The sequence below is a fragment of the Monodon monoceros genome, unplaced genomic scaffold, assembly GCF_005190385.1.
Source record: "Monodon monoceros isolate NGI ecotype Baffin Bay Population unplaced genomic scaffold, NGI_Narwhal_1 Super_Scaffold_12, whole genome shotgun sequence".
Taxonomy (NCBI): domain Eukaryota; kingdom Metazoa; phylum Chordata; class Mammalia; order Artiodactyla; family Monodontidae; genus Monodon; species Monodon monoceros.
In genome coordinates this window covers 167,847,107-167,984,363 of record NW_021703768.1, presented here as the reverse complement: position 1 = coordinate 167,984,363, position 137,257 = coordinate 167,847,107, and the positions used below count along the sequence as shown (strand labels likewise).

Genomic DNA, 137,257 nt, shown 5'->3' with positions numbered 1-137,257 from the left:
CGGCTACATTATGCAAAATGAGAAACATAGGAATGGCCAGTCTGGACAGTGCCCTGGAACCAGCATAGGTGATACCCACAAACAGCACTGAAGCAGGAAGCCATGTGAAAACATCAGATCTTGAACTGCTGTTGATCTCTGCCCAGCCCAGTTTCCATGACACATGAAGCAAAAGTCCACCAATTAAAGCCTGCCACCCTTGGAATAACGTAGGGTAGGTAAATTTCAAGACAGACAGGACATACTTGTTCGTGAGGTAAGAAGCCAGGTAGCAGGTACAAAACGTGAGGCCGACCAGGCACCTCCTCACGCACATCTGTCAATTTGCGCCACTTCCCCGGGGAACCCGCGGGAGTCCCAGGGGCTCCGCGCAAGGGAACCCGTGGGAGTCCCAGGGCCTCCGCGCAAGCCGGGCCACCCAGTGGCCAGCCTCTTGATCTTTTACTTAAACAGGGTATAGCCTCTCTCTGTCCCTGCCATAACTGTTATCTTAAAGTGCCCACAGGAGACAAAATCCAACTATTTACCCTTATTTCCATCTCAAAGTGCAAAGGGGAGGCCAGTTGTAAATAGCTAGCCTGGAGCCCACCTGCCTCTTGCCTCAGGAAATGTAAACAGAAGGCTAGTTGTAAATGTCCAGCCTGGAGCCCATCTATCTCCTGCCTCAATGGGGCTCTTGGTGGGAAAAATTGTTACTTGTTTTGGGCATCCTTATCTTAATCTGTGTTTCCTCTCCCACATACCTATGTTGCCTCTGTGCTATCTGCCTCCAGAGCAGCCACACAGCCCCCTAACGAGCCACCTCCAATGCTAATGCAATCCCTGGCTGACTACTCAGTGCATACTGTGGAAGAGGGGGCCATGTGAAATTGTAAGAGCTGGTCATGAGGGGCGGAGTGCTGGAGTGTAACCAAGAGTGGGGTCTGGCTGCTCACTGCTCAAAAGCCAATAAAGAGACAAGGTTGGTGGAAAGGAAAGTTTGCTTTATTTTGGAGGCCGGCAACCGGAGGGCGGGGAGGATGGACTCCTGTCCAAAGGCCAACTCCCTTTGAGGTCCCTGCATGTAGGAGCTACACGCAGAAACAGCACAGTCAGCTCTGACAGTCATCGTGAAATTGGTCATCGGTGGTCTGACCAGCATCATCTTGATTGTTTTAAGTATAGTTAATCTTCAGCTCCAGGGTTTGCTCCCATTTCTTTGAGGCCGGTTCTTGGAATTGCGTAAATTGGAGCAGCTTAGGTCCTGGCTGCAGTCTGGTCATCACGTAGTTAACTTCTTCCACCTGGTGGGGGGGTTTCGGTATCTACAAGACAGCTCACAGGATATGGCTCAGAATATTATCTATAGCCCTTGAGAAGGAACTAAAAGTCGTTGACTATGCTTAGTGACTAAACTATTATTATTAAGTCTTGCTAGACTGTTTTCCTTTGTTTCTACATTTTCTCATTTTTCTGATTAAATTTATTCTTCGACTAAAGTTTTTCCACAAACAAAAGGCAGGCTGAGGACATGGGGAAGGACCGACTACAGGGTCCTGCTCCGTTTCAGGAGGAGGTCATTGAGAGGACGTGGCTACCAGTTGACCCTCGAGGTGGACCCAGGGAACCAGAGGCCCCTCACCCCCTCTCCATCCTTGGAATGTATGTTCCACCCACTGTTCTCACAAAGGGAGCCATTTTCAAGGATGCAGCCTTGAGAGAGTAAAGTGTTGTTGAGACAATCTGAACGGTATATGCGACTGAATCCTGTTAAGATCTTTATATAAACTTTTAAGATTCTGGTAAGCAGTGTTGCTGCAGGAGAGAAAGTGGGGTGTGAGAGGATGGTCACATCCCAGGTCTTAGGTGAGTCCCTGGGACGGCCACCAAGTGTGGGTTCTTGGCTTTGCACAGGAAAGAATTCAAGAGCGAGCCATAGTAAAGTGAAAGAAGGTTTGTTCAGGGAGATACACATGCCATAGACAGCGTGTGGGCCATCTCAGAAGGCAAGAGGCCCCAGGATATGGGGTTGTCAGTTTTTATAGGGGTGGGTAATTTCATAGGCTAATGAGTGCGAAGATTATTCCAACTATTTTGGGGAAGGGGAGGGGATTTCCAGGAATTGGGCACCGCCAACTTTCTGGCCTTTTATGGTAGGCCTCAGAACTGTCAGGGCGCCTGTGGGTGTGACATTTAGCTTACTGATGTATTACAATTAGTGTATACTGAGGCTCAAGGTCTAGTGGAAGTCGACTCCTCCGCCATCTTGGACCTAGTTGGTTCTAACTGAGGTAGGAGATAGATGGGCCCCTGGGTTGGACAGCTGGTGTTTGTCAAGTGGAGTAAAATTGAAGCTTTGTTCTCACCCAGACACTCCAAGGACAAAGCTGATGGCAGAAGCTGAGCTCTGCTGAAGTAAAGAGATAAGATGACAACTCCTGAGGTTAAGGAAAACTTCCCTGTCTGCACATGCTCAGGAAGGCTCCTTGGGGGTCAAAAAGGGAGGGGGCAGCACCCCATAAGTGTGGACATGCACCCACAGGCCTTTGCGGTGGGATCCATCTTAGCAAAAAGTTGTGCACGCATGTTGGGGAGTGACCTAGAACAGGTCAGATGTGGGAAAAGAAATGAGATAATTGGCCAAAGATAAACAAAGACCCGGAAGGACTGTCCTATATAAGGGATTTGTATCAGCTCTTTACTGCACTCTTCCTCATTAGAGAGGTGGCCCATACCCTTTCTCTCTAGGTGTGTATTTCTGCCTAGCTTTCTGTGTATTCTGTATTTCTGCCTGATTTAAATAAATAAACTTCTTCTCTGTGTGCCCTCCCATACACCACGGTGCTGTGTCTCTAATAATAAACTTTGTACCTGTTTTTACAATTTTTGCCTCCTTGAAACATTCCTGCTTTCAAATGGGGGAAACAGCCAGGGCCCCTTTGCTTCTAGCCTCTAGCCCCTGGTGGTATAGTGGCTAGGATTCCTGGTTTTCATTCAGGCTACCCAGGTTCAATTCCTGGGCAGGGAACTGAGATCTCTCTTCAGGACCACTCACTGCCGTCTCTCCGAGATCATAACCAGTTTATGTCGTGTCCTCAACGGCTATGTCATTCTTTTAAAGGTTGTGCCCTGCCCCTTTCCTATCTCAGTGTGGAGATCTATTCATCTTGTGGCTGCCTGAGACAAGCCTCGTAGATAAGTTCCCTCGTTTGTTAAACCTGCCACCTACAAATCCTGAGTGGTCTGCCTCTTTCTTTGGTTTCTCCTTGCCTTCTGTGTATGGGGGTCAGTTTCAAATTTCACCTGGGGAACTCCTGGGGTTGGGAACCAACATTCCTCCTAAGCAGTGGGAATAATGGGGTACTTCAAGAGGACCCTATAGTCTTGAGATTGTAACGTGAAAGAAAGTCTTTCAGGAAGTTCTGAGGACTGTTCCACCGGTTAGAGGTCAAAGCACAGTTGTATAGTTTTTGAGTCAAGGTTTTGACAGTTTACGTAGTCCAGATCTGCACATACAAGGTGAGTAGTGGGTTATCATGACCCTTTACAGGATGGAGAAAGAAATGTTATTTCCTAAGGAGCTACCTTCCTGGCGCCAGAAGCTCTTTTCTTTCAAGCAGGCACTCCCGTGTTAAGGATATCTAGTTAACGTATAATGCAGACGCACAATGCACGCTAAAGGGGAGCAGGTAGTGGCCCAAACGGCAGAGAGAATTTTATGTTAAAAGTTTTTTTGTCCTGCCTTAAAAACAATTTTATTTCATCACAAATATAAAAACCATTATTTTTTTTTTCTCACAGGTGGTACAAAAAACAGGCAGTGGGCTAACCCAGGATATTGTAAAAAATTGGAAAATATACAGGAGTAGATAATATTCTCTTCCCTAGTTTTCCATATTTCCCCCTGAGGCGTGTAAAAGCATGTAGCCATGCTAAATACTTTTATAACATTTAAAAAAAACTAATTGTATCTGTGAATAATTCAAGTTACACGAAGATTTCATGGCTCAAGTTGGCCCGTATTTTTCGTTAAACTAATCGCAGCATAACACATGAAAGTGTCCTTTCGGATGACCTCCTGGAGCTAGAACTGCGAGTTTTTCGTATTTCTCCCCCAAATTTCCGTGAAACACTGACCGTATCTCTGGAGTAGAGGCTGATACCGCAAGGAATTCTGGGGAATGTAGTTTTGGTTTGCAGCTAGCGAGACATTTCCGGCAGAAGTTGCTGGGCGTGAGAAGAAAGCGAGACAGTTTTCCGCAAACGTCGCTCAAAGGCCCACCGTGCGGTTGGGGGGGTGGGGGGGGGGGGGCGGAGGGGGGGCATGAAGGGTGTGGCTGCTTGTCCCTACGCGATTGGCCGGCGGCTTCCCCGGCACGCTCATACGGCGCTTCCGGGCCCCCGGTCTTGCAAGGCCGTCTGGGAGTTGTAGTTCAGACTTGCCCGAACTCCGTAGTCCAGCTGCGGCTAGGAGGTCAGAGGCCGTCCCCCGCCTTCGGTGCTTGGCTTGGAGGATGGATCCGGGGTCCGGGGCCGACGGGGCCCCGTTGGCTGGTTTGGCCTGGTCGTCGGCCTCGGGGCCCCCGCCGCGGGGGTTCAGTGCGGTGAGCAATATCAGGGGACCAGGGACGAATAGGGAGAGAGGCGGCGACACCAGGGGCCGGGGGTTGAATGGGGGCAGAGTCGGCTGCGGCCGGGTAAGAGCCTGGCGCTGACCCGCATCCGCGCTGTAGATCTCCTGCACTGTGGAGGGGGCGCCCGCCAGCTTCGGCAAGACTTTCGGGCAGAAATCCGGCTACTTCCTGTGTCTCAATCCTTTGGGCAGCCTAGAGGTAAGGGGCCCTCACCTTCGGAGTCCCCGGGGTCCTCCCACTCCCCTTTGTCCATTCGCTGGGCTCTATGCTAGGCACACGGTCCCTGCTGCTGAGTGATTCTCGATGTATCCCCTCCCCTCCCCCCGCCAGAATCCACAGGAGAACGTGGTGGTCGATATCCAGGTCCTGGTGGACAAGAGCCCCCTCCCGCCGGGATTCTCCCCGGTCTGCGACCCCCTGGACTCCAGTGAGTCCCCTGTCGAAGGCGGGAGTGGGGTAGGGGGTCAGGGGCACGTTCGCGTCTCTGCGGGGAGGGTCCAGGAAAGGAATGGAGGGACCGCAGGCATGCGATTTTTGAATTTTGGCCGCCCCCTTGATGCACTGGGTAATGACAGTGTTGGCTGAGGACTCAGAGCCCTGATCTAGGGCGGGACGATGTACCCCACCCTGCGTAAAAACGTGCCATTGGTACAGTCTCTGTTCTAGAGTAAGTGTTCAGTCAGTGTGACCTGTTTTATTACTGTTACTACTACGCCTTCTTCTTACACTGTAGCTAAGCCGATCCACGCGCAGTTCTATTTTCCACTTCCACGCTTTTGCACACGGGCTCCGGTTACCCTGGAGCTGCCCTCCCAGCCCCGACTGCTCTGCTTTCTAACCATCAGGCTCTCCCTGCCTCTCATGCCCTCTCCATGTCTTGTCATTTATATTTGGCTCTCAGCATATATCTACTGGTACTGGACTTGGCAAACTTTTCCTGTAAAGGGCCAGGTAGTAAATATGTTAGGCTTTCCAGCCCAGATGGTTTCTGTTGCATATATATAATATATACCCCTTTAAAAATGTAAAAGCCATGCTTTGCTCATGAGCCAGACAAAAACGGATTTGGCTCATAGGTTGTAGTTTGCTGACCTCGGGATTAGAGGGCTGAGGGAAAGTGTGTCTGGAGGGCCAGGATGGGTACCCAGTTCTGTCTGATCCCACAGCTACCCACCCTCACTGTGGTGCCCATGGCCACCCCATGAATGCTCCTCCATGTCACCAAAGATGAGCCTGCCCCAATGGCTCCTGAAAGCTTCATGGATTCCCCTCCTATGGCTTTACCATTCATGATGTAACCGCTGCCCCAGCTCCACCCAGATGGCTGCCTTAAACAGCACCTTGGCGAGCATTCTCCTGGAGCCATCTTTGGACCCCTTTCCTGCTTCTCATTCCCCTGTCCCTCACTCCCAGAGGCCTCCGTGTCCAAGAAGAAACGCATGTGTGTGAAGCTGGTGCCCTTGGGGGTCGCGGACACAGCTGTCTTTGACGTCCGGCTGAGTGGGAAAACCAAGACGGTGCCTGGATACCTGCGAATAGGGTAGGGCCACCCCCCAGCCCTCCTTCCTTGGCCTCCCAACCCCCATACCTACCCCTCTGACCCTCAGGGACCCCCATGAGTCCTTCCGTCCCTTCTGCCACCTCTCTGTGCCTCAGTTTCCACATGTTAAGGTGGGGACAGTTGTACCAATCTCGTAGGGTGATGGTGAGAACCAAATGAGTTGGTGTGTCTGAGGCACCCGGTATGGTGACTGCACCCATCATACTAGTTAGTATGTTGCCGCGCGTGTGGGCTGAGATGTGAGGTCACCGGAGGCCTGCCTTCCCCTGGCAGCTCTTCTCAGCCCTGGCTGCACACTGGGCCAGAGCCCCTTCTCTCTTTTCCTCCTCCTCTAGGGACATGGGGGGCTTCGCCATCTGGTGCAAGAAGGCCAAGGCCCCGCGGCCAGTGCCCAAGCCCCGAGCTCTCAGCCGAGACATGAGAGACCTCTCCCTGGACCCACCTGGCCAGCCCAGGTGAGTCCTCGGGCTCAGGGATGGGAGCGACCATGGGGTGGGCGGCGGTGGCTATCAGGCCTCTGACTTGGGTCATCCTGCCTCCACCAGCAAGGGTGGCTTCCCAGAGCGGATGCTCTCGAGGCTGGGCTCTCGGGCGTCTACACTTCGGAGGAGCGACTCCATCTACGAGGCCTCCAACCTCTACGGCATCTCAGGTGAGCACAGAGCAGGGAAATTGAGGCACTGGGGTGGGGGTGGGGCTAGACTGGCCCGAGATTGTACAGCCAGGAAGGTGCAAGGGCAGGGTTGGACCAGGCCTGGGCTTCCCCCATTCTGTCAAGACTGGGAAAAGCCGAGACCTCCGGGATGGGCTTCTCAGGGTGGGGAGTGGGCAGGCCTCAAGTCTCCTGGGCCTCAGCTCCTTCCCCCCACCTGCTTTCCTCAGCCATGGATGGGGTTCCCTTCACGCTGCACCCCCGATTCGAGGGCAAGAGCTGTGGTCCCCTGGTGAGTCCGGGTCCGCCCCTCCCCACTGCGTTTCTAGGCAACAGGAATCAGGGAGCATCATCTGTGTAACCAGCACCTCAGCACAGAGGGGAGTTCCTGGGTGAGAGGAGGCTGGAGGCCAAGGCAAGGGGGCGGGAGGGTCTCCTGGAATAGGGGAGTCAGGAGGAGCAGCTGGATGCTGGGGGCGAGAGATGATGGCAGGAAAGGGGAGAGGACATTCAGGCAAATATTGAGGGGGCCTTCCTTTCAGACGAGGGAACGGGGGTTCCACGTTGGGGTCCCTGTCCGAGATTGACATGCCCCTTGCCTGCCAGGCCTTCTCTGCCTTTGCTGATCTGACCATCAAGTCACTGGCGGACATTGAGGAGGAGGTGGGTGCAGGGGAGGGGGTGGGGTTGGGGGGTGCAGCCCCCCCAGTCTCCCCTGGGTCCCTCTTCTCTCCCAGCTATAACCCACCTCGAGGGCTCCAGATCCCCATGCCCCACCATTTCTCTGGCACCCCAGTGGCTCCTCCTTCGCTCTGTGCTCTCCGCTCACCCCACTCCCCACCCCCCAGTACAACTACGGCTTCGTGGTGGAGAAGACGGCAGCTGCCCGCCTGCCCCCTAGCGTCTCTTAGCCCCTCACCGGCCCCAGGGAAGAGTCCCCTGCCTGACAGCCCCGGACCGGCAGCTGCCCACCGCATTGAATCTTGGGAGCCTTGGCAGCGCAAGGCATTATGGACCCTCAGCCACCCAGCGGAGCAGCAGCCCTGGAGGAGGGCCCGGGAGCGGTCTGCTTGGTGATGGGTCTCCTGCCCCCCGGGCCCTGATGGGCAAGGCAAGGGGTAGGGGCTGGACGGAAACCAGTGCCTTCAAGTCATTTGTGTCAAAACTCGCTGGTGCCTGGAGGCCACGCGGGCGTCCTCCCTCCAGGAAATAAAACACCATGCTGTCCGGGCCGTCTGTAGTCTCCATTCTGACTGTGGGTCTCTGTGGCTCGCAGGAGCCAGGGACGGACGCACACCCAGCAAGCGGGTGAAATCCTGGAGGGGAGGGGGCGCTGCCGCCACTCCCATTCTACAGAGGGAGAAACTGAGGCTCAGCGAGTGCCTGAGCCGGGATTCCGAATCACAGAGGAGACCGGGTCCCGCCCCTCCATCATTGCGCGTAACAGTAATACTAGTAACAGCTACCGTTTATACTTCGAGGACCATCTCACCAACACCTGATGTACAGTATCTCATTTAGTCCTCCCCCAGCTCAGTGGGAAGCCCTGGTTGCGTGGCCATTTCACAGATAGGAAAACCGAAGCAGGAGGCGGCTAAATTCACAGCTGGGATTCCAACCCAGAGCCTGCTCTCTTAACCACCAAGCTGTTCTGTTCTGTGCGTCCCTTTTCCTCCGCTGTGTGGTAGACACAAACGGTGGATACTCATGAATTGCGGTAGTTACCTCCTGTAAAGTCGCGTGAAAACTGAATTAGGAAATACTGTATTCCTCGGGGAGATACAGGTAGGTTTTTGTAAGCCACTAGTCACATTTTGGTCAAGTAATCAATACATAACCTTGTTTTCTGTGCATTTCAAGACACCTTGTTTAATATACATGCTGCCGATTTGTTAACGGTGAACTCACGGCCACCAGCCCTAGAACTCACGTCTGAACAAAGCTCATCGGAGAGTATTTGCTCCCGGAGGCACATCCCAGCCTTCTTGCACCTGGGGACACTAGATAGCTCTTCAGCACTACACTTGGGGGCCTTTGCAAACAGCAAAACTCACCAATGAAGAAGCACAAAAATGCAAAATGGGTCACTGGCTAGACCTCAAGAAGGATGCCTGTTTACAGTCAGAGCTGGAACAGGAAGGCAGGACATCGCCTTGTCCTACCACAGCTGGGAACATGCACCTCTGAGGACTCACATTTTTTCCGGCACTGTGCGTGTCCACCAATAGCCACAAAAGCACTGTGAGTATCGATCTGGGGGTCACAGATTTGAGCCAGTAGGAGAATCGGCGAATACGGACTCCACAAACTATTTGTGAAATGAACCACCCCAGGGCTCACACTGTCTCTCCCACGCATGTGCTTCCTTTTCTGCTCTCTCTTCCCCAGGTACCCATAGCGTCAGGGTGGCCCAGGTCAGGAACATTCCCCAGATCTCTGCAGCGTAGGAAGGCTTAAGGCTTATTTCTCACCCACATCACGTGCCCATGGCAGGGCGGCAACAGGCTGCTCGTCGTAGTTGCAAGGATCTCAAGCTGTCACTTAAGTGCTCTGGCCTGGAAGTGCCTTGACAAAGTTCTGCTCACAGCTCATTGGCCAGAAGGGGTCACACGGGGTCCCAAGGGGATGTGCCAGCCACCCGGGCACTTGTGTCTAACGACACTGGCCTGGGAACCTGAAGGGGGAGATACTGCTCTGCACAGGGATCTGAGGGAAAAGAGTCCTCTGCCCTGGGAGTCTGAGGGTGGAGACAGTGAACTATCCTGGAGGGGAGGGGAGGGGGAGATGGTACCCCCTCCCCACCCCCCACTTCAGCTGCCTTGGAAAAACTAGGCCTCTGATGCTAAGATATCTCCCCGGATCTCTCCACTCTGAGCGTAGCCAGCACCTGTCGGGTCCCACCCAGGTTGCTCTGGCGCCGGCCATGGAATCCGATCCAGCTGGGAAGCAAAGCCTGTTTGTTCTCTCTGGTTGTGATCTTGGCCACCCCGAAACCAGCCCCAGATCACTTTCCAGGGCATCTGTGTGTGACCAGGGGCCCCCGGACGACCCATACTGGCTTTGGGTCCGACTGGATCAACCATCATTGCCAGGTCACTCACTCTGCAAAATCCCAATCCTCTTGAGTGCAACAGGGCCTGGGAACAGCCTCACAAAGGGCCCGGAAAGTCCCGATAGAGCCTCTCCCCTTAGCCCCCAACTCCTGACTTGGGCCACATCAATCCTCACAGCTCCAGCTAAGCTTACATCCTCTTGGGCTACAGGGAAGGGAGAAGAAGAGGAAGACATCCTTCTCCCTTTAGCCAGCTCTGAGGCGCTGAGACCCGGGCATCACAGGGGCCTGGGGACTGAGAGGGACATTTCTGGGGAGATGTGGTCCCAGCTCCAATGCTCACTAGCTGGTGACCCTGAGCAGTGGCTTAACCTCTCTATACCTCAGTTTGTCCATCTTTACAATGGGAATCTCAATGGTCCTCACCTCATTTGGTAGTTCTGAGGGAGAACTCTTGTGGGGCTGTGTCTCTCCGCTGCCTCTGCTGACTGTTGCAAAAACTCTTCCTGGCTCTCAAAGTTCTTCTCAGCTGGAAGGCTTCTGCAGCCCAAAGTCCATGCAGAGTGAATGGAAGATGCAAGTCCTAGTGGCTTCTACTAGTGGCATACCCCACACTTCTTGTATTCAAGTGTTCCAGAGCCCAGATGTGGCCCCTACTGCTCTCTCCACCCCCAAATCAGAGGAATGATCTGTGCCAGTCTTGAGCATCCCCTTGGACACCCTCCCACCCAAACCCCCAAAGCTGCTGGCTTCTACCCCATCATTCATCCTGCCTATTTTTTTGTTTGTTTGTTTTGGTTTTGTTTTTTTGCCATGCTGCTTGACTTGCGGGATCTTAGTTCCCCGACCAGAGATTGAACTTGGGCCACTGGCAGTGAAAGCGCTGAGTCCTAACCACTGAACCACCAGGGAATTCCATTCTGCCTGTTCTTGAACTTGATCTAAGCACAATGCCCAAACGAGTCCTCTTCTCTTCTGAGCCTGGCTAATTATATTCACTATTAGGTCTGAGACACTCATCTGTGTTGCCTGAATCAGTAATTCCCTCTTGTTAATTGCTGAGTAGTATTCCATTGTATGGACGTACCACAGTCTGTTCATCTGTTGATGGACATTTGGATTGTCCCTAGTTCTTGGCCATTGAAAGAAATTGCTCTGAGTACTCTTGTACATGTCTTTTGATGAATACACACTCATTTTTTTTTGATTCTTGCTAGTCGTATATATATATTTTTAACATCTTTATTGGAGTATAATTGCTTTACAGTGGTGTGTTAGTTTCTGCTTTATAACAAAGTGAATCAGTTATACATGTACATATGTCCCCAAATCTCTTCCCTCTTGCGTCTCCCTCCCTCCCACCCTCCCTATCCCACCCCTCTAGGTGGTCACAAAGCACCGAGCTGATCTCCCTGTGCTATGTGGCTGCTTCCCACTAGCTATCTATTTTACGTTTGGTAGTATATATATGTCCATGCCAGTCTCTCACTTTGCCCCAGCTTACCCTTCCCTTTCCCCGTATCCTCAAGTCCATTCTCTAGTAGGTCTGCGTATTTATTCCCATCTTGCCCCTAGGTTCTTCATGATCATTTTTTTTTTTTAGATTCCATATATATGTGTTAGCATATGGTATTTGTCTTTCTCTTTCTGACTTAACTTCACTCTGTTTGACAGACTCTAGGTCCATCCACCTCACTACAAATAACTCAATTTTGTTTCTTTTTATGGCTGAGTAATATTCCATTATATATATATGTGCCACATCTTTATCCATTCATCTGTTGATGGACACTTAGGTTGCTTCCATGTCCTGGCTATTGTAAATAGAGCTGCAATGAACATTGTGGTACATGACTCTTTTTGAATTATGGTTTTCTCAAGGTGTATGCCCAGTAGTGGGATTGCTGTGTCGTATGGTAGTTCTATTTTTAGTTTTATAAGGAACCTCCATACTGTTCTCCATAATGGCTGTACCAATTTACATTCCCACCAACAGTGCAAGAGGGTTCCCTTTTCTCCACACCCTCTCCAGCATTTATTGTTTCTAGATTTTTTGATGGTGGCCATTCTGACCGGTGTGAGATGATACCTCCTTGTAGTTTTGATTTGCATTTCTCTAATGATTAGTGATGTTGAGCACTCTTTCATGTGTTTGTTGGCAGTCTGTATATCTTCTTTGGAGAAATGTCTATTTAGGTCTTCTGCCCATTTTTGGATTGGGTTGTTTGTTTTTTTGTTATTGAGCTGCATGAGCTGCTTGTAAATTTTGGAGATTAATCCTTTGTCAGTTGCTTCATTTGCAAATATTTTCTCCCATTCTGAGGGTTGTCTTTTGGTCTCGTTTATGGTTTCCTTTGCTGTGCAAAAGCTTTGAAGTTTCATTAGGTCCCATTTGTTTATTTTTGTTTTTATTTCCATTTCTCTAGGAGGTGGGTCAGAAAGGATCTTGCTGTGATTTATGTCATAGAGTGTCCTGCCTATGTTTTCCTCTAAGAGTTTGATAGTGTCTGGCCTTACATTTAGGTCTTTAATCCATTTTGAGCTTATTTTTGTGTATGGTGTTAGGGAGTGTTCTAATCTCATACTTTTACATGTACCTGTCCAGTTTTCCCAGCACCACTTATTGAAGAGACTGTCCTTTCTCCACTGTACATTCCTGCCTCCTTTATCAAAGATAAGGTGACCATATGTGCGTGGGTTTATCTCTGGGCTTTCTGTCCTGTTCCATTGATCTATATCTCTGTTTTTGTGCCAGTACCATACTGTCTTGATTACTGTGGCTTTGTAGTATAGTCTGAAGTCAGGGAGCCTGATTGATGAATACACACTCATTCTTGTTGGGTAAATACCCTGAGTGGAAATTCTAAGTGGTAAGGGAGGCCTATCTTCGGCTTAAGCAGATATGGCCAAGCAGACTTCTAAGACTGTTGCACCAATTTACCCTCCCACCCACAGCAAATAAGAGTTCCAGTGGTTCCATGTCTTCACCAACACTTGGCATTGTCAGTTTTGTTAATTTTGGCCATTTGTCTCACCAGTTTGAATTTCTTAGCTATCATGTACACTCTTGCCAGCTTAGAAATCTGAACTGAAAAAGCTGACCCATGCTGTATAGAAAACACCCCTTTCTCATCTCCCTTATCCACCTGCCCTTTTTATTTGTCATTGGGAAGAGCCCACAGAGAATTTACAAGACATTAAGTAGTTTGTGAGATGGTTCCCTTTGGAACCTTTTGTCTTGGTATCCTGGTGTTCAGGTCTGTGTAATCCTCCACTTGAGCACAGGCTGGATCTAGTGTAGACTCACCTCTAACCAATGGAATACAGTAAGGGTGATGGGACTTCACTTCTGTGAGTAGGTTTAAAATACAAGATTTCCATCTTGTTGCAGACTCTCTCTTGTTGGCTACAATGATGCACACTGCCCTATAAAGAGGCCCACATGTCACGGAACTGAGGGCAGCCTCTGGCCAACAGCCAGCAAGGAACCAAGGACTTAAGTTCCACAGCTCATAGGGAATTGAATCCTGCCAACAACCACAAAGTGAACTTGAAAGCAGATCCTACCCTGGTTGAATCATTTTTTTTCTTTTTTTAAATTTATTTATTTATATTTGGCTGCATCAGGTCTTCGTTGCTGCGCATGGGCTTTCTCTAGTTGTGGCGAGTGGGGGCTACTGTTCGTTGCGGTGCGCAGGCTTCTCATTGCAGTGGCTTCTCTTTGTGGTGGAGCACAGGCCCTAGAGCAGGCAGGCTTCAGTAGTTGTGACACGCGGGCTCAGTAGTTGTGGCTCGCGGGCTGTAGAGCACAGGTTCAGTGGTTGTGGGGCACGGGCTTAGTTGCTCCGTGGCATGTGGAATCTTCCCAGACCAGGGCTTGAACCCGTGTGCCCTGCACTGGCAGGTGGATTCTTAACCACTGTGCCACCAGGGAAGCCCTTAAAGTGTTTTTAATAAAGTGTTCTCTGGGGGAAACGGGCCCCTTGTTTGCTCTGAGCAATCTCCCTCAAGGTGGCATCTGACCTTCTGTTCTAAATGTCACCAGCACAGAGGACCACAACTCCATCTGCCACTTTCAGAAGATTTTACCTGCAGAAGTAAAGGTGGGAGACCAGTGGGTGTGATGAGGGGCCAACAGTGGTGACCCTTGTGTGAGTTAGGCAGGGTGTTGGCACATGGTGGGCATCCAAAAACCAACAGCTCTTCTCAACCACAAATAGCACAGTTAAGTGCTTTCAATATCCCATTTATGCCTGCTGTTGCAAAAATGCCACGAAGCTGGAGCAGACGCTATCTGTGCCTCCCTCCCCTCCACAGCAAGTACCTGTGACCCTGCCTGGGGCCTCCTGTGACCAGAGGAGCGTGTCTAGCTGGTGCACAGGGAAGGCTAGAAGTGTGAGGGGTCAGTCCCTCTGGAAACAGCTCTCAGCTAATGCCTGATGGAAATAGGAGGATAAATATCCCAGCCCCCTCACCCCTGGGCTGGGACCAACTGCCATGTGTGCTCTATACTGTCTCCCTGGGGTGCCCAGGGGGATCGAGCCCCCGTTGCCCTTAGCGCCATCTGCCCATTGGCGCCCCCTGCAGGGTTCCGGGGCTTCCTGGGGTCACTTTCCAGGTAAACCACATCTTGGCAATCATCTCAGTCTTTGGTTCTGATGACCCTAAACCAAGGCAACATCTTTTTTATAATTAATTAATTAATTAGGTTGTGTCGGGTCTTAGTTGTGGCATGCGGGATCTTCGTTGTGGTATGCGGGATCTTTTCGTTGCAGTGCACAGGCTCTTCGTTGCAGCGTGCGGGCTCAGTAGTTGTGGCGCATGGGCTTAGTTGCCCCACGGCATATGGGATCGTAGTTCCCCGACCAGGGATCAAACCTGGGTCCCCTGCATTGGAAAGCGCATTCTTAACCACTGGACCACGAGGGAAGTCCCCAAGGCAGCATCTTTAACAGATGTGTCTACACCTCAAAATGTACCAGGATGCCGACAGCTACTTATGTCGGTGAGGCCCGTGGAGCTAACGGAGTCATTGGTACTCTCCGATTTGGTCCTCACAGCTGTACTATGATGGGATTGGGGGATTAGCCCTATTTTATAAAGAAAGAAACTGAAGTGCAGGTCGCATGACTGCTCCCTGAGCCAGGTCTGTCCAAGCTGGCTCTTGGAACACAAAACCCTCATCAGGTGCCCGGGACAGGGAGCAACCAGAGCGTTTGGCTCCAGCCCTAGGACCAGCCTCTTCCCTGCTCGCCAGATTCTGATCAAAATACGAAGGTGCTCAGCACCCCATCCAGGGCGGTGTCGACAACAGGGCCAGGTTTCAGCAGGGACTGTGGGCAGCGCTTCCAGCCAGCCTCCCACGTTGTAACCTTGCAGACTTTCCAGGGCTCCAGTTCTTGGTCCCAGGAGGACGCGCAGAGATCAGACTGGGATGAGGCTAGTGAGCACGTAGGGCCCACATTTAAGGAGGTGCTCGCTTCAAACTTGGGGCCCACCTGCACGCGAAGGAACCTGAGAGTGAGTGCCTCCTTAAATTTTCTTTTTCTTTTTTTAAGTTGAGGTGAAATTCACATAACATGAAATTCACCAATTAAAAATGTACAGTTCAGTGGCATTTAGCGCATGGACGGTGTGCAACCATCACCTCTATCTAGTTCCAGAACATTTCCATCACCCCAAAGGAAACGTCATCCCTATTAGCCATTACTCCCCATTCCCCCTCCCCCAGCCCCTGGCAACCACTAATCTACTTTATATCTCTATAGATTTTCCTGTTCTGGACATTTCATATCAATGGGATCATTGGCCTTTGTGTCTGGCTTCTTTCAATCAGCATCATGTTTTCAGGGTTCATCCATGCTGTAGCATGTGTCAGAGCTTCCTTCCTTTTATGGCTGAGTAATATTCCACTGTATGGATGGATCACTTTATGTTTATTCATTCATCTATTGATGGACATTTGGGTTGTTTCCACCTTGTGGTGATTGTGACTAGCGCTGCTATGAATGCACGTGTACAAGGATTTGTCTGAACCCTTGTTTTCAATTCTTTAGAGCCTCCTTAAATTTTGTACCCGCACCCTAGTCCTGGCCTTGAAGATTAGGCCTAGAGGTCTAACTTCTAATCCTCCTGACCAGTCCACCAGGTACTCCTCGCACACAGCCAGCTTGGGTCCTTCCTCCTCAACTCTCTTGCCCACCCTCAGAGTCCCCAGGGCCTCCCCCATTCCAGAGAGTTCTCAGAAACTGGAGTCTCCAGTGTTTCCTGGGCACTAGCTATGTCCTGGTGTCCTACGTGACAGGGTTATGGGGTTCCAGCCATCACCACCGCCGTGTGTTCTCACATGAGTGGCCTTGCTTTTCTGGCCTCAGTTTGCCCATCTGTGAGTGGGGTTGTCCTAAGGATTAACTAAAGCTGGAAGTGGCTGGTGTGTGTCTGCAGTACTAGGCATGTGACACGACATTCATTCTGACTCGATCCTCTTCAATGATATTTTCATGCTCACTGAGAGCCTATGCTTCCTGGGCACCCCCTGTGACAGCTGCCATATGGGAGGAGGAGGTCTGTACAGCCTCCCAGGGGCTCAGGAAGGAGGTGATCCAAGCCAATGGGGCACCCAACTCTGTACCTGATCATCAGAATCCTTACCCAAGGTCAGGTTTGGGGACCAGCTTCCCTGCTGGGTGCTGCCACCTCTCTGCCCATGGAGATGGGTCCTGGGGGACTTCAAGCCACTGTGTGGCTGAGCTTCCTCCACCCCTGAGTCCCTGTGCGGCCCAGGAAGGGACGGGTTGGGAGACTTCTGGGGACATTTGTCCATTTGGGGTTGGGGCAGGGACCAGGCCATCCCCACACCCTGTGAAATGTATATGCATGAAGATTTGTGGGGCATGGGCCCCAGACTTGGCTCTACAAGGGGCACACTCTCTGTCCCTTGACTCCTGCCCTTTCTACCCCCACTCCTTTCACTCCACCCCTCATCCTGGGTCTGCACTTGGCCACGCAGCATGTTTGGATATGGCTCAGATGACATGGAAATAGTGACATGGAGTTTATTTTCAGGTTGTGCAGGACAGGGGTGGGGCCAGGGCCTCCGGAGACCCCCTGAGGCTCTGAGTTATCCACTCCAAGCCCTGTCAGTTCCAAGAGTCCCAGAAACTGGCCATCAACCCACCTTTTCCTGCTACCAGGCACCCCGACTGACAGAAGCACAGGTTGACACGCCTTGAGGACCTGCTACGCACAGGCCCCTGGAATGGCTCACACGGAGTCTCACGGGAGCCTTAGGAAGAGGGACCGCTTCCATTCCCATTTTACAGACCAGGAAACTGAGACACAGAGCGGTGAAGCCCTCAGCCACAGGCCCACAGCCAGGAGTCTGGGTCCAGGCCTCCAGGTGCGTCCATGGCCCTGGGCTGCTCTGAGCTCCGCACACACAGGTTTCAAACGCTCACAGCCCGGAAGGAGTCGCAGAGTCTGAGACTTGCACTATCAGCAGCATGGGGGTTACAGGACCTGGGTTCGAATCCTGGCTCTGATGCTCAATACTGGCCGTGGGACCCTTGGTGAGTCACTGCCCCTCTCTGGGCCTCGGTTTCCTCATCTGTAAAATGGACGGAGATGTTTAGAGAAATGCTGCCTGAGCTCTCCCCTCCCCTCCTGCCTATACCAGAATCTTATTCATTCTGGGCAGCTACATTTCCTTGTCTCATCTGTATTGAAGCGTGGCCACATGACTCTGTTCTGGCCAATGGGGTATAAGCAGAAGTGTCCCAAGGCCTCCCAGGAAAACTTCCAAAATCTCCTGAGAAGTCCTGGCCCTCTGCCTTTCTCTCTGAGTGAGGTAAAGGTAAAGGTTGGAGCCCTGGCAGCCTTTTTGTGCCGTGAGGCAACCTTGAGGACACACGTCAGGGATGCTGTGAACTGAGAGAGAAATCAAGTTATACTGCTACTGTGGTTGAGCCTGGAGCTATCTCTACAAGAGTCCTCTTCCTGCTGCCTGACCCTAGGTCTCTATCCTTGATCTTTGGGCTCACACCAGAGTGGAGTCCTTCCCTGAACCCCCTGGCCTGTGGCTCAGGATGCTGCGCATCTCATGCGTGACCTCTTCCCAGTGCCCCTCACTGGCAGACAGTGTCCGGTGCATGCGGAATGCAGGCAGGCTGCCCTCCCGGCCTCCCCCTATGGCTGCAGGTGTTGTGGCAGTAACCATGGATCTGAGGGAGTCCCCAGGTTTTGGGCAGGATGAGTAGGGGGTCCAGTGATGGGTACCCTGCTGGGGCTGAGCCCTGGAGCTGGCCTTGGAGACTTCAGCAGGGCAGACAGGGTCGTCTTCAAAGTGCGGTGGGGACAGCTCATGGAGGCCACGGCGGGTGGCCCGGGCGGCCCGGAGTAGAGTGTGGGTCAGCGCCGCCACCAGGACCAGAGCACCCAAGCCAAGGATGGAGGCAGCTGCTGCACCCGTCTCGATCTCGAAGAGAAGCAGGGCGTAGATGGATAGTGCTGGGGAAGGAAACGGCTCTTATTCAATGTTTGTTCTCCAACCCCTGGGAGAGCTCCCCCAAATGGAGAGCAGTTATAGAAAATTGTACATTATGATAGGCACATAGACTAACTCATCTAACCCTTTCACACCCGACAAATACATCATCATCACATCTGTTTTACTATAAAATGGTAAATTGTGTGTTATGTGTACTTTACCACGATTGAAACAACTCAGATCTCAGGCTTTCTGAATCCCTGTGATTGACCTTGAGTGAATCACAGTCCCTCTCTGGCCTCAGTTTGCTGATCTGAACAACAAGACAGTTGGCGGGGACTTCCCTGGTGGTCCAGTGGGTAAGACTCCACCCTCCCAATGCAGAGGACCTGGGTTGCACCCCTGGTCAGGGAACTAGATCCCACATGCATGCCACAACTAAGGAGCAGCAACTAAAAATCCCGCACGCCGCAACTAAAAAGATCCCACGTGCCACAACTAAGAACTGGAGCAGCCAAAATAAATAAATAAAAGTAAATCTTAAAAAACAAAAAAGACAGCTGACGACCTGGCCTTGAGGACCTGTACTGGTTCTCTGTTGCCCTGTCCGATGTCCAGTTGGCACCACCATTCTTTTTGGTGGGGACTGTCCTGTGCATTGTAGGACATTTAGCAGCTTCTATCCACCAGATACCAGTAGTACGCTCCCCCTGCCCTATCGTGACAACCAAAAATGTCTCTAGATGTTGATTGCCAAATGTTCCCTCAGGGGCAGAATCAGTTCCCATTGAGAAGTGCTGGTCCAGTCCCTACCCCTACCCTGGTCACTGGTCTAGAAGGACTGACCCGCCACTCTGGCATCAGTGACATGTATGGTTCTAGGCCAATCAGAGCACTGCTTCCCCTGATTATAGTGATTGGTGCATGGCTATCACATGACCCAAGCTCAGCCAATCAGAGTCAGCCCTGGGACCTTTGCTTGGCTTATGAGGACAGGGTTATTTTCTAACTGCAGCCATTAGGGAATTGGTAGGAGAGAAGCCCAGAGCTGATGAAGGACTTCTTGGCACTTTGTGGGCTGTTTTAATGCTTTCTCCAGCTCTGTACTCTTGCTTTTGAAGATGCCACAATGCATCATGTCTGACATATTAAGGCGAGGCCAAGGGCTTTTATTGCTCTAAACATTTTTTTAAAATATTTTTATTTATGTATTTATTTGGCTGTGCTGGGTCTTAGTTGCGGCATGCGAACTCTTAGTTGCAGCATGTGGGATCTAATTCCCTGACCAGGGTTCGAACCCAGGCCCCCTGCATTGGGAGCGTGGAGTCTTAGCCACTGGGCTACCAGGGAAGTTCCTGCTCTAAAATTTTTTTTTTTTTTTTTTTTTTGCGGTACGCGGGCCTCTCACTGTTGTGGCCTCTCCCGTTGTGGAGCACAGGCTCCGGACGCGCAGGCTCAGCGGCCATGGCTCACGGGCCCAGCCGCTCCGCGGCATGTGGGATCTTTCCGGACCGGGACACGAACCCGCGTCCCCTGCATAGGCAGGCGGACTCTCAACCACTGCGCCACCAGGGAAGCCCTAAACATTTTTTTCTTTTTTTGAAAGATCTTTATAACTATTATTTTGGCTCTGGTTAGCAATGAATGAATGATTGGCTGGACATGCTCAGGAATTCTTGCTGAGTGAGGTCACCTTTCCTCAAAAAGAATCTAACTGGGAGCTGAACAAATTCTTAATTTAATGCTTAATGAGGCTGACATAGTTACCTTTGTTTGCCCTTTGTGAGTTTTCTTGTATTTTAGAATAAGAATATTTTATTCTCCAAGTCTCCAACATTTTTGTTGGCTTATGAAAAGGCTTGAGGTCATAGGTATTGTGTTGAAAGCGCTTACAGAGACAGGCCTCTTTCTCAGGGCACGGCAAGTGATGAGATGAAGTGAGAAGCATTTCTGAAGACCTCATTGGAGTGCCTGGATCCAGCCACACCTGAGGCCAATAACCCCTGATCTTTTCAGATACACGAGTCACTCCATCCACTCTCCTTTTTAAAAAACACACATCCAGAGCATTTTTGTTTGTTTTTGTTTGTTTTGTTTGTTTTTGGCCACGTGGCACGTGGGATCTTAGTTCTTAGTTCCCTGACCAGGGATGAACCCACGCCCCGTGCAGTGGAAGCGCAGAGTCTTAACCATTGGATCACCAGGGAAGTTCCACACTTAATAAAATCCAGAGCATTTTATGAAGTCAAACAACAAGAGTTATGCAGAGTTCGCTGCGCTGTACATACAAATTCCCACAATGAACCCTAGGCTCATATCTCATGAATAAATCTTTTAAATATATCTTGTAAACTTCTATTTCTCTATTATGGTACTAAGGAAAAACAGTAATAGCAAATCCCTTGTTTTCCAGTCAGCTGATTTTTTTTTCTTCCAGTGAAACAGGTTGTTTATAAGGCTGCCAAGGATCTATGTATGATTCAGCGCTGAGTCTCCAGCACCAGCAACATATTTTTCAAGATTAGAACAAAATATAAGATGTCAGGAGTCTCTTTAAGAAAGGCGATGATTGGATTCCTTTACTAGCATGTGTGGGTGAGAGAATGTTGATCAAAGAAAAGTTATAAGTCGGGGAAGGAAAGACAGTGCAGTGTGTCCCTCTGGCACTCAGGTTATTAGTTTTTACTCTGCTTCATGTGTTGGGATTTAGAATTGCATTTCTGGTTTATGAAGCGTATTTTTTTTTTTCTTAAGCCCTTCTTGAGCTGGATTCGGATATTTGTGACCAAAACAGTTTTTGCTAAGGCCAACCTGTGAAACGCTATCTCCAGAAACCACCAAGGACTTGGAAACTTTTATTCAAACCAAATGTAGAAAACTGATGGATCAGAGGTGTTCTGAAGACAGCTGCCATTTATGGAATCCCCACTGGGATCAGATGCCAGCCATGGGCTAAAGTGTAGGAGCCAAGAGTGAACCAGGCAGGCTGCCTCTGGAGCTGACCCCAGTTGTGGGGCTATTACCCCCGGTCACCACAACCCAGGGCCCTATACCCCATGTTCTATCCTGAGCACGTACCTGCTAAGTAGACGGAGACCCCACAACAGAAGAGGCCGAGGGCCACATGTCTGAGGAGGCGGCAGTCATAGAGAAACCAGTCAGACCTGGCAGGGAGGGGGGCAGGAAGAAAATGGGCTCAGGAGGCAGAGCTGGTGGAATAAGGCTGGGGAGGAGAGGTAGGGGGAGTGGTCCAGCTTTGGGGAACTGGAGGTCTATGTGAGGACCTAACCATCCACTCATCTATCCCCCCACTCATTCATCCTTTACCATCCATCCATCCCCATCAATTATTCAACCATACAGCCATCCATCCATTTAACCATGATTTGTTCATCCATCCAGCCATTTATTTAAACATCCATCATTATCCATTCATCCATTTGTCACCTGCCATCCATCCATCCATCCATCCATCCAACCCCCACCCACCCATCCATCCATCGTCTATCTCCCAGTCACCATCCATCGAGCAAACCAACCATCTGTCCATGCATCCATCCAGTCACTATCCATTCCATTCCCCTCCCCCAAAACCCATCCATATACATCAGTCCCTTCGGACATGCAACACTAATGAAGTAGCTATTGTGTACAGACACTTGTTAAACATCTGACCTCCATTATTTTACAGACCATAAGCTTATTTGGGGGTGAGAAAACTGAGGCTAACTTGTTATCAGTGACAAGAGAAACAGAGATTCCCAAGAGCTGACATGGACGGCATTCATCACCATTTGACATTACTGATCTGTTTTGTATCTTCATTATCTGTGTCCCCATGAAGGTGGGTCCAGGTCCGCCTGGTTCCTGCTGGGTCGCCAATACCCAATGCTCGGCTCAGCCCCCGGCAGGTGCCCAACACATATTTGTCAACCGACAGAACGCATGCTTTTCAGCACCCCTTGAACTATCAGATGGAGGGTGCACAGTTCGGATGGGATCAAATGGTGGAATCTCCCATCTGCTCAAATCCATGGAATCCTGGACAAGGATCCCAGCTCCCCTACCCCAGCATCCTGGAAGGAAACACTCAGATATGGGACAGCCAAGTCCTTGGCTCAAGGAAGGTTCCGCACTCCACATGCACCCACCAGCCGCCCTGTCCAGTGCCCGTATCCCCGAGCTCAGGTGCCTGACAAGGAACCCCACCCAGGGCCAGGGCACATGTTCTGGCTCTACCAGATTCAAGTTCAAATCCAGTCCACCCCCTTCCAATCCTGGCAGCCTAGAGAGAGCAGACTCTTTTTAACACACTGTTAAAACGGGAGATAATAACAACACCAGCCACCCAGGGGGCTTCACTGTGTTAATCCACATTAAGTGGGGGGCACCTAGAGCTTAGGGTTCCATAAATGACAAACGCTATCAACACTGGGGCTAAGTGACCCCAGGCCCTCTCTGAGCCTGTTTCCACATCTTTGAAAAGGGGGTCCCAGCTGTAGTTGTACCTGCTGTAAATTTTCAACAAATATAGGATGGAGGGAGGGATGGATGGAGAGAAGGAGAAAGAGAGGGAGGGAGGGATGGAAGAAAGGAGGAAGGGAAAGATGGATGGAGGGAGTGAGGAAGGAAAGCTCTCCCCCAACGTGACGCCCAGAGAAGGGAAGCGGCTCCCCCGGGCTTGTCCAGCCCCCAGCCGGGCAGAGGGGCCGGTCCTCCTACCTGCCGGGGCCCGGTCCCCGCGCCATCTCGGCGCCCAGGTGGCCGCAGAGCGCGGCGAGAAGCAGGCAGGTGAGACCCAGCACCAGGGCGAGCGCGGCGAGCGCGGCTGCCAGCGGCAGCAGCGCCCCGGCCGCGTCCTCCGGCAGCCCAGGGCCGCCGCCCAGCTCCGGGCCCACCACGTCGATTCGCGGTCCTCGAAGTTCCGCGCGGCCCGCCTGCAGCTGGAACAGCAGCTGCGCGCCCAGCGCCGCCAGCACGGCCGCGGGGATGCCCAAAAGGATCATCGCGGCCAGCACCCGGCCGCCGTACGACCTGGCCATGGAGGTGTCCTGCGGGCCTATGGGACAGTTGAGGAATCAAAGAGATTTTAGGGGGCAGGGGAGTTGAGGGGCGTCCGAGGCCCTCGGCGGTCCAGAGGGGGCGGGGCCGCAGGGGGGGTTTCTGAATATTGTCGGGGCCGCAGAGGGCTCGGGATGCCAGTCGCGGTGAGGACGAGAAAGCTCTGGGAAAACTTGAGACAAAGTCTTTTCTTTCTCTGTGAGCGACAGCTCCTGGCCTCAGAGTTCTGGAGGGGCGGGGCCTGCGGGGGGCGGGGCGAAGAAGGGGCGGAGGCTGTCCCACGTGGGATAAGGGCGTCGTGGCGGGATCCAGAGAGCCTCACAGATCCATAAACTCATTCAAGTGCCCCATTTTCCCCTCCCGCTGCCCCAAGCACCTGTTTCATTGCTGTCTTTTAAGAAGGAAAAGAAACTTGAACGAATTTTTAAATAATTCGCTCTGATATGTGGTCTCTACCCCTGGATCCGGCAATTGGCTGGAATGTCCCCTCTGCTCACCTTCTTTCAAGGTTTTCAGAAACGTCAGCCACCTCAGAGAGGCCCTCCTGCACCCCCTCCCCAAGCAGCACACCTGTCCTTCGCTGCTAGCCTTTGTTCTTCCCACGGCACATTTTGGGGGATATTATTTATTTATTTTTAAGTTTTAAAAATTGAGGTGAAATTTACACGACATAAAATTAACCATTAGAGGGGCTTCCCTAGTGGCGCAGGGGTTGAGAGTCCGCCTGCCGATGCAGGGGACACGGTTCGTGCCCCGGTCCGGGAAGATCCCACGTGCCGCGGAGCGGCTGGGCCCGTGAGCCATGGCCGCTGAGCCTGCGCGTCCGGAGCCTGTGCTCCGCAACGGGAGAGGCCACAACAGTGAGAGGCCCTCGTACCGCAAAAAAAAAAAAAAAAAAAAAATTAACCATTAGAAAGTGAACAATTCAGTGGTATTTAGTACATACACAACGTTGTGCAACCATCACCTCTATCTAGTTCTGGAATTTCCATTCCCCCCCTCCCCTATTAGCAGTCACTTCCCATTCCCCCCTCTCAGCCCCTGGTAACCACAAATCAATCTACTGTCTGTCTCTATGGATTTGTCTTTTCTGGACATTTCATATAAACAAAACCAGACAATATGTGGCCTTTTGTGTCTGGCTTCTTTCCCTGAGCGTAAGGTTTTTAAGGCTCATCCATGTTGTAGCACGTGTCAGAGCTTCATTCCTTTTTTTTTTTTTTTAGCATCTTTATTAGAGTATAATTGCTTTACAATGGTGTGTCAGTTTCTGCTTTATAACAAAGTGAATCAGTTATACATACACAAATGTCCCCTTCCCTCTTGCATCTCCCTCCCTCCCACCCTCCCTACCCCACCACTCTAGGTGGTCGCAAAGCTCCTAGCTGATCTCCCTGTGCTATGCGGCTGCTTCCCACTAGCTTTCTATTTTATGTTTGGTAGTGTATATATGCCCATGCTTCATTCCTTTTTTATGGCTGAATAGCATTTCATTGTATGGGTGGACCACATTTACTTTACTCATTCATCTTTTGATGGACATTTGGGTTATTTCCACCTTTTGTCGATTGTGAATAGTGCTGCTAAGAACATGCACATACAACGATTTGTTTGAGTCCTGTTTTCATTTCTTTTGGGTCTATACCTAGAGTGGAATGGCTGGGTTATATGGTAACTCTCTATTTAACTTATTGGGGAACTGCCTGTTTTCCACAACGGTTGCACCATTTTACATTCCCACCAGTAGTGCACCAGGCTTCCAATTTCTTCATTTCCCTTCCAACACTTGTTATTTTCTGTTTTTTGTTTTTTTGGTTTTTTTTTTTGTAACCATTCTACAGGGTGTGAATGGGTATCTCATTGCAATTTCGATTTGCATTTCCATAATAACCACTGAAGTAGGGTGTCTTTTCATGCCCTTGTTGGCTATTTGTGTATCTTCTTTGGAGAAATGTCTCTTCATATCCTTCGCTCATTTGGATTGTTTGTCTTCTTGCTTTCCTGTAGCACTTTACATCTCTGGCAGCGCACCATGTGCATTTTCCCACTATGTGTGGCCCGGTAGTGGGGGATGGGTGGCTGCTCCAGACCGCAGAATGTCTGCTTCAAATGTCCACTGCTGTGTCCCCTTTGTGTCTGGGTCTGCACCTCGCACACAGTAGGCCCTTAATAAATGCTTGTTGCATGCATGAGTGAACGGATCGCTTTGTACTCCTGCTCTGTAATTCTTGCAAAGTTTGAAATATCAAAACTGAAAATGGTTTCAAAGTTAACACATTCCTGATAGATCCAGAATATAAGAGTGAATGAGGTCGACATGGCCTCCTGCAAGCCATCTCTGTCTTAATGCATTTGGGCCTGAAAGACAGCATAGTCATCACCTAGGCTTTACAGATGAGGAAACTGAGACACAGAGAGGTTAAGTAACTCCCTAGGTCACGCAGCAAACACAGACAGCCTAGCTCCCACCCACTGCTTTATATTGCTTCACAGAAATGTTATAGATCCCACTGGTTTTGAATTTCCAGGTCTCTTCTCTAATTTGGGGAGCCATTTTTTTCAGGTTTCAAAATTTTGGGGTCTTTTGGGAAAAGTTTGTGGGCCTTGAGGCCTCAGCCCAGTGCCTGATGGGTAAAATGACCCCAGGGGAGAGAGCAGGGTGACCCTTCAGCAACAGATGGCTTCTTCCTTTGCTGTGTGGCTTTGGGTAAATCCCTTAACCTCTCTGGGCCTCCTCATCTATAACAGGAATCGGTTTATTCATTCATTTATTCACCAGGCTTTGGCCCAACACACCCAGCCTTTTTCATCATTGCCAAAGTTAGAGTGAATTTTCCATGTTTTACAGGTAAGAAAACGTCTCACATTGGGATAGCTGGGGCTCAGTGATTTGTTTGGAACAGAGTCCTTGCTCTGTTCTGGGTGTTGGGGATACACAGATGTAAGATAGTGGCATTTATTCATTCGAAGAACATTGATGGGGACCCGTGCCCCCCTGGCTCTGGGGACCCAGTGGTGACAAAGGCAGGTCAAGCTTGCCCTTCTGGGGAGGAGGTGAAAACACACGCTAAACCAGCCAAATAAAGGGGCAATTCTATGCAATGGCCAAAGGTCATTACAGCCCTCTCTTAGACTTCACAATTATTTGATGGAGGCTGGGGGGTAGTGTCACAGATACCACAACCTGGCACTCCCTTTGAATATGGGGGTGATTCTCTGGTTTGGGGGTGTCTGGTTTCAATTTGGAAATTTAACCCTGCAAGTTGGCAACACTCTGTAGGTGACACTCTGAGAGTGATCTTGTCTGCCTTGGCCAGACGCCAAGCTGTCCCTTCCTCACCTTAGCTGTGACAAGCAGGAGTAGAGATGGGGATGGGAGGTTTGATCCCTATCTACCAGGAGGGAGACTCAGAGACGGCCAGTGACCTGCCCACATCACACAGCCTGACAGGACAGGGAGCGGACTTCCCTACCTCACTGCCCAGGGGGCAAAACCTGGCCACTCTCATTCCGTGCTGGCTGAAATAATAGTAAAGATATGGATGGGATGTGTGTCCTGTGGTTTGCTCTCGGGAAGGATGTTTTTTAACTTCTTTTAAAGGCTGTCGGTGAGCCAGCGACCTAAGAATTTAAGAGCCATTATCTCACAGGGTTTAACACAACCATTTCACAGATAGGCCTAATTAAGGTCAATGAAGGGCAAGATGTGTCTGGAACCAGAGCAGGTGGCATCACCGACCTGAGCCTCAATTTCCTCACCTGGAGATTGGGGGTTAGGGGTGAGCAAGAAATGAGGCACTTGTCCAGTCCCTAGGCCTCCAGGGCCTCCCAAATCCCGGAGTCGCACCGCCCTCCTAGCACACCCTTTCCGGAGACTGGGAACAGGTGTGGACTGCACCTCATTTGCATGTTTGGCCCCGCCCCGAGGACGCACCTCCCCATCTCGCCGCCAGGCGGCGCCAGAGGCAAAATGAAGAGGTTCATGCGCGGAGCGAGCTCCGGCTCTGGGTCCTTGGCTGACCTGCCAGGTAGGACCTTGCCTTACTGTCATTTTCCAGAGGAAAGAAAGGAGGCGTAGAAAGGGGAGGTGACTGTCCTACAGTCACACAGCCGGGAAGGGGCTCCAGACTAGGGTTTTTGATTTCTATATTCTGCTGTCTCCTCGTGAATCCCCAGGGTTCACCAGGGACAGGGAGACTCTGAGCCCTCGCTGAAGGTCCTGGACCCAGCGCACACAACACCAAATATTGAACTGCATCCCGTGCAAACTACAAATCTGTTGTTAAAGGATTGCTGTAGTTTTGCGCATGAAGCGTGTGAACAACGCCATTTAGTGCCCGGTGGGCCGAGCGTTCTCAGCACCATCATTTGATTTTGGTTTGCATTTTCCCATTTTGGAACTTGTAACCACCCCTCCTCTCCAAGTCTTAAAAATATTTCTAGAGGCCCTTGAAAAGCTCTCCCTGCTTCACCACCCCGGCCGCTGGAGAACCAAGACAGGTCCTGGGCCTGCCAGGTCCTCGTGGGGGGGGGGGGGGTGGGGGAGGGAGGCCTCACACAGAAACCTCCGTCATCGGCCCTGCGCTAGGTCTCACCCTCCACCTGTGGCGGGGGTGGGGCGTCCGAACTACCTCAGGTCCCGCCCTGCTTCTCCCCCGCCATCTCATTACACAGCCCCTCGCCCCCGCTGAATCCTGAGGGTGTGGAGGGTGGGCCGCAAAAAAGACCCTTCCTGCTCCCCACTTCTCGGCCTTTACTCTGCATCCGGGGAGCTCAGAGCAGCTCCACCCTCACCGCCCCTCTGCTCTTCGGGCTGGGCTCAGAATACAGACCGCCTCCCCAGCCCGCGGCTCCGGCCTGACGCTACGTCCCCTCCCTCCTCCTGGCCTGAACTCAGAATGGTCCCCTCCCTTCACCCCGACCCCACTTCCAGTCCCGCTGGGGCTCATTAGAGACTCTGCTTGCTCTAACCGTCAGCCTTCCACCATGGGGCCTCAAAACAGCCCCCCGGTCCCGCCCACTACCGGGAGGTCGGGGTGTGGGGGTGGGATGAGGGCTTATCACAGACTCGCCCCTGTCTGCCTGTTCTGTCCTACCGGAGGGTTCAGAGCAGACCCCCACCCCCTAGCCCCGCCCACCCTAGGGGAGGGGGAAGGACTCCTCATAGACCCGCCCCTGTCTGTTCTCTCCCACCAAAGGGATCAGAACAGCCCACTTCCGCCCCAGCCCCACCCCCGCCCTCCTCGGGGGTTTCATCATGGAACCCCCGCAGTCCGGTCCACCCCTCCAGGGGTCAGAACAGCCCCACTGACCCGCCCTCGGCCCCGCCCTCCTGCCCGGGGTCGCCCCCTCTACCCCGGCCTCGTACGCCCCGCGCAGCCGGGTCCACTCTGTACTTGCGGCGGCGCAGTGGTTCGGTGAGGCTCCGCGGCGCGGCGTCGTCCAGGTCCTCTGGCAGCAGGAAGCTGCGGTCCAGCACCTCAGACGCCTCTTGCCAGTTGGCGAAGCAGGCGGGGCCCAGGCGCCGGATCTCGTCGGCCGCGTCGAGCGTGAGCACATCCCCACTCGGCTTGAGCACCACGACCGCCGGCAGGCGCTCCACGGAGAACCGGCGCCCGAGGTCCCTGCGGGGCGGGCGGGTCAGTCCGGTCGGACCCTCGTCCTTGACCCTATGCTGTGGAGCCCCACATCCCTCCTCCCAGTACTTACTGAGCGCCTTCTGTGTGCACTGTCCCATGCCGGCCTCTGGGGATGCCCAGGAACCAGAACAGGCCAGGCCACACTGGCCTCCGGGCTTTGGCTCCAACACCCCAGACATGCTCCCACCGCAGGGCCTTTGCACTGGCCATGTCCTCCGCCTGGAGCACTCTCTCCAGACATCTGCGGATTAAGACCCTGTATGCTGCAGACACCTAACCTTAAATCTCAACGCCTCTCTTTCTCTCTGCTGATGCGCGGCTCTCAGCATCCAACACACGGCATAGTTTATTTCTCCTGTTTGTCATTTTCTCCCACAATAGAAAGTAGCTTCACTAGGGCACAGATTTCTGTCCCTATTCACGAGTGTCCCCAGTGCCCGAAACAGTGCCGGGCACAGAGTAGATGCTCAGGAAATGTGTGTGGGATGAATGAATAAACACTGACAGATTCCATAAAGAGATACTAAACTGAGTAAAGGACTTATGGTCAGAGAGGACCTCTTTAAGGAGGTGACCCTGGAGCTGAAATCTACAGGAAGAGGAAGGGGAGAACTGGGGAAAGTTTTCCCATGCAGGGTGCACAGCCGGTGCAAAAGCCTGAAGGTCAGAGGGAGATTGGAGTGCAGCACTGATCATAAAGGCCCTGCAGGGCCATGGTAAGGAGTTTTTGATTTTGTTTTCTGTATGAGAGAGGGCCAGTGAAAAGCCATCCACAGGAGACCCCCAGACCAATTCTCCCATCTAGGCCAAAGCCCCACACGGTCATCATGGAGTCAAGTAGGCTACCAGACTGGTCCCATCACCCATGATTCTTAACTTCCACCCATGGGGTTCTTGGGTGGCCCTTTTCCAGGCCTCCTTACAGAGACACATAGTATTGATACTTGCAAAATCCCACAGGAGTAGGTTGCCAGACATAGCAACTAGAAATACAGGACACCCTGTGTGAATGAATTTGAACTTCATGTAAACAACAAATAACTTTTTATAAGTATGTCCCTGCATCACGTGGGACACAGTTATACTCAAAAATTCTTCATTGTTTACATGAAATTTATATTCAACTGGGTGTCCTGTATTTTATCTGGCAACCCTGTGTGTGGGAGGGGTAGGGGGTGGGGACTCGCTCACTCTGTCTGGATACTTGCCTGGGTGAAGGCTTTGTGGAGAGGACCCTGCCTCAAACAAGGTCAATGTTTGGCTATGATCCCCTTACAGCTGGCATTTCTTCCCCCAGGGGAGGGAAATGTTCACCATTTGGGGAAAAGAACCTCCTCAGCTGCAGAAGGCTGTGGGAGTGAGCAAGTGTGCCAACTCTGATAATGTTGGGTGGGGATGAAGGTCTCCATAACCTGAAACTTCTAAGTTTTGTAACAAAATTGATGACATCAGTAAAATGGCACAAAGTCTGCAACTCACTTTGAAATGGTTCAGCACAAACTCCACGTGCATGGAGATAAAGCAAATGGCAAAAATGCCCAAGGGTTTCATTGTGTGCTCCTTCCAACTTTTTGGCATCTTTGAAATTTTTCTTTTATTTTTCCTTTGGCCATGCCACACGGCTTGCAGGAAACTTTTCATAGTAAAAAATTGGGGTTTAAAAAGAATGAGGGACTTCCCTGGTGGCGCAGTGGTTAAGAATCCGCCTACCAATGCAGGGGACACGGGTTCAAGCCCTAGGTCCGAGAAGATCCCATATGCCGCGGAGCAACTAAGCCCGTGCGCCACGACTACTGAGCCTGTGCTCTAGAGCCTGCGAGCCACAACTACTGAAGCCCACGTGCCTAGAGCCCGTGCTCCGCAACAAGAGAAGCCACCGCAATGAGAAGCCCGGGCACTAAAACGAAGAGTAGCCACCTGCTCGCCGCAGCTAGAGAAAACCCGTGCACAGCCACAAAAACCCAACACAGCCAAAAATAAGTAAGTAAAATAGAAATAAATTTATAAAGTAAATAAATAAAAAGAATGAAAGTCTCACTGTTGAAAAGGGGAAAGTTTGCAAATAGCCACAAACGATCACACTGTTTATTGGGCAGCTCCTTGGACAGCTGGAACTCAACCATCTCTCTCTCTCAGCTCCAGTGCCCTCCATGGCTCCCAGCTACTCTGAGGATCACATCCATGCTCATTAGGTGGCATTTGGGGCGCTGCTCCACATGCTGCCTTCTTACTCCTGGTATGACTGTTCCCTGAATTGGCTGTTTTTTCCCTGAAATCCTCCGAGCCTTTGTCTGGGTTACGTCCTCTGCCTGGAAACCCTTCCCTTTCCTCACTCTTTACCCTCCTATCCTCCTTGTCCTTGGTGGTGGTGGTGGGGTGTCTCTCTTTAAAGCCATTTCCTCTGGGAAGCATCCCCTGACCCCCAAATCTCAGCAAGGTCTCCCCATGATATTTCCACATGACATCCTCCCTTTGTCCTTGGGAACTACTGCAGTTCTTTATCATGTATTTATCTGAGTGTTTGAGTCTTTGTTTCACGTTTGTGCTCCCCCCTTCCCAGGTTGTAAACTCCCCAGGGAGCTGGATGGAAATGGGCATATGTACCCCTCCCCTGCCCCTCCCCCCAGTTCTCTGTTCTGATTGGCCTACAGAGGGTGCTCATCAACTTCAGATGGAACAGATACCTCAGTAAACAAATACTTCACTTTCAGCAGAAACAGCCCCTCCTCCAGGAAGCCCTCCCTGACCTCTCCTCTCACCTCACCTCCTCAGGTCATCCTCGAAGGGCAAGAAGAGCCACTTCTTGGGCATGTCCCTGAGGAACAGGTCCTGCTGCTCCTCTGTCGAGTCCTGGGACACGTACACCAGAGCCAGCTGGGCTGCCCGCAACACATAGAACTCATCCGTGAGCCGCACAAAGAAGTCCCTGAGGATGGGTGCAAAGGCCTGGCACTTCGGGCACGAGCCGGCACCAAAGAATAGCAGCACCAGTCGGTTTTCCAGCCGGCGGCTAAGCTCAGCCTCTGTGTCCAACTCATCCTGGTCACTGTTGTTTCGGATCAGGACACGGCCAGAGAACAGGCAGGCCATGGCAACCCTGGCTGGGTGCTGGGGACAGGGCGCAAGGACCTTGTGTGACCCCGAGCCTGCTGACTGGCTGCTGTCCCAGGATTAGGAATTTTTAGGAGGCCAGTTTAGAACCTCACTAATCTGCCTAACCTCGACCTGATTCTTTGCTGCCTCTGAGGGCAGGGGGTCAGCTGCTCATGGGCCTGTCTCAGCAGACAGCTGCTAAGGCATTAAAAAAACAGGCTGACATACTGGTGTGAAAATATTTTGTTAAATTGTGATGTAAAAAGATACGTGCCTCTTCATGAATGCATTCGGTAATCCTAAACCACAGGGCTCAACTAATTAATAACAGCGCTTTCTAAGTCGAGATGAGCATAAATGATATTTCAAGGTGTCTGCCTGCCATGACCAGGATGTCCTGTGAAATTATCTTTGATTTACATGGGTGACAAAGTCACAGAGCTGGCCAATACTTGCTTTGATAGGACATGAGAAAACAGGCTAAATTCCGGTTAGAAATTAATAAGAATAAACTTTTTTTTCTTCCCTTCGCCCTCCTGAATCCTGTCTAAACAGCCCACCTTAAGATTCCACGGTGAGTAAGGGTGAAAATCATGGTCACGGTATTTTGTGGCCCTCTCCCACCAAGCGCTGGGAACTAGTTCTCCTCTCCTTGAAGCCAGGCTGGCTCCTAACTTGCTTTGACTGATAGAATGTGGTGGAAGGTGTGAGTTCGCAGGATAAGCCTTATTCTCACCTCCCACTTTCACTCTTTTGGAATGTGGCCTCCAGACGCCCCATGCAAGGAAGCTGATCTAGCCCAGAGGTTGGCAAACTTTCTATGTAAAGGGCCAGGGAGTAAATATTTTTGACATTTTAGGCCACAGAATTCTGCTACAACGTTGAATTCTCTTATTGTGCAAAAGCATCTCTAGACAATATGTAAATTAATTTGTGTGTCTGGGCTCCAATAAAACTCTATGTACAGACACTGAAATTTGAATTTCATATGTCGTGAGACATCAATCTTTCGATTTTGTTTTCAACCGCTGAAAAATGTAAAAACCATTCTTAGCCCGCAGTGAGCAGGATTTGGCCCGCGACCCGTTCTAGCCTATTGGTTGAGAGGCCACATGGAAGAGAGCTAGGTGCCCAGCCAACTGCCACATGTGTGATCTTCCAGCCCAGCCACTGACAGAATGTAGCACAGTGACTGTGCCAGGTGAGACCAGCAGAGGGACGCCCAGGTGTTACTGACCAGGGTTCTTGGCCTCCTTAATCAACAGAAATTGATCAGAGGCCAGACAAGAAGTTCAGGCAAGGCTTTACTGGGGCCCCTGCTGCAGGCCCCTACTTGCAGAACCAGGAACAGTGTCCCTCGCTGGCTTGCTTGCTGAAGTGGGGGCGAGCTGGTTCCTTATATGGGGTGAGGGGAGGGGTGTGTCCAGGGGTTGGGTCGGAGGGGCGGCTTTGGTGGTTTGCCCACCCCTTTGGTGGTGGTGTGTACGGGGGGCATGCGCAGCACCCCGCTTTTGCTCCCAGCTCTTCAGAAGCGGCAGTTGGGGTTTTTTGGTCTTTTTGTATCTTGTCCATAGCTTGCCCTAACTGTGCGTGCAAGTAGTTCTTTTTAGTCCCTCATAGTTTCTTTGTATTCATATTTTGTTGCTTGAGGAGACTTTTGCCCAGGTGCAAGCACTGCAGCAAAGGGTCCCAGGTCCCAGGTCCCAGCCTGTCTCACAGGCAACCCATGGGATCCTGAGAAATAGTTGCTTAGCCTTGGATGAAGCCACTCAGTTTGGGGGTGATTTGTTATACAGCAATAGGTAACCAGAACACCAGGTCTTGAGGACTTTTCTGGACCTGGGGAGATGTGAGAGCCAGAAAGAAACTTAGTATTGGCTTTAAAAAATTAAAAAGAAAACCACAAAATCCTCATTCTCAAGAGTTTAACCTACCTTGTCAAGGCTTTGTGACTGGGCCCATCCCTGATGGGTCTACCTTTCATTCTGATAGGGATAGAGTAAGATACTTACACAGCTAGAAATCCCACTAGGGGAAGATAGAGAAGGACTTCAGGAGGTCACCGTAAACTAGACATCAACCAGGAAATGCCCAGGTCATCTGGCAGATAAATCAGAACATTTTGAAACTAAACACTTACTCGGGCCACTACCACGGAAAAAATGGATACAAGACCTGCATTTGGCATTGTGAGGTCTGTAAGATAACCTGCCCTGAAAAACTGCATGCCGGCTCAGTAGCTTACAGAGGAATATGGGGGAAAGGTGAAATAAACTAGGGGAAAGGTGACATTATACTGAAACCTGAGATAAATTAGCATATTTTAGTATATGTTATCACCTTTTTACTAATATATTGGATTGGCCAAAAAGTTCGTTCGGGTTTTTCTGTAAGAGGCTATGGAAAGACCCGAACCAAATTTTTGGCCAACCCAATACATATGATTTAAGTAGCGCTATGACAGTCCCAATTAGACCATACAAGCTTAAAGGAGGAGCTGATGAGGTAAGCCTTGACATCTACCCAAGAATGAGGAAGAAGGGGGTCTTCTTCCCTACCTACTTTTTCTTTGATTATGAAAATGTAGCCACCTTTGTTCTCAGGACAGCAGAGCTCCCTTGCCTGCCGGCTTGTATCCTTCACAAGAGTCCTATAGTATTAAATCCACTTCTTGGCACTTCCCTGGTGGTGCGGAGTGGGTAAGACTCTGCACTCCCAACGCTGGGGGCCTGGGTTCGATCCCTGGTCGGGGAACTAGATCCCACATGGATGCCGCAACTAAGAAGTCCACGTTCTCATGCCGCAGCTAAGACTGGCGCAGCCAAAAAAAACCCCACCCCACTTCTTACCTATCACTTTGCCTCTCGTTGAATTCTCTCTGCACCAAGACACAAGAATTGGAACTTCAGTAAGCCCTGAGACCAGGCGTGAAGTTTCAGCTGGGAGATTGTGGGTTCAAGTCCCATCTGCCAGAGATTGTGGGTTGGAGTCCCATCTGAGGTGTGCGGTTTCAATTCCCTTTAAAATTTCCTGGTTAGATTTTCCTCTCTCTGCCAGAACCTTGGGAAGTCCCAACTTATTGTGAATTCAAGAGATTACTGAGAGCAAAATTATCTCAACAATGGAGAACTCTTCTAAGATGTTTACAAGGTATGAAAATAAAGGGAAACCTCACAAAAATGGAGTTGGGAGGCCAGAGGGGGAGCTCTCATGCAGTATTACTCAAGGTCAATTACAGGAAGAACTGTCAATTACAGGCCCCAACAGAAGAATCATCAATAGGAAGGAATCACCAATTACAGGCACCAAAAGAAAGGATGTACATTGAATCTCCTACAAGAAATCAACTACCCCAGGAACTCAGCCAATGAGAAACTCTCATCACCCTGAACACTCACTTTTCTCCAGTGGATTTTCCTTCCAAACAGTGCCTCTCAACTTCCTCCTTTTTCTTTTTAAGTAAATTTTTATTTTAATTTTTATTTATTTTTGGCTGCGTCGGGTCTTCGTTGCTGTGTGCGGGCTTTCTCTAGTTGCAGCGAGTGGGGGCTACTCTTCGTTGCGTTGGGTGGGCTTCTTTTGTTGTGGAGCACAGGCTCTAGGCACACGGGCTCAGTAGTTGTGGCTCATGGGCTCTAGACTGCAGGCTCAGTAGTTGTGGCACATGGGCTTCGTTGCTCCGCGGCATATGGGATATTCCCGGACCAGGGCTCGAACCCATGTCCCCTGCATTGGCAGGTGGATTCTTAACCACTGCGCCACCAGAGAAGCACCCCCTCCTTTTTCTTTATAAAATAATGTTCCTCTCCTTTTTGTTGTCATTGTTGTTGTTGGACTTGTCTATGGTTTTCGCTGTAGGTTGCTTGTCCTGAATTGTAATTCCATGCTATTTCCCCATAAACCCATCTTTGCTGGTAAAATAACTTTTATTTTTCAGGTCAACATAGGTGCCAGCCTTGTGTGCTCAGAACAGCCCTACAAGACGTATATGGTTTTACTCCCTTTTGCAGGTGGAGCACAGAGCCTGGGAGAAGTCACCCAGCAAATGATGCCTGTCAGGCTGCAGAGTCCATTCCAACTTAACTGGGCCTTTCAACTATCCCAGAATTTCCAAACTGTAGCCCCCATGCAGTTGGGGCCAGGTCATTCTCTGTGGTGTGGGGCTGTCCTGAACATTGTAGGACATTTAGCAGCATCCCTAGCCTCTACTCACTAGATGCCATAACACCCCTATCCCCACCACACCCGGTCCCACGTTGTAACAATTAAAAATGTCTTGGGCTTCCCTGGTGGCGCAGTGGTTGAGAGTCCGCCTGCCGATGCAGGGGACACGGGTTCGTGCCCTGGTCCGGGAAGATCCCACATGCCGCGGAGCGGCTGGGCCCGTGAGCCATGGCTGCTGAGCCTGCGCGTCCGGAGCCTGTGCTCTGCAACGGGAGAGGCCACAACAGTGAGAGGCCCGCGTGCCGCAAAAAAAAAAAAAATGTCTCCAGGTGTCACCAAGTGTCCAAAGGAGCAGGATTGCCCCCTAGTTGAGAATCACCGCTGTAACTGGTCACCCTGCTTATATTGGGTTGACTGGTGGCCCTTAAAGAGATATATCCAAGCCCTAACCCCCAGAACCTGTGACTGTGACCTTATCTGGAAAAGAGTCTTTGCAGATGTAATTAAATTAAGGATCTCAAGATGAGATGATCCTGGATTATCTAGGTAGGTCCTAAATCCAATGACAAGTGTTCTTATAAGAGGCAGAAGAGGAGAGGACACAGACACACAGGGAGAAGGCCATGTGAAGATAGAGGCAGAGATAGGAGTGATATGGCCAGAAGTCAAGGAACGCCTGGAGCCACCGGAAGTTGGAAGAGGCAGGGAAGGGTCGCTGGAACTTTCAGAGGGTATGAGCCTGTTGACACTTTGATTTCTGACTCCTGGCTTCAGGAAGAACTGAGAGACAATACATTTCTGTTATTTTAAGCTACTCAGTTTGTGGTACTTTGTTATGGCAGCCCCAATAAACTAATACCCCTACTGTAGTGGGCACTTGAATTTGGCGCAGAGAAATGGCTCCCTCCCACACGGCGCTCATGTTCTTCTGATAGTGCGATTCCCATGCTTTGATCTTCCGGTTATTTTATATCAACGTGTGCTTCATCCCTCTTGTTCTTCCAGAAAGTTCCAAGAACTCCCTTTGCTGTGGCCTGCAGACCCATGTGGTCAGCCGGGGAAGGGAGATACCCATCATTCTGTGCCCCCCACCTACTGTGTGCCTGCTCACTCTCCAGACCAGAAGCCCCTTGTGAGCCTTTCTAAACAGCGCGCGGGAGGTGGGCGTTACCACCCAGAGGGCGACCAGTGTGCTGAGGGGAGAGGTGACCTGCCCAAGGCCACCCAACTGGAGAGGCTCAGAGCCTGCTTTGGCCCTGAAAGCTGAGTTCTGTCCCTCTGTCCAGGCCTCAGTTTCCCCTCCTGTGAAACAGGGATAGGATCGTTCCTTAACCAGTCACCTGGAATCCCTGGGGAGAGTTACACTTTTGGAATTGGGAATTTTTCAGATCTTAGGAAGGTAACAGGGCGAAAGCTGCCATGTGTTGTGTGATGTCCCTGGGGGGTATGGGGAAGCCCCTACGTAAAGGGATAAATAAAGGATAAACAGGGGTAAAAAGGGATCATTGATCACTGAAAACAGCCAGGGTCAGTGCCGTGGAAGTGGTCCCTCCGCCGCAGTACTGGCACAACCTTAAGAAAAAGTTGGGTTTGCAGAGCCTTTTTGGGGATTTGGGGATTGCTGACTGAGGAGAAGAGTATCTCCGTGCACAGCATTTGGGATCTTAGTTCCCCGACCAGGGATGGAACTTGCGCCCCCTACAGTGGAAGCACAGAGTCTTAACCACTGGACCACCAGGGAAGTCCCGCGTGTACGATTTTTTTTTTTTTTCCCGTTACGCGGGCCTCTCACTGCTGTGGCCTCTCCCGTTGCGGAGCACAGGCTCCGGATGCGCAGGCCCAGCGGCCGTGGCTCACTGACCCAGCCACTCTGCGGCATGTGGGATCTTCCCGGACCGGGGCACGAACCTGCGTCCCCTGCATCGGCAGGCAGACTCTCAACCACTGCGCCACCAGGGAAGCCCCCACGTGTACTATTTAGTCGGGGCTCAGTAAAGCTGGTAAGATGGAGGGAGGAAGAGAGAGAAGAAAGGGGGAAGGGGAGGAAGGGAGGGGAAGAAGAAAGAGGAAGAAAGGAGGAGGAGGGAAGGCAGGAGGATGGGAGAAGAAGGGGAAGAGGAGTAGTGGGGAGGAGGAAGTGGGGAAGCGGAAGGAGGAGTGGGTGGAGGAGGGGGAGAAGGTGAGCAAAGGGGAAGTGGAAGAAGGCTAAGGGGGGGCCTTGAAGAGGGGAAGGAGAAGGGGGAGGGGGAGAGAGGGAGGAAGGGGGGAAGTAGGGGGAATCAGGGCAAGATGGAGAAGAGGGAGGAGAAGTTTAAGGAAGAGTGAAAGGTGAGGAGGAGGGTGAGGAAGGGGAGCAAGCTGTCTGCCCACATTTGTGAATGAATGAATCTCAACTCCAGCTAGTGTGACAGTTCCAGGCCTCAGTTTCTTTACCTGTAAGGTGGGGTGATCACAATAGTGCTACCTGGCAGGATAAGAGTGCTGCTGTAGTTACTGGGCATTGCTGACTCCACTGACCCCCGGTTGAGAAAGTAGGGGATCAGTGACTGGCTCTGGGCCTGTCCTTCGGATCTGCCTCCTTGTCCCCATTTTACCCACCCTAGGTGGCCCGCAGGGACCAATGGCAGCATGGGTGCGCTAGCGCACACGCGCTCGCACCTGTGTGTGTGTGTGTGTGTGTGTGTGTGTGTGTGTGTGTGTGGAGGGGAGCGCCTGACCGGTCCTGTCCTCTAAATGGTGCTGGAAGCAGGCCCTGGCCACCTCCCAAGGAGAGTGCTGAGAAGGTCGGCCAAGCTGCGCAGAAAACAAGCAGGGTGGGGTGCGCAGAGGGGCAGAGGAAAGGGGAGTTTGGAGAGAAGGAGCCAAAGCAGAAGCCCACATGGGCACAACACAGTCAGAGCAGGTCCCAGGAGTCTGCAGAAGCAGAAGCCTCGGTGGGGAGTCCTCTGTCTTGTACTCACTGTCGCTGCCTGAGCTCTGGTAACCCTCGACAGAGCAGCCAAAGCCTGAGGGTCTGTGAGCGGCTCCAGGTCAGCCAGGGAACAGGGTGATGGGCAGCGAGGCCAGCACTGGCCCGCACCTGATCAGGGGGAGGGCTTTAGGGTCTCTAGGTTAGCATTTAGGACCTTGGGATGCAAATAAGGGACTCTGGGGTTCCTGTGGAAGGGTGGGGAACTGGTGTGTGGATTTTGCCCTCCCTGGGCTGCTGCGGTGAGACTTAACTGACAAGATTTCGGGATATGGATTTGGGATTAGTTGGGTCCTTGGAATATATCTTTTTTTTAAAAAATTACTTTATTTATATTTTTTATTTTTGGCTGCGTTCGGTCTCTGTTGCTAAGCGCGGGCTTCCCCTAGTTGCTGGGAGCTGGGAGCCACTCCTTGCTGTGGTGCGTGGGCTTCTCATTGTGGTGGCTTCTCTTGCTGAGGAGCACGGGCTCTAGGCGCACAGGCCTCAATAGTTGTGTCACGTGGGCTCAGCAGCCGTGGCTCACGGGCTCCAGAGCGCAGGCTCAGTGGTTGTGGTGCAGGAGCTCAGCAGCTCCGCGGCATGTGGGATCTTCCCGGACCAGGGCTCGAACCCGTGTCGACTGAACTGGCAGGCAGATACTTAACCACTGTGCCACCAGGGAAGTCCATTGGAATATATCTTTAAGACTGAGGTAGGGGTTGGATATTTTGGGGCCCCTAGGCTGTGAGTTTAGTACTCCCCAGGTCCCTGGAGTCCGAAGAGGCTTTGGGGATTGGATTTAGAATAAACTGGGGCAAGAACCCAGTACAGGTAGGCCCTGAATGTGAACTGAGAGTTGCTAGTCCCCCGGGGTAGGAATTCTGGTTTCCAACTACGGCTTGGGCCGGGAGCGCCCGGGAGCCAAACCTCTCTTGGCTGAGGGACGCACGTGTTTCCTAATCGCCGGCAGGGATAGGACGGGGAAGCTGGGAGGCCGGCGAAGTTTGGTTGTCATGGAGACAGCCGCCTTCCTCGCCAGGCGTTCTAGCCCCTGGATCTCGCTGGCCGTCGTCACTCTGGCCAGGGTGGCCTCTCTATGGTCGTGGCCTCCGGAAGGGGGCGGGCGTCGGCTCTGCGGCTGTGCGGCAGAGCGGTTCTAAGCCAGACAGGTCGGAAGAGAGCCGGCCTGGGAGGGCAGGTGGGGCGGGGCCTAGGGTGCTAGGAGTGAGGCGGAGGGTGGTGACTGGGCCAAAGCCTGAGGGCGGGGCCGGTGACCGGGGTGGAACGTGGGCAGGGGAATACGGGCTAGGCCCAGGACTGGGGGCGGGGCTTGAGCTACTGCGGCCCAGAGTGGGTGCGGCGTGTGCTTGTGGACGGGACCATAGGCCTAACCTAGGGGCAGAACCTGGTCCAGGGCGGGCGGGGCTCCGGAATGGGGCCTGTGCTTACGGGCGGGGCCGGAGACCTAACCTGGGGGCGGGGTCAAGCCAGTGGAGGTGGGGCGGATAGAGGTGGGACCTGGAGGAAAGCCCAGGACCTGGGTCTGTGGTGGGGCCAAGGTGGACTCTAGGCTTGGGGGCCAAGTCGTTAGGATAGAGCTTGGGTCCAGCGTACAGCTGCTAAGTCGAGGCATGGGATGGGGCTTGCCAGTGACTGACGGAATGGAAGAGCTATGCCTGGGGGCGTGGAGATACACTAATAATTGGCAGAAAAGCCTGGGCCGGGCTAGGAGCAAGGAGGCCTGTGCCCACTTTGGGATGGGGCGGAGCCTGTCTGAGACATGCCCAATCCCAGGTATGGGGGGGGCCGGCTCCAAGCGGGAGCGGAGCGCGACATCTGGGCGGGGTTGGGTTGGCCGTGGGGCGGGGCTCGGGCGGGCCGTGGCCTCACAGCTCTCCGCCTCCCCAGGATGCGGGCTCCAGGTGCGGGTTCGGCCTCCGTGGCCTCACTGGTGCTGCTGTGGTTGCTCGGACTGCCGTGGACCTGGAGCACAGCGGTGGCGCTCGGCGTGTACGTAGGCGGCGGCGGATGGCGTTTTCTGCGCATCGTCTGCAAAACCGCGAGGCGGGACCTCTTGTGAGTGCAGCCCGGGCCTGATACAAAGGCTGGGGTCGGGGGCGGGCTGAGCGCCCAGCGGGGCGAACAGAGGGGGCTGAAAGGGCAGCGTGGGGGACCTTGAGGGGGGAGGTTTTGGAGACTGGGGGCGGGGTTTGGGTGAGGGCGGGGCTAGGGGCGGGGCTTGGACCTGAAAAGAGTGGGTTCGGGGACTCTGAGGGCACCAGAAGGGGACATCTTGAGGGATTCCCTGGAGGGAGATGAGTAGATTTCAATGTCCTTGAGCCTGCGTGGGTGACCTCAGGGCTCTGGACGGCAACTTGGGGGTACTAGGGCAGCGAGTAGGACTTCCAGAGAGCTGAGGCTGATTGGGAGGCCGTGCGTGTTTGGGGGGGTCTCTATGGGGCTTTGGTGACTGTGGGAGGGATCTGGGGCGTCTTCAGGGACTCCGGTAGGTCCCTAGGAGTTCTCAGGGGGACTTTCTCAGGGAGAATGAAAGGGCTTCCTGGGGCATGTTTAAAGGGCTTTTAGAGCCTTTGAAGGGTGTTTGTCTCCTCAGGGCCATTTACAGGTCTCTCTGTGGTCGGGGTGCTCTTTGAGAGTTTGAGGTCTGTGCGTGACTTTGGGGGTTCAGAATCTGTGGAGAGGTTGCTGTGTATTCCAAGATTTGCTCTCTGGTGACTGAGAATCTCTGGGGAGGGGATTCTGGTGGTGTTTGCAGGCATCCTTGGAAGGTCTCGGGTATCTCTAGGGGCTTCCTCAGAGAAGCTGTTGGGAGTCCTCCTGGGGTGAAATAAGTGCTTCTGGGCATTACCACCGGAGCAAATCTCAGGAACAGCCTCCATGTGGAAGTCCCTGAGCACTTGCTATGGGTCTGCCAGTCTTGGTGCCCATGGGGAGGTGGGAGGACTAACCCATTGTAAGGGTGAAGAAACAGGCTCTGTGAGCAGCAGGGATGGTGTGCAGCTGGAAAAACCTCCACTGCAAATTGACTGGTTCTGAACCTTCTAGAACCTGACCTTTCTTTTCCACGCCCTGGCCCCTGCCCCTGCCCTTGGTTTTCTGACATGCAGATTGGACTGTGCTCTCTGTTCAGACACCCTCCACAACCTCCATCCTCTGCAGTAGAAAAGACTCAGCCTCCAGCTGGGTACTTGAGGTCCTGACAATCTATTCCCTGCCCACTTGCCACTCCCCACCTCTCCATAGGTTCATCTGGCCCCCAGATCAACTTGCCTTGTCAGGCTCAGTCTGCTTTCCTCTGTCTGGAATACACTGGCCCTCCTTTTGCCTGGCAACTCCTTATGATGTTGCCTCCCTCAGGGGACCCTTTGCTGAATTTTCCTGCTCAGCACCCTCCCATGGCTCCTTGTTGCTCTTAGAATCTAGACCACATGAGGTTTCTGACCATGTTCCCAACCTCCTGTCCTTTCCTTTGTCACTCTTCCAGCTACACTGGCCTCCTTGCTGTTCCTAAACACACTCGTATTTATTCCAGCCCCAGGGCCTTTGCATTTGCTATACCCTCTGCCCAGATCACTCTTCCCCTGCTCTTCATTTTCATCATGCCATGGCTTAAATGTCAGCTTGTCAGACAGCTCTCCCCTGACCCTATGTCTCCGTAGACCCTCCCACCTTGTTGCTCTCTGGCAGAATGGCCCAGATTTACACAGGGCTTCCTCTGTGTGAGGCACTCTGCTAAGCATGACTTCTTCAAGTCCTCCCAACCACCCTGAGAGGTGGGTACTCTCTTGTCCCATCTTACAGATGAGCAAACTGAGGCACAGCATAGTTTTGTCACTTGCCCAAGGTCACACAGCTGGCCAGCAGTGGAGGCAGGATTTGAACCCAGGCAGTGTGGCTCCAGAGCTTGACTTGTAACCACTAGTGGCATCAGTCACTTGTAATTATCATATGTGTCTGCTTTCTTGCTTTTTAATTTTGGGGTCTCTTTCCCCCCACTAAACTGTGGGCCCTGTTGGGGGGCCAGCACAGATGGAGACCGTGTTGGACTTTGTGCTCCTGTGGCCCTGGTCTTCCGTCAGGGCGGCACACAACAGGAGCGCAGGGTATATTTTTTGGATGGCAGGTCTTCACTCCTTCCTTTTTTGGATGGCAGGTCTTCACTCCTTCATGCCCAAGGAAGGGGATATCTGTGACCAGCTCTGTCTCCCCTGGGACAGGACAGAAGCTGGGTCCACTCCGAGTCCCCAACACAGAGCTTGACACACTTTCTGTAGGAGGCAGCCTGGAAGATGGCCCCACCTCCCAGTCTTCCCACCTTTGTATGATCCCTTCCCTTTGAGTGTGGGCTGGACCTAGTGACTCACTTCTAATGAACAGAATACAGCAAAAGCTGTATAATGAAAAAGACTGTGGCTTCCATCTTGGGTTCTCTCTCATGGGTCACTCCCTCTGGGGGAAGCTAGCTGTCATGTAAGGCAGCTCTGTGGAGAGTCTCACATGAGTGAACTTGGAAATGGATTCTCTCCCAGTGAAACCTTGAGATGATCACAGCCCCTGCTGACACCTTGATTACAGCCTCACAAGACACCCTGAGCCAGAACCACCCAGCTAAGCTGCTTCTGGATTTGTGACCCACAGAAGCTGTGAGATAATCAGTGTTTGCTCTTTTCAGCTAGTAATTTTGGCTGCAATTTGTTAGACAGCAATAGCTAACTAATGCAGCTTATGTAACACCCACCCACCTCTGTACCAGGTTTTGTTCTAGTGTTCTCACAGTCCTGTAAGGAAGGAATGCTTACTAATCCCATTTTGTGGTTGGTGAACCACAGCACCGAGAGGGGAGGTCATTTGCCCAAGAACACAGAGCTGTGGAGCGGCAGGACTCCAGAGTATGTGTTCTTAGCTACTGTGTTGTGCTGGGGTGGTGGTGCAGGCGGGCTGCATTTAGAACCTAGGTTCAGAAATATTTAAGCACCCAGCCTCAGTTCTTCTAACTCGTCTTCTATTTTCCTCATGAAATCTGATCACATTCATCTGTGTTTCTTTCTTCCTGCCCCGGTGTCCTAGAGCTCAGGGTGAAAGCAGGAAGGGGCAGAAGGAGCAGAGGGGCAAGAAGAGGCCTCAGGAAGGGCCCAAAGGTGGACAGTGGCCTCTTTGTCCCCTGGGTGGGGGTGGCTTGTGCTGCTGCCAGGGTGGGGGTGGCCCAGACATGTGGCCCAGACAGGTGGCTGGAGCCCAGTGCTGAAGTCCACTGCCCGCCCGTGTGGGTGTGCTCCAGAGAGGCTGGGGGCGAGGGCGGGAGGGACAGGCCGTGAAGACTGGGCCCCATTGTGAATGCTTGAGTAACCTGAGCACGAGCCACTGCAGCCTCAGTCGAGTTTCTCTGCTGTGCTGTCCGTGGACAGGGAGCACTCCTGCGGGAGCTGCTTCCTGTGCTTCCTACCCTTGCTGATGGCCCTCTCCCCATGGCTGTAACACTAGCACCCCTTCATGGGGTTCTTGGGGTGCTCTACTGAAGCTCTTAGAGGAGAGCTGGGCACATAGTAGGCACCCAGACTTGTTGGTACTGATCGCCTTCACCCAGCAGTGGGTACCTCAGAGGTTAGGTGCTTGGTGGCTAGAGCCGGAGCGTCTAGCTGTGGCCCTCACTCTGCGCCTTGCTAGCCCATGAAACATCACCCTCTGAGTCTTAGTTCCTTCATCTCTAAGAGTACACCTTGTGCATCCTCTCTTCTTTAAGAAAACATGAATTGAGCACCTGTTGTGTGCAGCACGGGCACTTGTTCTGTCACGTGGTACGTGGTGACTGTTTGGGAGCAGGCCTGAGGAGGAACAGAGGGACCCTGCCAGGGGGCCTGGTCTGTGTTGTTCTGTCCTCTACTTGCTGTGTGACCTTGGGTGTGTAATTCACCACCCTGAGCTCCCAGCTCATCCACCATCTGACATGGGGATTTTAGAACCCTACTTTGGAGGGTGGCCGTAAGGTTAGCTCAGTAAATGCTGAGGCTGCTCACCGTAGCAACTCTATTTATTCGTTGAATGGTTGAGATATCAGGATCTGACCAGGGAGGTGGATGTATAAACAGCTAACTTTTAACATTTTACATTTTCAGTTATTTTTTTGTAACAGTTAATACATAACACAGCTACAAAATTTAAATGTTAGGGAGAGGTTTGCTGTGAATGCTGCCCTCTCTCCACTGCCCCCAGCCCTGCAGTTCCCCTCCTCAGAGGCATCTTGTGTCTCTTTCCCAAGAAATACATGTGGACCTCTTCTTGTTCTTGGTGCTCACAAATGGCCACACATTCTCCATCATATTCTTCACCTCCAGCTTTCTTTCTTCTCTCCACTTTCACTTGAAATTTTTGCTTTTATTAAAGTCATGCAGGCTTCGAGATGAAAGACTCTAGCCTTCTACCTCAAGTGGCAGCTGCCAGCCCCACCCTCTACCCACATTTTCCCTTCCCTTCCAGGAGTGATTCTTACCTCTCCTTTGAATCTTTTGGACTTCACCTGCATGTCTCTAAATGGCTTATGTGACAAATCTGCATTTTTTCACTTTGAGACTAGATCTGTCATCTCACACCATGGAAGATGAGGGTTTGGCATCCCTTTATCCCCCCGTCCTCACTCTCTTCCTGTGCCCGTGCATGGTGTGTACATACCCGCCCTCATACATACACAGACACACATGTTCTTCCATCCCTTTGTTGTCCCAATATTATTACAGTTGATTCTCATTATTGGTGGTAGTTTTCTTCTTCTTCTTTTTTTTTTTTGGAAATGCTGCAAGGCTTGCGGGACCTTAGTTCCCCCACCAGAGATTGAACCCGCACCCTCGGCAGTGAAAGCACGGAGTCCTAACCACTGGACCACCAGGGAATTCCCTGTGATAGTTTTGTTCTACAAAGTTGCTGCGAACATTGAATTAGCAAATACTGAACCATTGTTCCTAGGGAAAATACAGGGTTAGGTTCTTGCAAGCCTCTGATCACATTTTCATCAACCAGTCAATACATAATCTTGTTTCATGTGTATTCTGTTTAGAGACACATCATTTAATATATATTGTTGACTCATTACTGTTGAACTCACTGCCAGCAACATTATAACCCATGCCTGAACGAAACTTACCTAATATGTGTATCTTCTCCATAAGGCACATCACAGCCTTCTTATACTTAGGAACACTAGACAGCATTTCAGCATTATGCCTGGGGCCCATTTTAAACAGCAAAATCAACAACAAAAAGCACAAAGACACCAAAAAATGTGGCATTAAATAGACTGCCAAAAGGATGCTTGTTTATAATATGAACTAAACAACTTTATGTATTTTTGTCTGGAGTTATTGATTGCCTTCGTATTGGTTAGTTTTCTATGTATTTATCTCTACTTCAAAGCCAAACTCCACAACATTTGTCTCTCTCTCCTCTAATATTTATGGCATCAGATGGGCTTTCAGTTTCATCTTTTTGGAGAAGTCTCTCTTTTAGCCTCCAATCTGTCCAGGCTGGTCTAGTTGCTCTCTCTACCTGGTGGGCAGCCATTACACCAGGCTTGCTCCTACCCATCTTCCTGAGGATTAGCATCACTTCTATCTTGGGTTGGATAGATACCCTGTTTCCTGGGTCCCTGATAGTCCTCTTCCTTGGTTTACTCCTTTAATTAGTTGGAACATATCTTCATTAGCTTTGGGAGAAATCATGTATAGAAATTTAATTTTTTGAGACCCTCCATGTATGAAAATATCTTTATTTCCACACTCACACTTGACTGATGGTCTGGGTATAGACTTCTAGGTTGGATATTATTTTCCTTCAAAATTGAAGGCATTTCTTATTTTCTTCTCACATCATGGTTATTGTTGAGAAGACTAAAACTCTCTGATTCCTGATCCTTTGCAGTGACTTTTTTTTTTCTTTTTTTTTTTTTCCTTCTGGAAGCTTGTGGGATCTTTTCAAGATGGTGGGTTATTTCCATCCATTGTATGATCTGTTGGTGGGTTTCAGGTCAAGGAAGTTTTCTTGATGTTATCATTGGTGATTTCCTCACCTTTATTTCCTTTGTTCTTCTTCGAACTCCTATTATTGAGTGCCTGGAACAATGTCTAGCTTGATAACATTTATTGAATGAATATGATGTTGGATCTTCTGGACTGGTTCTATAAGTTTCACATCTTTTTTTTTTCTTAACCTCTTTATTGGAGTATAATTGCGTTACAATAATGTGTTAGTTTCTGCTTTATAACAAAGTGAATCAGCTATCTTCTTATCTTTTTTATTTTCCATCTCTATCGTTTTATCCTACTTTCTATGATATTTCTTCAAATATATCTTTCAGTCCTTCTATTAATGTTTAACTTATGCCCTCACATTTAAAATTTTTTATTATGATTCTTTGTTCAAATTAATAGACTATTTTAATTGATTTTTAATTATGTTTTTTCTTTTTTATATAGACTTTATTTTTTATTATCAGTTTTAGGTTTACAGAAACTAAGCAGAAAGTACAGAGAGTTCCCATATACCCCCTTACTCTCCCCTGCAGTTTCCCCTGTTTTTTTTTGTTTTTTTTGCGGTACACGGGCCTCTCACCGTTGTGGCCTCTGCTGTTGCGGAGCACAGGCTCCGGACGCGCAGGCTCAGCGGCCATGGCTCACGGGCCCAGCCGCTCCGCGGCATGTGGGATCTTCCCGGACCGGGGCACGAACCCGTGTCCCCTGCATCGGCAGGCGGACTCTCAACCACTGCGCCACCAGGGAAGCCCTCCCCTGTTTTTAATATCTCTTATTAGTGTAGTATGCTTGTTACAGTTGATGAGTCATTGTTGATACATGATTATTAACTAAGCCCCATATTTTTCATTAGGGTTCATGTGTATGTTGTACATTCTTTGTGCCCTCACATTTAAATTTTCCAGGATCTTTTTTTTTATTCCCTGAGAGCTTTTATATAGCATCCTATTCTTGTTTCATGGATGCAGTATATCTTCGTACATTTTCAAGGATATTAATGACTTTATTAGTTTTTTTCTCTTTGCACAATCTCTTTTTCCTCAAAGATTTTCTTCTTTGTTTATTTTAGTCTCCATCATCGCTATTAGAGGAAATCCCCAGGAGTCTGGTAGTCCTTGGCTGTAAAGCCAATTAGAAGCTCTCAGCATGGATGTGTGTAGGGGGTGAGGGGGTCTTGTCAACTGAACTTCATGATGGGGTCACCTGGCCAGGTGGTGCTTTGGGGAAAGTCCAGTGCACTGTCTTTGGGTCTTTCCTCCAGGCCTGGGCACAGGCCGCACCAGCAGCATCCCAGGAACACAGCGGGGAAGAGGGCTGGAGGCTTGGCATCTGGCAAGTAAACATTCACTTAACACCCATTTGCAGGGAGGTGCCCCACCCAGAAACCCTCCTGTGGATGGACTTTCAGTCTTCTCCTGGGTGGCCACTTTTATTTATTTTTTTTCCATTGAGATACTGACTTCTAACACTCTGTTAGTTTCAGGTGAGCAACATAATGATTTGCTATTTGCATAAAGGTTTCTCCTGCTACCCGAAAATAGAGCATTCCTCTGAAACCTTTCATAAACCTAAACGGTGTAAAGGGAAGAAGCAATTACCTTAGAATGCATCTTGCTAATGGGTGCACAGAATAAATTGAGATAAAGCTCAGATGCTCACAGACACAGTTCAAAGCTATGGCAGCTTGATGCTGGGATGCGGAGTGTAGTTCCCAGGGAAGGAGCCTGGCTAGTGCCTCTCTCACTGCTTTGGGTGCGCCCTGCCCCTATAACAGCTCCCTGCAGAACAACCACCGAACACTATTTTTTCTTTTTGCCTTTCAGTGTAAAAGCGAAAATCCTCTTTGGATTTCTTTCGGTTAGCAAAAACAGGTACTAATTTTGGTCTTTCTCAAAAGAGAAGCGGCATTTAAGTGAATTTTTGAAAAGTAGGGGATGCTGGTATATTGTGAAATGATCACCACTGTAAGTCTAGTTAACATCTGTCACCATACATAGTTACAAACATTTTTTTCTTGTGAGGAGAACTTTTAAGATCTACTCTCTTAGCGACTTTCAAATGTGCCATGAGGTATTATTGACTATAGTCACCATGTCGTACATTACATCCCCATGACATTTATTTCACAGAGGGGGCTTCTTAAACAGATTTCCATCAGTCCTCCACTGCAGCCCAGGACTCTGCTCTCCCCCTCCTCCTGGGGCCTCCACCTCTCATGTGCTGCCGCCCAGCTTCCCAAAGTGGGGTGATTTGGTCTCCACTTCCATTTTCCCAGTCCTTGTGAGTTCACACTTAAGACCTTTTTACTAGCCGTTTTGGGAGGCACTGTCAACAGTCAGTGTCCGAGTGCTCAATCTGCCATCTTTGCCGCATGGTCAGCAGTAACTTTCCCCATTTACCTTTAGGGTCCTTCCTCATCCCTTGCATTGGGGGCGCCGTTCTTGTGCGCAGCCTTCTGTTGGAAGCTTCAGCTCGAGCCGTTGTTCGTCTAACCCCGCGCCTACCGCAGGATGTTTGGATTCTTTCCCATCTTCTGCTCACTGGAGGCTACAAATGAGTAATGCGCCGTCATTTCCCCTGCGTGACTTTAATGTGTCAAAATCAGTATACCAGTTGGCGGAGCGATTCAGAGCCATGGAGAGACATTCCCGACCTTGGGCCGTCTCCTCCTACTCTCTGCTTCACTCACTCCTCTCCTCCCACTGGCCTTTGCTCTCTTTTAAACCTGCCAATCTCCTTCCTGCCTCCAGGTCTTTGCACTCGTGGTGCCCTCCACCTGGAATACTTCCCCTCGAGCTTTACCCGTGGCTGGCTCCTTCTCATCCTTCAAAGTTCAGTGCACATGTCGCTTCCTCAGACAAGGCTCCCCTGCCCCGTGGGTGAAGTCTGTCCTGGTCGTGCTTGATCACATCATCCTGTTGCTTTTTGCTTAGGAAACGTATAAAACTGTCATTGTTTTTGTTTGCTTTCTCCTTGATTATTGACTGTAAACCCATAGCGGCAGGGATCACGCCTACCTTGGTCACCTGTGTGTCCCCATTCCTGTCATGATGTCCAGCATGTGGTGGTACTTTGTGGAGGTGTGCTGCACTTGTGGATCAGCTCCTCTGGGGAGGTGTTTCTCCACGAGGAGGCTTCAGCTGCAAGTAGTGGGAGTCCCAACTAGAAGTGGCATCAACAGTAAAGCACATTTATAGCCACGTGCAATGGGGTATTGGGACATGAGGTGGCTTCTTCAGGCTGATCAATTTGTGTTCAGCATGTTATTATTGGCCCAAGTTCCTTCTGCCTTTCTGATCTGGCATCCTTGCTTCAAAGGCTTGGCGTCTCCTGTTAGTTACCCTCATGGTCTCATATTGGCTGCTGTGGCTCCAGCCATCACATGCTGATAGAAGAAAGTGAACATGGGACTACCAGGCCCCATGTTGCAGGGAGTGTGAAAGGGGCTATTGTGATGGCGGGAGGTCTATGAGTTGGGCAGTGTTGGAGTTAGAGCCAGATTTCCAGAGCTTTGAACACTGAGCAGAAGACAGTCTTACGTTCCCAGGGAAGTGTTCTGAGCAGGGAAGCAGCACAGCTAGGCTGGGCTGCATGGAGGAAGACGGTGGCTTGGTGAGGAGGGTTTGGGGCAGTCAGGCAGGAAATGCACTTGTTCCCATACAGTGGGAATGGAGACACACCCCCTCTGCTCCCTTGAATGGGGCACTGGGGTGAGAGCGGTAAGGAAGATAGACGAAGGCTGGAGATGAAGCAGAGTGTGTTAGTTTCTTGTGGCTGTCATAACAATGTAGCACAAACTAGGGGACTTAAAACAACAGAAATTTATTCTGCCATAGTCGTAGAGGCCTGAAGTCTGAAATCAAGGTGTGGGCAGGGTTGGTTCCTTCTGGAGGCTCCGAGGGAGAATCTGTTCCATGCCTCTCTCCTAGCTTCTGGTGGCTTCCAGCAATCCTTGGCAGTTCCTTGGCTTGTGGTTGCATCACTCAGCCCAATCTCTGCCTCCGTCTTCAGATGGCCTTCTTCTCTATGTCTGTGTCTCCTCTTCCGTCTCTTAGAAGGACACTTGTCATTGGATTTAGGGCCCATCCTAAATCCAGGATGATCTCATCTGAAGATCCTCAACTTAATTACATCTGCAAAGACCCTTTTTCCACATAAGGGCTCATTCACAAGTTTGGAGGATCAGGACTTGGATGTATCTTTTTGGGGCCACCATTCACCCCACTACACAGAGAATGGGGCCTGGCCCAGGGTGGAGGCAGGAGACCAGGGGGAGGTGACTGCACCGTTTCAGGCTTGTGACGGTGGGGTCTTGGCCGTGCTTGTGAGATAACTGGATTCCAGCTAGTCTGCATTGGAGAAAGTCATTTGTTCTACCCATCCTTGAGGACCTCCTGTGCCCCACACCCTGTCTGGGCTTCGGGGATGCCATGGCCACCATGACACGCCATGAACGCACCAGATGATGCTTTTCCTGTCCTGTGGAGCCCACAGCCTAATGAGGGAGAAGGATCTCGAGAAGGAAATGAGGAAATAATTTAAACATCAGAAAGTGACAAGAAGAATACAGCACATGGGGGAGAGGCAAGGATAGTGCATGACTACTGCAGCCAGGGTGGTAGGTGTGGGGCATCCAGCACAGGTGGTCAGATGAGAAGGAGCCAACCGTGCAAAGACCTGGGGGATGGAAGAGTTCTCCAGGCAGAGGGAACAGCAGGTGCAAAGCCCAGAGGCAGGACCCGACCCTCCTGGGCAGAGTAACGATGAATCCCTCTTTTTCAATCCTTCTTCTTGGTTGGGCACTTAATACATTTGACAGGTATTAGGCTGAGAATTGCACTGTCGCCCCATTTACAGATGCACTGCTGTTGTGGGCCCTGCTTCCTCTTTGTAAATAGGACAATGGCAGTACCTACACTTTGCTGAGCTGGAGAACACTTGGAGCTTGTTATGTTCAGTCTCCTGATACTCCAAGTAAGGAAACTGAGGCCCAGAGAGGGCAGGGTCTGCCCAGGTGCCACAGCTGGTAAGCGGTGGAGTAGGATCTGAACCAAGGCCATTGACTCCAGGGCACTTTTTCTTTCTTCTGGGCTCTGCTGGGGCTCACAGCTCTGGGACAGACACTTGAGGAATCAGTGTTTGCACAAGGCCCTCAGATCATGTCCTGCCTCCTCCCCTGGACCATTACTCCCAGGGGACCTCCTGGGCTGGCCCCCGCTCTTGGAACTTGCTTGTTCCTCTTTCTTCCTTACAGGGTAGGTATGAGTCAAGTTGCTGGGCAGATAAAATGCTAATTCAACTCTGTTTTCTTACTGACAGTGCATACCTCCCTGGGGAGAGGATAGCAACAGAGTTTATTGAGAATGTAGGACACGCCAGGCCCTCTCCTTAGAAGTCTCCATCCATCTCTTTTGTCCCCTAATGACCTGGAAGGCATGGGATCTTATTGTCCCCATTAACCAGGAGGCCCAGAGAGGGATGTACCCACCCATGCCCACTGTATGAGTGTCCTGGGGCTGCCGTAACAAATTACCACAATCTTGGTAGCTTAAAACAAAAGGAGTTTGTTGTCTCAAAGTTCTGGAGACCAGAAGCCCCAAATCAGCTTCTGGGGGGGTCCAGGCGTCCTTGGCTTGGCTCGTGGCTGCATCACTCCAGTCTCTGCCTCTGTCTCCTCAGAGCCTTCTCCCTTGTGTCTTTGTGCTCTCTCTTCTTCTTTTTCTTTTTTTTACTTTTTGGCTGTACTGCACAGCATGCGGGATCTTAGTTCCCCGACCAGGGATTGAACCCACGACCCCTGCAGTGGAAGTGCAGTGTCTTAATCACTGGACCGCCAGGGAAGTCCCTTTCTCTTCTTGTAGAGATACCTGTTATTGGATTTAGGGCCCACCTAGGCAATCAGGATGACCTCATCTCACACTTACCTTAATTATATCTGCAAAGGCCCTGTTTCCAAATAAGGTCATAGTCTGAGATTCTGGGTGTACATGAATTTTTGGAGACACTCTTCAACAACTGCAGTCACACAGGCAGAAGAGACTGGGCTGCATTTGAGCCAGCCTGTGGGGCACCAGCATCGTCCTTACATTCTAGGCCCTGTTTCTAGTGCTGGGACTACATCCCTGGACACAATAGACAGATAGACAGGGTGCCTGCTCTCATGGAAAAAGACAAAGAATTCAGGAAACCCACAAAGGAAGATGGCAGTTTTAGATTGGGATGATCACTCTGAAGGAATAAAGCGATGGTGGTGGGGGGGTGTGGGTGCTGGGAATGTATCAGTTACCTATGGCTGTGTAACAAATTACCCCTTTAGCTAGGGGCTTAAAAAATGATCATTATCATCTCCTATGTCTAGGCTTCCTTACAGCTCAGTGCTGGGTTCCCAGGGCCAGTGTCCTGAGAGAGAGGGAAAGCGAGAGGGCATGAGGGCTCCTGCATGCTGGGAAGAAGGTGTGCTGTCTTTGTGCCCTGGGCTCAGAAGTCACATAGCATCACTTCTGCTACATTCTCTTCCTTAGAAGCAAGCTCCTCAGTCTGCCCACACTCAAGTGGATGGGAAATAGAACCCACCTTTTGAAGGGAGGACTGTCAAAGGGTTTGCAGGGATATTTTAAAATAGCCATACTGATCCAAGCGGGGCAGGGCTGGGAGGACCCCTCTGAGCAGGTGTCATTGGAGCTGAGAGGTGAAGGATGAGAAGGAGCCGAGATGAGGGGCCTGGGGCAGAGTATTCCAGGCAGTGAGAGCTGGGCAAAGGCCCTGGGGCAGGAACCTCTGCCCTGCTGAAGATCAGGGAAGGAGGCAAGAGCAAGCTGGGGCAATGGAGGGTGATGAGGTGGCCAGATGCATGGGGCTGGGCCGTGCTGGGCCTCACAGGCCACAGGGAAGGCATTTGATTGAAAAAACAGTGGGAGCCTTAAAACATTATTTAAAAAAACTTTTTTGATTTTTGATTTTTTAAAAAATTTTTTAAAATTTAGGGAATTCCCTGGGCGGTCCAGTAGTTAGGACTCCACACTTCCACTGCAGGGGGCCCATTCCAGTCCCTGGTCAGGGAGCTAAGGTCCTGCAAGCTGCACGGCGCAGCCAAAAAAATTTTTAAAAATTTATTTAAAAATTTTTTAAATTAAAATTTTAAATTAAATTTTTATTTAATTTTTTTTTTTTTTTTTTGTTTTTTTTGTGGTACACGGGTCTCTGACTGTTGTGGCCTCTCCCGTTGCGGGGCACAGGCTCCGGACGCGCAGGCCCAGCGGCCGTGGCTCACGGGCCCAGCTGCTCCGCAGCATGTGGGATCCTCCCGGACCGGGGCACAAACCCGTGTCCCCTGCATCGGCAGGCGGACTCTCAACCACTGCGCCACCAGGGGAGCCCAAATATTTTTTATTTCTAAAATTTATTTTTTTATTTTATTTTTTAAAAATTTGTGTTAAAAACATTTTACTATGGAAAATTTCAAGCTTACAGAAGTAGAGAGAATAATGTAATAAACCCATGTGCCCATCCCCCAGCTTCCGTGATCTTCATATGATTGTTTCCTCATCTCCACCCACTTCCTCCTGTGTCTGAATCTCAGTGGCACATCTTTCTGTCTGTTAGTTTTCCAGGGTGTACATCTGGAAGGTAAGGACTCCTGTTTTTAACCTTGCCACAGACAGTCTTCATGAGTTTCATTCATTCATTCATTTTTATTGTAGTAAAACACATATAATATAAAATTTACCATTAGGGACATTGAGTACATTCACAGTGATGTGCAACCATCAGCTCTATCTAGCTCCAGAACATTTCCATCACCCCAAAAGGAAACCCTGTCCCCATTAGCAGTTACTCCCCATTCTCCCTCCCCCAGCTCCTAGTAACCACCAATCTGCTCTGTCTTCATGGGTTGTTTTTGAGGTGTAATTTACGTATAATAAAATGCACCTGTTCTAAGTGTTCATTTAGGATTTGGGGAACCACACCCAGGTAACCTTCCTGGGGGCAGAGTGAGGACCACCTGTCTCGGTCAGGGCAGAGCAAGCTGCTGTAACAAACAGGTCCCCACTTGACAGTGGCTTAACCCAGCACAAAGTTACCTCTCAGAGTCAGGTGGCAGGGCAGAGAGCCAGGTAAAGCCAGAAGACCACTTGTTTCTTGAGCTCCTGCACTGAGAAATTCTAGCCTTCTTGGTTCTGTGATCTAAAGCCATTTCTGTTTGCTTAAAACAGCACGAACAAGTTCATGTCTCACTCATCTGACAGCCTGGCATCATCAGTGCTGGCTGCTCATCTCCACAGGGTCATTCAGGAACCTGGCTCCTTCCTACTGGGGTTCTATCTTCCCCTGGGGCCTCTGATCCCCTTGTCTCTACTAGCAGGTGAAGACAGAGGAGCAAGACACCTGCCATCAGGGCCTCTCGCTAGCCTGTCTTCTGGCCTTACCTGGGGCAGAGGCACCTCCTCCCCTGGGTGGGGGCACACGTGCTGGATGGCTCAGCCACCTGTGCCTAGTGCCATTGAGTAACTTGGGAGTGGAACAGACCCCCAGCTCAGGGGGTGGACCCCAGGGCCCGGTTGAGGCAGGCGGGGCATGAGGAGTCCAAGCTGGAGGCAGTGGGGGGGTCAGCATGGGGCACTTGGGCTGCCCCAGGAGAGAAAAACAAGGATAGGACTGGGCCTGGCTCCCTCAGGGTCACCAAGCAAGCTGTGGCGGAGTAGGACAGGGTGACTCTGATTTACACTGCATGGCCTGGCCAGCTGTGAGAATCCGCCGACTTCTGAGCTGACTGGTAAATGGCCCTTTGCCCTTAGTTTCTCCAAGAGACCCAGCAACCCAAGGGTCCTTATTGAACACTTGCCACCCTTGGGAACACAGGGACCTTCTCCTCCGCTTTCTCCACGTGGGGATGCTGAGGCTTGGGGTGGTCTCCTGGAAGCCGGGCAGGACCCTCAGTGACACCGTCCCCTCGTCCCCCCTCCCAGCGGCCTCTTCGTGCTGATGCGCGTGCGCCTGGAGCTGCGGTGGCACCAGCGCGCCCGCCACACCATCCCGCAGATCTTCCAGGAGGTGGTACGGCGGCAGCCTGAGCACCTGGCGCTGGTGGACGCGGGCAGTGGCGTGTGCTGGACCTTCGCGCAGCTGGACGCCTACTCCAATGCCGTGGCCAACCTATTCTGCCATCTGGGCTACACGCCAGGCGACGTGGTGGCCATCTTCCTGGAGGGCCGGCCTGAGTTTGTGGGGCTGTGGCTGGGTCTGGCCAAGGCGGGCATGGAGGCCGCGCTGCTCAATGTTAACCTGCGGCGGGAGCCCCTGATCTTCTGCCTGGGCACCTCGGGCGCCAAGGCCCTGGTCTTCGGACGGGAGCTGGCAGCGGGTGAGGCCGGGTGTGGGCAGCATCTCGGTGGGGGCCTGGGGCCGCCCAGGGCAGGGAGATGGTGTTTCCCCGGCCCTGGGAGGGGACCTGCCCGTCCTTGACCGTGACATATGTATTGGGCCGCAGTGGTGGCCGAGGTGAGTGGACAGCTGGGCAAGAGCCTGGTCAAGTTCTGTTCTGGAGACATGGGGCCCGAGGGTGTCTTGCCGGACATCCAGCTCCTGGACCCGCTGCTGAAGGAGGCCTCCACAGCCCCCCTAGCCCAGCCCCCTGGCAAGGGCATGGACGGTGAGTCCAGGTGGGATCCCCCCCTGCCGGTGCCCACCCAGTCCCCTCGTCCGCCTCACGCCAGCCTCCGGTCCCCAACACCCACATCTCTCTTAGATCGACTCTTCTACATCTACACATCAGGGACCACGGGGCTGCCCAAGGCTGCCATCGTCGTACACAGCAGGTGAGGGGCCCGTGGGCATTGCCCCCAGCTCAGGAAAGCCACTCCAGTTCCTCTCTATGGCCTGATCCCCCCAACCCCCAGCTCCTTTTGGGGTCTTGTGGGCATCTTGATCCCAATTGGGTAAAACCCACAGCCCATCTCAGGACACCGTGCTGCCCTCTGCCCTTCCTCAGTCTCCTCCTGTCCCCACTCCTGCCCCCAACAGCCCCCTTCTCATCAGTGACCATAGCAAGGTTTAAAATCCTAAGTCAGACCTCCTCTGTGCCAAACCTCCCTGTACCCTCCTTGGCCCTCAGAATAAAAGCCGTATTTGTGTTGTGCGGCTCCCGCCACTTCTCTGATGTCATTTTCCTCCTCTCCACCTCTCGCTCGCTCCCTCCTCGACCCCTCACACTTCCTCAAACCTGCCAGACTCCTTCTGGCCTCAGGACCTTTGCATATGCTCTGCGCTTCACCTGGGTGCCCTTCCCTAGCTCACCCTACAGCACCTTCTTGCCGGGCCTTAGCTCATGTGTCACCTCCCCAGGCAGGTTACCCCACCCTCCCTGGCTTTGTCCCCTTCAGCCTCTCTCTCTCCCTTTGCTCTATTATATCCCTCATGGCAGCAAGCACCATTTTCTTTATTTGTTGCATGTTCCTCTCCTGCCAGCCTATAAGGCCCCTATGAGCTGGGCTGGCTCTGCCTCAGTACGCAGCTCGCTCCCCCCACGCCATGCTTTTTTCGGGGGTGTGGGTCCCAGCCCCTGCACTCCCTGCCCCTGCAGGTACTACCGCATAGCAGCATTTACCCACCACTCCTACAGCATGCAGGCGGCAGATGTGCTCTACGACTGTCTGCCCCTGTACCACTCGGCAGGTACCACAGGGAAGCTTGGGCGGGGGAGGGGGCGGGGAATTGGGGACCCCTCATTGAGTCCACTCTCTGCAGGGAACATCATTGGCGTGGGTCAGTGTCTCATCTACGGGCTGACTGTGGTCCTCCGCAAGAAGTTTTCAGCCAGCCGCTTCTGGGATGACTGCGTCAAGTACAACTGCACGGTCAGGCCCCGCCCCCTCTCGCACCTCCAGCCCTCCGCCCACCCTCCCAAGTATATGGCTCTGAATGGCTGCCTCCCAGGGACTCGGTGGGGCTGGGAGCGGGCAGTCAGTGCTTCTGTGCTCAAGGCCCAGCCCGAGGCTAAACCTTCAACATGTAAACTCATTGGAACCTCACAGCTGCTTGGGAGCGGGCAAAGGCCTCATACCCATTTTGCAGGTGGAGAAACTGAGGCTTTTAATTGGACACAGACTGCCTGAGATCCTTAAGGTGCTGCCTTCCCTACTCCCTGTGCCCCGAAGGTCTTCCCTGCTGGTGGCTGCAGGGAAATGGGTGCAGTCACCGCGCTGGGCTGGTTAAGGCCACAAAGCCCAGGGCTTCCTGGTGGGATAAGCATGAAGCAGAGGTGGAGGGCATCCACTGTCCTGCCGAGCAGGTAGGGGTTAAGACAAATCCCTTCCTCTCCTCTCCCCTCCACAATGAGAGGAGAGCAGGCCGAGGATTTCAGTGCTGTGATGGGGGTGGAAATACAGGTGCCTAGTACCTTCCTCCAGGTGGAAGAAGGAGTGAGGAGGGGAGGGAAGGGGGTGTGTCCAGGGACTGGCAAATTGGCAGGTGCTGACCCCAGCTTGAACAGGTGGGGCCCAGAGACGTTCAGCCACTTGCCCAGATCACACAGCTGGACAGGGTGGGGGCTCTGGGCCGGGGCATCCTAGGGGATCCCTCGGGGTGATGACTCTGCCCTGCTGTGCTTTTGAGGATTTTATGTTCTGCTTGGGGTGGTGGGGGGTGGTCTGGGGAAAACTGCTAATCTGAATCTTGAAATAGAAGACAGTCCCTTTATTAACTTAACTCCTGAGAGTTGCAAATATACATAAATGTGGAAAGAAAAGTTTAGGGGATTCCCAGGTATCCATCACTCGGCTCCAGAGGACATCAGATACCCTCTCCTGCCCCCTCCACGCCCCCAGCACATCCCTCCTTCTGTGTTGTTGTGAAGCAGCCCCAGATAGCAGCGTGTTTCCTGCATGGATATGTCAGTAAAACCTCTGAAAGCTGAGGATTGGTCTTTTTTTTTTTTTTTTTTCAATTGAGGTGAAATTCACGTAAGATTAGCTTTTTTGTTGTTGTTTTCAATTTTTGAACTATTTAGTTTTATTTATTTATTTATTTATTTTTTGGCCACGCCTCACGGCATGCGGGATCTTAGTTCCCCAACCGGGGATGGAACCCGTGCCCCCTGCAGTGGAAGGACGGAGTCTTAACCACTGGATCGCCAGGGAAGTCCCCAAGATTAGCTGTTTTAAAGTGGACACTTCAGTGGCACTTAGTCCATTTACAGTGTTGTACAGTCACCACCTCTATGTAGTTCCAGAACATTTCCATCACCCCCAAAAGAACATGCTGTCCCCACTGGCAGTCATTCCCCATTCCCCTTCCCCCAGCCCCTGGCAACCATGAATCTGCTTTCTGTCTCTATGGGTTTGCCTGTTCTGGACATTTCTTATAAATGGGATCTCTGTGTGGCCTTTTTTGTCTGGTGAGGGCTGTTTTTAAAACAAAAGATTTGGGACTTCCCTGGTGGCGCAGTGGTTAAGAATCCACCTGCCAATGCAGGGGACTTGGGTTCGATCCCTGGTTCGGGAAGATCCCACATGCCACGGGGCAACTAAGTCCGTGCACCACAACTACTGAGCCTGCGCTCTAGAGCCCGGGAGCCACAGCTACTGAACCTGCGTGCCACAACTACTGAAGCCCGCGTGCCTAGAGCCCGTGCTCCATAACAAGAGAAGCCACCGCAATGAGGAGCCCGTGCACTGCAACAAAGAGTAGCCCCTGCTCACCGCAACTAGAGAAAGCCCCCACACAGCAACGAAGACCCAACACAGCCAAAAATAAATAAATTAATTAATTAAAAAAAAATGAAGCAAAAGATTTGAAAGCAGGGTCTCAAAGAGATATTTGTACACCCATGTTCATAGCAGATTATTCACAATAAATAAAACATGGAAGCAATCCAAGTGTTCAGCAACAGAATGAATGGATAAGCAAAATGTGGTTCATCCCTACAGTGGAATATTATTCAGCCTTAAAAAGGAAGGAAGTTCCGACACAGGCTACAATATGGATGACCGTTGAGGACATTATGCTGAATGAAATAAGCCAATCGCAAAAAGACAAATACTGCATGATTCCACTTATATTGGGTACTCACAGTAGCTAAAATCATAGACAGAAAGTAGGATGGTAGTTGCCAAGGCCAGGGGAGGGGGGAATGGGGAGTTAGTGTTTACTGGGTATAGAGTTTCAGATTTACAAGGTAAAAATATTTTGGGGGGGGAATTCCCTGGCAGTCTAGTGGTTAGGCCCCGGCACTCTCACTGCTGAGGGACCGGGTTCTATCCCTGGTCAGGGAACTAAAATCTCAGAAGTCACGTGGTGTGGCCAAAAAATATATATATATATTTATGGGGAACTGTACACTTAAAAATGGCTAAGATGGAAAAGAAATGGCTAAGATGGTAAATTTTATATTGTGTGTATTTTACCCCAATAAAAGAAAGAGTAGAAAAGAAGGAAAAAACCCCACAAACACATAACCTCAGTATCATTATCCCAGCCAAAAAGTGCCAGTGATTTCTCAATTATCAGGAATCCGGACAGTGGCCTGATCCCCAGTGTTTTACCATGTCAAAATATGGGGTTTTTTTTGTTTCTGTATTTTTTTAAAAAATCAGTGTTTAGGTAAGACCCACACATTGCAACTAGTTGATGTTTCCTATAAGAATCCTTTCATCTGTAGGTGCCCCTTGTCTCTCCCTCATTCTCCTCCCACCCCTCCTTGTAATTTATTTATTGAAGAAATGAAGTTTGGCCTGTAGTGTTTTCCCAGTCTGGGTATTGCTGGGAGGTCCTTTGACATGCTTCTCTCTCCCTGGCACTTCCTGTACCTTGGGAGTAGGGTCAAGCATAGCGGGTTTTTTTGTTTTGTTTTTTTAACTACTTTTTAAAATTGACATATAGTTAATTTATACAGTGTTGTGTTAGTTTCAGGTATACAGCAAAGTGACTCAGTTATATATATATATAAACATTATATATATATATATATATATATATTCTTTTTCAGATTATTTTCCATTTTCCATTATAGATTATTACAAGATATTGAATATAGTTCCCTGTGCTATACAGTAGGTCCTGTTGTTTATTTTATATATAGTAGTGTATATATGTTAATCCCAGACTCCTAATTTATCTCTCCCACCCATCCCCTTTGGTAACCTTAAGTTTGTGAGTCTATTTCTGTTTCATAAACAAGTTCATTTCGATCATTTTTTTTTTTTTTTTGCGGTATGCGGGCCTCTCACAGTTGTGGCCTCTCCCGCTGCGGAGCAGAGGCTCCGGACGCGCGGGCTCAGTGGCCATGGCTCACGGGCCCAGCCGCTCCGCGGCATGTGGGATCTTCCCGGACCGGGGCACGAACCCGTGTCCCCTGCATCGGCAGGCAGACTCTCAACCACTGCGCCACCAGGGAAGCCCCATTTCTCTCATTTTTAAAGATTTCACATAGATGTGATATCATATGATACTTGTCTTTCTCTGTTTGACTTAGTTCTTTTTATATGATAATCTCCAGGTCGGTCCATGTTGCTGTAAATGGCATTATTTCATTCTTTTTTTATGGCCGAGTAATATTCCATTGTATATATATGTACCACATCTTCTTTATCCATTCCTCTGTCAGTGGACACTTAGGTTGCTTCCATGTTTTGCCTACTGTAAATAGTACTGCTATGAACATTGGGGTGCACGTATCTTTTCAAGTGAAGAGTGTTGTCCAGATATATGCCCAGGAGTGGGATTGCAGGATCACATGGTAACTCTATGTTCAGTTATTTGAGGAATCTCTATACCGTTCTCCATAGTGGAAGCACAGCATCTCTCAACCACAGCAGTGTGGCTTTGGAGCCGCATAATTCTCTGTGGTGAGGGCTGTCCTCTGCACTGTGGGTTATTTAACAGCATTTCTGTTCCAAAATCACTGGATGCCACTAGCACCCCACCTCCCAGCTGTGATCATTAAAAACGTTTCCAGACACTGTCAGGTGTCTTGACTGTGGTTGAGAACCACTGATCTAGATATTTGATCGCTTCAAGTCCTGCTTTTTTGGCAAAGGTTCCCTGTGGGTGATGTCATGTCCTCCACCGGGAGGCCTGTGGTGTCTGGCGGTCCCTCTCTTTGTCTTTGACATGCTGTGTTGCATTGGGCTTTGTTCACTGTCTCTGGGGCCCCTGAAATTCCATTCTGTTTCCTTGAAGGGGTATTTCTGTGACCAAGAGAAGGCACTGAGGGGCTCTTTAAGGAGTAGAGGATGGAATCCTCAAAGGTCAAGTTTAACAAGGATGCCAAAAAGACTTAAGAGCTTGCGTTTGGGTTTAGAAATCCCATCTCATGGCTGGCTGTAGGATGGGGGAAACTGTGTGGCTGTTTTATTTGCAGCAGTGGGCATGGCCCAGATCAACTGCCCAGCCATCTTCATGGGAGGAAGCAGGCTGTAATCTCCCCTTTTTTAGCGCATAAAGCAGATGGGCAGGCGACAGGTAAGTCAACCCATCATCCATCCATGGGTGTATAGTTCCTGTGTCTCCCCATACCCACTTGGGTGTGTACATTTGGTGTACGAGGTCACCCTGACTCGGGAGTTGTAGTGGGGGTCCCAGGTTGACAATTCACTTTCCAGGTGCTGCCCTGCAGGCAGGAGGTCTCGGCTGGGGCACCTGGTGTCTGCCTCTCTGAGCTGACCTGAGTTGTCTTCCCTTCAGCCCTGGGTCTGTCCGAGGGTCCAGGCCAGAGTAAAGATCAGCTGTCTGGCTCTCAGTATGTAGATGTGGCCTCAGGGCCACAGGGTCATTGAAACCTTTAGCTGCCTCAACTGTGGCTGTGTTGTCCCTTCCCCAGCCTGGTTTCTGAAGAGGACATCTGTGAGCTGCTCAGAGTGTGGCTGTGTCTACCTGTGATGGTCTGGAGGGCAGCTATGTATTTAGGCAGGACTTTGTCAGTTGACAGGTAAAACCAAAACCCTAAACCCAGCCCTAACCTAAATTCTGGCTTTCTTGAGGAAAGGGATTTATTAGCTTATGGAACCGAGGAGGCCACATGGTGGACAGCTTCAGGCACACCTTGATCAAGGAAGGTCTCTCTCTCTCTCTCTCTCTCTCTCTCTCTCTCTCTCTCTCTCTCTCTCTTTCTTGTTTTCCTCTTCCTCTTGCTTTCTTCTTTCCTTAGTGGGTGGCTTCCTCCCCAGCCCTGCTTCTCCAGGAGTGTTCCCCGCAGTTCTAGTTGAGAAAGAGCCTGTCTTCCCACCAGTCCATTAAAAGTCTCAGGGCTGATTCTTATTGGCTTAGCTGTGGTCACATGCTTATCCTTGAACCAATCAGTGTCTGGGGATGGACTGGAATGATTGGCCAGGCTGTATGACTTGTTCTGTCCTGGAGATGGGGTGGGCTGGGCCACACCCAAAGCACATGAGGGAGCCTGGGGGCAGAGGGAGAGAAACCATCAGGGTCTCTGATCTTGCCTTGCCTGGGGCTTGCTTCCTGGTCAGCAGCGGGTGATCTTGGGCCACCTGTGCCCCCTCTCTGGGTCTCAGTACCTTCCTCTCCAACATGGAGTCTCAGGAAGATGAAACAAATGAGCTCTCTGCTTGGCTGGCAGTGAGTGCTCAGTGCACTTGTATTTATCAGATCCTTATTAAGTCCTGCTCAGGGAATACCTCTCAGTCACGGTGACATTTGAGCCGAGACCTGAGGACCCAGGTGCATCTGGGGGAAGATTGTTCTAGGCAGAGGGCACAGTATGTGCAAAGGCCCTGAGGAGGAGACCCACGTGGCAGAGCCGAGTGAGCATAGGAGTTAGAAGGACAGGGGGCAGTGAGGGCGGAATGGATGGAATTGATCACAGGTCGAATTTTGTACTTCATCTAGTGAGTACTTTGAAGCTGTACTGATTGCCATGGTGGTTAATTCTGAACATGTAACTGCTTCATTGAGACTCTGGAGCCAGGATGCCCAGATACATATCAAATGTTACCACATTATCAGCCTTGGTGGTTACTTACTGTCTGTGAACCTCAGTTTCTCCATCTGTAAAATGGGGAGGGTATCATTAAGAAGCCGTCCTGGAGATGAGGACTCAAGGGCACCTGGGGTATCTGGGACTTGACCCCAGGGGGTGGAGCCACAAGACAGGGAGAGAAGGAGCCCAGGGGGCGGTGCGGGGCGGGGGGGAGAGTGAGTAGGTGACTCCATGGGCAACTGGGGCTGGGTCCCTGCTGTGACTTCAGGGAGGCAGCGAAGAGCATGCATCTGAGAGTGGTCCCACCCCAGGATCAGGACTGTGGGCGCCCTGAGCTCAGATGGTTGGGGCTCTAGGGAACAGTGTAGAGCACATCGCCTCTGGGCTGAGGGTTGCCCTGTGGAGTGTCAACGCCACGGCTCACCTTCCTGCCTGCGTGCACCACACGTGGTGTCCCCAGAAAGCAGCGGAGGGGATAGAGGGACCGCTGGAGGGGCATGGGGGACGCGATGCATCCACTCAGATGGAAGGAGCGTTGGGGATTGAGGGAATGGATAGGCCTGGTCTGTTTCCTTGCTATTATCATCTTTAAGGCCGTTTTGTTCCTAGCGCCCAGGTTGGAGTGGGGGAGGTCGCTGGGTCTGGGGGTCTCTGGCCCGCGGCAGCCTCCACCCCCAGCCGGCTCCTCTCTGCTCCAGCGCAGGCGCCCACTGCTCACTTCCCACCCACCTAGGTGGTCCAGTACATCGGGGAGATCTGCCGCTACCTGCTGAAACAGCCGGTGAGCGAGGCAGAAGGGCGGCACCGCGTGCGCCTGGCGGTGGGCAACGGGTTGCGGCCAGCCATCTGGGAGGAGTTCACGGAGCGCTTCGGCGTGCGCCAGGTCGGCGAGTTCTACGGAGCCACCGAGTGCAACTGCAGCATCGCCAACATGGACGGGAAGGTGGGCGTGGGCGGGGCGGCCCGGCCCGGGCAGGTCTCGGGGTTCAGGGATCGCTGCTACCTATGCCTCGCCGGCCCCGTGTCCCCAAAGAACAGCCTGGAGTGTGGTGGGCAGTTCGGCCAGGGCACTCGGATGCTTTCTTCTGGCTTGTCCAGTCATGTGACCGTCGCCCCTGAGTTCAAATTCACAGCGTGACTGTGTTGTCCTGGGCAAGCACCTCAGCCTTTCTGAGCCTCAATTTGTAGCAGTGGAGGTGGCAGGGGAGAGCAGGGCTCTGGGGGGTCCAGGGCCAGAAATGGGGTGCTGATCTCCTCCTACTGGGCAAGTCACTCAGACTCCTTGGGTCTTCGTTTCCTTATCTGTAAATGGGGTTAACAACTTACTAGGTTTGTTCTAATCACCCAACATCATGAGCTCAGCACAGCACCCCTTCCCCGTGCAGTAGGCACTCTGCAAACAGATGCTTTTATGATTAATAATCATTATCTCCACTCTGCCCTCTCAGGACCCTCCTTCTCCCTTATTAAGCCCTTCCCATCCAAAGTCAGGAACAGAGAACGAGAAGAATAATACATCACCCTAGGGGGTAGGGGTTCTTTCTGTCTCTCGCTGCTGGGTCCCCAGCACCTGAGGACAAGGCACAGTCCCCACCACGCACATCTGTTGAATGGACGGTCCCAGAGCACACTCTGGCCGTACCAGCAGAGGTTGCCGCTCTAACAAATATACCCAACCGTGTGCAGCGGCAGAAACCCATTAGGCCTTTCTGCTCATAGAACTGAGCCAGGCAGGGTGACATGCAGTGGGCAGCGGGCAGAAGCTCTGCCAGTGTCCCTACATGGCTTCAGGATCACTTTGGCCATCCACTTCCTGCCAGCCTGGAAAGTTTTAAGGACCAGGAAGTGGCGGCCGGCTGGCAGGTCTCCTCACATGACTGCAAGGGAGGCTGGGAAGGTGGGAGAGGGGGGCACGATTCCTGGCAGGATGCTGCACTTAATACCCCCATCTTTCAGATCATCCAAGGTCACAGAGTTGGGTGACACTAGGGAGTGCTAATTCCAGGCCCTGGGGCAGGAGAGGCGAGGTGTGTGTGGGGGGGGGGGCGGGGAGGACACCGTGTCACCCCGGGGCTCCTCGTTGACTCGGCTGGCCGCATCCCAGGTCGGCTCCTGTGGCTTCAACAGCCGCATCCTGCCCAATGTGTACCCCATCCGACTGGTGAAGGTCAATGAGGACACCATGGAACTACTGCGGGATGCCCAGGGCCTCTGCATCCCATGCCAGGCCGGTGAGCAGGGTCCCGCCCAGTCCCCCGGGGAGCCGGGGCCCCCCGCCTCCTGCCCGCCCAGCACAGCCCGAGCGCCGCCTCCTCCCTAGGGGAGCCCGGCCTCCTCGTGGGCCAGATCAACCAGCAAGACCCTCTGCGTCGCTTCGATGGGTACATCAGCGAGAGTGCCACGAGCAGGAAGATCACCCACAGCGTCTTCCGCAAGGGTGACAGCGCCTACCTCTCAGGTGTGCAGACCCTGGGGGCTGGCCGTAGGGATGGCAGGTCGCCGTCTTACCTCCCCCTCTCCTCTCTGCCAGGTGACGTGCTGGTGATGGATGAGCTGGGCTATATGTACTTCCGGGACCGCAGCGGGGACACCTTCCGCTGGCGTGGGGAGAACGTCTCCACCACTGAGGTGGAGGGCGTGCTGAGTCGCCTGCTGGGCCAGACAGATGTGGCCGTGTACGGGGTGGCCGTGCCAGGCAAGCTGGGGGCTCTGGGGGTGGTTCTAGGGTCCTGGGAGCAGCCCCGGAGGAGCCCAGCCAGGAGGAGCTTGGAGGTACAGGTACCCCTGTAGGCAGGACCTAAAGCAGTGCACAACCTGGACCACTGCACCCGACAGGGTGGCGGCCTGGATCTGGAATCTCTCCTCATGCCTGATGTTGAGCCTCAGTTTCCTCATCCAGAAAATGGGCTCATGAAATCAGCCGTGGCTCAGGGCTGCAGGGAGTGCAGCAGGAGCTCCATAAAATGTTTGCTGCTTTGGCGAGCATTATTCCGGGTGGAAGGGACTGGAGGTCAGAAGCCAGGGGCCACCGTTGGAGGGTGGATCTGGTCCCATGGAGGGGCGAAGGGCGGTGGTCTCAGCCAAACCTCTGTCTCCAGGGGTGGAGGGCAAAGCAGGCATGGCGGCCATTGCGGACCCCCACGGACAGCTGAGCCCCAATGCCCTGTACCAGGAGCTGCAGAAGGTGCTGGCACCCTACGCACGGCCCATCTTCCTGCGCCTCCTGCCCCAGGTGGACACCACAGGTGCGGCCCCCTGTCTCTTCGTGTATCCATCTGTCTTTTAGTTCCTCAGTCATTTACTTATTTGTCCTAGTTCAGTCCCTGTGCCAGGTCCGACGTAATGGTTCATGGCCAGCCGGCACTGTGAGCCAAGCCCTTTTCTTGTTTTATTTACATACTTATTTCTTTCTGTTTCTCACTCGCACTCCCACTGGGTATCCTGCAGTATTGGGTGCATTTCTTTATATTCAGCATTTTTTCTGATGACTAGGAAATTTGAGCAAATCATCTCACACCTCTGAGGTTTCCTCTGCTGTAAATCACCCTTCGTATCTTTGACCCGTCTTTGTATTGCCTCATCGTTCTTTGTGATTTACGGAAATTTCCCGTAATAGTCTAGATGTTAATTCCATAGTGGTTTCAGACCTTCTACATCTCTTCTGTTTTGGAATCTCTTAACTCTGTCCATGGTGCCCTTTATTGAAAAGGAGCCTCTAATTTTGATACAAACTTAAACACCACCACCACTACCGCCTCTGCTTTTTCAATTTTGTGGTTTGTGCTTTTGGAAGGCAGCTATGCTCACCGCTCTGCCACCAATGCACACAGGTTTGTGCTTTTGAAGTTTCATTTGAAAAGAAAAAAAACCTTCCCAACTCTAGAGCACGCAGGGATTCTCCCTCCATTTTTTTCTACCAACCCTTACCCTGTCTTTCACAAAACCCTTCTTTAATAGTCTACCGCAGGGAGTGCAAACTTTTTCTTAAAGTCCCAGATGGTAAATATTTTCAGTTGTGGGCCACAGCCTCTGCAGCAATAATTCAGCTCTGCAGCTGTAGGGCAAAAGCAATAGTAAACAGTGTGTACGTGAATGGGCGTGGCCCACCTCGAATGGTGGGCCGAATCTGGCCCGTGGGGTGGGCCATGGGCCTATAAGTTGCTGACTCCTGACCTACTGTGTGACAGAGCCAGCCCTGTCACCTTCTTGGTCTTGTGGGGGGTCGGCACGTGACCAGGCAGGGGGTACACAGAGTTTCAGGCCATGATGAGGGTGGTCAGGGAGGCCTCCCTGGAGGAGAGGGCATGAAGCTGAGATCCAAAGGCCAGGGGGGAGTCAGGCAGGCAAAATGGGGAAGAATGTTCCTAGCAGAGGCCTCTTCAGAGGCCTGGAGGTGCAGGACAGGATGGCGAGTTGGGGGGGGTGGATTCCTGGAATCCCCCTGCCGAGTCCCCACCCCACCCCCACTTCCACCCCCACCCCCATCCCCACAGGCACCTTCAAGATTCAGAAGACGAGGCTGCAGCACGAGGGCTTCGACCCACGCCAGACCTCAGACCGGCTCTTCTTCCTGGACCTGAAGCAGGGCCACTACCTGCCTCTGGATCAGGGTGTCTACACCCGCATCTGTTCGGGCGCCTTCTCCCTCTGACGCTCTTCCTCGGCCCACCAGAGACTTTGCACCAGGCCCAGCAAGCGAGGGGGGCTTGAGCCAGACAGCCCTGCCCTGTCCTGGGGGCAGAGAAACTGGATCCCGGGAGGAGCCTGTATTTCCCGCCTTCACCCTCCTCCTCTCCCCCTCTGGTTGCCCGCTGCCTGTCTTCCACTCCTGTGTCTGTGTGTGTGTCTGTCTCTGCGCCCTGCTTCTCGGCCTCCCTCCTGTCCCTGACTGCCCTCACCTCTCTCCTCCATCTTTCCTCCCCTGCCCTCTTCCTGCCGAAAGTAGAACAGACATTTCCTGGGAGCTGGGGTCTGTGCGGAGGCCCAGCTGCCTTGGGGGCCTCCGCGGGTCCTCCCCACTGGGTGGTAAACCCGAGTGGGGCCTCTCCACCTCCCTCTCAGCTGTGCCTTAACAAGGCCCACCCAGCCCAGACCTCCCTAGGCTGCTAGATTCCTGGACGTTGTAGCACTGCATGAGCTCCAGGCAGGCCCTCCACTCTCCTTGCTGAACTGAGGAGCCGGGGGTGTCTGCCTGGCCAGCCCGGGAGTAGGGGGGCCTCGGCCAGGGGTGCAGGTCAACGGGAAATCTCTCCCCGGCCGGGCCAATTGGCTTTTGCACTTCCTATCCCTGGTGGGTCTCCCTTGCCTTGCCTGCCCTTCCTGATACCCCAGAAACTTCTGGAACTGACTGTGACCACTTGGATGTTTCCCCTGCCCAGATGTCCCTGTTCAGGCGTCTCCCCTGAAGATGGCTCTGGGTGGCTGCTCAGCCTACTGCTCAGATGCTCACCCTGGCAGAGGCCTCTTGGGGATCCTACCTGGTGTGGCTGCTGGAGGGACACACGGGAGTGGCAGCAGTGGGGTTGGGAGAAGCCTCCAGGCCAGGGGTGGCATCTGAGATGGCCTCTTGGGCCTCAGGCATTCCAGCCTATTGAATGTCCCGCTAGCCTTGCTAGTGACAGCTCGGACCCTGGGTTGGTGACATCCCGAGACAACCCTGCCAGGATGGCTCGGACATCCCCATCAGCTTCGTCGATGGCTCAGCCTGGACACCCACCGTTGGGGCCTGCCACCCAAACTGCCCCTCTGTCCCTGCCCCCGGCAGCACCGTCCCGCACCTAGAACAGCAAGGCCAGTAGCAGGTGACCCCATGCTGTTTTGCACGGGCCTTTCTAAGCACTGAGATTTTGTTTCCTAGCTGAATGTAAGAAATAAACCTGCAGAGTGTCTGGTGCCTGATGGGAACTCAGTCACTCACCGTTTGTCCCCACGTGGCCCAGAACCCTGTCAGTTTCAGGCCTCTCACCGGGGAACACACAGTCACCAGACATGAGCAAAACACGCTCAGCCTTTACTTACAGCTCCTGTTGCCTCTTCTCCAACCTGCAAGGCTTCAGGGGTCTGGGGATGGGGGGCGGGGGGGGGCACGTGGGTTAGTGTTCTCGCCACCTCCCTGCAGCCTCTGGGTCCTCCCCTAGCCCCGTGCTGACCTTGGTGGTCCCGGGAGAGGGACAGCCTATCTGCCTTGGGTTCCGGCAGGTGCACAGGATGGCCGGGGACAGAGGGTGTGTCCTGGCATGTCTGGCTGCCCCAGGAAGGGAGCCCCTCTGTGTGTGGGGTCAGCACGTAAGGCCATAGCTCTGGGCGAGAACCACTGAGCCTGCAAGGGTAGCTGCCTGAGATGGGATTTGAACCCAGGACATTGAGCTCCAGAGTTCATACTCTCAGCTCCCACCTTCAGCTGTCCCCCCTCCAGAATTATAATGTCTGTCTCATCTCCATTTCAAGGGACAGAGGAAGAAAGTCTTACGACAACGGAGCATTTGCTAGGAGGGAGCGCCCAGGGGGCGACCCTGGGGTTGGATGGGGGGTGGATGAGTCCTTGGCCAGCTCAAGGATGGATGAACCATTGATGTGTGGAGCTGGTCCTTGGCTGCCCACAGTGCAAAGAGGGGGATGTAAGGTATAGCCTCTGAGATGCCCAGTGAGGGTGGGAGAAGGATCTGGTGCTGGTGGGGATGGAGCTTCCCTGGTGTGCTGATAAGCAAGTGTATTCTGGGTAACATCCCTTCAGACATCCAACCACCTCCAAAGGTATCATCATGGTCCCCGTTGTACCGATGAGGAAACTGAAGGCACAGGGAGGGGAATGAACTCATTGTCAGGGCCTCTGGTGAGAAAGTGGCCCAGTGGGGACCTTTCTCATTGCAAAGCCTGTGACGCTAGTTGCAGCAGTGTAAGAAGTTCTCTCCAGACCAGCAAGAAAATAATCCTGATGTCTCTTAGGATCAGGGTCTGCGTTTGTTTGCTTTTTAAAATTAATTAATAGGGGACTTCCCTGGTGGCGTAATGGTTAAGAGTCTGCCTACCAATGCAGGCAACACGGGTTCAATCCCTGGTTCGGGAAGATCCCACATGCCGCAGAGCAACTAAGCCCGTGCGCCACAACTACTGAGCCTGCGCTCTAGAGCCCGTGCTCCGCAACAAGAGACGCCACCACAATGAGAAGCCTGTGCACCGCAATGAAGGGTAGCCACGGCTCACTGCAACTAGAGAAAGCCCGAGCGCAGCAACGAAGACCCAACGCAGCCAAAAATAAATAAATAAACTTATTAAAAATTATAAAATTAATAGATTTTACTTATTAGGGCAGTTTTAGGTTTACAGGAAGATGAGTGGAAAATACAGAGTTCCCATATACCCTCTCACCTCTGCGCCACTGCACTATAATTAACATCTGGCATTAGTGGGCTACATTTGTTACACTTGATGAGCTAATGTAGATACATTATTATTAAGCCAAGTCCGCAGTTTACATTAGGGTTCACTCTGTTATACATTCTGTGGGTTTCAACAATTGCATAAAGACATGCATCCACTGTTACAGTATCACAAAGAATAGTTTCTCTTGCCCTAAAATTCCCATGTTCCATCTCTTCATTCCTCCTACCCCAACCCCTGATCTTTTTACTGTCTCCACAGTTTTGCCTTTTCCAGAGTGTCATGGACTTGGAATCACACCATGTGTAACCTTTTCAGACTGGCTTCTCTCAGCAAGATGCATCTGATGTTCCTCTATGCCTTCTCGTGGCTTGATAGCTCTGTATTTTTTATACCAAATGAGAAGCTCTGTGACTTGCCCCCGGGACCCTCGGTAAATCAGGAAGAGAGCTAGGATTCGAAGGTGCTGTGCCCTGAGCCTCTCCTTTTTGGAGCGGCCCTGGAAGGATGTGCACAGAGGGGATGTCTTTATTTGCGATGTGGGAAGAAAAACGCCCCAGCCTGGCGTTGGCAAGTACACTGTGAGAGGCAGGGGCTGAGAAGTGCATGAAGGACCAGGAAGGAGCAGCAGCTGCCCGAGAGGGCACATGGAGGAGGAGAGTTGGGGGCCAAGAGCTTCCTGAGGACGGGCGGCTGCAGGCTGAATCCCTGCCCCACACCCCTTGAGGGTCTCCATCACTCTGGGGAAGATTCCAGGCTCTGGCTAGCGCTGTCATCCTGCAGGCTTTTTTCCTTGTACCACAGATGGTTGTTTCCAGCCTGTGTCTGGCCTCAGCGCCTTTGCTCCTGCTGTCTCATGTGCCTGAATCACTGGTTTATTTTTTAAGTGAGCTATTATTCATATACCATAAAATGCACCCTCTTAAAATGTGCAACTTAGGGCTTCCCCGGTGGCGCAGTGGTTAGGAGTCTGCCTGCCAATGCAGGGGACATAGGTTCGAGCCCTGGTCGGGGAGGATCCCACATGCCGCGGAGCAGCAGAGCCCATGCGCCGCAACTACTGAAGCCCGTGCTCCACAACTACTGAAGCCCGCGTGCCTGAAGCCCGTGCTCCACAACAGGAGAAGCCACCGCACCGAGAAGCCCGCGCACCGCAGCGAGGAGTAGCCCCCGCTGGCAGCAACTAGAGAAAGCCCACGCACAGCAACGAAGACCTAACGCTGCCAAAAATAAAAATAAGATGAAATAAATGAATTTAAAATATAATAAAAATAAAAAAACATTTAAAATGTGCAACTTAGTGGCTTCTAGTATATTCACCAGGTTATGCAGCCGTCCCCTCTGTCTAGTTCCAGAATATTTTCATCACCCCAAAAGGAGACCTCATGTCCCTTAGAAGTCACTCCCCGTTCCCCTTCCCCAGCCTCTGGCAAGTACTACTTTCTGTCTCTACGGATATGTTTTAGACATTCCATAGAAATGAAATCATATATGTGGCCTTTGGCGTCTCACTTATTTCACTCGATATGTTTTTAAGATTCATCCAAGTTGTAGCTCATTCCTTTTTATGGCCAAACAATATACCATTGCAAGGAGAGACCGCATTTTGTTTAACCATTCACCAGGTGATGGACACTGAGTTATTTCCACTTTTTGGCTATCGTGAGTAATGCTGCTGTGACCATTCACACAAATGTTTTTTGTGCGAACATGTCTTGAATTCTCTTGGGTATAAACGTAGGTGTGGAAGTGCTAGGTCACACGGTAACTATGTTTACAGGTCTTTGACCCATTTAAATTTTTGTATATGGCAGGAGGTATGGATCTGTACTCGTTTTCTACTGCTGCTGTAACAAATCACCACAAATTTAGTGGCTTAAAATAACGCCAATTATAGCTTTGAAGGTGAGAAGTCAGAAATGGATCTTACTTGACTAAAATCAAGGTTTGGCAGGGCTGCATTCCTTCTGGAGCTTCTGAGAGAATCCATTTCCTTGCCTTGGGCAGCATTTAGATACTGCCAATATCCTTGGCTCGTGGCCTCTTCCTCCATCTTCAAAGCCAGCAACAGTGGGTTGAGTCTTTTTCATGCTGTCAATTCTCTGGTCCTCCTTCTTTTATTTTTAGTGACCTCTGTGAGTACATTATGCTCATCCAGGTAATCTCTTTTAAGGACAGCTGATCAGCAACCTAATTCCATCTGCAAACTTAATTCCCCCCTGCCAAGTAACCTAACATATTCACAGGTTTTGGGAATTACAGTGTGGACACCTTAGGGGGGGGACCATCATTCTGCCTACTACAAGGTTCAACTTCATTCCTTTTTTTTTTTTTTAATTTTTTTTTTTCTTTTTTGCCTGCACCATGCAGCATGTGTGATCTTAGTTCCCCGACCAGGGATCGAACCCATGCCCACGCATTGGGAGCAGGGTCTTAACCACTGGACCGCCAGGAAGTCCCTCAACTTCATTTCTTTTGCATGTGACTGTCTAATTGTCACACCATTTGTTGAAAAGACTATTCTTTTCCCGTTGAATGGTTCTGGCACCCTTGTTGAAGATCCACTGACCAGAGACATACGGTTTGCTGTTGCTGTTTTTCATCTCAGTTCTATTCTATTGATATATATGTCTATCCTTATGTCAATACCACACTGTTTGGTTACCGTAGCTTGTAGTAAGTTTGAAATCAAGAAGTGTGAGTCCTCCAACTTAGTTCTTTTTCCAGATTGGTTGGCTATTCGGGGTCCTTGAATTTCCATGTGAATTTTGGAGTCAGCTTGTCAATATCTACAAAAAAGGCTCTCAGAATTTTGATAGGGATTGGCATTGTATCTATAGACCAACTGGGGGAGTGTTGCTATCTTAACAATATGAAATCTTCCAACCCATGAACATGGGATGTTTTTCCATTTACTTAGATCATCTTTCAACTTTTTTCAGCTAAATTTTATAGTTTTCAGTGTACAAGTCTTGCACCTCTTTTGCTAAATTTATTAAGCATTTTATTCTTGTTGATGCTACTGTAAATGAAATTGTTTTCTTGCTACTTCTTTTAAAGATGCACTACCTATGCAAATCTCATTGCACTTACTACACTCTCCTAAACTCTCTGCTTCTGAGACGTGGTCCAGCTGCCTTGACCCACCAGGCCTCCTGCCCCTTCCAGTCCTCCCTGCCCATGTTATTTCCTGAATATTCTATCTTATCAGCCAAGGCCCACTTGCCTCAGTCTGGGAGTTTCTCCAGGCAAGAGCCAAGGGTGGAGGACTCTCTGAGTCCTCAGCGAGACACAGAGGTCTCCAGAGAGAATATGCAGGAGAAACTCAACAAGTGTATTTTCAGCCCCTACACTGTGCCATAATTCAGGGGGCTTTGGAGGACTCGGTGAACATAACAAATATCCCCGTCCTCATCAAGTCTATATTTTAATTAAAGAGAGAGACGACAAATACCAGCAAGACAAACATAAGTTCAGGAATGCAAAGTCCACCAAAATGCGCCCTCCTCCAGGAAATCACCTCCCTCCACCCGACCCCAGGTCCCCCTCTTCCCGAGCCTGGAAGCTCCGAGCTCCCTTCTCTGGCCCCGCGCTGATACCGGGAGGTTGAGCGCAACTGCACCTGCTCCGCCTGCCGCAGCCCAGGAAAGAGTTCGATGATCGCGCAAAGAATCAATGAGCGCGGCCGGACCGGCTGCCCCACCCCGCCGGGATTTCACTCGTGGGACTGCGCATGTGCTACAAGCAGCCGCCCAAAGGCATCGAGGGTTGTGTACCAGGACCAGTCTTCGCGCAGGCGCACTGGCGGCTGCCGGGAGGGCTTCCGCCTCCCTGCTGCCGCCGTCGCCATGGCCTCGCCGGCCCCCGGCCTCATCTCGGTCTTCTCGAGCTCGCAAGAGCTGGGCGCATCGCTGGCACAACTGGTGGCGCAGCAGGCAGCGTGCTGCCTGGCGGGGGCCCGCGCCCGCTTCACGCTCGGCCTGTCAGGCGGCAGCCTCGTCTCGATGTTGGCCCGCGAGCTGCCCACCGCCGCTGCCCCCGCCGGGCCAGCCAGCCTCGCGCGCTGGACGCTGGGCTTCTGCGACGAGCGCCTTGTGCCCTTCGAGCACGCCGAGAGCACGTACGGCCTCTACCGGGTGAGAGCTACGGGGGCCGCCGGGGGTCACGTCGAGAGGGCCACACCCATTGCCTGAACCCGGCTACGGGGGTATTGCAGGGTCACACCGTGCCCTCTGCCTCTATCTGGACTGGATCTGGAAATGGTCTGCTGGGTGCCCTGAGGTCTGGGCTGCACCTCCACTGCCACCCGTGTGGAAAGTGGGGACCTTGAAGCCTCTCTTGATGGTTTATCCGGTAGCCAGGTAGAGGGAATGGCATGGGCAAAGGCGTGGAGGTGAAACAGAGTGGTCCATTCCAGGGACCTAGAGAAGGTCAGGCGCCGCAGGCTCGTAGCGTGCAAAGGCAGAGTTAGGGCAGAACCAGGTAGGAGGGATCTGGTGTGGAACCTGGGCCTCAGATTCCCCATCTGTAACCTGGACGTGTTCTCGGTGGTCTCCACACAGCTTGTGGCGCTGATGACTCCGTGACTGGTTATCTTTGGCCTGGGGCCCCAGACTCCTATAGAATCAGGGGACCCCCTGCCCGCCGTTTTACAAGCAGGAAAACTGAGGCTTGGAGGTTCTGTGATCTGAGCTGGGTGCCCACACCTCCCCCCCAGCCCCCTGCGCCTCAGTCAACTCTTCTTGCCATGGATGGAGGAGGAAAACCCACCCAGGGAAGTGTGGGAGGTGCAGGTTTTGCCAGAAGCCTCAGGTCGCTCAGGTCCTGGATGTGTTAAGTTCTCTTCACAAAGAAGCTTGAGGTGATGGGTTTTTGTTTGTTTTGGTAATAAGCAGGAAGGTTTACTGATTACCAAGCGCTTTATCCATCATCTCACGAAACCCCACAATAGCCTATGAGGCGGGGGCTGTTAGTACCTCCATTTCATAGACGGAGAAACTGAGGCCAGAAGAGGAGAGTCACCTAGTAACCAGTGAGGGAGCCGGGGTATGAACCTGCCTGGCCCAGCCCCCCAGATAGCACCTGGGACCCATAGCAGGGACAGGGGCCACCCTTAAGTCTGCTTTCCTGTGTGTCTTCCCCCAGAGCCTAATTTAAAAGTGGGCTCTTGTTTCTTTTTACTTTGCGTGACTTTGAAAGACTTTTAATTAGAAAAGCCGTACTTGCTCAAGTAACAGAATTCTAACAGAACAGTCAAAGAGAAAGTTGCACGGATATTCAATGCGTGTCCATGTATCCAGCACTAGGGACAGGTCCCTCGCAGGGCTCATTGTGGGGCAAGGGGTACCAACACACGGCAATAAATAAGGGAAATCCACTCCGAGCCATAACGTAATGCAGTTTGGACAAAAGATAATAGTGTAAGATGATAGAAAGTGCCAGGGAAGAGGGGGGAGCATCTTTCAGCCAGGATGGTGGGCACTGGGGGGCTCTGAGGAGGTGACGTTTGGGCTGTGACCAGAAGGTGTGAGGAGCCCGCCACTGGTGAGCTGGGGCAGAGGGTAGAGTAGAGGCAAAAGCTGTGCGGTGGGAACAAACGTGGGGCGAGGATCTGCTTCTGCCAGTTCCCCCGTGAGGGGAATCATATTAGTTCCCTGGGCCTGCCATAACAAAGTACCACCAAATGGGTAGCTTAAAACAACAGGTGTTGATTCACAGTTCTAGAGGCCAGAAGTCCAAAATCAAGGTGTTTTCAGCAGAGCTGTGCTCCCTCCAAAGGCTCTAGGGGAGGAGGCCTCCTTGCCTCTTGCAGTTTCTGGTGGCTCCAGGCGTTTCTTGACTTGTGGCTGCATCACTCCAACCTCTACCTCTGCTTCTACGTCATCTTCTCCTCTGATTTTCTCTTTGTGTCCTCCCCTTATAAGGACACCAGTCATTGGATTTAGGGCCCATCCTAATGCACTGACTTCATCTTAACTAATGACAACTGCAAAGACCCTCTTTCTAAATAACTGAGGTTCTGGGTAGACATGAATTTGGGGGGCCACTACGCAACCTGGTACAGGGATGCAGAGGTATTCCTCTCCATGAGGATGGACCCCGGGCACCTTGGGGCTCTCTAAGCATGAATGGCTCACCCTGTTCTATGGGCCTTCTGCTGTCCAGGCTGGGAGGATTAGCTGGGGCCACCTTCCCGGGGATGGTTCCTCAGCACCTACAAAGTGTTTAGAGAGAGCCCACCCGATCAACCAGCAGTTCCACTTCCAGGAACCTGCCCAACCGATGCCCAGCCTTGGGCTCCCTGGAAGCCCAAACTGAGGAGGAGGGAATGACTCTGACCCTGTGGGGGAGGGCAGCTAAGGAGGGGACTCAGGTGACAGAAATGGGGCACCCGTACTCCATCCGGCTTTGCTCAGTACAATCCCCAAGGGTGTGTATAGATGGGGACCTTGGACAAAGCAGGTCTTTCCAACGATGGATCTGATCGTGCCCCTCCCCAGCTCACACACCCTCCTTGGCTCCCCATTACCCTCAACACAGAGCCCACACTCAGACGAGCATTCAGGGGGGTCAGCACCATAAGGTCTGGCGGGTTTATCCCATGTCCCTGCCGCCTTCCCCCACTGCTCCAAAAACTATATTGTTTACCTGCTTTTACTCTGTGGTTCAGCTCAGCATTGCCTCGGCTGAGCTAGTCCCTGTCTGAAAGGAGGCACCGAGGTGGGGGTTGCCAGCATCCATCCCAGAGCAGATCCAAGGCCCTGGGGCTCATCTCCATGGGAGAGGGCTAGAGCCCTCTGCCTTGCGGGAGGCCTGATTCCAGGTGCTTCTGCATTAAACCCACGGATCCTAGGTTGGGGTGCCTGCTATGTGCTGGGCACGCTCACTCCGTAGTGGCAGCCCAGAAGACGAATCAGTGCTTTTCATAATTATATGTCATGCCACCAGGCAGCACTACGGGGGAGGTGCAGGCAGGGGTGGCTGCTCAGACGAGGCAGCTTGAGGGATGTGTAAGAGTTTCCCAGGCAGGGTGAGCAGCCGGTGTACCCACTGAGGCAGGAAGGCCAGCAGGGCCTCGTGGAGGGCAGAGAGGGGCTAGGTTTTATCCTGAAGGCCAATGGACCCTGGGGGTTTGTCTGTTTGTTTGTTTACTTTTATTGGAGTATAATTGCTTTACAGTGTTGTGTTAGTTTCCGCTGTACAGCATAGTGAATCAGCTATAAGTACACATATATCCCCTCTTGTTTAGATTTCCTTCCCATTTAGGTCACCACAGAGCACTGAGTTCCCTGTGCTATACAGTAGGTTCTCATTAGTTATCTATTTTATACATAGTAGCATATATGTGTCAATCCCAATCTCCCAATTCATCCCACACCCCCCTTTCCCCACCCTGGGGATTTAGAAACAGGGCTGTGGTGTGGCCAAACAGGTGCAGGCTGGAGCCAGGAGGCCCCCAAGCACCATGGACTTGAAAGACCTCTGGTGGAATGCCACTGGGAGCCTCACTCACACGGGAAGTGGGTATAATGACAGTCATGTCCTCACCTGGAGGATCCAGGTAGTCATAGGTGCAAGTCCCATGCCACCACAAACTGTGTGTTTCTGTTGGTGACACTGTGCCTCCGTCTGCTTCAGACCCACCTGCTCTCCAGGCTGCCGATCCCCGACAGCCAGGTGATCACCGTTAACCCCGAGTTGCCCGTGGAGGAGGCAGCTGAGGACTATGCCAAGAAGCTGAGACAGGTGAGTCCCTCGGAGTAGCTGCAGCAAGACCTCATCCATCCGATGGCCTCTCCCGGAGTGCCGGAGCTGCCCTGCTGGGGGCACTGTGCGCTCAGCACTGGCAGAAATTCTCCCTGGGGGCAGTCAGCAGACCCAGCCTCACCCTGCAGAGCCCCCTTTGAGCATCCCCCCTCTGAGAGGCCACAGCCCTGCCCTGGGGGACCCCAAAGGTGGCCTGGTCTCTGACACCCTGGTAGTGGGCCTGGGTCTTCAAATCTTGGGGACAGTTTTATACCCACACTGTCAGCCAGGTGGACAGTGAAATGTGGAACCTTGTAGATTAGAGTTCCTTTTTTTGCAGGTGAGGCTGAGCATTTCTCACTGGGTTACAGTGACCTGTTTTTCTGACAACTGTTTCTTTGTGTCCCCTGTGCCCTTCCCTCACAACTTCTTGGGACTGTCTTCTTTCCTCACCCAGGCATTCCAAGGGGACTCCATCCCGGTTTTCGACCTGCTGATTCTGGGTGTGGGTCCCGATGGCCACACCTGCTCACTCTTCCCAGACCACCCCCTCCTGCAGGTGAGCACACCCACGAAGGCCCTGCTTATGTCTGAGCCCCAGCCTCTGCCATCTGGGGCTTCCAGAGCACTGGAAGGTGCCTACAGCATGGTGTGAGTCAGCCTCTGCCAACAGGCATGCCCTCTGGGCTTGACCCTTCTGAGCCTCAGTTCACCCATCTTAAAACAGGAACCTTAAATCAAGTACCACAGGATTAGTAGGGCGGGATGGAACGATGGATGGACAGTGCTTGGCATGTGTGAGTACTCAAGAGGTCAAGTGACATTGTCCTCCTGTCTCTACCTTGGGCCTCCCTCCCCAGGAGCGGGAGAAGATTGTGGCTCCCATCAGCGACTCCCCGAAGCCACCTCCGCAGCGCGTGACCCTCACACTTCCTGTGCTGAATGCAGCTCGAACTATCATCTTTGTGGCAACTGGAGAAGGCAAGGCAGCTGTTCTGAAGGTAACAGCTGAGGGCCCCCTTCCCAAGAAAGTTGTAGGCATAGAATATGGCCCTAGACACTACAGTGCTGAAAGCACCAGATCCCGGGATATTTCAGTAATTCTTGGGTTGAAGGGGAGATGAAAACTGCAAATACAGGCTAGTTAGGAGTTAACAATTATGAAATGAAATGGATGAGATGAGGCCAAAACTGCTCAGAGGTAAATTCGTAGCACTTAATGCATATACATATATAGTTAATTGTCAAATAGAAGACAATTGAAATAAAGAAACCAAGCACTTTAGAAAGCTGCTTTTGCCCTGTAACAGCAGAGCTGAGTAGTTGCAACAGAGACAGGATGTGATCTGCAGAGCCGAAATAGTGACTCTCTGGTCTTTGTAGAAGAGGTGTGCTGACCCCCATATTAAACAGTCACATGATAAAAAGGAAGAGACCCCATCCCTCCTGATTGCTTGAAGCTAGGACATCCGGGATGGGCGATATCACCTCTTGAGGGTAGGAGAGGTCCAAGGGTTCTGGGGTGTGGGCAGGGCCCCACGCTCCTGCCCTCTCCACACAGCGCATTTTGGAGGACAAGGAGGAAAACCCGCTCCCCGCCGCCCTGGTCCAGCCCCGCACTGGGAAACTTTGCTGGTTTCTGGACGAGGCAGCAGCCCGACTCCTGACCGTGCCCTTCGAGAAGCATTCCACTTTGTAACTGGTGCCGAGATGCTACAGCTGGGACCACGCACAGCCCGAGTGGGCCGGGATCTTCCCAGTCTGGCCCCCGCTGCCAGCCCACTCCAGGCTTCATTTTAGAAAAGCCGAGTGGTGCCGCTGGAAGCCGATAGGGTCTGGCCACCAGCCCTGCCCAGGGGCTCAGCCCATGGGCCATGGCTCTGGGTGACTCAGTTATTAAAAGGAACATCTCTTTGAAGTCTCCGCTGTCTCGTGGTCCTTGGTGGGCAGTGGGACTGTTGGTCCCCGGGTGGAGGGCCTGACCTGCAGCCCTCATCCCAGCGCGTGGAGGGCAGGGAAGGGCCCCCTGGATGAGTGTCCTGGGGCTGCCATAGCAGAGTACCACAAACCAGGTGGCTTCGAACAACTGAAATTTATTGTCTCACCGTTCATGAGGCCAGGAGTCTAAAATCAAGGTGTCAGGAAGGTTACATCCTTCTGGAGGCTCTGCAGGAGAATCTATCCCAGGTCTCTCTCCTGGTAGCTGCAGGCAATTCTTGGTCTTCCTTAGCTTGTAGACACATCACTCATCTCTGCCTCTGTTGTCACATGGCCTTCTCTTTGTGTGTTTCTCTGTGTCCTGTCCTCCTTTTTTATTTTTGTCTGTTTTTTTGTTTGTTTTCTTGGCCATGCCACTCGACTTGCAGGATCTCAGTTCCCAGAGCAGGGACTGAACCCGGGCCACAGCAGTGGAAGCCCAGAATCCTAACCACCAGGCCACCAGGGAACTCCCTCTTGTCCTCTTCTTTTTTTTTTATAGATAAGATTTTTTAAAATATTTATTTTATTTATTATCATTTATTTTTGGCTGCATTAGGTCTTCGTTGCCGCGCATGGGCTTTCTCTAGTTGTGGCGGGCGGGGCCTACTCTTTGTTGGGGTGCGTGGGCTTCTCATTGCAGTGGCTTCTCTTTTTGCGGAGCATGGGCTCTAGGCGTGCAGGCTTCAGTAGTTGTGGTGCGCAGGCTCAGTAGTTGTGGCTTGCGGGCTTAGTTACTCTGCGGCATGTGGGATCTTCCTGGACCAGGGCTCGAACCCGTGTCCCCCTGCACTGGCAGGCGGATTCTTAACCACTGCGCCACCAGGGAAGCCCTCCCTCCTGTCCTCTTCTAATAAGGACACCTGTCATTGGATATAGGACCACCCTAAATCCAGGCTGAGCTCATCTCAAGATCCGTAACTCATTTTGTCTGTAAAGATGTCTATTCCAAATAAGATTACATTCTGAGGTTCCAGGGGTTAGGATGTGGACATATGCTTTTTTTTAAACTGTGTTAAAATACACATAAAATTTACCATCTTAACCATTTTTAAGTATACAGTTCAGTGGTATTAAATACATTTACAGTTTTAAGCAGCCATTACCGTCATCCGTCCCCATAACTCTTTTCATCTTGTAAATCTGAAACTCTGTACTTATTAAACACTAACTCCCCATGCTCCCCTCTCCCCGGCCCTGGCAACCACCATACTATTTTCTGTCTCTATGATTTTCACTGCTATTAAGTGCCTCGTGTAATTGGGATCATACAGTATTTGCCTTTTTGTGACGGGCTTATTTCACTCTGCATAATGTCCTCCAGGTTCATCCATGTTGTAGTGTGTGTGAACTTCCTTCCTCTTTAAGATATGATATACCACATTTTACTTATCCACTCACCGGTCAGTGGACACTTGGGTTGCTTCTGTGTTTTAGCTATTGTAAATAATGCTGCTGTGAACATGGGTGGATGAATATCTCTTCGAGAGCCTACTTTCAGTTCTTTTGGATATATGTCCAGAAGTGGAATTGCTGGGTCATAACGCATATGGTGGTTCTATTTTTAATTTTCGGAGGAGCCTCCATACTGTTTTCCACAGCAGTTGTATCATTTTACATTCCCATCAACAGTGCCCAAGGGTTCCAATTCCTCCTTATCCTCGCTAACACTTGTTTTCTGTTTTTCGTTTGTTTGGTTTTTTTTGTTTTTTCCGGAACGTGGGCCTTTCACTGTTGCGGTCTCTCCTGTTGCGGAGCACAGGCTCCGGATGCGCAGGCTCAGCGGCCATGGCTCACGGGCCCAGCCGCTCCGCGGCATGTGGGATCTTCCCGGACCGGGGCACGAACCTGTGTCCCCTGCATCGGCAGGCAGACACTCAACCACTGCGCCGCCAGGGAAGCCCCTGTTTTCTGTTTTTTTGATAGTGACCTGTGGACATATCCTTTTGGGGGACACAGTTCAATCCCCTGCCCACTCACTTGGCCGAGCTCCCGTTGCACACCCAGGGCCAGTCGTGACCTCTGCACCTGGCCATGCTGCAGTCCTGCTCAGAGCCTTGAATGCTCCGAGGTGCTGCTGCTTTGCGTCAGGACTGCAGCATTGGCCCAGAGTGCATCTGCTCATGTCCCACCCATCAGCTCTGCCTGGCTCCAGGGACCAGGGGAGGCTGGTGGGAGAGGCACGTGGGAATTGAAACCTTAAAGGTGAAACCACAGAAAGTGAAGTTTCCTTCAACGTCTTGTCTGGGTTGATCACTCAGATGTGAGAGTGAGGAAGTGGGGCGGGGCTGAGCGGAAACAGATTGAGAAAAGCAGAGTAGAGAGTTGGAAGGAAAGCAGCCTGGCCGTGCTTGGGCAACAGCAGGTGCCATTAGTGGGAAGACCCAACTAATCCGATCCAGTCCAGGGCTTTATGCGCCGATAGAGAATGGACTGGCAAAGCAGGAACCGAAGGGAAACAGCCCACGAGTGCACGGCACAGCAGTGGCTCCCCACCTGCTCCCACTACCCCAGCACTGACCCCAGGGGCCCGGGGTGTCAGTCCACTTCTGTCTTCCCAGCCTGGTGCTGGGCCTGGGCTGGATCCTGTTGGGATCCAGAGTCACCCGGCAAGGGGTAGGTACAGGATTTAGCTGCCCCATCTCTGCCCAGCACCCCCTTCCCTGCCACCCCACACCAACTGCTCTCAGGTCCTGCTAGATATCTGCCCTGCATCCGTCCTCCAAGGCCAGCTAGGACTTTTGTCTCCCACCACCCCGCGCCCCCCCCAACCCGGGGCAGCCCCTACAGAAACCACCAGTTTAGGGGACTTGGCCACAGGGGAACTGGGAGGACACAGGTGCAGGGTGGGGCGGGGCAGGGGGCGGGGCGGGGTGGGGAGCAGGCATCCCACACCACACCAGGACCATGCTCTGGCTTCTGACCCCAGGCACTGATCTCCGCAGCATCCAGGCCCCTCAGGTCACCTTGCTCCCAGGGTGCCCCTGAGCTGAGGAACTGGGGGGTTGTGGGGAGGAGAGGGGTGTTTGCTTCACTTTCAGGGGAGCCCAGGACACAGTAGCAGGATGGGTGGGCGGCCCTCGAGCCCCTTGGACAAGCGACAGCAGCAGCACCTGAGGGGTGAGTGGACTGGGAAGGAGCGAGATTTTGGCGGGCGGGGTTTAGGGCTGGGTTGTCAGGTACACAGGATGCCCTATTAATGTGAATTCTAGAGAGGCAATGAATACTTTTTTTAGTATAAGTATGTCCCAAATTTTGCATGAGGGCATACGTATGCTAAAAATGTATTCATTATTTACCTGAAATTCAAATTTAATTGGCGTCATGTACTTTTATTTGGTAAATCTGGTAAACCTACTCAGGGCATGGGTTTGGGGTGGAGGGCATAGGGCCAGGTGGGAAGTGCCCCAAGCCCAGCCAGATCTTGTGGGATGATCCTCCCAGGTGGGCAAGGACCAGTAGGCCCCTCAGTGTGGACCCCCGGGGACTAAGTCACAGTTCTTGATTTGAGACAAAGAAGGGCCAGTGTCCTCCATCCTCCACACACACAGTTGAGCACTTACGGTGTGCTGGGCACTGGGGATATGGAGGGGGGGCTCATGATCTAGACTAAGAAACAAGGCCAAGTTGTCATTACATGAATGGATTCAATAAGCTACTCTGCAGAGTGTTGGAATTTTCTTTTTCTGTAGTGGCTTAAACAAGATAAAGATTTGTTTCTCTGTCCTATAGAGGGGAACAGTGGCAGGCAGCCTGATAAAAGTCAGACAACCCAACCCCTTCCATATTATGGTTCTAACATGCGTGGCTTCTGTGCCTGAGGTCACCTCATGACTCAGAATGGCTGCTGAAGCTCCAGTCATCGGATCCACATTCCAGGCAGCAAGATAGATGTGTTTTACACACAGTCAAGTGCACACATATTAGAGGAACAGCTTGAAGAACTTTAACACTTGTGTAATCACCTCCTAGATCAGGATACAGAATACTTCTATCACCCCAGAAAGTTCACTTGTGCTGGGTGAGGTTTTTAAAAGATTTTGAAAATCTCCCCCAGTAAGGGGCAGAAGGAAACTTTCAGGTACAATTGATCTGTTCTTTATCTGGGTCACGGTGATGGTGTCACGGGTGTGTACATGTGTCAAACTGATTCATTTCTATGCTTTATACATTTAAGGTGTGTTGTACATCGTTTATAAATTAAGCCTGAATCCTTTAACTCCCCCGCCCCCCACCAACTCCCATGTGGATAAAAACAGGCAATGGAGGGTTAAGGGTGAATGGAATTGGAGCATGTCTTCTGGGGCAACTTTGGGGTGCGGATAGGAATCCGTAAGTGGCTTCTCTGCCTGGTCTGCCCCCACCTCCGGCAGGTTGGGGGGGACCTGATTCAGCCACTTCACCATCCTTTTGTCCCTGCAGGCCAGGTAGACACCTTGCTGAGGAACTTCCTGCCCTGCTACCGCGGGCAGCTGGCAGCCTCGGTCCTGTGGCAGATCTCCCGAGAGCTGGGCCCCCAGGAGCCAGCCGGATGCCAGCTGCTGCACAGCAAAGTGGGTGCCGCAAAGGGGGAGGGGGTGCTGAGTGGGCGAGGCTGGGGAGGCCGTTCGTTCGTTTGAGGGTCCCTCCTCACACCTTTGTCCTTGCTGGTGCCACGACCTGGGGTGACTATTAAAAATTCATTCTGGGACTTCCCTGGTGGTGCAGTGGGTAAGACTCCGAGCTCCCAATGCAGGGGGCCCGGGTTCGATCCCTGGTCAGGGAACTAGATCCCATATGCACGCTACAACTAAGGAGCCCGCCTGCCACAACTAAGACCCAGCGCAACCAAATAAATAAATAAATATAATATATAAAATAATAATAAATGCTTAAAAAAATTTTTTTTTAATTCATTTGTTTTTTGGCCATGCTGCGTGACATGCGGGATCTTAGTTCCCTGACCAGGGATCGAACCCGCACCCCCTGCAGTGGAAGCGTGGAGTCTTAACTACTGGACCACCAGGGACGTCCCCAAAATTCACTCTTCGAGCAAACATTCACTGGGCATTTACCGCATGCCACACCCCTGGCTGGATGCTGGGGACACAGTAGTGACTGAGACAGATCCCGCTTTGCCCTCCGGGGCTCACAGTCTAATTGGGGGAAATGACCAGTTTGTTGTCAAGTTAACATATCGTGATGCAGGATAACTTCTGATAGGTGCTAGGAAGACAAAATGAAGGGCGGTGTTGGGGGCTGGAAGCTGGGGTGTAGGAAGGTCCTTCTGAGCTGAGATGTAAAGGATGAGAAGGAGCCAGACCTGAAGCCCAGAGTGGGAAGGGCATTCTAGGCAGAGGGCACAGGCAATGCAAAAGCTCTGAAGTTGGAAAAGGTGTGGCCTGGCTGAGTGCATCACCCAAGGGCACAGCATGCCCACTGGACGCCCAAGCCTTTGCATGTGCCACCCTCCCCATTCTATCCCATACTTCGTCTGCTACTTCTTCCAAGAAGCCTTCCTTGACTACTGTTACCCCCACCTGAGTCGGGCACCTCCTCTGGAACCCCTGTCTGTCTGCTCCTCTGACGCAGCCCGGGCTCACACGTCTGCCACCTCCATTTGTCTGCTTTGTGAGGACAGGGTCCAAGCCTTATTTCCCCTTTCCCCCGACCCCATTGTGCCCACATGGTGCCTTCACTTAGTAGGGGCTCAGGAAGGACTTATCGATGGAACAAAATAGCCTGGAGCTGCCCAGCCCCAGCTCCAAAGGTCTCCTGAGCTGGCAAATGGTGTCCAGGATCTCCATGTGCCCTGTACAACTTAGTTCTCACCAGCCCAGGGGATGGATCTTTGACCAATGAGGAAACCAAGGCACAGAGAGGTGAAGTGACCTGACTGAAGTCACACTGCCAGCAAGATGCAGAGGCGAGATTTGAACCCAGAGCCCAGACTCCTTACAAGGGGACTGGGTCCCCTGTCTCCTTACAGGGGACTGGGTTCCCTGTCCCGATCAGGGCTCTGAGATTTCCTCTGTTGGACACCCCTTCTCCCAGCTGTGCCTGCCCTGGGGTGGGGGCTCTGTGGCACCATGGACAGAGCCCCCTGCCACCTGGGACTCCCCCTGTCCCGCTTGGGGCATCATGGGGCCTGGGCATCGCCCCCACCTGCACCTTCTGTCTCCTGCTGGTCCCAACCCCCTGGGCCAGGGAACAGCTGACGTTGGGGTTCAAGCAGCGTGGAGGGATTTCCCCTCGCTTCAGTTGAAACATTTTCTTTAATACTAGTTTTATCTATTTGCGTTACGTATATCATTTCTATTATAACATTTTAACACTATTACTATGAAAAATCTCAGACTTAGGAAGAGAGATGGAGAATCATTTAATAAACCTCTGAGTTCCCACTACCCGCTGAAGAATCAGAACATCACAAATGCTGTTTATTTAGTCATGAAATATTTACCGAGCACCAGCTGTGTAGCAGGAGCTACTCTGGGACCATTGGTGAAACAAACGCACACAATTCAGGTGGCCAGGAAGTGAGAAGAGGGACAAAGAAAACGAAACAAGGTGATGTCCCATCCTGCCTGAGGGAGGGGTCTGTGGGCAGAGGCCTGGCCATTTCTCATAACATTAAACTACTCTTGAAAACAAACAAACAAACTACACCTGCTCCACGACCTAGCAATCCCACCTGTATCAGTTAGCTATGCTGTGTAAAAATACACCATCAAATCAGTGCTTCAAACAACACGTTTGTCATCTCAGTTACTGTGGGTCAGGAATCTAGATGGGGCTTTGCTGGGTCCTTTCTTTCAGAGTCTCTCACAGGCTGCAATCAAGATGTTGGCCAGGGCTGGGGTCTCATCTGAGGCTCAACTGGGGAAGGGTCCGCTTGCAAGTAAATTGGAGATAACAAAAGTGTCTGCCTCAGTTCGTATTTGGAAGTGCAGGCTGTGAGCATGCTTGATAAAGAATATAACACCACACCAGCAGTGCCCAAGCACCTGTACAGTAAGTCCCCTACATATGAACCTTCAAGTTGCAAACTTCCAAAGATGTGAATGGGCGTTCCATCAGCGTCAGGCGTGAGTGAAACTGCAGCTTGCCCTCCGTCTCCTGTTGCTGACGATCCTTCAGCTCTACCATCTCCCACCTCCTCTCCCTCCTCCAGTCAGTCACCCTTCTCACCTGTTCACTTGACGCCAGCCCTGTATGCCAGCTGTTGTACTGTACTAGTGTCCTTTCAAGGGACTCTACTGCAAGATTAAAAATGTTTTATTTTTTTGTGTTTGTTTTTTATGTATTATTTGTGTGAAAAGTATTATAAACCTATTACAGTACAGTACCATATAGCCGATGGTGTTAGTTGGGTACCTAGGCTAACTTTGTTGGACTTATGAACAAATTGGACTTACAAACTCGCTCTCGGAACGGAACTCATTCGTATGTAGGGGACTTACTGTACTTGGTGGCACCCGGGACACAGGAGGAGCTGTCCAGGTGGTCTGGAGACCGGGACACTGGCCCATGTTCTTGACATCCGCCCGCCCCTCCTCCCACAGAAGCTGCCCCGAGTCCGGGAGCACCGAGGGCCCCTGACCCAGCTGCAGGGCCACCCACCTCAGTGGCAGCCAATCTTCTGTGTCCTGCGTGGGGACGGCCGCCTGGAGTGGTTCAAGCACAGGGAGGTGAGTGAGTGGCCTGCAGCCCATCTACCTCTGGCGTCTCCATCCCACCTCCCCAGTGTGGGTTTGGGGTCCAGTTCCCAGCATAGCCCCCCTCCTTTCTTCAATCATCAAGTAGGGCCAACCTGTAAGCTTGGCCCTGGGTGGGTGAACATCTCCTGCTGTGCCAGGTGGATAAACTGAGGCCCAGGCCAGGGGTAGGGGCTCACTCATGGTCATCAGCAGAGCTGAGGTTGAAACCATGCAAGGCCTTTGCACATGCCGCCTGTGCCCTGCTTTCCAGCTGAGGAATTCAGGCAGGTCACTTGTCTCCCTGGGATTCAGTTTTCGCATCTGTGAAATGGGATGATGATGGTCCACGCCACATGGGGCTGTAAGGATTCAATGGGTTAGTCCTCATATAGCACTTGGGACTGGCCTAGCGCACAGCAGGTGCTGGGTGCTCCACTATGGGGAAGGGAGGAAGGAGGGATTGAGGGAGGGGTGGACAGAAGGAGGGAGGATGGAGGCAGGGAGGTAGGGTGGAGGATTTCCCCAGTTAACCCAAAACCTTCCCCTGATCCCACACTGGGATATGGAAGCCACAGTTTAGACCTGTCCCAAAACGGTTCTTTGGATGCCTTTTGCAGGAATATGAAAATGGGGACCGTCCCCTGGGCTCCGTGGTCCTGACAGGGTACACAGTCCTGACTTCCCAGAGTGAATATCTCCACCTGTTGGACACTCTCTGCCCAGAACCCTCAGGTAAGGCTCCCGGGGATCCCAAGAGCAGGTTTCTCTACTTCAGCACTGTTGACACTGGGGCCAGATCATTCTTTGCAGTGGCGGCCACCATGTGCTTCACAGGTTGCTGAACAGTATCCCTCGCCTCCACCCACCAGATGCCAGTAGCACTCTGCGTCCCAAGAGCGACAACCAAGTATATCTCCAGACATTGCCAAGTGTCCCTGGGGGCAGCATTGCCTCTGGGTGAGCAGCCTCGCTCTAGAAAGAGAAACACCCATTCTTGTCAGGGTGAAGGAGTTAGGTCACCAGACCAGAATCAAAGCAGCAAAGGGTAAAAACGATAAAATACGGTGTCAGTAAGCATGTGGGGAGATGGGCAGTGGTGGGCAGGAAAATGGCACAGACTTGCTACAGCGTGTAATTGGTCCATCCAGTGTTTCCAGGATGGTTCTCCTCCCTTCCCCTTCCTCCCCTTCCTCTTCCTCCTCTTTCTCTCTCTGAATAGGTAAGGAGCAGCATAAGTGGGCTGGCATGCATCTGCTGAGGGCCTGCATCATCTCCTTGAATCTGCCCAGGAGGCAGCCCCATCACTAACCACCCCATTTTACAGAGGGGGACACTGAGGCCAAGGACCGCCACACAGCTAGTAAGGGACAGAGCCAGAATTTACACCTTTTGCTTCACTGCAGAGCTATCCTGCTGTTTAATCAGGCGAAGATACGGCAACAAGAACCGTCTGCAGAAATGCTGATGGTGTCGAAAACATGGGAATCCACCCACATACGCATCCTTTGGGGTTGATTAAATAAATTACAGCCTGACCCTCAGGAAGGAAAGCTGTGCAGCCTCTGAAGGTGTCCCAGACATATGCAGGAGCCCAAAGGCCAGTTATAAACCAGAAAACTCCACATTGTTAAAAAAAAAAGCACGTCATACAGCTTTGTGCAGATTTTAAAATCTGGAATCATGTCCCCCAAACTGTTAACAGCTATTATCATCTCTGGGGGCTGCGATCGAAGGGCTGGATGACAAGGGACGTCCACCTTTTTCTGCATTATTATTATTTCTAAATTTATTTTTGGCTGCATTGGGTCTTCGTTGCTTTGTGCAGGCTTTCTCTAGGTGCGGCGAGCGGGGTCTGCTCTTCGCTGCTGTGTGCGGGCTCTAGGCGTGCAAGCTTCAGTAATTGTGGCACGTGGGCTTAGTAGTTGTGGCTTGCAGGCTCTAGAGCGCAGGCTCAGTAGTTGTGGCACATGGGCTTTGTTGCTCCGCGGCATGTGGGATCTTCCCGGACCAGAGCTCGAACCCGTGTCCCCTGCATTGGCAGGCGGATTCTTAACCACTGCACCACCAGGGAAGCCCTTTCTGCATTATTGCATTTTACTGCAGTCTGTATGTATCACTCTGGAAATCTGAACAAAACACTGAGGATTTGGGAGACTCCAATTTAATTCATCAAAATAAATTCACTCATTTTTGTCCTCCCAACAGTTCTAAGTCATTGGTATCACTTTTTATCCCATTTTGCAGGTAGGAAAACTGAGGTTTTTTTCAGGGAGATGAAAATCTGTGCAAAGAGCTAGAAAATGGTCTGGCCAGGTTTGAACCAGGGCCTAGCCGACTCCAGCACCCCACAGCAAGCAGGGCTCAGACCACATGCCAGCTAGGAGAGATTGTTGGTGGCTGCCTAGGGCTGCTGTGTTAAGCATGTTGCTGAGGCTGGGAAACAGTGCTGGGATGGATTACTGATGTCTGCCCTGGGCACACCTCCTCCTGGGACTGAGCTGAAGTAAGGGTTCTCTACACATTTCATGGTTATTGTCTCCTAGTGAATGAATGATTTTAGAGTGAATGAATGAATGAAGATGCGACCTCCTCTGCTTTCAGGACACCATACACAGGAAGAGCCTGAGCCCCTCTTGGAAATGCCTGTTAGTTTCCCCCTGTTCCTGCAGCACCCCTTCCGCCGGCACCTCTGTTTCTCTGCAGCCACAGCGGAGGTGCAGCGTGCCTGGAGGCTAGCCCTGCAGGGCGGCATCCGGCTTCGAGGCACAGGTGGGTCCTGGGAAAGGGAAGGCAGTGGTGGAGCAGAGTCTGGAGTCGGATGGTTCCGTTCCTGCTGGCTGTGGGATCCTCTCCAAGCCTCAGTTTCCTTATTTATAAAATGGATCGTGGGGGAGGACAGAGGGGAAACAGGCAGTTGTGCATGGCCCGGGCTGTAATGAGGGCACAGCACCATGGGAGCTTAGCCTGGGGGATCGGGGGGAGATGTCCAAACTGGAGTCTAAAAAAGATGAGGGGCCAGCCAGGTGAAGAAGAGGAGTTAGGACTGACACATCTGGGCAGGTTGTTGACTGAACAAACGTACCTAACTAGAGAGGCAACTGGAGACCGCAGTGGGATCTGGGCTGTGACCGCCTGCCCGGGATGCCTTTTCCAAAATGGTACACAGGCCCCTTATGGGCTGGTGATAAACTTAGGGGAGCATGTTCCTGGCGGAGGGCACTTCTTTGCGCAGAGGTCTGGAAGTGGGTGAGACTTAGCTGTTTGGGACCTGGCGAGGAGGCGGAGGGCTTCCTTCTCAGGCGACGGGGAGCCAGGCAGCCTGAGAGCAGGGGAGGGGTGGGCGGGCACTGAGGAGCCGCCCCTCAGTCCTGCAGCGAAGTCAAGCCCCAGCCGCCCGTGCTTTCCTGGACGCCATACGGCTCTACCGGCAGCAGCAAGGCCACTTTGGCGACGACGACGTGACCCTAGGCTCGGACGCCGAGGTCAGTGCCGCGCAAGGCCGCACCCGGGACACCCCTGACCCCTTCTCGGCCCACCGAAGCACCCATGGTCACCTCTCCCGCAGGTGCTGACTGCGTTACTGATGCGGGAGCTGCTGCCTGCGCTGCGAGCCCAGACACTGCCCCGCCTGCGGGGGGCCGGCCGCGCTCGGGCCTGGGCCTGGGCCAAGGTACGCATGGGGTGGAGGAGGTGGGGCAGGGACACGCGGGAGGCCGCGGATGGGGATAGGAGCCGGACCTGAGTGCTCAGCTTCGCCCTCCCTGCGACTGTCGCCCAACCTCTCCGCCCATCTCTGTGCGTCTGTCTTCTCTCTGTCCTCCTACCCTCGCCCCATCTCGTCTCTCTACCGCGCCCCTGGCCCGTGTGGGGTCCCCTCGGCTGATCTGGGCAGCTACTGGACGGCGTCCACGCTGCAGTCCTGGCCGGGGCCTCCACTGGGCTCCGCGCCTTCCAGCCCGAAAAGGAGGAGCTGCTCGCCGCCCTGGAGAAGACTATCCGCCCAGACGTAGATCAGATGCTGAAGTTGCGGGAGCGCGTGTTAGGGAGGCTGCAGGGTGAGGTCCGGGGGCGTGGCCTGGATGTGAGGGGCGGGGCCGGGAGCCAGAGAGGAAGAAGGGGAACAGCTTGGGTGTAAGGGAGGGGGTCCAAGGTCTGGGACCCGGTGGAGGCAGGGCCGGAAAAGAAAAGGGTAGAGCCTAAGTGGGAAAAGGGGCGAGGCCTTGATGCTTTGGCGGTGAGACTAGGTCTCTAGACGGGGTCAAGAGGGAGGGCGGGTGCTTGGGAGGCGGGAAGGCCAGGGGTGGAGTTGGTGAGCCCGGAGACCAAGACTGGGTGGGGAGAGGGGCAGAGACGTTGGCGGTATCAGGCCTGACTCCAGTTGTGGGTTGTCCAGTCAGACAGCGGAGATAGCTCTCACTCAGCTCAGTAACAAAGAGAACAGAGTTGGAATCTTAACTCTGCCTCTGTGTGCAACTTTGAGCCAATCCCCATCGCACTTGGCCTCGGTTTTCTATTCTGTATAATGGGGTAGAGGAGGGGGCTCAAAGTCAGCGCTCCCGTCTACCTCACCCTGTTGAGCCCATGGCCTCACTCCGTACCCCCCGCCTCCCAATTTGCGGAGCACCTCGAGGAGGAGATCCAGGCCAGTGTCTTCCACTCACAGCCAACGTCCAGGGTCCCCTCGAGTCGTGCCTGCGCAGGAAGGTGGATGCGCAGCTGCCCCGGGTCACGCAGACGCTGCTGAGCACCGTGGAAGCTGAACTCACGGCGGTGCAGACCCTCCTAACCCAGGGCATGGACCGCCTGTCCTGCCACCTGCGTGGGAGCCCCTCCAGCACCCGGCTGCGGAAGGAGGTGAGGTCCAGTGGGTCTTGTTTCATCGGGCCTATGGGCAGTGTGTTAACTTTATAGAAGAGTAGTGTGAACGTTGAATCTTTCTTGTTTGAAAACCTTCTCTTAAAAATCTCTGAACTTTCTTCTAAGCTGCATTTTACTTACGGTGGTCCACTATGCCATGGTCACTGGGGCACGGTTTATAACATGGGGCGAAGGGGTAAGATGACAAGATTAGCATTTTAGTAACATCAATCTGGAGTCACCTTCCCCACAAATTGTTCCTCCTCCCATTGCCTTGTTTGGCCCCAGCCCACCCCATTCCCTGGGACAGAATTCTGCAACACGCAGGTCAGCTCTTTTCTTCTGATGTTAAATGAGAGCATACTATGTGCCAAGAAACCTTCAACTCGTTAAGTGTCTGTTGACCTTTAAAATGAAACAGCCAGTTATTTTATCAGCAGAACATTTTGGGAAGGGAGGGCAGCATGAGAATTGCAATTCAGGACATGCAAGCTATGGCAAAACCAGAGGCAAGTCTGGCAAACGAAGGGGAGGAACATTACTTTATAGAGAAGAAGGAGAAAATTGGGAGGGGCAGCTTTGAAGGAAAGTCCGTTGGAGGAAAGCGAGAGTTCAGGGTGGTGACAGTTTCTCATTGGCTGAGTGGTGGTAGTTTCTCATTGGTTGGGGCTGTTACTGCATAAGAAGAAAATCTTCCTCCTGCTGGAGTGGTAAAGTAGTAACCTTCTTCCAGTTTGGGGTCTGCAGAGGGTAAGGAGTGGCAGTGCAGGAGAGCGCCCCCCCCCGCCCCTTTCAGAGCTTAATGATTTCATATTTATTTATTTAGCCACGCAACTTGTGAGATCTCAGTTTCCCGGCCAGGGATTGAACCTGGGCCACTGCAGTGAAAGCTCCGAATCCTAACCACTAGACTAACAAGGAACTCCCATGACTTTATTTTAAATGAGGTTTCCCTTATATTAATCTTCACATCTCCATTTCATAATCACCTCCTCCAGGAACTTTCCCTGGTCCTTTCTGCATCTGCATCTGTGCGCGCTTCCCTCCTCGCAGGAGTATTAACTCACCACTACTGTTGTTTGTCTACGCTCTGTCTCCTCCAACTTTTCTGTGAGCAGTTTGAGGGCAAATACCACTTTGGATTATTGCACTTCTGCAGCCGCAGGATCCAGCCCAAAGAGACCATCAGGTGGGACAAGGGCTGAGTGTGCCCATTTCCCCTCAGCCATGCCAGCACCACATGTTATCATTTGTTTCAAGTTTTACCATTTTATGTCCATCACACCATACCTCACAGTTACTTTTATTATGCATTATTTCGGTGACAACTGAGGCGGGATGTGTTTCCATTTGTGTTTCTCCTTCGATGAACTGTCTATGAGGTCCTTAGCCTTGCTCTTCCATTGGCTGGTGGTATTTTTCTTACCTGACTGCTATGGGAACACAGGTTTACTCATTTGGGGAGATGCCATGGGACCCAGAGCTGATGCAGACCTGCTACCGAGAGGCGGAGAGGAGCCGGGGGCGCCTGGGGCAGCTGGCAGAACCATTTGGCTTCTTTGGAACACAGAGCCTGGTGTTTGGGGCCCAGGATCTTGCACAGCAGGTAAGGGTGAGTGGGAGGCTGGGAGGAAGCGAGGCAAGGATGGCAGCCTCCAATGAGTAGGTGCCGAGTGTGTGCCAGGGAGACCACGATGACCCAGACAGACCTGGCCCTCCCTCGCTGGACTCCCCAGTGTCATGCAGACATGAGCTCATGACCAGGCAGGCAGTAATCACACATGATGCACAGGGCTGTGATGGGGACACACGAGGTGCTACGGGAACCCTGAGGAGGCACCTGATCCACCTCCAGGGTTGGGAAGGCTTCCAGGAGGAGAGGACTGCCAGGCTGGGGCAGCTGGGGGAGGAATGGGAATGGGGCATGTCCTGGGTGGAGGGAACAGTGTGGATAAGCCCTGGGAGGTGTGAGAGCGTGTCCACATTTGAGGAAAGTGAAGCAGTTTAGAGACATTGGCTTGTAGATTTCAAGGGAGGGCATAGATGTGGGAGATGTGCCAGCGAGGTGGGGGGGCAGATGGGTCAGGGCCTTGAGTATGGGGCTCAGGTGGCTGGGCTCTGTCCAAGGGCAACAGGAGTCACAGCAGGTGTGTGAGCAGGGGAGGGGCATGGCCAGATTCAAGGCTTTTTAGAAAACCCTGCCTGCCCTGGGGAGCAGGGGCTGTCGGGGGCAGAAGTGGAGGAGGCAGGAGGAGGTCTGAACCAGAATGGGTTGGTGGAGAGGAGCAGGGTGTGTTTTGAAAGCCAAGGGGTTGGGACGTGCAAATGGACATGGTGAGTGAAAGAGACAGGGATTGAGAAGACCCAGTGCTGCCCGGCACGGTTGTTCAGTCTGTATACTGCACAAGAGTGCTCAGCCAAGGAGCCTGGACTACGGACAGCTCTCTGATCCCCATGCTGGGCATCCTGGCACTGAATGGATGATCCCCAAGTCCGGAGAGGAAGAGAGTGCTGTTTCTTGGGGCAAGAAGGAGGTTGGAGGGAAGTAGTTGGTCAGGGCAGGCTGGATGCTGAGAAGGGTTCAACCGAGCAGGCGTAGGGCCCAGAAAGAGCATGGATTCCCAGGGCTCATCCCAGCATCTCTTCCCACAGCTCATGGCTGACGCCGTGGCCACCTTCCTGCAGCTGGCTGACCAATGTCTGACCACGGCTCTGGACTGTGACCAGGCTGCCCAGCAGCTGGAGAAAGTCAGGGGGCGCGTGCTGAAGGTGAGGTCTGCGGGGAGGGCATGGCAGTGGGCCTGGGTGCTCAGGTGGTTGTGAAACCAGTTGCCGTGTGTGTCATGCAGAAATTCCAGTCGGATAGTGGCTCAGCGCAGAGGCGGTTCATCCATGGCTGGCTGCTCTGCATCTTCTTGCCCTTCGTATTGAGCCAGCTGGAACTGAGCTGCAAAGCGGTGAGCTGATGGGGGACGGGTCCTATAGAACAACCAAGCATCTTTCTGTGAGGCTCATAGAGCCACCTTGATGATTAGAGACTTTTGTTCCCTGAGCCCAGGGGCTGGGTTGGATGGCTCTTCTGGGACTTCATGATGCCCTCTGCTTCTCCCATGACAATGCTGTGTCTGCAGAGCTGGCGTGGGGTCCCATGCATCACATATCAGCAGGTGATACAGGCTTCAGAGAAGGGAGGAGGAAGAGGGGGAGTGTATGTGTGTGTATGGTGAGGGTGCTGAGTGGTTAGGGGGGCTGTCTCTGAGAAGATGATGCTTGAGAAGCAGTGAACTAAAGGCATGTCCTGGGGAAGAGTATTCCAGGCAGAGGGTACAGCATGTGCAAAGGTCCTGAGGTAGGTCTGTGCCTGGTGTGTTGGAGAAACAGAGAATAGGCAAGTGTGGTTGGAGCTTACCGAACAATGGGGTAGGAAGTAGACGAGGGGAGAGGTCACAGGGGCCTTGCTACGCAGGATTAGGGGCACCATGAAGGGGTCTGCATCAGGGGTCAGGCAGGAAGTGACTGTGAGGGGTCCCAGCAGAAACACCTGCATTATTCCCATTGAGGTGTGATGTGCTTTGTTTCACCAATTCTCACAACAACCTGAGGGAATAATGAGTCAAGGAGTCCATTTTAAAGATGAGGAAACTGAGGCCCAGGTTTCCCTAGCTAATCAGTGACAGAGCTGGGGCTCAAACCCATGTCACACATAGCCCACCCCTCCAGCCCAGCCCCTCACCTGCCTCGGTTACAGGAGCTGTCTGAGTTCGAAGGGGACGTCCTTGCTGTGGGCAGCCCTGCTCTGACCATTGAGGGTATTTATGAGGATGTCATCCGGGGGGTCCTGCTGCAGAGGATCAATCGAGGTGAGCCCTACCCGCTATGGCTCAGGGGAGCCTGGTGACCCCTGGCTGTGTATACTGAGCCCTACCAGGGTCCCCATCGCCTCTCACTACCTGTGAACACTAGTCCTTTGACTAAGGGCCAGGACTGGGACAGAGGGGGTCTGGGGTGGGCGAGCCTAGAGGGGCAGTGATGGAAGCTCCCTGAAGGAGGGGGCGTTGGAGTGGGGCTGTGACGGATATGCAGGAGTTCTTAGGATGAGAGAAGGGAGGCAAAATTTAAAAACTGGGGACTGACATTTACATTTACTCATTCAACAACCTCTCCATGTTTTATTCTGGGCTGGCATTGAGCCCTCAAGAGTATGTGGACTTGGGGTAGGCCTCTTAGGATTTCCTGGGCTGGGAAGAGGCTCCTGACTGTCTCTTCTCCCTCCTGCCTTATCTGTTCCTTCCTGACCCAATGCCTATGACTGCTGAGACCTGTACTAACAGGGGAATGAGCAATGTGTAATGGTTATTCAGGGAATGTCACAGCTGACACAGAAGGAAGGAGAGGAGGCTGCAGGCTGCCAGGGCAGACGTGCAGGGCCTTGAATGACAGGCAGAGGAGTTTAGACATTTTGTGGCAGGCAATAGGGAGCCACGGAGGGTGTGTGAGCAAGAGGGCAACAGTGGCTAGACTGGAAGCCAGGGAGGAGGCTGAGGGCCTGGTCCTGGGGGGCAAAGGATGGACTCGAGCAGGGGCAGCAACCAGGGGGACGGAGCCCAGGCATGAGGATGAGACGGAAGTCAGAGGTTGTTGTTGGCCTGGGGTGTCACTGGGTGCATGGGAGGGACCACAACCCTGGGGATGGTGTAGAGAGAAAGGAGAGGAGTCCCAAAGAGCCTGGATTTGAAGGACACAAAGAGGAAGAAGGGATGCAGAAGGAGCAGTCAGAGAGGTGGCAGAAACCCAGAGATAGCAGTGTTCTGGGAGCCAGGAAGTAAGGGTGAGAAGTGTCCTTGAGGCCAAACAAAAAGAACCGAGTTCCTTTAGAATAGGGGCCATTTTAAATGGAAAAAAACTAATCTCTGATTGGAAAAAAGTTTTCAGAAACAGGTTTCCATTCCTAGAAGCTCTACATGTACTGAAGGCGGGGTGGGGGGTGGGGTGTTCCCATCCTCAATTGATTTGTGATGTCTGCTTGAAGCATTGTGCTGGAAGGTGGGGTAGTTAGCATCCAGGCTCAGTGAAGGTGTGGGGATCGGCTAGCAATGTCTGCCATGGGCACAGGTGTGGAGAGAGGCTCATGTGAGCCACTTGTTTAGGGTTCCTGGTTGAGACATTTCTTCCATGCTTTGCCCTCTTGTGGCCTCTCTGGGAAAATTCATGGAAGCCCTGGGATTTTGGGGCTTATCCAGGTGTGTGCGGGGGTTTATCTCTTTATTTTTATTTATTTATTTATTTATTTATTTATTTATTTATTTTTGCGGTACACGGGCCTCTCACTGTTGTGGCCTCTCCCGTTGCGGAGCACAGGCTCGGGACGCGCAGGGCCCGTCGCTCATGGGCCCAGCCGCTCCGCGGCATGTGGGATCTTCCCAGACCGGGGCATGAACCCGTGTCCCCTGCATCGGCAGGCGGACTCTCAACCACTGCGCCACCAGGGAAGCCCTATCTCTTTATTTTATTTTATTTTTAAATTTATTTATTTTTGGCTGCATTGGGTCTTCGTTGCTGTGTGCAGGCCCTCCCTAGTTGTGGCGAGCAGGGACCACTCCTTGCTGCAGTGTGTGGGCCCCTCACTGTGGTGGCTTCTCCTGCTGTGGAGCGTGGGCTCCAGGCACGTGGGCTTCAGTAGTTGTGGCATGCGGGCTCTAGAGTGCAGGATCAGCAGCTGAGGCACGCGGGCCCAGCTGCTCCATTGCACGTGGGATCCTCCCAGACCAGGGCTTGAACCTGTGTCCCCTGCATTGGCAGGCAGACTCTCAACCACTGCGCAACCAGGGAAGTCTCTATCTCTTATTTTAGAATTGAAAAAAGCCCTTGGTGCCAGCAACATGTCCTGCACTCTGGATGGCTGCTCGGAGCTTCCATGGGACCAAGGAGAAACAGGTGGGGACCTCACAGGTTCTTGGCCCATGCCAGTGAATTGCTAGGGTCGGGGGGCCTGTGTGGGGTATACAAGAGGATTGTGAGTGTGGGTTCCTGGATGGAACAGTATGCACCTTGTCTCCTGACTTGGCCAGGTTGGCCAAGCTCATGGTGAACTAGGGCAATGGGGAGCCAAGGAGTGTGCCTGAGTGTCAGAGGTATCCTCTGACATGCATATGAATTTGTGTCCCATCTCTTCTTGCCAGGCCTCTATAGGGACTCTCCTAACGGCTACCAGTTCCCAGCACTGGTGGGGGAGATAGTGGTGATGGGAGCCTTAGGTTCACCTTAACAATGGGTGCATGGAGCTGTGCTCAGGGCCAGGGCAGCCTGGCCTCCTACTATAGGACCCTACAGAGACCTCCTTGTTGCAGCAGTAAATGTGTGTAGGGCTGAGGCTGACACTGCTGGTGGTGCAGGGATCCTGAACTCCATCCCTAAGACGGAAATGTTTCATGGGGACTTCCCTGAAATGGGACAGAAAACAACTGGTCCAACTAGAAGCGGACCAGTGGGCAAGATGTTTATAATCTGGATGTTCAGGACCCAGGGCAGATGCAGGTATTCTAGAGCGGCTCTCAGCTCCTCAACCCCCTTGGGTATCATTGTTATGAGAACTTTGTGAATCCACCCAGCTAAGCAGCTCCCACATTGTTCACCCACAGAAACTCTGAGATAATAAACGTGTATAGTTTTCAGTGGCTAACTTTGGGGGTCGTTTGTTATGTGGCAATAGCTAACTAATACACTCCCTAGCTGATTGGGGGCAGCATCTCATAGTCAATTGCTGCAGATAAACTGATGAATATTCACACTCACTGGGATACATGAAGATTAAACAATCTTAGAAAGACTTCTGGGTGTCATAATATTTGGGGATTTGCAACTGGGGATGAAGGATTGTGGATGGGCTCCTTAATCTATTTAACCAGAATCTAATTGATGACGGGGTCTTGCTTCTAATCTTTTGCACTAACAGCTAACACCATAGTGAACGACCTTTTACATACTTTTCATGCAAGGGGGTAAATCCCCCAAGGTGAAATCTCAGGGTTTAGAGCATGCATGTTTGTCATTTCAATAGCAGTCTTGAGAGTGCTCTCCATCAGAGTGGTCTCACCTGGTGCCCACTCATCTGTGTGGAGGTGGCCCATTTCCCCACAGGCTGTCAGCCGACTTGGGATTTCCCAGATCTTCTGGGTAAAAAATGTTGTCTTGGCATCATTTTAATGAGCATGTCTTATTGGGGATGAGGTGGAGAGTCTTCTCATGTGTTTAGGAGCTTCTCTGTGAACCTCCATTTCTCTCTGTGGCCCACTTATCTTCTGGGTGCTTTTACATTTCTATTAAATTATTCTCGCTAAGCTTCCAATTACTGGGTATTTATTATGTGCCAGGCATTTGATGTGTCCAAATGTTTTAGCATCCTTATGACACTTTCCATTTTACAGATGTGGAAACTGAGGCTCAGAGAGGCACTTGCTCCAGGCAACCAGGCTCCAGCACCGAGGTCTAGCCACTCTGCCCACTGCCTCCTCCAGGGACATTCCAGAGCTGAAGCTTTGCCCACATTCATCATCATTCTCAATGGATAAATGTCTACTAGTGGAATTTCTGAGTCAAAGCATATGTACCAGTTCAAGGCTTGTATAATCCCCACACCTCCGCCTTACTCCTCTCCAGAAAGGCTATGCCTTTTAACACTCTCACCAGTGTTTGTACGTATTCTCTTTTCCAAACACTAGGACTTTTCATAAAAGGAAAAACTGCCAGTTTGATAGACACACACACAGAGTGCATTGTTTTATTTAAAATTTCTTTGATGACTACATTGAACCTGAAAAAATGTTTATTGACCAGTAATATGTTTGTGTGTTTCTTATTTATTTATTTTCGGCTTTGTCGGGTCTTAGTTGTGCCACGTGGGATCTTTTGTTGTGGCGGGCAGGTTTCTCTCTAGTTGTGGTGTCAGGGTTTTCTCTCTCTAGTTGAGGCGCCTGGGCTTATTTGCCCTGTGGCATGTGGGACCTTAGTTCCCCGACCAGGGAACGAACCCGTGTCCCTTGCATTGGAAGGTGGATTCTTTACCACTGTATGTGTGTTTCTGTGTTTTCCTTTCTTTTCTTTTCTTTTTTACTGAATTGCCTGTTCATAGCTTTTACCTACTTTTCTCTTCAGGAGAATTTATATTTTTCTTAATGATCTCTAATAACTCTTTGTATATTAAGGATAGTAACACTTTCTGATATGCCACAGATGCTTTTTTTTCAGCTTGCTGTGGGCCTTTGGGTTTGTTTACCTGCTCCAAATTCTTACCTTAGTATCAAGTTTCCCAGCTGAGAGTAGAGCTTTTACTGCCTTCCTCTGTTTGCCAGAAAAGCCATCTGTCCACTGGAGCCTGGCACCTTCACATCACAAGACTTCCAGCTGCTTCCGGAGTAGGTTTTGGGAGGGACTTCCCCAGTGTTTTTCTCAGTTCAGCTTTCAGAGGGGGGTAATGCACACTCCATGGTTTCCTCCCCCAAGAGAATGAGATTTTCCTCACCTTTACTTCCTAACTTTTGCCCTACTGTCTCTTGCACACACTGAGGACACATGATCTGTCCCCTGAATTTTACTTAACAATATTGAGCTCCCACCCCCACCACTCACGTTAATAAATAGATATCTGAGCATCACAAAAACGATGAATTAGAAAACACATTAGATTACTGGAAAACAGCTCCCTCGTAGCATTTCTTTGGAAACGTCCACCTCCCTCCCATTCCATCTACACACAAGCCTGCGGGGTCGTTGACTCCATTTTACAGATGGACAAACTTAGGCTCACACAGACGGCCCACTTGGGGACTGGATTTGAAGCCAGGTCTGGGGACGCCAGGGCCCACGCGCTTGGTACTCAACAACCCTTGAGGGCATCCCAGGGAGGTCGAGAACTAGAGTGGTAAAACCCATGTTGCAGCAGAGGAAACTGAGGCTCAGATCTTGAGTCCCAAACCAGATCCTGACTATCCAGGTTCGACTCGTGACACAGCCGGTCTTATACAAATGGAAGTTGGATGGCGAATCAGGCTGGGATCCTGGCGAGAGCAGCTGCTCGGTGGCAGGGCAGATTCTGAGGTCTGACGGCTTTACCGCACAGACCCAAGTTCAGAGTGCTCAGCGTCTTGTGGTTGGTGGGGCGGGGGAGGCTGGGCTTCCCGGGCAGGCCTGCAGATTGACGTCACTTCGAGTGGGCCGCTGAGGAGGGTAGGAGGCACTTTGTGTCTTTAAGGCCTTTTGGAGGCGGGCCCTGACGGCTGACTCCGCCAGGAGCTCTCCTCCCCTTTAAGGCGCGCGGCAGGGGCGGGGTCCCCACGGCCCCTTTAAGGCGCCGTCCGCGTCCGCCGGCAGAAAAGTGGCTTAAAGGCGACGCGTGGCGCGATGGCGGCGACCCCACGCGCATGCCGGGGGCACGGGCGGCCCCTCCCGGTGCTGCTGCTGCTGCTGCTGTTGGCGCTGCCACCTTTGGAGGGCCCGCCGGGCGCCGCCGCCTACTTCCCAGAGGAGCGCTGGAGTCCCGAGTCGCCGCTGCAGGCGCCGCGCGTTCTCGTCGCGCTGCTGGCGCGCAACGCGGCCCACGCGCTGCCTTCCACGCTGGGCGCGCTCGAGCGGCTGCGGCACCCCCGGGACCGCACAGCTCTGTGGTGAGCGCGGCGCCCGCGGCCCCGCATCCGGCCTGCTGTCCCCATCCCGGCGGGTCCACGCCGCGCCCCGCCCGCTGTCCTGGCACCGGGCGGGGCGGGCCAGCCCTACGCGTGCCTTTTGCTTGCTGTCCCCCATCAGGGCAGGCCAACCCCACGCGTGCCTTCCTGCTTGCTTTCCCCCTGCCGCATTAGCACCAGCCGGAATGGCGCTTTGCCTGCTGGCCTCTGTAGGGTGGGGCGGGCCACAGTTCTGCCTTCTGGCCCCTGCATTAGGGCATATCCGGGATCACCCGTGCCGCACTGCCCGGAACTAACCCGCCAATCCAGTTGGTAGCACACACAGCTTCAAAGGGAAGCCTGAGAACCCGCCCCCACCCTCAGTTGGGGCGTTGCAGTGGCCCACATTGCGCTTCTACTAACTGAACGTCTTTACGCTCCTGCTGCCGTATTGCTCCCAGAACCCAGCCTGAATCGGACCTCCTGCCTTCTGACTACTGGAGTGGGTGGGTCGGGTAAGGGACGGAAGGCGAAAGGTTGCGGGGAGTGGATCCTTCCTAGAAGCAGAATGGGGCAGGGCCATGAACAAGCCTGACTGGTGACTTACCGCTTCCTGCCTCAGTTTCTTCATCTGGAAAATGGGGATACTAATATAATTCTAGTTGGGTTGTCTCTGAAGATGAACAAGTTACTGAGTGTGAAGCCCTTGCGCCTGGCATCAGTGACCAGAGCTGTGGTTATTATTATCATTACTGTTATTATTGTCATCGTTGCTATCCTTGTTGTTGACTAAATAACAGTTCTTTTGGGAGAATAACTCTCAGCTGATGGTCAAACTAGACTTCCAAATATTCCTTTTCCCTCCAGGCCGGATAATCCAAGCACACAGTTGGTGTTTAAGAAATGTTTGTTGAATGAACGAGTGACCACAGCCCACTCCAAAGTGGTATTGCTCATAGGAGAGAATTGAGGAAGGTGGGGCAGGGCTGCATGATATATATATATTTTTTAATTAAATCTCACATATTTAGTAGCGAATGTGGTTATAAGATCCTTGATGCCCCATAGTACACACGTCATCTAATGTGTTTTTCCAAAATTAGCTTGTTTTAATCCCCTCTGCAGCCCCGTGAAGTGGGTCCTGTCCTCACCCTGTGTGTCACAGATGAGGAAATTGGGGCACGGAGCGCGGAAGTGTCTTGCCCAGGGCTGTGTAGCTGGTGGGAGGCCCAGCCAGGTCGTGGGAGCCCTTGTTGCCTTGCTGCTCCTCGTCCTGCCTTGGTCTCCCTAACTTCACTCACTGGCCTGTTCTGTCTGCAGGGTGGCCACGGACCACAACTCAGACAACACGTCAGCTGTGCTTCGGGAATGGCTGGTGGCCATGAAGAGTTTGTACCACTCTGTGGAGTGGCGGCCGGCAGAGGAGCCCAAGTGAGTGCCAGGCCTTGCCCTGCCCCCTGCCCCCAGCTGGACTTGGCTGTGCCCCTGCTCACACACCTTCCATGACTCCCCATCATCCTGGGCCAGCCCCCAGCCCCCAGTCCCTGATGCTCTAGCCCAGCTCTGCAGCCTTCAGCGCTGGCTGTGGCTACTCTCACCCTACCTCAGCTTCACCAGTGGGTCATAAGCCTCCCATTGGACCTTTGCCCCGCCGTTCGCTCCACCTGGAATTCCTTCATTCCTTGGTCTTTGTGGCGGACGCCCACTGCTTTGTTCCCTGTGTCACTCAGCTGCAACGTCAGCTCTGCTGCTTAGCGTCCCCATGAGCCCCTGAGTGATGTGGACTTCGGTTCCTTTCACTCTTTCAGGATTTATTTCTGTACCCACCCACTGCCCAGACCAGATTAGGAGTCTGGGAGGTCTTTGGGTCTTCTCTCCTAGTGGCTCCCCTCACCCTCAGGGATGTCTCTGCAAGGCAGTAGAGGCCCTTTCTCCTCCCCTCTGGGCCTTTGCACATGCTGTACCCCCTACTGGGGACACACCTCCGTTCTCCTATTTTCTCCTTGCTTCTTCCCAGCCTTCAGATCCAACTTACACATCCCCTCTTCCAGGAAGCCCTCTCTGACCACCCCACATTCAGCCAGCTCAAACCTCTCTGGGCTCCAAGAATGCCCTGTGCTTCCCACATCACAGCTGCCTCTCCACAGGTCCTACCCAGACGAGGAGGGCCCCAAACACTGGTCTGACTCACGCTATGAGCACGTCATGAAGTTACGCCAGGCAGCCCTGAAATCGGCCCGGGACATGTGGGCCGATTACATCCTGGTGAGTTTCTTGGCCAGCCAACCCATGGGTCCCTAGCCGAAGGTCTGGGGTATCCAAGGGAAGGCAGAGTGGCGGGATTTGGAGACCAGCCTTAACCTCATTTTACAGAGGGGAAACTGAGACTCTGAGGAGGGAAGTGAGTTGTCAGAGGTAACAGAGCAGGTTAGTGGAGGAGCTGGGATTTGATCCTCGGCCACCTGGATTCTTAATCATCAGGAACAAGTGGGCTTTTGTGTCCCCAGCCGACCCCTGTAGTTGCACACTTGGGTCATCTCCACTTTTATCAGCATCACCAGTGATGTGAGGTGGTCTCTCTGCAACCACGATGATGACCTCTGGGTCACTCCAAGAAGCAGGAGGATGGGGCGGGGGCTGGGGGATGTTGGCGACACTGAGCTGCTGAGCCCTGACTTCCACTTCCTCCTCCTGGGCCTCTGGCAAGAGGGGGCCGGTTGAGGTTTTGAATGCAATGTTGGGTTGTGTGCCCACAGATCACGGGTCTCCTGTGAGCTCCTTCAGCTTGGCTCCTTGACCTGGGCATGGTCCCCTCCCCTGGTGCGATGGGCAGGGCATTGACAGCTGAGCCTGGTTCGCCACGGAGGTTGAATGCAGTGATGCCAGCCTGACAGTGCCCACGGCGGGTTTCCATCTACGTGCCAAACCTCAAGCTTTGGTCTCTCCCTTCTTAATTTATTAATCAGCGTATACCTACCGTCCACGCCCTATGCCCTCCTCGTGCGGGCCCTGGGGACACAGTGAGGATCACACAGGCTGAGCCCCACCTTCCTAGCATCCCAGGAAAGGCAGATGTGACCAGAAAACAAACAAAACTGCATGAGGAAATACCAGAAGGCGGCCAGTGCTGTGAAAGGCACTTGATGATATAGCAGAGTTCTGGGGCTGCCATAACAAAACACCAACACTGGCGGGCTTAAAACAATGCCAGTTTATTGTCTTGCAGCTCTGGAGGCCAGCAGTGTAAATCAGGGTGCAGGCAGGGCTGCACTCTACGGGAGGATCCTTCCTTGCCTCTTCCAGCTTCTGGGGGCTCCAGGTGTTCCTTGGCTTGTGGCTGCATCACTCCAGTCCCTGCTTTTGTGGTCACGTGGTCTCTTCTTATAAGGTCACCAGTCACTGAATCTAGGGCCTACCCTAATCCACGATGAACCCCATCTTTTTTTAAAAGTAGTTATTGTTTTATTTGTTTATTTATCTTGTATTCTTTTCCATTATGGTTTATCACAGGATATTGAATATAGTTCCCTGTGCTAGACAGTAGGACCTTGTTGTTTATCCATCCTATGCATAATAGCTTACATCTGCTGATCCCACACTCCCAGTCCTTCCCTCCCCCATCCTCCACCTGCTTGGCAACCACAAGTCTGTTCTCTATATATGTGAGTCTGTTTCTGTTTTGTAAATAGGTTCATTTGTGCCGTATTTTAGATTGCACGTATAAGTGATATCATATGGTGTTTGCCTTTCTCTTTCTGACTTACTTCACTTAGTATGGTAATCTCCAGTTGCATCCATGTGGCTGCAAATGGCATTATTTTTCTTTTTTATGGCTGAGTAATATTCCATTGTATATTTATACCACATCTTCTTTATCCATTTATCTATCGATGGACACTTAGGTTGTTTCCATGTCTTGGCTATTGTAAATAGTGCTGCTATGAACATAGGGGTGCATGTATCTTTTTGAATTACAGGTTTGTCTGGGAATATGCCCAGGAGTGGGATTGCTGGGTCATATGGTAATTCTATTTTCAGTTTTCTGAGGAACCTCCACACTGTTTTCCATAGTGGCTGCACCAATTTGCATTCCCAACAACAGTGTAGGAGGGATGAACTCCATCTTAGTTTACATCTTAATTACATCTGCAAAGACCCAATTTCCAAATAAGGTCATGACCACAGGTACCAGGGGTTGGAGGGGCCTCCCTTAGGAGGGGGCCCTAGCAGAGTTCTAAAGGAGCCAAGGAGCCAGCCTCAGTGGGAGCTGGGGGCCAGTGTCCGAGGCAGAGGGAACAGAGCAGAGAGCAAGCCTGGGGCATTCAAGGACTGGCGAGGAGGCCAGTGTAACCAGAGTGGGGTGATGGAGGGGGTAATGCTGAGGTGGTAGGTGGGGGCCGGACTATTCAGGCCAAGGGAGGGATGCGGCTTTTACTTTGAAGGTAATGGGGAGCCATGGAGGGTGTGTGAACAGGAGAGGGCTAGGTTCTGATTTCTGATTTTCTGAAGTCCCTGTGGCTGCCGTGGGGAGCAGGGCCTGTGGGGCAAGAGGAGGGGGGCAGCAGGAGGCCAGGGTGGGGGCCTGTATGGGGCTGTGGGTTCAGGATGCGTTTTGAGGCCAAGGGGACAGGCCCTGCTGGATGTGTGGGTGCCGGAAGGACCTCACGTCCTGGCCTGAACCTTGTGGGGAGGACGGAGCTATCTCCTAGGAGGAGGAAGGATGGAACAGGCTCCTCCTGGGATCCCTGTGAGTTGGTGCCTTCTCAGACTGTTTTATAGATGGGAAAGTGGAGGCTTAGAGAGGGGAGTGACAGCCTGCTGGGTGGGGTCTCAGAAACAGTGAAGAACAGAGGTGGGGCTCGAACCTCCCAGAACCGTCGAGCCCAGGGCCACCTTGTCTGCTTCCCTGGGTTTTGCTTACGTTGTTTGACGTTGACTGGTTTTCGCTTTTTTCTCTCAGCAAACCTGGGTGGAACTCAAGGCTTTGGTTCAGAACTCAAAGCAGCTTTTGACATACCGTATATTTTTGTAATCGGGGACTTAAGTAATCCATATTGGAACGTGAAATCATTTGTCTAGTGTTTTTAAATTATTATTAAAATGGCCTCTTTTTTTCTCTTTTTACAAACGCTGTGGGTGTTACTTGTAAGAAAATATACAAGAAACAACAAGAAGCTTGGAAAGAAAGAAAAAGATCATCCCTTGTAGTCGTACCTCCCAGAGAGGCTCGCTCTCTGGCTGTGTTTTTTCATTCTGTGTGCTTCCAAAACTAGTTTCCATCACCCCAAAGGAAACCCTGTGCCCCTGAGCAGTCACTCTGCACCCCCTCCGCCAGCCCCTGGTGACTGCTAATGTGCTGTCTGTTTCTGTGGATTTGCCTGCTCTGGACATTTCACATAAACAGGATCATACGCTATGTAGCCTTCTGGGTCTGGCTTCACTCAGCCTGATGTTTTCAGGGTTCATCCGGGTTGTAGCGTGTGTCAGTGCTTCACTCCTCTTTCTGGCTGAGTGATATTCCATTGTATGGATGGACCACGTTTTGTTTATCCATTCATCCGTCAGTGGGCACTTAGGTTGTTTCCACAGCTTGTCTTCTGTGGATCAGGCTGTTATAAACATGGCGTGCAGACGTCTGTTCGAGTCCCTGTTTCCAGTTCTCTCAGTCTGTACCTAGGACTGGAATTGCCGTAACTCCATGTTTCACTTTCTGAGGAACTGCCAGACTGTTCTGGCTGTTTTCACTGCATCTATATTCCAAGGTCACCAATTCAAATGTCCACAGGGGTCTGGGCAGAAACATAACAGGACCGCACGGCTTGTCCCAAGGGGCAGCCACCTCCCGTCTCCAGCTGGGGCTTGCCACATGGGAATGCCCTTCCCACGTTGCTGGAGAAGGCAGGGATTCTGGTTTTTGCTCCTGTTTATAGCAAGTGATTCATACGTTCTAAAAATCCTGCATGGGGAGCTTCCCTGACGGCGCAGTGGTTAAGAATCCACCTGCCAACGCAGGGGACACGGGTTTGAGCCCTGGTCCAGGAAGATCCCACATGCCGCGGAGCAGCTAAGCCCGTGCGCCACAACTGCTGAGCCTGCGCTCTAGAGCCTGGGAGCCACAACTACTGAGCCTGCGAGCCACAACTACTGAAGCCCACACTCCTAGAGCCTGTGCTCCGCAACAAGAGAAGCCACCGCAGTGAGAAGTCCACGCACCGCAATGAAGAGTAACCCCCGCTCGCCGCAACTAGAGAAAGCCCGTGCACAGCAACGAAGACCCAACACAGCCAAAAATAAATAAATAAAATAAATAAATTTTTTTAAAAAACAGAAAAACCCTGCATGGGTAACAGAAAGCATATCTGTGGACCAAATGCATTAAAAAAAAGCCCACCTCCTAATAGTTGTATAATATATCATGTTGGGTGTGTTTTCACATCCCGGTAGACAGGAACGTCCTTACCTAATTGTTTTCTGTGGCTTGATTTTTCAGTTGTCTCGACACATTCTGCAAAGGGACAGCAGGGCAGGGCCAAAGTTTCTGTAGCTGATTCTCCACTGCTAGACTCCTGGGTCGTTCCCAGTTTGTGTGATGAACAACCCTGCCATGAATATTCTGGTGTGGCCTTTCTGGAAGGTGTTGGTGACATAACGGTTTTGGGGGGACAAGCAGGCACCCCCCACCATGATGACCCTGTTCATGGGTTGGTGAGTTTCCTTCCAGGCTGCAGCAAACAAGTTGTCATCTTTTTACCCCAACATTCAAGGTGTTAAAAAAAAAAAAAAAGCCTAATGTAAAGATCCTATTTTTAGGAATTTTTTTGTTGGCACTTCACTTACATAGAAAAAAGTGTGGTCCTCCCAGCCCCGACTGTCCTCCTCACTGACCAGTGCTGCCCACCTTAAAAGTTCCCATAAAAGGAGCCACGTGGGCTTCCCTGGTGGCGCAGTGGTTGAGAGTCCGCTGGCTGATGCAGGGGACACGGGTTTGTGCCCCGGTCCGGGAAGATCCCACGTGCCACGGAGCGGCTGGGCCCGTGAGCCATGGCCGCTGAGCCTGTGCGTCTGGAGCCTGTGCTCCGCAACGGGAGAGGCCACAACAGTGAGAGGCCCGCGTACCGCAAAAAAAAAAAAAAAAAAAGAGCCACGTGATGCACCCACTGTCACTTCCCGTGGCTCGCCAGCACCGTGTGTGGGACCCATTTGTGTCGCTTCGTGCTGTGTGGTCCTTCCCTTCTCTTGCAGTGTCGTGTATTTCATTGTGTGAACGTAACTCTGCTGGTGACTTAGGGCAGAGCTGTCCGTTGAGGAGCAGGTGGCTTCCAGGGCCGCACGTGCTATTCCAGGTGCCCCTCTCCCCAGGGCTCTGGCCTCTGCCCCAGCTGTTCCAAGCTGTGGCCTAGCCCGGCTCACTCTGGTGGCCCACACTGATGCCATGTCGGGTGTTTTGCAGTTTGTGGACGCGGACAACCTGATTCTCAACCCTGACACGCTGACCCTGCTCATCGCTGAGAACAAGACGGTGGTGGCCCCCATGCTGGATTCCCGGGCTGCATACTCCAACTTCTGGTGTGGGATGACCTCCCAGGTCAGGGGGTTACCGTGGTAGGGCAGGGGCCTGGGGGTGCTGGGGGCTGGATTTGGAGTCTAACTTAGCCTCACACTGCCTCATGGTGAGCATTTGATAAACACTATTGAGATAATCCTTAAATAGACCTTGAGGGAGGGTCTACGACTGTGTGCCCCCTGCCCCTACACCCATTACTGAGGCAGAAACACAAATGCAGAGAGAGGGAGTGACTTGCCTGCGCTCACATAGCTATGACGTGATGGTGCCAGGACGGGACTTCAGGCACAGCTGGATCCAGGTGTTCAAACAATATTCCTCTTCCTCCATCCCTTGCGTGGCTTCATTTTCAGACACCTGGGGAATGATCTCAGCAGCATTCAGCCAAAGTCTACTCTGATTGAACCTTGTCCAGTTTCCTCCTACCCCTGAACCAATTACTGAAGTCAGGAAAATGTCAGGCTCTGATTGTCCCACCCAGTGATGAGGGTGGGGTTTTAGGCAAAGCCAGGGAGAGTGAGGGGCCGGTGATGGAGCAGGGCTGTGCCAGGGGAAGGGGGCTAGGTGGCTGACCCATCCTATCTCCTCCTATCTTTTTGTTTTGAATTGATGTGTAATTCATAAAATATAAACTTCACCATTTTAAAGTGAATAGTTCAGTGGTTTCTATATTTTAAAGTATGTCATAGAAATCTAAATGTCATATGCTAAGAATTCCAGTTCGTAAAGGTTAGGAGGAAGGGAGAGGACTGTTCCAGAAGCTTTTAAAACTTCTAAAAGATTGCCCCCCGACTTTCTTGAAGTCTCACTTCTGATGTTTAATTTTAAAATCAAAGGATCTCAAATATCCAGTCCCTTTTTCAGCTTTTTAATTTCCTTTCTCAAATGCTGCTTTTCTGATCAGAAGTATTGAGCTGGGTCTGCAAATGACTGACTGTTTCCCTGGGTTTCTGTGCCATTGCCCAGCAACGAGGCTCTGGGGTTGGAGACTGACAGGCCCTGCTCAGAGCCCTGTGCTCAGGGAATGCCCACCATAGCCACAAACTGGCACCCAGTCTTACTCTCCGGGTGTTCTGTACCTCCTGTTGTCCCGGGCCTCCAGCCTCACCTTTAGGGACCCCCATGCAAAAATCTGCCCACCTCCCCACAGGGCTACTACAAGCGCACGCCTGCCTACATCCCCATCCGCAAGCGGGACCGCCGGGGCTGCTTTGCAGTCCCCATGGTGCACTCGACCTTCCTGATTGACCTGAGGAAGGCGGCATCCAGGAACTTGGCATTCTACCCTCCCCACCCTGACTATACCTGGTCCTTCGATGACATCATTGTTTTTGCCTTCTCCTGCAAACAGGCAGGTGAGCCCACAGGGGATTTGCCATCATGGGGTGTCTCTCTGCTTCTTTGGGACCAGTGCTGAGCCCACAGAAGGTTCACAGAACCAGAACTGCAGGGTGCAGCGATGACTTCAGGTGCAGCTGCATCCAGGTGTTCAGATGATATCCCCAGGACCCGTTCTTTCTCCAGCCCTGGCTTTGCTGGGTGGCTTCACTCCCCAGGTCTTTAAGATCTGCTTATTGAAAGTTATTTCCATCTTGATACTTTCCTATATTCCCCCAGATATCCGTGGTTGAGCATAATTGTTCCCTAGTTGTATACTTTGGGCAAAAAAAAAAAAAAAAGTTTAGAGAGGAAGAAAACATAGCCATATGCTGACCTGTCATTTATTTTTAAACCACGGGTCAGCAAACTATATGTCCCACGGGCCAGATCTGGCCCACTATCTGTTTTCGTATGGATGCAAGCTAAGAATGTCTTTTGGGTTCCTGGACCCAATTCCTATGTGTGTAGGTTGGAGGTGTGGGTGTATTCCCCACACCAACAAGCAATTCTGGGACCCCAGCAGGGTGTCTGAGAATTCAGCTCAATTCCAACTCGGTTCTGGCTCTGTCTACTTGGAGATAGCCTCAGATTCCACAGGTTAAGGGCCCAGTCCCACAAAACTATGTCCCCCACCCTGCTTCAGATGCCGATTGCAAGTCCAGGTTGTCACCTGTGCTTCTGACCAAATGGCTAGAAACCAAAGGTTTCCGTGACCCCTTCCTTGGGTTCTGCTAACTTGCAAGAGCGGCTCACAGAACTCGGGAAACCTGTTTACTTACTAGGTTACTGTTTATTATACAAAGATATAACTGGGGAACAACCTGGAGGAAGAGATGCACGGGGTAAGGTTTGGGGGAAGGGGCGCAGAGCTTCCACGCCCTCTCTGGGCACGGTCCAAGGGCAGACTTGAGTTGTTGAGACAGAACTGTTTGGCCCACAGACCTAAATACTTAACTGTCTGGCCCTTCAATGAAAATCGTTTTCGTTGGGTTTATCCCTTTAAAAAAAGATACATACTCATTATAAAATTTGAAACCATTCAGAAAAGGAATAACACAGAGATAATGTAACTCATGGTTTGTCCAACTGCATCTCATTTTTGTGCATAAATGTGCATCTTTACTGTTCGCCCGCAGTTTTGTGGTTTGCTTTGTCATGGAATCCTGCAGGGACTGAGTCAGTACTGGTGCAAGGCGCTCGTTAACAGTTCTGGAGTTTTTTGGCACTGCGAACCCCTGTTCTGGCTCCAATTCCCAGATGGAGCGCCAAGGGGTTCTCTGCCGGTTGCTGGGAACAGCTGGACCCATTTACGCTCTGGCCCCATGCTGGGCTGTGAGGCTTATGCTCTGTTCGGAGGTTGCCTCCACTGCCTTACTGCTCTGTTCAATTTTGATTGTTGTTTCCTTGGCCCCAGAGGTCCAGATGTACGTCTGCAACAAGGAGGTGTATGGCTTTCTGCCGGTGCCACTGCGGGCACACAGCACCCTCCAGGATGAGGCCGAGAGCTTCATGCACGTGCAGCTGGAGGTCATGGGTGAGTCTGCCTGCGCCAACCTGGGAGGGCTGAGTCGCCTCCCTCTCCCTGCCATCTCACATCTGTGAACACTGACTGTCTGCTGGGCGCCAGTCTCTTTGCCGGGCACTGGGAACCCAGCGTGGACGGCTGTACCCCTCTCACAGAGTGCTGGCTTGTAAGCGGCTGTGCACGGCATACTCGGGGAAATGAGGGTGGGCTTTGTGGCGGAGGTGGCATTAAGATGCAGGGTAAGTAGGAGTTAGCCGATAAGAGGATTGCAGCCGGAGGGAGCAGCACATGCGGAGGCCGGGAGGCTGGAGGGGCTGTGAGCTCAGGAAACAGGTGAGGTCGGCGGGACAGAAGTGGGGCTGGTGAGCTGGGCAGGGCTGGCAGGCAGGGCCAGGGCGGGGGCCTCAGACATTCGGCTGAGGAGCGGGCCTTTTCCCCCGGGGCAGTCAGGAGCCATGGAGGGTGTAGGAGCAGTGAGGGCAACAGGTTTCACTGATGACCCTGCGTGTGCGTGGCAGCATCTAGGACACAGCCATCTCGGGCCATTTTGTCACTCGTGTCCCTGCCAACCTCCAGACCCACTATTGTTTGTTTAATATCTATCTTAACGGACACTTTTTTTTTTTTAACTTGAATACATTTTAAAAAGGAGACTACATATTTTTACCGTGGTTGCAAACTCATGTCTCTCTAACACATATTCAAATAAATCCGTAGACTATTAAACTAGCAGCTGTCCCTCTGGTGAGGTGGGCTGAACGCATAGGGCCGAGCTGCCGTTGATGCTACTTGAGGAGGGGATTCTGCCCCGGCTGAGGGTCTCTGAAGCAACTGGACAGTGGTACGGCATCCTCTTCCATGGGGGCCTTGCCCTGTGCTGACCACATCCTCTGACGGCCTGTGAAGCAGCATGGCTGTACCTCCCACTGCACAGATGGAGAGAGCCTTGGAGGGCCAGGTCCCTGCCCTGAGGTTCAGTCCGTGCCGCCCCCCCCCCCCCCCCCCCCCCCCCCGCCCGGCTCTGATCCGTTTCTGTCTGTGGCTCCCCCTTGTGGCTGAAGGTGGAATGACACCCTGCCTTTGTTTTGTGGGGGCTTTGGGGTCTTTTGAGGTGACACCTGGAGGCTGCAAGGTCATCAGGGTGAAGACCCCCGCAACCCCCAAGTGTCTGTCCCATGTAGTTGCCCACGCTCAGCCTGGCAAACCCACCAGGCTGTAGTCTTAAGAAGTGGGTCTCTGCCTCTTGCCAACTCCTGTGGGCTAGCAGACCCCAAGAAGCTTCTCCAGGCTGCCATAGTTTTCCTAGTTTAACTTTTCACATATATTTCCGTCGTTATTTTTGGCCAGAAGACTGTTTACGCTGCCGTTATAAACGGAAGGCACAACAGAAGCGTGAATATTTTCCTGTTTCTCAAGCACCAGAGCAAGTCACACAGAACAGACGGAAGGAGGGTCTGGAGGTTTCAGATATTTGTGCAAATCCTTCCTTACAGTTCTAGTGAAAACCACCTTTTTCTCCACCTCTGTGTGGGTACCTGTTCCCGGGCTGTGCATGTGATTTCTCATGTGTTCAAAAATCTTTCGGGACTTCCCTGGTGATCCAGTGGTTAAGACTCTGCACTTCCACTGCAGGGGGCACCGGTTTGATCCCTAGTCAGGAAACTGAGATCCCGCAAGCCGTGCGGTATGGCCCAAAGAAGAAAAGAATCTTTCTTACAATGAAATTTCTGGCTTACAGAAAAGCTCAGAGTGCTGCCCTCTGTGTGTGGGGAATCCAGCAACTTCCTACCCTACCTGCTCATGGACTATGGGGTGTCTTTCCCAGCTGGCCCCATAAACTTGGCTTAATGTAAATCCTGTTCTTTGAGTTTTAGCATACACAGCAGTGACAGGTCATATGTGTGCAGCATGATGATTGTTTTTATTTTATTTTTAAATTTTTTATTAAATTTTTTTTCAGTGTTATCATGTTTTTATTGATCAGTCTGTGCCCAATTAAAAAATAAACAACCAAAAAATAAACAACCAAAAAATACCCTTATCTAAAAATACTTAGAGACAGGCAGATGCAAGAGGTGCATAGGGCAAGGTATGTGGAAAACGGTGAGGCAGCCTGCATTCCCTCTCGGAGCTCGCCGTTCTCTGTTTTTAATATCCTTGTCACCAGACACTGGCCAGGCTCTGGCCCTCCCCGGGGTCCCCCACTGTTGTGATTCCACCAGCTGACGGGTTTTTTCCCTTTTTGTGCTTCACATCAGTCAGGCTGCTCAAGTGTGGTGTCTTCTGCCCAGTGTCCGCGTCTGTGCTGTCGCCGGCTGCTGCGTGTGGCTGTGGCTCGTTCTCTTGTCTTGCTGCGTAGTATTCCATTTAGATGTTCAACCACAGATTTATTCACTCTTGGCTGTGTCATGTGTCACTTTACCAGTCTTCTCCTGAGCGGCATGGGGGGCATTTCCCACTTTTCCCAACATTGCCATGTGCGAGAGAGTTCTAGACATACATCAGTGGGTGCAAAGTTCGAGAATATCCACAAGGTTGCCTTCACTTCTTACACCAGTTGCAAAATCTGGGGTCCCCAAGACCATGTTCAGGTTTGATCATTCACGAGAGGGACTCAGAACTCACTGGAAGCTGTTATACTCACAGTTACAATTTATTACAGCCAAAGGACACAAATTAAAATCAGCAAAGGGAAAAGGTGATGGGGCAGCATCCAGGAGCGTTCCAAGCACAGAGATTCCTATTGTCCCTGTCCCTTCCCGTGGAGTCATATGGACAGTGCTTGCTTCTCCTAGAACTAGTATGTGAAAACATGCATGGTGTACTGCCAACCAGGGATGCTTCCCAAGCCTCCATGTCCAGTGTTTTTACTGGGGCTCCTACACACAGATACAGATGATTGCCACATGGCTAACCTCCATCTCCAGTCCCTGCAGAAATTGAGCCAATACCAAGTAGCCCAAGACCTCCACCCTAAATCACACTGTTGGCATACATACCCAGTATGGCCCAAGCCCTGAGATAAACAAAGACATTTCCAAGGGCTTCAGCCTCCCAGGATCTGGGAGCAAAGGCCAGACCTCTCTGTGGTCAAGTTTAATTCTTCACCCTATGATGGGTCTAAGGGGTGTTATTTTTTTTATTTTTTATTTTTTGCCGTACGCGGGCCTCTCACTGTTGTGGCCCCTCCCGTTGCGGAGCACAGGCTCCGGAAGCGCAGGCCCAGCGGCCATGGCTCACGGGCCCAGGCGCTCCGCGGCATGTGGGATCTTCCCGGACCGGGGCATGAACCCGTGTCCCCTGCATCGGCAGGCGGACTCTCAACCACTGCGCCACCAGGGAAGCCCGTGTTACATTTTTTGACGTGGCTCTCTGGAAAGGCTGCATTGTGTTGCTCCTTCTGGACCTAATATGCTCCATTTTCCCAGAACTGATAAGAAAGAATGAAGAGATACCCCCACTTCCCATCAGCAGGTCCTTTCACCATCCACACCCAAGCGGGCAGGCAGAGGCTGAGAAAGAGAGGGAAAGGGCACCTGGGATTTGAATTTGAGTCTTCAGATCCCAAAGCCTTGCCCTTGGGTCCTAGGCTCCCCTGAGGAGGACAGGGGGTGGCAGGGAGCTGTGACGGGCCCTGGATAGGAAGAAACCCCAGGGCACAGTGTCCCTGGAGGAGGCCCAGGCTGCGAGGTGGGAGGTGCCAGGTTGACCCTGGGCCTCGCCCAGGCTTCTCCCAGACAGAGGGGCCTGTGTCTGTCCTTTGAGCTCACACAGGGCCTTTGTTCTTGGGGAGGCAGATGCCACACTCACCTTTTCTGGGCCAGCCTGGTAGATGACCAGGAGCCTCACCAGGCTCACAGTCCCCTTGGATCTGATCCTTCTGTGGAAAACCGTCAGGGATGTACCAAGACAGGGCCCCGGGGATATGGTCTGAGCACTGCTCACAGCAGCTAAAAGGGGAACGATCGCGAACACCCTGAAATTCTTGGCATACCTGGGCTCGTAGATGTGTCACTCCAGTCACATGGCCATCTTCTCCCTGTATGTCTTCACACCGTCTACCTTCTGTGTGTATCTCTGTATCTGAATTTCCCATTTTTATAAGGACCCCAGTCAAACTGCTTAGGACCCACCCTAATGACCTCATTAAAGATCCTATTTTCTAAATAAGGTCACATTCTGAGGTACCGGAGTGTCAAGATGCCAAAGTATCTTTTTCGGGAGGATACAGTTTAACCCAAAACAATGTGTGTGATTTCATGGCAACTTATCATGACATAAACCTCTGAGAGACTTATTAGCCCATTTTATAGATGAGGAAAGTCATTCCTTTGTTCAGTTTATGAGTTTGTGCCGAGCTCTGTGTGCTGGGCGTAGGGAGCCAGTGTGAGTGGACAGACCTGGTATCCGTCTGGCAGAGCTCATGGGAGATAATCAGGGAGCCGGGGAGGTAGGACAGCAGAATGAGGCTTTGACGGAAGCCCAGGCGCTGTGGGGACCCCCAAAGAGGTACCTGACAGCCTGGGAAGGTCAGGAGACTCCTTTGCTGCCACCCACCCACCCCCCGCCCCGTCCCAGAAGGCCTCTTAGCTGATAACTCAGGGGGAGGAGGGGAGGAAGGAAGGGTATTTCAGTAGAGGCCCAGCATGTGCAAAGGTCCAGAGGTAGGAATGGGGGATGGGTAAGTCTGGAGCAGTGCCAACAGCCAGAGTGGGTAGGAGGCGGAGGAGAGAGACTAGCACTGATGTTGTGAGCGGGGCTGTGTCGGACAGGGTTTCCAGCACCAAGCTGAGGAGCTTGGGATGACAGGGAGCCCCGCAGAGGGTGGGGAGGGGGCGTTGGAAAGAGGCTGGACACCCCCCGACTTCCCAATGACCCCCGTGACCCCTCGGCTTCTCTCTGCCGCCCAGTGAAGCACCCATCCGCGGAGCCCTCCCGGTTCATCTCGGTGCCGGCCAAGACGCCAGACAAGATGGGCTTTGACGAGGTAGGCTGGGCCTTCCCTCAGGGGTGGGGCCGGGGGCCGACCTGGAGGGTCCAACCAAAGCTCTGGGCCACAGGTCTTCATGATCAACCTGAAGCGGCGGCAGGACCGACGGGAACGTATGCTGCGCGCGCTGCAGGAGCAGGAGATCGAGTGCCGGCTGGTGGAGGCTGTGGACGGCAAGTGAGTCCCACCCCGGTGGGGGAGGGGCGGCTCCACGTGTGGGTATGTGGACCTGGTGGGTGGCGGCTGTGGAGCGGATGTGAGTCTGACCCTGCGCGGGGTGCTGGCAGGTCTGCGCACATAGTGTAGACCACGCCCTGGCAGCCCACATTGGGTCCAAGAGGGGTGTGCAGGTTGGGGGGCGGGGTGGCAAGGGGGAATGTCGCTAATGGTGGAATTGTGGGCAGAGAGAATCTTCCACTGACCCCCTCCTGTCCCCCCTTGCAGAGCCATGAACACTAGCCAGGTAGAGGCACTGGGCATCCAGATGCTGCCTGGCTACCGGGATCCTTACCACGGGCGGCCCCTCACCAAGGGTGAACTGGGCTGCTTCCTCAGCCACTATAACATCTGGAAAGAGGTGGGTCCCGCAGCGGGGCAGGCCCCTCCTCAGCCTTCTTTACAGCTCAAGGAGGGAATCACCTGCATCCCAGACGGTCTTCTCTCTTCAGTGAATGTGTCACCTGAACCCTGGGTGGGTGAGCTGCTGTCCTTCTCCTGTGCAGACGTGGAGCCTGAGTCTCCACGTGGAGGGTTAAGCCTGACTCTAGAAACAGGTAGGGTCTGAGGCCCAGGACCTCCAGGAGAAACCTCTTCATGTGCACCCACTGTCAAATATCTAGAGCCTGGACACCGTGCTCATAGCTTACTAGTAGGAGTAATAGCCATGGCGACGATAACTAACGCAGACCCCACACATTGGTACCCCGTTAGCCCCAGAGGCTCATCACACACCCTTGGAAGGGAAGGTTATGATGGGCGAGGATGCCAGGCACGGACTGGAACCTGGGACCAGCAGGCGTGAGGCCAGATGGGGCATTTGGTGTTTGAGGCGACAGGTGCTCAGCCAGGTTGCCCTCCTTTTCTGATATTCATCATGGAGGTCATGGGGCAGGGATTGCGGTGTCCAGGTAGCTGTAGAGCCAGAGGGGATCCAGGTTCAAGTCCAGCCCTGCCTCTGAGAGGGGTGAGCTCTGTGAGCAAGGAAGGCATTTGCCAATCTGAGCCTCAGTTTCCCCAGATGATGGAGTCACAACTTCAGGGGCAGTTGTGAAGATTCGCTAGTTCATTCATTCTGGGAACATTTGTCAAGGACCTACTGTGTGCCCAGCCTGATGCTGGTGCTGGGGACACGACAGCCACCAAGATAGACCCAGCCCCCTTCAGGGCGCTCACAGCCCTGGGAGGTGGGGAGACTGATGAGAATCCACAAAGAAATGAATGACAATGAAATAAGTGAGAGGCATCTACAGGAGAGGCCCAGGGTTATGAATTATCCTCATCTGGCAGCTTTGGGTGATAGTCAGGGAGGACCTCTTGAGTAGGTGACAGGTGAGCTAAGGCCAGAAGGGTGAGAGGGAACCTACCTGCTGCTGTGTGGGGGAAGGGTGCTCTGTGTCAAAGGCACAGCGTAGGCCCAGGCCCTGGGTTGGGAAGGAGCAGCCAGGCTGAGGTGAGGCTGTGGAATCTGCTGCCAAGTTGTGAGGAGGAAGTTTTGGCCAGGAGGTAGATCCAAATTGATGGTGGTGGGCTTCCCTGGTGGCGCAGTGGTTGAGAGTCCGCCTGCCGATGCAGGGGACACGGGTTCGTGCCCCGGTCCGGGAAGATCCCACATGCCGCGGAGCGGCTGGGCCCGTGAGCCATGGCCGCTGAGCCTGCGCGTCCGGAGCCTGTGCTCCGCAACGGGAGAGGCCACGTACCGAAAAAAAAAAAAAAAAAAAAACAATTGGTGATGGTGGTGTGTGTGTGTGTGGGAGTAGTTTGCTTTTCTCCTGATGCCCCAGAGCTTTTAAGCAGAACTGGCTTCGGGGTCAGGCCTGGCTTTGATCTCTCCAAGATCTCAGCAGGGCCTCCTCCCTCAGGTTGTGGACCGCAGGCTGCAGAAATCACTCGTGTTCGAGGACGACCTGCGCTTCGAGATCTTCTTCAAGAGGCGCCTAATGAACCTTATGCAGGATGTGGAGCGGGAGGGTCTGGACTGGGACCTCATGTGAGTGGAGCCTGGGAGGGGCCAGAGCTCAAAGGTGTGGCCTAGAGCCTCTAGGTCGGAGGGCCTTTGCAGGTTAATATGTTGGGCCAACTTTTGGGAGCTTGGCAGGAGAACTTGTTCTTGACCCAGAAGTCTAGGGACCTGGTGGAAGCCTGCCAGCTCTTCCAGGGTTTGGAGACTTGACTGGAGCCTGTGGGGTAGAGAATAAGGCTAAGATTTGACCCGGAAGACTGGGGACGTGGCTAAAGAACTTGGGGTGTGGCCTGCGGTGGGTTTGATCCGAGCCTGGGGGCTTGGCTGAGTGGGCTACGCCCACGGGAACCTGGGTCTCAGAGCAGTGCTAGGTAGAGTATGGCCAGCATATTTCTGGAACTGTCCCTTGGAGTCTCATGTAGGTGGGTTGGTTCATCCTCGCCACCCCACCCCCGCCCCTAGCACCACGTGCGGGGCCCTGATCTGGGTTCTGGGCCTCAGACTCAGGACCGTGCTGTTGATAGGAGCAGTAGCTTCTCCCCTTCACTCCTGCCCACCTGCCTCACAGCCCTCTGAACCCAGAGCAGCTCCCCTCTCAGCTCCGCTCTCCTAACTGTGGCACAGCCTCCCCAGCTCCAAATCCTCCCTGGCGCCCTCAGAAAAAGCCCACTCCCCTCCCTGTGGCCCCAGACCCCTGTGGGCCTGCTCTCACCCCAGTCCAGTCACGCCAGCCTCCTCATCGCTCCCCACCCCCCCAGGGCCTGACAGGGGCTCCGTGGATCTCTGCGTTAGCATTCTTGTGTGGGCAGGCGGGAGGAAGGTGACTGGGCCCCCGTTCTGCACCCCAGCTACGTGGGCCGGAAGCGGATGCAGGTGGAGCACCCCGAAAAGGCTGTGCCCCGCGTGAGGAACCTGGTGGAGGCCGACTACTCGTACTGGACGCTGGCCTACGTGATCTCCCTGCAAGGCGCCCGCAAGCTGCTGGCTGCCCGGCCACTCTCCAAGATGCTGCCCGTGGACGAGTTCTTGCCGGTCATGTTCGACAAGCACCCAGTGTGAGAGGGGGTGGCGGTGGGCAGGCGGGCTGGGGTCTCGCTGTGGAGCTGGCCTGGGTGGGGGCGTGAGGCTCATGGGTCCCAGGGAGGTGGCTTTTCCTCTGCCTGCTTCTTCCTCCATCTGGTCCCTCGCCGCCGCCCTCCCCCCACCCCTGCCACCCACTTCTGTCTCCATTCGCCTCTTACCCCCCAACCCACCGCGGCCCCCGTGCCCCTCCTCCCCTGCAGGTCTGAATACAAGGCCCACTTCTCCCCTCGGGACCTGCGCGCCTTCTCCGTGGAGCCCCTGCTCGTCTACCCCACACACTACACAGGGGACGACGGGTACGTGAGCGACACGGAGACCTCGGTCGTGTGGAACAACGAGCACGTCAAGACCGACTGGGACCGGGCCAAATCCCAGAAGATGCGCGAGCAGCAGGCCCTGAGCCGCGAGGCCAAGAACTCTGACGTGCTGCAGTCCCCCCTGGACAGCGCTGCCCGGGATGAGCTCTGAGAGCTCTGAGGGGCGGTGGCCATGACTCCAAAGCAGCCTGTCGCTGGCCCGGCCCCCGCACGCCCGCCGGGGACGACCCCTGGCAGGCCAAGGAGGGCTCCCCACGCAGGGCGGCGTCCAGCCAGCCCATGCTCAGCAGTCACGTGCACGCAGGCAGCATTAACGGAGGTGCCTACTGCATGCCAGGAACAGGTGGATCGGGTGGTAGCAGTTCGTGCGCCCAACACTTTAAGTGATTACTGGGTACCAGGTTCCTGTGTTCTGGCAGTGAATGAGGCATGATTGTTCCCTCCCTCGGTGATGGATCCAGTCGTCAAGCGTTATCGATCCCCCATCAAGAAGCAGGCGCTAGTGATACACATTCACTGTTTGAATTCATTCGAGTATTTATTGAGTGCCTACTGTATGCTGGGCACCATTCCAGGCTCTGGGACTAGTGAGGTAAACTTTCATGTATTCAGACACATACTGAGCACCTACTACGTGTCTGGTACTTGCGACACAAAAGTCCTGACTGACTCGGTGCGTTTACTGAGTGCCTGCTGTGTGCGGGGAGCTGAGCTTTGTGTTAGGGCTGGAGATAAACAAGGTGCTTTTCACCCCTAAGTGGTTTCTTCCCCACACATCCAGAGAGCATCTCCTGTGTGCCGGGCACTGGTGATACAAAATAGGATGACAGCTGTTCAGTCAGCTTCTGATCACCAACAGAGATGAAGGAGTCCTTTCGTTTCTTCATGCAGCAAGCATTTATTGAGTGCTGGCTGTGTGCCTGACCTCGTGGACTCCCAGTGGGGTTGACTGAGTTTGATTCCTCATTTCCCCTCACCCCCCGTCGCCCGAGCCGTGTGCAGATAACATCCCCTGTCCACCGCCCAGGAGAGGGGCTGGCTCTTCCCTTGCCAGGGGCAGCCATGGGTTCCAGCAGCCTCATGTCTTCATGCAAGGCCCCCCTGCTAGACCCGGCCCCCCTGCTAGACCCGGCCCCCCTGGAGGGGGTGAGGGGTGAAGCTGGGGGCGGGGTCTCCCATTCCCCCTCCTGGTCTCAGTTGCTTGACCTCCCTGCCCTGCACGTCAGGTGTGGTCTCTGCCTGCTTGGTGGGGTTCCTCTGTCCAAGCCTTTGGTGGGATCATGCGTCTGGGGCCTTGCGTGGGCTCCGCGGCACTGGGGCGCTACCCACGGCCTGGGCAGAACGTCCCCCGGCACAGGCTGGAGGACTCGCTGGGTCTTCAGCCTGAAACGAATGTCAGAGCCCACCAGCAGTGCCTCATTCTCTGAGGGATAACTAACTGCTGTCCGGGTCGGGTCCCGGATAACTTGGTTATTTTTTTATTAAATGTTGCTGGTTGGTTTTCACATACATCTGTGTTCCCTTCTTGGCCCAATGCTCTGCTCACAACCTATGTACCACCCACATTCCCCACCCCTCCGCTTCAGGCCAAGATGTGGGAGGAAACCAGGTGCGGCGGGGGGAGTGAGACCCCGGGATTCCAGTGTGCCCCATAAAACTTCCCCAAAATAGCCCGGGGACGACAGATGGTCAACCTCACTCTATCCTGCGGGGTCAAATAACAGAATGAAGAGGGGGGCTGTCATAGTTTGGAGTCTCCAGAAAACAGACCCCAAGATGAGGATTTGAATTATCCGAGAGGTGACCCCAGGAAACCCTGATGGCAGTGGGGACGTGAGGCAGAGGGAAGGAGCCCTCCAGGGGGAGCCAGTGAGCAATTGACTCGGCGGGGTGGGGGCAGCATAGAGCATGCACCTCAGAGTGGTCCCACCCCAGGGGCGGGGGAGGTGGGGCATTTATCCACCCTCAACAGCATTTGAATTTTCTGGATCAAATAAGGGTTCTCAAGATTCTCAAGCCCTTTTAGGGTGTGCGGGCATATACCCTAGGCTTTTACAAAATAACAGATGGTGTGTGATCCTTGGGGAAACATGAGAACATACAGCTAAGCAAACCAAAAAAAGCAAAATTAAATCACACGTCCTGAGAGACAACAACTCCTAACTTTTTAGTGACAAACCTTTCAGTCTTACCCATTTGCCTGGTACAAATATATACATGTTTTGAAAAAGAGGATTCGTGTTACATAAACTCTGTTACAACCTGCTTTTTTCTTTTTCTCCCACACAACACATTTTAATTTCATAAACACGGGATCAAATTGTACCCGGATTTTTTCCAGCAATTTTCTTTTTAAATTTAACAACATGTTGTAGACATTCTAATCAGCGCAGATGTCTACCAGCTCTTTTTGGATTGTTACATACAATAAAATAGGCTGTGATCAGGATGGACCAGCATTTATTCAATCATCCTGATGGAAGAATATCACAGCCTGGCAATGAACAGTATTATACAATCCATCTTTCCTCCTGGAGTTTTTATTTCAGATGGGTAAGTTGATACAGGTGGGATTGCTGGGTTAACAGAAATGCGCCCTTGAAGTTTCAGTAGAGGCTGCCATGTTTTCTCTTCTTGTTAAATCTTAGTTATTCATCATGTATCCGCGAGGGTGGATGATCCCAGTTTATTAGCCAGTCCCCTCTCGTAGAACACTGGAGTCGTTTCTCATGTGTTACCGTTACATGCCATGTTTCCAAATCTTATTTTAACCTGGTGGATCTCAATTTGGGCGGGGGGGCGCGGATTTTGTCCCTCAGGGACATTTGGCAATGTCTGGAGACGTTTCTGGTTGTCTTGACTGGGGTGGGGGGGTGCTCCTGCCATCTAGTGGACAGAAATTAAATTCCCTGAGTGCACAGGGGGGACCCATAACAAAGAATGATCCGGCCCCAAAAGTCCACAGTCCCTACACCCAATTCCATTCAGCCCTTTGGGGACAGAAGTCTCTAGAAGAGTCTTCTTCGTGGCATGAGTGAAATTTCCTTTGCTATGAAATGTCTGATTCAAACGTAGATTCTCAGCCTCTGCCTCCAGACTGAAGGGGTCAGAAGCTTGGAGGTGGTGCCTGGGAACCTGAGTTTTCTTTCGATGCCCCCATCCAGTTACCTAACTCTGATCTCCCCTTTGCTCTCTGCACATCCGGGAGAACCGCATCCTTCCTTCCAGAACATTCCTACAGGAATGACTCCACAGAACTGGCTCACCGGGGGAACTGAGGCACCTCACGCTCACAGAAGGCGAAGAGTCGGGAGGTCCTTGAAACCTCCAACTTGGGGCGCATACCCTGTCTCTGTGATTCAGGAATAGGATGCTACCTTTGCCTCCATCACAACTGCTTTTCAGTGCCCTCCAAGCTGGTCACTGAACAAGGGAATTTGGATTCCAAAATCTCAGATGCTTCCATGCCCTGCTGCCGGCAGAGCGAAGAGGAAGCGAAACCAAGACAGCTCCGGTTCCTTCTGCCTTCCAAACCGCCCCCAGGTCACCTCTGGCCGGTGGACCGGAGCACAGGCACGGCTGCAGGGACTTCTTCCAGCGTGGTTGCGGCTTTGCAGCTTCTGCCCAGAAAGGGGTTGGGTGGGAGTGGGTGCTGATATCAACCCACCGCTCCCCCTCGTTTATGACTGTACGTTGTGGTGATGGTAAGAATGATTGTGTAATTGCAGGCTGCGTAATCATAGCAACCATTCCATGTAATTGCAGGGTTAGGAGCAGAATAATTATAAGGCAATATAACAAATTATGGAATGAAATGTAATCTTACGTAGGTCATGAATCACATAATTGTGTTACAACCTCCAGGAACTGACTGTGCATTTTGTTGACATTCCCTGGGTGGTCCTGCCCTGTTGGCAGGCGTTGTGACAAGGAGGCTTGGGTAGATAGTGGGGGCGGGATTACGGTAGTTTAAGGCGGGTGGGGGATGGGGGGAGGCCGAACCAGAGGGTTCAGGTGAGACTGGAGGGTGGGGTGAGCATAAGGGCGGTGCTAGAGTTTAGCTTAAGGTTGGGAAAAGTGGGGAGAAACAGGAGGGGAAGTTGAAGAAGAATGGATTAAGTCAGCGGTTGGCAAACTATGGCCTGAATCTGGCCAGCCATGTTTTGTTGTTTAAAAAAAAGTGTCCTTTTTATTGAGATGAAACTCAGGTAACGTAAAATTAACCATATCAAAGTGTGCAATCTCATGGCAGTCAATGTACTTGCATTGCTGTGCAGCCATCACCACTATCCATTTCCAAACTTTTTCATCCTCCAAAACTGAAACCCTGCCCCCAGTAAAGACTAACTCGCCGTTCTCCCCTCCCCCAGCCCCTGGCAATCACCATTCTACTCTCTGTCTCTATGAATGTGATGGCTCTAGGGACCTCATATAAGTGGACTCATACAGTAATTGTCATTTTGTATGTAGCTTCTTTCACTCAGCATAAAGCCCTCCAGGTTCAGCCATGTTGTAGCAGGAGCCAGAATCTCCTTCCTTTTGTTTTTTTTTTTTTTTTTTTTTTTTGCGGTACGCGGGCCTCTCACTGTTGTGGCCTCTCCCGTTGCGGAGCACAGGCTCCGGACGCGCAGGCTCAGCGGCCATGGCTCACGGGCCCAGCCGCTCCGAGGCATGTGGGATCTTCCCGGACCGGGGCATGAACCCGTGTCCCCTGCATCGGCAGGCGGACTCTCAACCACTGCGCCACCAGGGAAGCCCTCCTTCCTTTTTAAGGCTGAATAATATTCTGCTCTTGGGTGGCCTCGGCCGCCAGTGGCTTGAAGCAGGATCTCAGTTCCCCGACCAGAGACTGAAGCCAGGCCACAGCAGTGAGAGCATTGAATCCTAGCTACCAGGCTACAAGGGCCAGTGGCTAGTGACAAGGCCCTGGCTTGTCTGCTTTGTAGAAATGAATTTCAATAATGGGATGGAAAAAAGTGAAGTGTTTACTAGGAGGAAAAAAAGAGTACATGTGAATAGACACACATGGGTGGGCTCAGAGGGAGAGTTGCGCTTTCATGGTAGTTCAAATCATTTATACAGGGCATTTCTTCTGGGTTTCCTCTGGTCAATCATCTCGCTTTGCCTGGCTCTGAATCCGTATTTGGTATAACTCAGGGTCCTCCCCTGTGTGCACGCGCATCTCTTAGCCAAGATGGATTCCAGCGTAGAGGCCTGTGGGAAGGTTGACACCATCTAATATGGGGTGGCGCCCCCCCTCCTTTTTTGGCCCCCGAGGAGCCTTTCTGCGCATGTGTAGTCGGTAAGTTCTCCCTGACCTCGAGAATGAGAAATACGTGGTCTCTTTATCTTTTATCCAGGCAGGACTCAGCTCCTCTCTCCCCCTGCCATTATCTTTATCTTAGACTATCTGTCCACAGGGGACAGACTTCAGCTGCTCAGCCTGGGGCCCATCTGTCTCCCGCCTCAATTCCACTGCATGTAAGTATAGATCACATTTTGTTTATCCATTCATCTGCCAGTGGACACTTGGATGGCTTCCACCTTTTGGCTATTCTGAATAAAGCTGCTATGGACGTAGGTGTACAAGTATCTGTTCCATATTTGCTTTCAGTTCTTTTGGGTATACACCCAGAAATGTATTGTTGGAGCGTACGGTAACTCTATGTTTAATTTTCTGAGGAGCTCTCATCCAGTGTTCCATAGCTGCTACATGTCTTTTTAAAAATATATGTTTATTTATTAGTGTTTATTTTGGTGAAATTCACATAATGTCAAATTAACCAATTAAAGTGTACAATTCAGTGACATTTAATACATTCACAAAATTAGGCAACCATCATCTCTGTCTAGTTCTGGGATATTTTCAGCACCCCAGTGGAAACCCGGTACCCATTAGCTGTCACTCCCCAGTTCCCCCTCCCTGCAGCTTCTGACAATCTGCTTTCTGTCTCCTCCTCTGAACATTTCATATGAATGGAATCATATACTATGTGGTCTTTTGTGTCTGGTTTCTTTCACTCATCATGTTTTTGAGGTTCATCCACATTATAGCATGCATCAGTGCTTCATTCCTTTTTTAAAGCCAAATAATATTCCACTATATGGAATGCATTTTGTTCATCCACTCATCTGTTGATGGACATTTGGGTTGTTTCCAATCCTTGGCTATTGTGAACAGTGTTGCCTTGAACATGTGTGGACAAGGATTTGTTTGACTATAGCTGCTTGTTTTTCCAGGTAAAGTTTTTTGGGCACTGAGCCCCGCCATTCATTTACGTGTGGCTGCTTTCATGCTACAGCGGCAGAGTTGAAGAGTGGTGTCAGAAACTGTATGGCCTAAGATGTTTACTATTTAGCTGTTTGCAGAAAAAGTTTGTTGACTCCTGGTTGGATGAATTTGGGAGCTGTGTCGGCTGGCAGAAACTTCTAGTTTTTTTTTTTTAATCAATTTTTTTATTGAGATATAACTATATCTATATCTATATTTATAATGTTGTGTTAATTTCTGCTGTACACAGTTATACATATACATATACATATACATATATATATATATATATATATATACATTCTTTTTAGAAAAATATTCTTTTCCATTGTGGTTTATCCTAAGATATTGAATATAGTTCTCTGTGCTATACAGTAGGACCATGTAGAAACTTCTACTTTTGCCCCAATAAACATTCTTTTCTCCTATAGAACTATAACTTTGGTTGGGAAAATGGCTGCTCAGAGCAAAGAGTACATTTCCCAGCGTCCTTTGCAACTAGGCACACGCAGTAATGAGGTTCTGGTCTGACGACCCCTAGTGGAAGTGATGGTCACAGCCGCTCAGTCTTACCTAAAGGGACAAGATTTGCCCCCCTCAGACCCTTCCCTTTTACCGCCAGCTGGAGCAGCCATCTTGGACCCTGAGGTGGAAGAAGCAAGATGGAAAGATGGTCCCATATGGCCACGTCAGCCTTGGTAGTACAATTTCACTGTGGCTCTCATTTTCACTCTCTGATTACCAGGAGTGTCTTTCCATATTTTTATCAGCCATCAAGTTTTCCATTCAGGAAATGCCTATTCATGCTTTAGCCCATTTTTCTACAGGTTGTGATCTGCCCCTTGTTGATTCAGAGTTCTTTACAGATACTATTCTTTTCTTGGTCGCATGTGTTGCAAATATCTTCTCCCGGTATTTGCCTTGTTGTTTCACTCTCTTCACAGTCTTTTGATGAACTGAAATTCTTCATTTTAATGGTGTTGAGTTGATCATCTTTTCCTGTATTTTTCTTTTATGCTTTTTGTGTCTTGTTTAAATTTTTTTCCCTGTGTCAAGGTCATGAAGCTATTCTCTTACATTGACTTCTAAAATCTTTATCATTTTGCTTTTCACATTTAAATCTTTAATACGCCCAGAGTTGGGTTTTGGGTATAGTTTCATGTTGGGTAGGCCAGGATCCTCAAATGCTTTACTTTTATTTTTTGACACAGAAACCCCATTTCTTTCTTTCTTTCTTTTTTTTTTTTTTTATGAAAATCATCAGTGGAGCCCTTGTAAACCTGTAGCAGGATTATCTTTCCAATTTATTTCTGATGGGGGGGTTGTTCTCTATTGTCATTCAATTCCAATGCATTTGTTCCAGCAGAAAAAGCAGGCCAAAATGCCGCAGGCTCAGAAACCAAACTCCTGTAAGCTTCAGGGTTAGGGCAGGAATTTGAAATCAAGGGGAATGTGGCCGTAATTAGGGAACCCCCAAGATGGCCCCCAATCATCTCTGCCTGGTTTTCAAGCCCTTGTGTAATCTTCTCCCCTTGACGTGGGCTGGACTTTGTGATTCCCTTCTAACCAATAGATTATTACAAAAGTAATGGCATGTCGCTTCCAGGATTAGGTTACAAAGGACTGGGATTTCTCTCTCTCTCTCTCTCTCTCTCTCTCTCTCCCCCCCCCCCCCCCCCCCCATGAAGCCAGTTGCCATGTTGCGAGCTGTCCTGTGCAGAGGCCCACACGGCATTGTGCACTAAGCACTAGATCTTCATCAACATCATCACACACACTTTCCTGCTCCCTATTCCCACCTCCCTGCCTCCCCCACTCCCTGAGGCAATCACTGCCCTTGGTTTTGTGTGTTTTTTTTTAATCCTTCATTTTTAAAAATTGTGTTAAAATACACATAACCTAAAATGTACCGTCTTAACCATTTTTAAGTGTACAGTTCAGTGTTGTGCCACCATCACCACCATCCATCTCCATAACTCTTTTCACTTGTAAAACCGAAATTCTGTACTTGCTAAACACTAGCTCCCATTTCTCCCCTTCCCCCAACCCCTGGAAACCACCGTTATACTTTCTGTCTCTATGGTTTTGATTACTCTTGACTACCTCGTATGAGTGGAATCATAGAGTGTTTGTCTTTTTGTGTCTGGCTTATTTCACTAAGCATAATGTCCTCAAGGTTCATCCAGCTGTAGCATATTGCAGAATTTCTTTCCTTTTTAAGGCTGAATAATATTCCATTGACCACATTTTGCTATCCATTCTTCTGATGATGGACACTTGGGTTTCTTCCATGCTTTAGCTATTGTGAATAACACTGCTATGAACATGGGTGCACAAATATCTTTTTGAGACCCTGCTTTCTATTCTTTTGGGCATATACCCAGGAGTGGGGATCATTCGGTAATTCTGTTTTAAATTTTTTAAATTGAAGTATAGTTGATTTACGATGTTTCATGTGTACATAAAAAGTGATTCTGTTATATATATATATTTTTTTTTGTTTTGTTTTGTTTTTTGTTTTGGTTTTTTTTTGGCAGTACGCGGGCCTCTCACCGTTGTGGCCTCTCCTGTTGCAGAGCACAGGCTCCAGATGCGCAGGCTCAGCGGCCATGGCTCACGGACCCAGGCGCTCCGCGGCATGTGGGATCTTCCCGGACCGGGGCACGAACCCGTGTCCCCTGCATCGGCAGGCGGACTCTCAACCACTGCGCCACCAGGGAAGCCCTATATATATATTCTTATATATATATATATATTCTTTTTCAGATTCTTTTCAGTTATAGGTTATTACAAGATATTAAATATAGTTCCCTGTGTTATACAGTAGGTCCTTGTTGTTTATCTATTTTATATATAGTAGTGTGTATCTCTTAATTCCAAATTCCCAGTTTATCCCCCCCCCTTTCCCCTTTGGTAACCATAAGTTTGTCTTCTATGTCTGTGAGTCTATTTCTGTTTTGTAAATAAGTTCATTTGTGTCATATTATAGATTCCACATATAAGTGATGTCATATGGTGTTTGTCTTTCTACTTCTGACTTACTTCACTTAGTGTGATAATCTCTAGGTCCATCCATGTTGCTGCAAATGACATTATTTCATTCTTTTTATGGCTAATAGTCCATTGTATATATGTACCACATCTTCTTTATCCATTCATCTGTTGATGGACATTTAAGTTGCTTCCATGTCTTAGCTATTGTAAATAGTGCTGCTATGAACACTGGGGTGCATGTATCTTTTTGAATTAGGGTTTTTATCTTTTCCAGATATATGCCCAGAAGTGGGATTGCAGGATCATATGGTAACTCTATTTATAGTTTTTAAACGAACCTCCATACTCTTCTCCATAGTGGTTGCACCAATTTACATTCCGTATTTTTAATCTTTTGAGGAACCACCATACTGTTTTCCACAGCAGCTATATCCTTTTACATTCCCACCTACAGTGCACAGAGGTTCCAATTTCACCACATCTTTGCCAATGCTTGTTTTCTGTTTTATTTTGTTTTTGTTTTTTGATAGTAGCCTGATGTGTATGAGGTAGAATCCTCAATTTTTTAACCGTTAGTTTTATGCTTATTATTTTTTATTAATCACACAATTATCCTTAAACAAAATCTCTGTGGATGTATCTTGTATGTCTTTTGAGCTTTATAAACGTAGTGTAATGCTCTTTGAAGCCTTCTGGGACTTTTTTTCACTCAACATCACACTTCATTCATGTCATTTGTCAGAATGAAGAAGCTCACTTCCTAGAGAAGTAAGCCTGTCCCTCGTCCATAGGTGTGGAGTCAACTGTGGGACTCAGTGCATCAGAGCAAGATGGTTTATTCCTCACAGGGCAGCAAGCAGCATGAGCCTCAGTCCCCAAGCCCCATGGGTGACATGATGGACCCCATATGCTGAGGGATACAGGGTCAAGGGCTGAGCACCTTTTGTAGAAAGCAGCAAACAAGCCAGCTTCCCTCCATCAGGGATCAAACAGTTACTCAGAAGTTATGCTTCGGGGGACTTCCCTGGCAGTCCAGTGGTTAAGACTCCACGCTTCCACTTCAGGGGGCACGGGTTTGATCCCTGGTCGCGGAACTAAGATCCTGTATGCTGGACAGCGTGCGGCAAAAAAAAGAAAGTCATGCTGAGTAGCCTGTGTGCTTAGCTACGGAGACTGCTTAGTCTTGGGAGAAGTACAGGTCTGCAGTCTGGCACAGTCAGCAAGAATGTGCAGGGATGCTCAGGACCTGCAGGCTGCCTCTTCTGACATCATGCAGACACCTATGGCTTATCCACTTCACACCTGTATCATATTCTCCCTTTGTGAAGATACCACGACGTTGAGGCTGCTTCCAGTCTTACCCATGTGCAAGAGTCTCTTGAGGGCAGAGTTGCTGAGCTATGGCTTAACCCTGTGTTTGTTGTAGGTTTTTTGGGTTTTTTTTGGATGCACTGCGTGGCACGTGGGATCTTAGTTCCCCAACCAGGGATCGAATCCGTGCACCGTGAAGTGGAAGCGTGGAGTCTTAACCACTGGACCGCCAGGAAAGTCCCTTTCTTTTAGTCCTTGTGTCTCTTACTTGCAGCCAAACGCACTCATCAAACTCACTCCCGGGCTTCCCTGGTGGCGCAGTGTTTAAGAATCCGCCTGCCAATGCAGGGGACATGGGTTCAAGCCCTGGTGCGGGAAGATCCCACATGCCGCGGAGCAACTAAGCCCGTGCGCCACAACTACTGAGCCTGTGCTCTAAAGCCTGCGAGCCACAACTACTGAGCCCACGTGTCACAACTATTGAAGCCCATGCACCTAGAGCCCGTGCTCCACAAGAGAAGCCACCACAATGAGAAGCCCACGCACTGCAACGAAGAGCAGCCCCCACTCGCTGCTACTGAGAAAGCCTGCGTGCAGCAACGAAGACCCCACGCAGCCAAAAATAAATTAAATAAATAAATAAATTTATAAAAACAAAAAAACCCCAAAAAAACCTCACTCCCAGTGATGGATCCCATGGCCCCTGCCCTGGCCACTCAAATGTGGAAACAACTCCAGATCTTAGGAGGAAACGTAAGGTAGAAACCTTAGGAGGAAACTCCTGACTTTACCGAGGAAACCCTGTGCTGAATAAGATTCCCTTTCTGCTTCCTGGTGGAGCAGAAATTCAAATTCAGATTCAGGTGTAGAAAAATGAAGCTTCATTCGTTGCACATCCAAGTTTATGAAATGAGATTCTCACCTGCTACAGCCAAAAACAAAACAAAAAACCTCCAAACATGGGGGTGTAGGTGGAATTTGAGTGTGTCCCTGGCATTTGTGTCCTAACCTGCTTGAGCTAAGAGCAACAGCTGCCCAGTATCCTGGGTTCAGATCCTGGCTCTGGCCCTGGGGCCTGTTTTCCTTCTCTGTAAAATGGAACCACGGCAGTTGTAATGAGCTGCGTTCGTGGGCAGGAAGTGTATTCGGCAGTAGCCGCTCACGGTAGACGCTACGTGATTTTTTTGCCAATACGGGAGGGAAGGGGGCCGCCATACATCTGAGGCTGTGTGCTTTTTCTTTTTTTTTTAATGTCTGCTGTTAATAAAATATTTTTACAGAGACCAAAAATTCAGAATAGTGCAAAACATCTCAACACCATGCATTCATGACCACTTCTCGTTGATTTTAAACATTTGTTCCAAGTCACGTATTTACAGAGAAATGGGGGCATCTGTGCAGACGCCAGACCAACGGGATGGAATTAAAACAGACAAACAGCGTCTTGAGTTCACATTTGCAATCACATGCTAAGAGAAGTTGTGTGGAGGAAGAACCTCCCTGGACTGCGTGGCCGGGTTTGGGTGGGGGGTCTTAGGGGGCCGGGGCCAGGGTTGGGGTCTGAATCCCCCTGGCTGTGTGGCCGGGGATGCATAGGGACCCTCTGCCTGTGACCTGTGCCTGGAGAGAGCCACTGTGGCTGGGCGGGGGGCAGGGGGAAGATGGAGGGGGTCTTACCTAACACCATCAACTTGATTTGTCTCTTTAAAAAAAATAAAAGGCAAAGAGAAGAGCAACACGTGTCAATGAAAACGACTTTGGTCCTTGACAATTCTTAGGAAAGGATGTTCAGGGGACAGCAGGGGTCATGATGTGGACCAGCCCGCCAGTGAGCTCCCCCATTCTCTGCCTGCACAGCAGAGTTGGGGCAACTCCAGGCTGTCTCCACTCTGCCTCGTGCCTCAGTGTTCCCACCTGTAAGATGGACAGCGCTGGGGGGGACAGAAAGGTCTCTGAGGTCCCAGCTGAGAGAGGTCCCAAGGATTTCTATTTGGCTAATTTTTTTTTTTTCATCTGTGATGGAGGCATGGTGAGGTTTCAGGCTGTGGTGCCTGAGAATCAGGACTGAGGGATGCGACTGGGTGCCTCCTCATTTTAGGTAAATCCTTCGAGGACAGACTGGTGAGAGCCAGAGAGAGCAGGGGACCCTCTTCCTTCTAGAAACCTGTTTTTGCTTTTTCTCCCTTCTCTGTCTCTGCATCTCCCCATCTCTGACTGGAAGATCTCCTGAGTGCTCAGATCTGTGTGGGAGGGGGAGGCTGGTATGGACAGACACACATGTGGATGCATGGGCACACACAGAACCCCCTGCCTGAGACATAGTTCAACTAGGCATCCCCTCCCTGTCACCCCCCTGTGCCCAGAGAGCCTTTCACAGACACCCCTAGCCCTATGGCATCAGAGACAGAGGCTGAGGAAGGGACAGACAGAGGAGGAGGGACAGAGGCTGGGGAAGTCCTAAGGGGGATCAGACAGTGTTTTCTACAGAAGGGAAAATTTGTGATGAGTTTTGAGGAATGAGTAGGAGTTCTCTGGGAGAAAGAGGAGGGAGGAAATTTCCAAAACAGTTCTAGCCTGGGAGTCAGTGTCATTTGGCAAATACTCCCTGAGGCTTCCTCCATGTGCCTGGGCCAGTGCTGGGGAATCCTACACACACACACACACACACACACACACACGCACGCACGCGCACGCTTTGACCAGAGAGCCTCCCGATGAATCTTTTGGGAAATACCTTGGCTCTCTCCGGCAGAAGCTCAGCTCCCCCTTTTCCTGCCAGTCATCAAAAAAATCTTTCAGAACCCACCCCAGATCACAGATTACCTCCCCTTTGGGTGTTGCTGGCGTTTTCAACTCCAAGTGAACCGCCCAGCCCACCTCCACCTCTTGGATGGTCTGAACTTCAAATCTGCCTCTCAGTCCTTGTGATGGAGACTCCACGTTCTCCCCAAGCCACCTCTCAGCCTGTCCCTTGCCCCTGGCTGGGGCCCACCTCCCCCACCATGCTGAATGAGAACTTTCGTCCTAATCTCTGGTTCAGAACCTTCAGCCACTTCAACCTGCCTGAATTTAGAGGAACACACAAATGCTTCCGGGTAAATGAGAAAGCAGTGTCGCTTCTTCCAGACTCTTGTTCACGGATGGGGAAACCATTATCATAAACATACAACACTCAATTTGCACACGGCCTCCTTAGAGATGCTCAACCCCTCGGCAGTGCACAACTGGGACATCTGTACCCAGGGACCCTGGGGCTCATCTAGGCAGAGTTTTAAATATATATTCCAAAGTCTTTCCAAGAATTAATTTCAGTGTCCTGAAAGCATTTTGTCCTCTCCCCCTCCACCATCAGTCCATTCTTCATGACGTAGCCAGAGGGAGATTTCAAAACCTGAAATCAGACCCTCCTCAGCTTTAAAATCTCCTGGGGCCTCCCAAGCCTCTGAGGGTAAAATCAAAACTCCCCAGGGCAGCGTACAGACTTGGTTTGATACCTCTGCAGGTGTCCCCAACCTCATCACCATCCCCCAGTACCCCACTCGCTGGCTCAGCTCTAGCCACGCTGACCTGGCTGTGCTTCAAGTCAGCCTACCTCCTAGCCTTTGCACCTGCTGTTCCTGCTGGCTGGAGCTCTTTTCTCTCCAATGGGTGGTTCCTTCTCACTTTTCACCTCCAGAGAAAGCCCTCCCTCACCTTCCCCATCTGACGTAGCCTCCACCACTCCGAGAGCGCAGCTAATCCTCATCTCATCCCTCTGTTTTAATTTCTCCCTAGCACAGCACAATCCTGTATTTATCAATCTGGCAGAAAAAAATCCCATGGCATACACACACTGGTCCAACGTGGAAAAGCAGATTCTGGGCAAAGACAAGCCTTGCCAACCTTTCCCAAAATGTTTCCCAAAATGCCTGCATGCGCTAAAATGGGGAAATTAGACTCTGGACAAACTGCCCCAACATCCCTGCAGGAGGAAGAGCTTCAGGCAGCTAGAGGCCCCCCCTGGGGTATCCTGTGACCTGTGTGTTTAAACGAATGAATGGGAATATGGGGAGGAAGCTCCCAACACACACACACACACACACACACACACACACACACACACACACACA

At 51.9% G+C, this 137,257-nt stretch overlaps 8 protein-coding genes across 22 annotated transcripts in view; 5 read left to right on the top strand and 3 right to left on the bottom strand.

The window, feature by feature from the left end:
* Positions 1 to 316, bottom strand: part of LOC114892234 (transmembrane protein 241-like) — a 2,324-nt gene extending 2,008 nt beyond the window's left edge. The window contains 1 exon segment of the mRNA XM_029216888.1: positions 1 to 316. This exon segment is cut by the window's left edge and continues 101 nt beyond it. Coding sequence (XP_029072721.1) covers positions 1 to 316 — 316 coding nt within the window.
* Positions 317 to 4,403: 4,087 nt separating this feature from the next.
* Positions 4,404 to 8,073, top strand: MVB12A (multivesicular body subunit 12A). Of its 2 annotated transcripts, XM_029219036.1 has the most exons (9): positions 4,404 to 4,583; positions 4,713 to 4,811; positions 4,944 to 5,040; positions 6,027 to 6,153; positions 6,510 to 6,629; positions 6,720 to 6,826; positions 7,057 to 7,118; positions 7,433 to 7,489; positions 7,675 to 8,073. In XM_029219036.1, exons 1-9 carry the CDS (start codon positions 4,494 to 4,496, stop codon positions 7,735 to 7,737), a joined length of 822 nt encoding a protein of 273 aa, XP_029074869.1. In that variant the 5' UTR covers positions 4,404 to 4,493; the 3' UTR covers positions 7,738 to 8,073. The 2 variants fall into 2 exon arrangements, with proteins under 2 accessions (XP_029074869.1, XP_029074870.1); XM_029219037.1 differs by lacking the exon at positions 7,675 to 8,073 and having other exon boundaries at positions 4,434 to 4,583; positions 7,369 to 7,489.
* Positions 8,074 to 16,913: 8,840 nt separating this feature from the next.
* On the bottom strand, positions 16,914 to 23,609 carry TMEM221 (transmembrane protein 221). Of its 2 annotated transcripts, XM_029215794.1 has the most exons (4): positions 23,086 to 23,609; positions 21,442 to 21,527; positions 18,153 to 18,383; positions 16,914 to 17,484 (listed from the first exon to the last, which is right to left on the bottom strand). In XM_029215794.1, exons 1-4 carry the CDS (start codon positions 23,403 to 23,405, stop codon positions 17,423 to 17,425), a joined length of 699 nt encoding a protein of 232 aa, XP_029071627.1. In that variant the 5' UTR covers positions 23,406 to 23,609; the 3' UTR covers positions 16,914 to 17,422. The 2 variants fall into 2 exon arrangements, with proteins under 2 accessions (XP_029071627.1, XP_029071626.1); XM_029215793.1 differs by lacking the exon at positions 16,914 to 17,484 and having other exon boundaries at positions 17,914 to 18,383; positions 23,086 to 23,405.
* A 5,063-nt stretch (positions 23,610 to 28,672) lies between these two features.
* Positions 28,673 to 33,101, bottom strand: NXNL1 (nucleoredoxin like 1). The gene is made up of 2 exons (XM_029217942.1): positions 31,828 to 33,101; positions 28,673 to 29,048 (listed from the first exon to the last, which is right to left on the bottom strand). Exons 1-2 carry the CDS (start codon positions 32,151 to 32,153, stop codon positions 28,718 to 28,720), a joined length of 657 nt encoding a protein of 218 aa, XP_029073775.1. The 5' UTR covers positions 32,154 to 33,101; the 3' UTR covers positions 28,673 to 28,717.
* A 5,197-nt stretch (positions 33,102 to 38,298) lies between these two features.
* Positions 38,299 to 70,273, top strand: SLC27A1 (solute carrier family 27 member 1). 8 transcript variants are annotated; one of them, XM_029216730.1, is made up of 13 exons: positions 40,783 to 41,064; positions 41,179 to 41,346; positions 56,276 to 56,670; positions 56,797 to 56,958; positions 57,055 to 57,124; positions 57,889 to 57,980; positions 58,053 to 58,162; positions 64,973 to 65,182; positions 66,344 to 66,470; positions 66,560 to 66,697; positions 66,770 to 66,934; positions 67,338 to 67,484; positions 68,733 to 70,141. In XM_029216730.1, the coding sequence occupies exons 1-13, from the start codon at positions 41,051 to 41,053 to the stop codon at positions 68,888 to 68,890; spliced, it is 1,956 nt and encodes a 651-aa protein (XP_029072563.1). In that variant the 5' UTR covers positions 40,783 to 41,050; the 3' UTR covers positions 68,891 to 70,141. The 8 variants fall into 8 exon arrangements, with proteins under 8 accessions (XP_029072562.1, XP_029072557.1, XP_029072558.1 ...); XM_029216729.1 differs by lacking the exon at positions 40,783 to 41,064 and adding an exon at positions 38,299 to 38,320 and having other exon boundaries at positions 66,560 to 66,934; positions 68,733 to 70,273; XM_029216724.1 differs by lacking the exon at positions 40,783 to 41,064 and adding an exon at positions 39,207 to 39,349 and having other exon boundaries at positions 66,560 to 66,934; positions 68,733 to 70,273.
* A 4,767-nt stretch (positions 70,274 to 75,040) lies between these two features.
* PGLS (6-phosphogluconolactonase) lies at positions 75,041 to 81,285 on the top strand. The gene is made up of 5 exons (XM_029219177.1): positions 75,041 to 75,755; positions 79,258 to 79,365; positions 79,823 to 79,924; positions 80,226 to 80,366; positions 80,927 to 81,285. Exons 1-5 carry the CDS (start codon positions 75,276 to 75,278, stop codon positions 81,062 to 81,064), a joined length of 969 nt encoding a protein of 322 aa, XP_029075010.1. The 5' UTR covers positions 75,041 to 75,275; the 3' UTR covers positions 81,065 to 81,285.
* A 2,958-nt stretch (positions 81,286 to 84,243) lies between these two features.
* NIBAN3 (niban apoptosis regulator 3) lies at positions 84,244 to 101,705 on the top strand. Of its 5 annotated transcripts, none has more exons than XM_029216582.1 (15): positions 84,244 to 84,462; positions 85,765 to 85,895; positions 88,887 to 89,012; positions 89,639 to 89,753; positions 91,623 to 91,790; positions 92,388 to 92,503; positions 92,587 to 92,691; positions 92,914 to 93,076; positions 93,685 to 93,875; positions 95,326 to 95,484; positions 96,531 to 96,647; positions 96,728 to 96,835; positions 97,627 to 97,738; positions 99,729 to 99,812; positions 101,303 to 101,705. In XM_029216582.1, the coding sequence occupies exons 1-15, from the start codon at positions 84,408 to 84,410 to the stop codon at positions 101,365 to 101,367; spliced, it is 1,815 nt and encodes a 604-aa protein (XP_029072415.1). In that variant the 5' UTR covers positions 84,244 to 84,407; the 3' UTR covers positions 101,368 to 101,705. The 5 variants fall into 5 exon arrangements, 3 of the variants coding, with proteins under 3 accessions (XP_029072415.1, XP_029072413.1, XP_029072414.1); XM_029216580.1 differs by adding an exon at positions 97,010 to 97,045 and having other exon boundaries at positions 84,244 to 85,895; XR_003792663.1 differs by having other exon boundaries at positions 84,244 to 85,895; positions 96,937 to 97,738; positions 101,303 to 101,334.
* A 160-nt stretch (positions 101,706 to 101,865) lies between these two features.
* COLGALT1 (collagen beta(1-O)galactosyltransferase 1) lies at positions 101,866 to 124,413 on the top strand. Of its 2 annotated transcripts, none has more exons than XM_029216584.1 (12): positions 101,866 to 103,537; positions 104,855 to 104,965; positions 105,682 to 105,799; positions 110,985 to 111,119; positions 112,249 to 112,453; positions 113,893 to 114,012; positions 118,914 to 118,990; positions 119,064 to 119,170; positions 119,438 to 119,570; positions 121,072 to 121,199; positions 122,021 to 122,227; positions 122,456 to 124,413. In XM_029216584.1, the coding sequence occupies exons 1-12, from the start codon at positions 103,275 to 103,277 to the stop codon at positions 122,721 to 122,723; spliced, it is 1,872 nt and encodes a 623-aa protein (XP_029072417.1). In that variant the 5' UTR covers positions 101,866 to 103,274; the 3' UTR covers positions 122,724 to 124,413. The 2 variants fall into 2 exon arrangements, with proteins under 2 accessions (XP_029072417.1, XP_029072418.1); XM_029216585.1 differs by having other exon boundaries at positions 101,866 to 102,289; positions 122,456 to 124,412.
* The last annotated feature ends 12,844 nt before the right edge of the window (positions 124,414 to 137,257 follow it).

What these genes read in the sequence shown, in the direction of transcription:
- COLGALT1 (XM_029216584.1), top strand. Translation starts at nt 103,275, where the DNA reads ATGGCGGCGACCCCACGCGCATGCCGGGGGCACGGGCGGCCCCTCCCG. An exon ending in CGGCCGGCAGAGGAGCCCAA is followed by an intron (nt 104,966 to 105,681) that starts GTGAGTGCCAGG and finishes GCCTCTCCACAG; the next exon opens with GTCCTACCCAGACGAGGAGG. An exon ending in GGTCTGGACTGGGACCTCAT is followed by an intron (nt 121,200 to 122,020) that starts GTGAGTGGAGCC and finishes TCTGCACCCCAG; the next exon opens with CTACGTGGGCCGGAAGCGGA.
- TMEM221 (XM_029215793.1), bottom strand. Translation starts at nt 23,405, where the DNA reads ATGGCCAGGTCGTACGGCGGCCGGGTGCTGGCCGCGATGATCCTTTTG. An exon ending in CGGGGACCGGGCCCCGGCAG is followed by an intron (nt 21,528 to 23,085) that starts GTAGGAGGACCG and finishes CCTCCCTGCCAG; the next exon opens with GTCTGACTGGTTTCTCTATG. An exon ending in GGTCTCCGTCTACTTAGCAG is followed by an intron (nt 18,384 to 21,441) that starts GTACGTGCTCAG and finishes TTCCTTCCCCAG; the next exon opens with CACTATCCATCTACGCCCTG.
- PGLS (XM_029219177.1), top strand. Translation starts at nt 75,276, where the DNA reads ATGATCGCGCAAAGAATCAATGAGCGCGGCCGGACCGGCTGCCCCACC. An exon ending in GCACGTACGGCCTCTACCGG is followed by an intron (nt 75,756 to 79,257) that starts GTGAGAGCTACG and finishes CGTCTGCTTCAG; the next exon opens with ACCCACCTGCTCTCCAGGCT. An exon ending in ATGCCAAGAAGCTGAGACAG is followed by an intron (nt 79,366 to 79,822) that starts GTGAGTCCCTCG and finishes TTCCTCACCCAG; the next exon opens with GCATTCCAAGGGGACTCCAT.
- NXNL1 (XM_029217942.1), bottom strand. Translation starts at nt 32,153, where the DNA reads ATGGCCTGCCTGTTCTCTGGCCGTGTCCTGATCCGAAACAACAGTGAC. An exon ending in TTCGAGGATGACCTGAGGAG is followed by an intron (nt 29,049 to 31,827) that starts GTGAGGTGAGAG and finishes CCCGCCCCGCAG; the next exon opens with GGACCTCGGGCGCCGGTTCT.
- MVB12A (XM_029219036.1), top strand. Translation starts at nt 4,494, where the DNA reads ATGGATCCGGGGTCCGGGGCCGACGGGGCCCCGTTGGCTGGTTTGGCC. An exon ending in CCTGGATACCTGCGAATAGG is followed by an intron (nt 6,154 to 6,509) that starts GTAGGGCCACCC and finishes CTCCTCCTCTAG; the next exon opens with GGACATGGGGGGCTTCGCCA. An exon ending in GCAAGAGCTGTGGTCCCCTG is followed by an intron (nt 7,119 to 7,432) that starts GTGAGTCCGGGT and finishes CTTGCCTGCCAG; the next exon opens with GCCTTCTCTGCCTTTGCTGA.
- SLC27A1 (XM_029216722.1), top strand. An exon ending in TCGCCAACATGGACGGGAAG is followed by an intron (nt 65,183 to 66,343) that starts GTGGGCGTGGGC and finishes GCCGCATCCCAG; the next exon opens with GTCGGCTCCTGTGGCTTCAA. An exon ending in CTGCATCCCATGCCAGGCCG is followed by an intron (nt 66,471 to 66,559) that starts GTGAGCAGGGTC and finishes CCTCCTCCCTAG; the next exon opens with GGGAGCCCGGCCTCCTCGTG.
- NIBAN3 (XM_029216580.1), top strand. Translation starts at nt 85,623, where the DNA reads ATGGAATTGGAGCATGTCTTCTGGGGCAACTTTGGGGTGCGGATAGGA. An exon ending in CATCCGGCTTCGAGGCACAG is followed by an intron (nt 91,791 to 92,387) that starts GTGGGTCCTGGG and finishes GCCGCCCCTCAG; the next exon opens with TCCTGCAGCGAAGTCAAGCC. An exon ending in ATGGGACCAAGGAGAAACAG is followed by an intron (nt 99,813 to 101,302) that starts GTGGGGACCTCA and finishes TCCATTTTACAG; the next exon opens with ATGTGGAAACTGAGGCTCAG.